The sequence below is a fragment of the Chelonia mydas genome, chromosome 9, assembly GCF_015237465.2.
Source record: "Chelonia mydas isolate rCheMyd1 chromosome 9, rCheMyd1.pri.v2, whole genome shotgun sequence".
NCBI lineage: Eukaryota > Metazoa > Chordata > Testudines > Cheloniidae > Chelonia > Chelonia mydas.
Genome location: NC_057855.1, coordinates 28910726 through 29054904, shown reverse-complemented (window position 1 = coordinate 29054904; position 144179 = coordinate 28910726). Strand labels below are relative to the sequence as shown.

Here is a 144179-nt window from a genome sequence, read left to right as displayed (position 1 = left end):
CTACATGTGAATGTCATCTAGAAACTTCGACACATTCTGAAGAGAAGATAGAGCTTGAGTCCACTGAAATCTAGTATGTGGAAAACCTTTTGACTGTGAAAGTTATTGGCAGAAAAACCAGGCAACAAGAAGCAAGAAAATTAGCTCTTTTTTATCTGGTAAATGCATTTACAACATTACAGATAGATCAAATTCTTTTATTTCACAAAGATATTTTGAAAATAGCTCAAAATAGACTCCAATTTGATAACAAGTATGAATAACTTCTGCATAAACGAATGATGGTTTCCCATATTGACTTTTGTCTAAGTTTTCAAAGGAAGGTGAAATTGGTATCCTTGCAAAAATGCATTTGCTACACCCAGCGCATCTGTACTTGCATGTAAAAAATTGTTCCTTGCCTGTGCAAAACAGGTAACTACATTTATAAACCGGCAACAACTCATACTATATATGCAAATCTATAGGCAATCGTCGATCCACTGGATCATGGTGTACATGTAAAGAGGTCTATTCAGGTGCCCGACGAATCTGCTTATGGCTGGCAAGCCCAATGTAAGAGTGACACAGCTTGTTACAGATTTCACAGATGCATGAATTGTCTGACTTGGAGTCCAAGATTACAGCATGCTGCTTTCTCCTTTCTCACTTTGCTTCCATCCTCTGGATCAAAGTCACTACATGTTGAGCTGCATGCAGTGCCAGATATTGCCCCCAGATTGGATGGGATTCTGTGCACTCCTCCCAGCTTTGTACATTGATGTTGAATGACTTTGTATTGTTTTTGCACGTTGTGGTACCGCCATTAAGGGGGACCAGGCTTTCTAGAGCCGTCTCAAATCTCGCTGTACAAAATATTCTGGGGGATACAGTCTCCTCCCATTCTCCTGACATGACTGAGCCATCACAACCTCTTCTTCTTGATAGTGATTTTTAAGTGTCAGTCCTGCATGCTGCAGCACTTCTGTGTTTGGTATTTTGTCTTCCCACTTTATTTTCAGACTCTTGTGCAGGCATCTCATGTGGAAACAGTTCAGTCTCCTGATGTGCATATCATAGAAGATTAGGGTTGGAAGAGACCTCAGGAGGTCACCTAGTCCAACCCCCTGCTCAAAGCAGGACCAACACCCACTAAATGATCCCAGCCAGGGCTTTGTCAAGCTAGGCCTTAAAAACGTCTAAGGATGGAGATTCCACCACCTCCCTAGGTAACCCATTCCAGTGCTTCACCACCCTCCTAGTGAAATAGTGTTTCCTAATATCCAACCTAGACCTCCCCCACTGCACCTTGAGACCATTGCTCCTTGTTCTGTCATCTGCCACCACTGAGAACAGCTGAGCTCCATCCTCTTTGGAACCCCACCTTCAGGTAGTTGAAGGCTGCTATCAAATCCCTCCTCACTCTTCTCTTCTGCAGACTAAACAAGCCCAGTTCCCTCAGCCTCTCCTCGTAAGTCATGTGCCCCAGCCCCCTGATCATTTTCATTGCCCTCCGCTGGACTCTCTCCAATTTGTCCACATCCCATCTGTAGTGGGGACACCAAAACTGGAAGCAATACTCCAGGTGTGCCCTCACCAGTGCCAAATAGAGGGGCATAATCACTTCCCTGGATCTGCTGGCAGTGCTCCTAGTAATGCAGCCCAATATGCCGTTAGCTTTCTTGGCAACAAGGGCACACTGCTGACTCATGTCCAGCTTCTCATCCATTGTAATCCCCAGGTTCTTTTCTGCAGAACTGCTGCTTAGCCATTCGGTCCCCAGACTGTAGCGGAGCATGGGATTCTTCCGTCCTAAGTGCAGGACTAAGTGCATAGCATATGTAGTTCACATTTCTGAACCATAAAACAGGGATGACAGCACACAAGTCTTGTAAATTGGTATCTTCATCTTAGTTGATAGTTTGTTGTTACTCCATGCACGTTTCTGAAATAGCCCAAAATTCTTAGCTGCTTTTCCAATTCTGTTAGTCAATTCAGTCTGAATGTTAAGACTCCTGCTGATTGTAGAACTCAAGTAGCAAAAGCTATCAATGATGCTAAGAGATTTACCCTCCAGAGGGACGTCAAGCATTGGTTCTTCCACCCATTGGTACATGATCACAATCTTCTTGAAACTAATTGTCAATCCAAAGCTCTTGCTTGATGCAGAAAATCTACCCAAGAGATTTTGCAGGGAATATTTACTATGAACAACCAAGGCCACATCCGCTGCAAACAGGAAATCTCTCAGACCCAGCTGTTTCACCTTGGATTTTGTTAATCCTTGCAAAGTTAAACAAACTTCCATTTAGTCTGGTTTGAAGGTAAATGCCATCATTGTTGTTCTTAAATGCATAAAAAAGCAGGAATGAAAAGTAGATGTTAAAAAGTATGGGGGCTAAAACACACCCATTTCACCCACATTTGATTCTCTGTTTTCATACACTACAGTTGCCCTCATACCTTGATATAATGAACGAATGATGTTCAACAATTTGGGCAGACAACCCAGCTTCTTCAGAACAATAAAGAGGCCCTGTCTGTTGACCATATCAATACATATACAAATACCCATGTGAAAATTTATCTCTTGTGCCTATCAGGAACTGGTACTGGTTAACTGCAAGGGAACTCTGGTTTTTTATGGCTTTTTCAGCTTTAACATCCCAGTCAGTTATGGTATAAACATTCATTACCTTGAGAGAAATTAGAAACAATGTTAAAAACCAAAGCGAGAAATACTTACACAATTTTAATTACAAATCACTAAAACCTACTGAACTGTATAATATGAAACACACTTACTTGTGCAATCCAAATTATAATAGTGTCATGGGTAGATTAGCTCCTCTGTATTTAACTATATTTGGAAAAATAAACAATGCTTTCATTTTTACATAGAAATATGGTATAGTTAGTGAAAAAATGGATTAACACATTCTCTTTTCAGTGGTTCAAAACAACATTTGCATCCTGAAATTAAATGGAATCCAACTGAGGTACTGTTGTCTTTCAGATACAGGCTTAGTTACAAGGTGACGCATTAATGATTAACCCATTGATATTGTAATTTTTCTAGTATACGCAGAAAGAAATTCTCATATGATAGGTTGCTGGGAACCTTAATATTTCACAAATTGGGGATCATTAGGAATGTTTTCCATCTCAGATCTATACTAATTGTGATTGTGTTGATGACATACATGATTCTACTAAAATTGAAAGTCACTGCTTACTAAAGAGGTTGAACCCTGAGTTTAAGTCCTTGGTGACTGATTTGATTAGTCCATTTGAGTGAGAATAGGGCAACACAGGGGCTATGTTAATGGAACTTAAACAATAGGCCATCACTAATCAGAGACCTCAAGGTTGAAGTGAGGTTAATTGTTATGCGGGTGGTATTTGAAAAGAAGTCTTAACTGGTGTAATGCGCTATGGGACTGTAGTATTTGAACATGCAGCCTTAGGGCCAGATGTTTTGTTTAGGTTCCCACTGAAATTTAAAGCTACATTATGTACATCTCTAAACAGCAGCCTATATGCCATTACCTTTTGATACATCACAAGAGCAACTACTAACTGACAATAGAAATGAGCCCAGGACCAACATTCAGATCCAAATCTGGTACTGGATTTCAATCCTCTCCTAAAATCTGTGGGGTCGAAGCTGTTTCAGAGTTCTGGTTAAAACCAATAGGATCCAGCCCTAAAATTAGCTGCTAGACATGGGTTTCAAATTCCCCCCAAAGCTCAGGAAGCTTTAAATCCAGAGTTTTGGTTTAGGCCTATAATAAAAACTTATGTTCATTATGATTGGTTAATCACATAATAATGGGAATTATCTTCTTGAAAACGCAATGTCCTGATGTAAAAATACTTTGGTATAATTTTTAAGAAGTGTTATCGATACCTTTAGGTTGATTTAAATGCAAACGCACAGTATCTTAAAATATTGTCACATTGCCAGTTGCAGGTTTCTGAAGTGTAAATTTTTCTTACACATATATAGAATGGGTTCCTGCACCAGGGGATAGTAGGTATCAGTGCACGCCATTTGGCAAAATCCTGCTAGCATTACTCATATGAGTAGCTCCATTGACTTTGAGGGTACTTCTTGGGAAGTATTTGTTTCAATTCTGCCTACGCATTGGTCACCTGAGTCATATGGTATTGTTTCTAATCCCTGATTGAGTAACTGAAATGTTATAAACAGAGAGGGCAATACAAGATGTGACTAGCAGCATACCAATTATGTTGAACAAATCCAGTTAAGAAACAAAACTTTCACTTTCTGTGTCCACACAGCAACATGCAAGGAAGGGCTGAGAAAACAAAAATCTAGTATGAGCAATGGAAATGTAAAGATATTTTAACACAATTGCATATGGAATTTACAAGTCATGAATAAGTGCCTTATTCACTTGAACCCAATATTTTGATGTATTCCTATGATAGAAACAAAAAGATGGGCAAGAAATGACAGACACATAACACATGCCCTCGTTGTCCTTTATAGGCACTGTCTTCCCCTAAAAGCAATCTCTCTATTTTTTATTTCTTCTGTGAAAATAATCAGTCCTCCCAAGCATACCCAGTATTAGCAAAGTCTTTCCAATGTAGTTAGAAGGATCACTGGGTGCTGCGGACAGAGCAGCTGTAGGCCTTATGAAAACCAGCAATTCATATGTATGTTAACATAGTACCCAGCACACCAAATGGCTATTTAAAGAAAACCCTTTAATTGCAGCCTATGGGAAAGAATGGATGGAGGGTCAAAATGTTGGACATAAGCACTTCGCTGTTGATAACAAAACACTTTCACTGTGAGAAAATGAGCTTTGAAAAATAAAATTAAATGATAAGTTGACATGCTAGATACTACACAGAAAATGCAATTTCCTCTCCAGGTACATGTGTACTCTCTTAGAAAATATAAAAGGGACTTTGAAAAGAACTGTCTTGAACGGCTTCAAGAGCAAACAATAGCAAACAAAGAGTGAGGGAAGTATTTTGGTTTAAAATCTATTGAACCACATTTCCTTTAAAATAACATGCAAACAAACTGTTTAACATTGCACTGGGTCAAATTCAAGTCCTGGTGTAAATCTGGAGGGTTTTTGTTTCTTTGCTTGTTTTCTCTTATTTTGTACCTTGTAGTAACATCCCAGTCACGGACCAGGACCCCATTGTATTAGGCGCTATACAAACACAGAACAAAAACATGGTCCCTTCTGCAAAGAGCTTACAAATGAAGTATAAGGCAAGGGACAACAGTTGGATGCAGACAGATATATGGAGGATTGTTCACTATAGCAAAGCACTTAAGCACGTGCTTTAAGCATGTGAATAGTCCCATTGAAATCAATGGGCGGAATTCCCAATCTGACATGGCTGGAGAACTGCGGTTCAGAATTTCCCTTGTGTAGATGTCACAAAGCTAGCAGAGATGGATCTGCCACCAACTCCACTACCCACCCTACCATTTGCTGTGCTGAAACTCAGCTGAATGGACTATGGGGAGGCAAGTGGGAAGGAGGGGGAAGCGGGTGAGGTGGTGCTTCTGGGAGGGGATTGGGCATGACAGAGTGAAGCATTGCTATGGCCAATTCATCACTCATTAAGTTCCCGAGTTACCCAGGCAGCATAGTTTAAAGGTGCCTCCCTGCAACTTTTAAGCTGGGTGGCTGAGAATCAGCCACACACACATTGCCAGAGCTCTGTGCATGAGCAGTGGATAAACGAGCCCATTGGGAATACTCATGTGCTTAAAGTTAAGCATGCGCTTTAAGCGCTGTGCCAGATTGGGACTTCTGAGGCTTGCGTTTTGAGGTGCTTCAACTCCCAGTGGCTTCAGAGGGAGCTGAGATCATTCAGTATCTTCCAGGAGCAGACATGTTGTTTTGTAGTTCTAGATTTACCAGTGAGTGGCAATTTAGGATGTTGATGTATGTTACCCACCAAATGCGTGGGACACATAAATAACAATGGCTGATGGTGTTTCTGTTCATCCAGGCCTTCCTACTCTGTACACGGCTTACTGACTGACAGTCTTGAGGGGTTCGCAGGCAAAGAGAAAGACAAACATGCTTCTCCAGTAAAACAGCACTAACTGTGCCAGTTGTGGGGGTGCCGGTTACATCTGCATGGAAGCAATTCTAACTCTCAGTTCCCCTCCTCTAACTTTTGCTGTAAAATGTGTAAAAAAGAATATTACCCTTGGCAACTAATGGAACAAATAATACATGTGCTTTCTCTGAAATACAGATCTTCTCACAAAAGGGCAAAATCCTGCACTCAGCAGGTCCAGTGTAAATTTGGAGTTACTGCAGCCACTTCCAGTATGTGCCAGCACCTTAAAAGTAACATTTAGCTTTTGGCTTGCGCTTCTCAGCTCCATTGAAGTTATTATGCCTGCCTCTATACAAAACAGGTTTAATCCTTACCACCATCGCTCTTTGGGTATTATGGCTGCTCCCAGCCAACCTACCACTTGAAGTGGAGTGCATTCAACACACAGCAGCGTCAGGCACTAAGATGTGTAAAATAATCCTATATCTATATCTGTACTTGCTACATCGTTGCCCAGTCAGAACCCTCACTGAATTCAGGAGAGTAAAAAAATTGTTCTTGTTGGCAAATGTAATGTTTACTGAAAGAGGCATCATGTTTAACTTCTTCACGGGAAAGGGGAATGCAGTAATTAATGTGATCCACGCCAGAACCTGTCCTTTTCTTTCTACCTTCCCTTCATCTTTAAGAAGCTTCAAAATAAAAGTTAATTTTAAAATGCTAAATCTCAGAAGATTATTTCATTGTTGATTTGCTGATTTTGTTTTGAGCAGGGGAATAGAATCTTCCAGTAGCGCTACACATTTTTTATTAAAAGTGATTTATAAAAATTGTCCTGATTACCTGTATAGCCCTTGATGTACTCAGAACACTGTTTACTACAGCTTTGATTAATTATCCATAACTAGTAAAACCTTTCAAATTTTTTAACTGCAAGAGCTAATTAAATGAACAAATGATTCTGTTTGATCCAGATATACTTTGAGTCATTCATTTTAAGTTAAATGATCCTTTTTTTGTAACACAATCAGCACATATCCAGTAATGGAATAATTTTTAGCAGCTGCACTGTATTTACTGTTACTCACTTCCTTCTGTCTGATCCGCTTGTGTTTTCAGGTAGTACAAGATACCCACATTACACCAAGCAAAACAAGCTTTAAAAAATCCCCGAAAACTACAGTGTATGCTGTATATGAATCAGATTATTTAGGGTTTTCAAAACAGCCTGCAAAGATTCCATGTAAAACCCCAAATTGCAATCTGTAATTTAAACAAACCTTTCCCTGAGGAGAAGTAAACATGTGCTGGACAGCAGATATTTCTAAACATGCCAGCTTGCCCACTATATGGCCAAACTGTTTATTCAACTGAAGCTTGGACAAGAGCCACCACATCAGTGTCACAGTCTCTCAGCACATGTGAAGAAAATACATGCGATACATAGCAAATTAGGTGTCATGCTCTAGAAGGAGTGGAATAGGATTGATTTGCCACTTTTAGCAATGCTCTTTTACTGTCAGCCATGGCTTTGAGAAAAGCATTAGAGATTCTTGTCACAGATGTTTCTTTCATAAACTGTTGTGGGAGAATGACATTCTGCAAAAATGGTTTACTACTCTGCTTTCTTCTCTTGGGAAAAACAAAGTGCGCTACTCAGCCTAGCCAAATGGGCTCAAGGAACGCTCCTCATTTATACCACAATAGCATTAAGGATCATGACATTTACAGAGCTGATCTCAGAGACTCTGTTGGCAAATGTACAGTGCAGAGGTATTTATCCAAAGTGTGTGCCACTGATTTTTTTCTCTTGCATTAGTTCAGTGGCGTGAAACTGGCCAGTTGGGTGTTGAAAATTGAGACGATAAAAAGGATTGAGCTTACACACCATGCATTAAGTGAATGGTTCACACTGGCTTTGAGTGATTAATCACCTTTAACAAAAACAGAACAAAACAAAAACCAACCCACCACTACTACAGTATTTAAAACTAGAAATCCCCTTTGGTTTATTGTGTTACGACATTGCAAAGTACACGAAATATAACCGTGAGACTAGATCATTTTTTATATCAAAATAACTCTTTGTTAGGAAAGATATTTTAAGTTGTTTCTATCTAGACTGACAGGGAGACAAAGATCTACTATTTTTAGGTCAGAAACTTTGCTTGAAAACCTTTGAGAATGTAAATTTTCTGAATTCAAGTTGAAAGGCTTTGTATGAATATTTGCTCTGACGTAAAAAAATAGTTACTGTAGCAATGGCATTTTTTCTAGAACGTACCCTGCAAGTCATAGACAAGTTATCCACACGCCACACGCATGTTCATACTTTTATATAATGTTACTTAAGCAAAAAACAGAACAAAAAGCCCCAAATCCTAATAATGCCTCATCCATTTTCCCATTTTGCCCTGTTTATTTTAAAGTAATGTTTTTCCTATACAGTCCCATGTTCCTGCAGTCGACTAAGGGCAGGGAAGGGCAGAGAGAGGGCCATAAAATGATGGGATAGGGAGTAGTCTGGAGGTTCAGGCAGTCCATGTGCATGCCCCAGTTCTGCCTACAAATGCCCTGGTATCAAAATGGTTTGCGCATTGAAATCAGGACACAGTTACTGCTGAAGGACTATGCCCCTATGTACTGGCTCAAACTTCCTTCTTTGATGAGAATATTGCAGACTGAAACAGAGTTTCCTGTACAATTTTTTTCTGTTCTATGGGCTTCTGTTCTATGGGAATACCGATATACGGCATTGTATTTTTATTTATTTATTTGTGTTTAATATGATGAATTTAGCATGAATAGGAAATAATAGCATGGCAGGCTTGAGCTAGCTGTAATGAAGCTAATGGGGCCACAGCCTTCTACACAACAATGTACCTTAGGCTTGATTTAAAACAAACAAAACAAACCAACCCTCCTGAAACAAAACACTATGGTGGACATACAATTCTCTCCCTAGAGAGAGGACGAGGGAGAGAACGAACCACACATGACAGATGTTGTTCATGGGGCAAGGTGCGTGAGGTAATATTTTTTACTGGATCAACTTCTGTGAGTGAGAGAGACAAGCTTTCAAGCTTTCGCACGTTTATGTCACTTAATGGACGACTGGAAGGTGCTTAGGTTACTGTGGTGATGAGGCCAGGTAAACTCTCTGGGGCAGGAACTGTATTTGGTCTGTGTTTGTACAGCACCAGCACAATGGGGCCTCGGTCCAGGACTAGGGGTCCTAGGTGTTACTGCATTATGAATCATACTTATACAAACTATTTATATTTATATTCAGAGAGAGAGAGAGAATAGATTTGCATCTCTCCTGCTAACCTGTACCTTGGACTCTTTTTAAACTTAACTGTTAGTTGTGCCAAATTGTGTGATGGCCTTGTTATATACACAAATGTTTTCTAGAAGAAGAACATTCCTCACCACAAAGGTCAGATTTTACTCCAGTTACACCACCGGAAACCTGTAGTAATGCCACTGATGACAACAGAGTTACTTCAGATGAAGGTTAAGGTTTTGGACCCGTACTCACATTGACGAGCACTTACAGTGCTCATCAGCACGAGAAAAGGTTGCACAACCTAATTCCGATTACGCTGGTGTAACTAATAGCAAAATTTGGTCCAAGGTCTCCAAAGGTGAAAGGCTAGTGTAAGTAACTATTTAAAGCACCTAGGCCTTTTTCTCCCCCTGGATTCGATGTTCATTCAGAAGGGCTTCACTGTAATTCAGTATACAGTGCACTGTAGTTCTGAATGATTAGCTTCATGGAATGGATATGTGTTCCTTTTGCAGGTTGTTTATTTATATATATATATATACACATACATACAGCATTCTTTAAAAATCCCATCTACTGTCCTGTATTTGAATAATAAAAAGACTTCATTTAATTTGCAGCTGTGACTGTGTTCAGTCTTTACATATACAGTTAGACTGAAAATCTATGTCTTAGTTTCTAAGTTGGCATGATTCCCAGATTGCAATGTGGTAAAACTTTTGACATAAGATATTAAACAAATGACAAGAATTTCATGCAAGATTTGCTTCTATAGAGTATCTGTGTACTCTATATCTTTCTTTTCTTCATCATTCATGTATTCAGATTTTGGTTTATTTTGCCATGTAAATGTCAACAAGTTTGATTAAGTGTAAACAAGAATTTAGAATTCAACTTTCAGTGGAGTCTCACAGCAAAAGGAACATTCAATACAAGAGAAGGTACTGCAGTGCAGGTATTAAACAGATTATTCCTCAAAATCTGAATTTCTGGAATTCTGTGGCATTTTGAGACCAGCTTTCTGATTAGGGAATCATAATTCTATGGCTGTATTCCTCAAACTATAACCTTGGCTGCAGGACTCTAGTTTCACAGCTATGAAATCATTCTATACCCCTGGATTTATGTAATAGTCTCAGTATATCTTGCCATAGCTCTTAAAGAGGAATGTCAAAAAATGAACTAAATCCAACCTGTGTCTAACCTGGTATACAAGGAAAAAAAGCAGATGTACATTACTCAAATGACGTATGCAAGCTTGCAATGTGGTGATAAGTATGGAATTCTGTTCACAACAGTGTGCTACCACCCATGCACGGGTTTCTACACAGGCTGCACAAATGCATGGCAAGGGTTGTGGTTGTGAAAGAGGCATGGACACCAAGAAGCCTGGTGAGAATATTTGCAGCTATAATGAACCCATACAAAATGAAAGCAATAGCAGAAGGCAAAATGCGACAGAAGCTGAAGTCAGGAGCACCCCACAGCACATTGGACTGGCCCTGCGTGACATTCTGCCCTGTTATGGCAGACTACACAAGATAATATCTATTGAACTGCGTGCACCTGGTGTTGCATGTGGGAACACATTATTGTTTCCTGTACTTGCCTTTGTGCATATACTTGGGATTTATTTAGCCCATTATATTAGTATGTGTCCAAAAATGTTGCGTAAAGTTTTCTACTAATGTGCTGAAATGATTAAAAATGTTCTATACAAAAAAGATCTGGCACTTTATAACTAACCAGTGCTATTTAGCAACCTGGGAGCTGTTAAGCTGGATTCCTCCATGAACATCAGGAGTGACATCAGGCACTAACTGATGCAAAAACAAACAAACAAAAAGCTGACATACTGCTATTGGCAAACCAGGGAAAGTCTTTTTTAAACAACCACATTTAATGACCTTTTGTATCCACTGCTGTTTCCTCTGGCAACTCTGGGCAGGGGTCTATTCTTTGAAATACATTTGTTATATTTTAAACATTTAACAGTGTCTAACATAGGAGCTGTTCTCGTTGTACTCCTTTTAAAGTGTCACAAGGACTATTTTTGACAGGTGACTAAGAAGAAACAAGAATTGATTATTAAAAGGCTTTTGAATGATATTGTTAAAAATACAGCAGCAGCATCTAAAATATTTCCTATAATATTCTCCTTTGGCCTGGTTCCCATTGTATTTCCTGCTGTTTATTTCACATCACTAGTGATTTAGCAGAAAATGATTGGTATCCAATGTAATGTCTGATGCTGACATAAAACATTGATCTGCAAGTTCAAACGAAGGGGAATGATTTTAAACAAAGTTGGATGAATTCTGCAAAAAACAACAACAACAAAAACACTGGGCCAGATCCTCAAATGGTGTAAATTAGCTTCAGTGAAGAGATGCCAATTTACACCAACGTGGTATTCATAAACTTTAATTCAAATTCCAAATGGCTGTGGAGTTTGACTGTGTTCTTGCCTCTTTTGATTTACGTCTGAACAATCCCTCGGGGGCTTTTGCCTACATGAGTGGATGGGGAACAACTGTGTTTCAGATAAATGTCCACATTCACAAATGACCAAGGGTATTTTTGCCTAAGCAGGATTATTTTAAAAATTGGCTACTCATTATTTGCCATTCATTATTTGAAAAGTTTCATTCATCCAATCAGGGAGTAGAAACAATACCACGTGACTTTAAGTATACTAATGCATGGTGAACTAGCCAAGTGAAAAATTTGTGAATGCAAATAATCCCATTGATTGAAATGTAAAAGCTGGTGATTGAATTCTATAAACTGTTCACTGAATAGAGAAAAAGTTAGAAAAAATCAGTCTTTGTGAATGTTTTGAAAATCAGGAGAAAGGGTTACATTTAACTGATAACTTGTTTACAATGAATCACTGAACCAGATCTAGTCTGAAAGTACTATCTTCATTTCGAATGAACCCAGAGCAGGTTGGTTGGGTGTGTTTGCGCATCTTTTGCTGTCCACAAAGGATTCTATGGCTAGCTAGCCTATAGCTGGTTGGAGAACTAACAAACCTATAACTGATCTATTTTGTAATGAAAAGGTCCAACCAATTTATGAGTGGGCACAATGCCATCCAAACAGATGGGTGTGAGTGCCAGCAGCCAAAATACCAAGTAAGTTCATCAAATGCAGATATTGAGGCTGGGCAGATTTCACAGCCAGGAGCATTGAATGTTGAGCCCATGTAATTAACAGAATGTGACATCATTAAACCAGCTTTGGGCTGGATTGATTTTAAAAAATAAAATACGTACTTTACACATTAGGGAAGGGAGAACCTAAAAAGAGGCTGACTTTCAATAGTCAGGATATGACACATGGAAGCCAAAGATTCCAAATCAGAGACCACAGGTTTACCTTTCATGAAAGTTCATGGCCCAGTGCCAGATTTAGATGTTCCAGGGCCTCTGTACAATGGATGGCACTTTAATGGGAGTGAAAGATAAGGTGTCAATCCAGTAGAGTTTCCCTTACTCCCCTTTTGCCTTTCCAGAAGGCAGAGAGCAGCAAATCTTTCTTCGCTGGCCAACATTTGTCAGAGTAAGAGTAAGTAGGATATTCTCTGAGCAGAGCTTTTGTTGATTGAACAACAGTAATTTATTAAAAATTGATCCTATAAAATAAATATATTTTCAAATTATATTTAAATTCCATAAGCTCCTACAGCAGCAACTATGCCACCATACCGAACCCCCCCCATTATTCGCTGAAGTCTACTGCCACCTTCCCCTGAAGTTCTGCCATGAATGAATAGGTTTAAACTTTGCTTATGACAACATAGGAACCCTGCTCAAAGAAGCTGCATGGAGCATGTGCTGAATCAGCTATTCTTTGCTTGTCTTGTCCACACTCATTCCTTTGATGAACCTCCTGTGATGGACTTGAGCTGCTCAGCAATAATTTATGAATACTGCATGTTGACTGGTTTACTGGGATGTTTACTGTATGAATTTATTGGTTTAGTTTAAAAGGGGTCTGTAAGGACAACCGAAGGAAGGAAACAATGGCTCAAGATAAGCCGCCTCCTGGTAAACACTTGAGGGACAATAGGAGAGCCATTGACTCTGAGGATTCTGTTTTGATGTCCTGCTAATAGTCCCCAGACTGGGCCAGAAGGGCAAAAGCCCTGGAACTGAGAAGAATAGGGACTCTGGCCAGGTTAAAAACTCTCTTTCCCGAGAGGAGGCTGTTGTGGATCTGTTCAGGAAAGCTGAGTGACATAGGAACCCACTGAGGTGTCTGAAGAAGTTAGGTCTGCATAGGTCACCGTCACAGGATGGTAGGGCTTTAGGTGAAGTAGACAAGAATGTAGACTGTTGTCTCAAAATCCATTTTTCCTAGTGTGAGAATAAACAATCCTTTGGTTTAAGAAGGCTGTTTGATCACTATATACCATTGGTCATAGGTGCCTGAAGGAAAGAAGTGCAGGTGATGAACCCAGTCAGCATGTCTGGGTAAGCACTGCTGATACCAGGGCCCTGTCTGAGAGGAAGAGTCATGTGATACCACACAGGAGAGATGAAGTCATTAGGCCTGATGCCTGACAAAGTGCACTCAGAGAAACCAGCAAAGGGACAGAGGTGCAGCTGGCCCTGCAACTATGATACCTCCATTTCCTTCTTGTGATCTGAAGCAGTGACCCTCCCCCTGCCCTAGTGGGTTGTGTTGGCCATTTCCTGAAGTCCACCCATCTTAGGAGGCTTCTCTACTCCCAAACTTATTGCATTTGCAGTGGCTGGGAATGCTTAAAATGGGTGCCACAGACTGTGGCTAACAGTGCTGCACAACATTACCGCCCATTGGCCACTAATGCCAAGTTCTCCCCTCTGCCCCAGCCAGCTTCAGCACTCATGCTGCCACTAACCATTCTACTCTTCCCAACAGGAGATATTTCTGCACTTACAGTATGGATCAGCAAGTGGTTAGGGCCTGCAGCCTACAATGGAGGCTGGATTTACCCTTTGTGCTAATCATTGTGCGTTCCTCAGGATCACCAGCCCTAAGTACTCAAACATCATGATTCAGACTCAGACCCCAACAAAGCATGAGATTGGCTAAAAAAAAAAAAAATCACGAGATTTAAAAAAAAGAATGAACTTGGGGTGTTTGGTTTTGGCCTTTCAAGTTCTGAGCCTTCAGGTTTCATGTTTTCAAGATTTTTCCTCCAAACCATGCAGACTAGAAACTTACTTTAAAAAAAAAAAAGCTGAGACTTTCATATAATCCCTTGACTCCAGGAGCTGGAGCTTAAGGAAAAACAATCAAATATTGGGACTCACAATGAAATCACAAGAGATTGCAAAAGTGGTTCTTCACTCCGTGTGCTAAGGAGCCAGGGAGGGACAAGGTATGTGTGTGTCTAGCTTCCTGTGTAAAGAAGACTCTTTGTGTTTACTATATTTGAGTCATACCACTTCTGTATTGTGATAGACACTACAAAAACCAACAAGCAGCTGGCTTTAGGCACCAGCAAAGCAAGCACGTGCACGTGCTTGGGGCGGCAAAATTCCAGGAGTCGCATTTCGCCCCCCTCCCCCCCTTTTTTTTTTTGCTTGGGCAGTTGCGCTCTCCGAGCTTGGGGTGGCAAATTTTTTGCTTGGGGCAGCAAAAAACCTAGAGCCGGCCCTGCCAACAAAAGAGCTCCTCCCACCTATCTGGGATGAGTTGCTGAAGAATGCTATTAGAAGGTAGTAAGTCATCATGGGAACTAGGTTGTCCAATCGAAAAAGCAAAAGAAAGAAAAGTATTTCAGTGATATTTTTAAAAATCCCTTTTTATAAATGTGTCCTCTTTTAATAACATTACAACACTATCTATAGCCTGTATTAATAAACTGCTAATAACAAGGATAACAGAATTTGTTTGGCCTAAGAATAGTCCATGAATAGTTAGTATTATCATATATTACTATTTATAGCCACAAGGGGTCCTGTTCTCCCATATTAAATAGTTTATTTGTAATGGAGGTTGGGGGGAGGTTAATGGAGGTTAACCAAGACTATTTTTTACAACCAGTAAAACATTAAGATGTTTTTACATTTTACACTATCATCACCCCGCACAATAGTGAAAGACATTGCCTTTGGTCTTTTATCTCACAACCCACTTTTACAAGGGCTAACATTTTGATAATATCACTTTACCCAAGTATGTCTTTTTGCTTAATCTATAAGGCCTGATCCTGCCACTGTTTCTCATCCTGGGTAGTACCTTATTTCTGGAATAGTCTAATTGTTTTCAGCAGACCTTACTCACATGTATGTGTAATGGATATATTCATAGACACATTTGTTTGCTAGGATGACTAATATTTTATGTAGAGGTGTGGATAATACCAGCTTTTCTGGATAATCTTCAGGCAATGTCAAAATTGTTTCAATTGTGTGAGATTACTAACGTTGAGGCCAAATTCTCCTCCGTTATATTACTGCATTCCCATTGAAATCAGTGTTTGGGGGCTGGGTGTGGAGGACCTGCAGTAAAATTGTCCATGCTTTTTAATATCTGACTTGTAACAGAGTATGAATATGAAGCTCATATTTTGTTCTTGGAATATTTTAAAAATATATTAAAATACAGTATGTTAAAATATTATGCATGTTGTTTATCTTTATGGGTTTCAGTTAATTTTCCCTTCACGTACAGTTATGCATTGGATGACAGTCAGAGTGTGGGACTTTTAAGGTCAAAATCATTGTACAGGCCAATTTCCTCACTGCTGAACTTGTCTTTTTATAGCCCACCTGTCTTGATGTAATTTACACTTTTTCATGATGAAGCCATTTGTAGTAACTTTTCCAGCAGAAAGATTGTCTTTTGTAAATATTTAGCCATGAGCATGTACCTGCTCTGTCGCTCCAATCTTTAACACACAAAGTGCCTGACTTTTATTAATAGCCCTATAACAAACATGAAACATTGTAAGAACAGAGAATCAGTTTTCTACGTCTCCTTGTTATTATTTCATTTGAGCTAAATAAGAATAGGGCTAGCAGATGAGTTATTCATGTGAAGGTTGGAAGAAATATCACTCTAGGTTCCAGAACCCCTGCAGGTTTCCACAGATTTTACCAAAATATTTTTATAGATTCCTATTGTTTTTTTTTTTTACTTAAAAATATGGCAGAACTGAATGAAATGAATAGGCCTCTTTCAAGAGTAAAAAAAAAATTCAATTTCATTGCCCAGCATGTGACATTTTTCTGTGTGTTTCAAATATGCTGTAAAACTAGATCTCCATGTCTTTTTAATAGAGAAACTTAGCACTTTGAAAAATCACAGACAAATACAGGAAGACTGTAGATGATTCAGCTTTCTATAGTTATGATGCTATTATGATATTTTTTTTACTTTGTTCACACTGTTTTGTTTTTAGTAAACTTTGCTTGAATAGTGAAGGACATATAAGCTTTTAGAATTAACTTGTACCTTGCATCACAAGTGGAATAAAATCCATAATATACAAAGTATGTAGGTACAGCTGAAAAACCAAATGAGTCCTTTTGGACTGATGTGCCTCAGTGCATAAGGTCAGTTAGACTTTACACTTCCTGTAAAGCTCTAAAGGTTATTTAGATGTATCTCCTAACAGGAAGCAGCAACAAGCAGGGAGGAAAAACTCTTAAAAGAGGATACTCCCATAGGAGCACATTGGTAACAATTCTGTCTGCCTAAATCTGTTGAGAGTCTACCAGCAGTTTGTGCTAGGTATGGCATTGATATTTAGTCCTGCATCAACTTGTTACAGCCCTTTCAGTCTTCTAAAGCACACTTAGTACATTCCTCTGGAGGCTAGGAAAAATGTGGTATTCATATTGTAAAGCAGTAGCTAAGTCAAAATGTACCTGGAATTAATAATATCTTCCCATCTAAGCCTATACAATATAATGTAGAGTACCTACAGATAAACCAATGGGTAATCAAACTTTTTACAAACTTAAATATTCTAGAAAGTTAAACAAATTTCAGTAAAACAAACAAAACTTTTACAGCTATGATTCAAACTGCCTTCTCTCAGTGCATGGATTGCTTTTTTGCAAGAGCGAGAGAGAGAGAGAGAGACTCATCTCCTACATTTCATTCTGAACCTTAAGTGATAGCATTGAAATTGAAAAACAAATATCTTACTTCATACTTTGCATGGAGTTTCTTTGAACTCCAACGGCATGCGTAACGGAAAAAGGTGCCACTCCTAACATCTTGCATGTGAGACCAAGGGAATTCATTTCAAAACATATTTTCGCCTTCACATAAACCTACCTGGTTTGAAAGAAATGGTATGGATTTGATGCTTATGAAAAGGGCTAGCTGGCGTGCTGAAGTCCTCTTTTTAGCCACAGTAGAGATACAGCAAATGCAAGCTTCCCCACCCTGTTTTACCAATGAGCCTCTCAATCCTCACATAAAAGAATATTACTAAGAGAAAGGAGTTCAAGCTTCATCAGGCTCATTCAATCCTTGGCCTGTCTAGCTGAGGCAGCCACCAAGAATAGCAGTTTCTGCCAGTTGTGGTGAGAAGGTCTGAGGATTCTGAATTTATTTTCCTAAGGCCTGTCCCATCCTATGTGAATATGCTAAGCCAGAGTTCTTTTATCTTTTTATCTGTGAAGACCACAGGAATTAAAGGACAAATATGATGGTCTATTTGTGATATGGATGGTCTTTGAGGTGAATGGTGTGGTGGACTTTTAGTGGGGTTTTGTTTTACCTGGATAGCTGATAGTTAACTGTCTTGCTGGGTTTTCTTTTTATTATATTATTATTATTATTACTATTATTATTATTATTTATTATTTAAGCTGGCTGCCTTACTGTTTATTATAGCCAGATTTTTTTGTTTTGGTGGGTGTTTGGTTCTGGTCTGCCTGCCCGGTTCAGCGTTGGCCAATTCTAGGCTGTCAAGTTTTGGAATATCGGGACTGACTATTTCGGGACCGGCTGGTTGGCTCTGTGTTGCCTGTTTGGCTTAAGGTTGATTGGACTTAGGCTGCTCAAACTGGCCATCTGCTCCTCCACTCCATAGTCAGCTTATTTATTTACCTTGCCAGCCATCCTGAATTTATTGCTGATAACTCCTCTTTCCCAGTTTAGTTGTCTCATGCTTCTTCACAGAAGGTGGCATAAAGTACCTCCACTTCATTGCTAAACATTACGGTACAGAAGACTGGAAAATGAAAATGGCTTTCTCGGACTGCATGCTAGGCAGCAAAGTGTGGATAAGGTGAACAGTACTTGAACCTAACTGCCCTAAAGAATTCATGCACATTTTGGAACCAAGTCTTTTAGGGAAAGAAAGCTGTTGAATAATGAAAAAGCTCTAATTCTGTGGATCAAACAAAGCATAATATGGCTCAAACAATAGGGCCAGAACTGAAATACATAAACTTGAATAGACACTTTAAGAATCCTCCATGAGTTAGGCCTCCAATTTGTAGTTGGGCAGGAGGGATAGCTCAGTCGTTTGAGCATTGGCCTGCTAAACCCAGGGTTGTGAGTTCAATCCTTGAGGGGGCCATTTAGGGATCTGGGGCAAAAATTGGGGCTTGGTCCTGCTTTGAGCAGGGGGTTGGACTAGATGATTTCCTGAGGTTCCTTCCAACCCTGATATTCTATGACCTTGAGAAAGTGAAGCATTGGTATCCAGTAGCTCTAAAATGACAACAGTTATGGATCAAATTGTTATACATTGGAATTCAGCACTATGGCCACAGAGTAATAGAAGCAACACAAAAACAAAATGTGATACAATTTTTTAGGAGATTAAAAGTTTGGTTCATAAAGGTAACTTTATTGACATAATAGACTTTGACTTATATAAAACATGATCGCATGACATTCTGATTAAGAAACTAACACTTTGCAAAACCAATGGCAGCTGTATTAAATGGCTATATTAAAAATTGGCTAATTTACAGATCTCAAAATGTAATTGTAAATGGGGAATTGTTATCCAATAGAAGTGTTTCTAGCGGAGATCCACCAGGATATAGTCGTGACCCAATCCTATTTAATATCTTTGTTAGTGGTGGAGTGGTAAATAGGGATATGGACACATCATTTCTACAGAGTGTTCTGGATCATTTGATACACTGGTCTAATTTGAACAGCAAGCATTTCATTACAGGGTCATATCTAGGACAAAAAATGTAGGTCACACTTATAGGAGGGCTGACTGTATTTCAGAAAGCAGTGACATTGAAACCAACCTAAAGATCATGATAAATAGCCAATTTAACTCAAGCTCCTAGTGCCAATTGGTGGTAATTAAGTGGAATAATTTTCCTAGGGATTCTCTGCCACTTGAACTCTTTAAATCAAGGTTAGATGTCTTTCTAAAAAACGGGTAGTGAATGGGCAGACCATGGGCCAAATTTGGACTGCCAGACATTTTTTAATGGACCCCAACATCTTTTATTTACTGATGATTATTATTTATTTTCTCTAGACCTTGACTATACCTTGACCAAGAAATTTGGACCTTGACAAAAAATAGACTACCCCTGTAATTTAAAAGGTATGCTCTAGCTTAACTAGAAGTTATGGACTTAATGCAGGAACCAGTTGGTGAAATTGTATGGCTTTGCTGTGCCTGAGGTCAGACTAGATCATCATCATAATGCCTTCTGATTTAAATTCTGTGTATCCATCAGAAGCAGAAGAGTTAAAAGACAGCAGCAAAGAGAATAGAGATGGACCAGCGGCTGCAAAATTCACATACAAATCCTAACCTAATTTTCCCCAAAGTTTGGGAGTTTTGGGGTCTTGCACTTTGTCTAAAAGCCATCTCTAAATGTCTCAAGTGTACAATTGATTTCTCTCTCTATTTCAGTAAGTTCCCTTCCAACAAGGGCTGTCGATTAATCACAGTTAACTCACGCGATTAACTAAAAAAAATTAATCACGATTAATCGCAATTTTAATCGCACTGTTAAACAATAGAATACCAATTGAAATTTATTAACTATTTTGGATGTTTTTCTACATTTTCATATATATTGTATTCTGTGTTGTAATTGAAATCAAAGTGTATATCTTTTATTACAAATATTTGCACTGTAAAAATGATAAAAGAAATAGTATTTTTCAATTCACTTCATACAAGTGCTGTAGTGCTAACTCTTTGTTGTGAAAGTGAAACTTACAAATGTAGATTTTTTTTGTTACATAACTGCACTCAAAAACAAAATAATGTAAAACTTCAGAGCCTACAAGTCCACTCAGTCCTACTTCTTGTTCAGCCAATCACTAAGAGAAACAAGTTTGTTTACATGTACAGGAGATAATGCTGTCCTCTTCTTGTTTACAATCTCACTAGAAAGTGAGAACAGGTATTTGCATGGCACTTTTGTAGCTGGCATTGCAAGGTATTTATGTGGCAGATATACTGAACATTCGTATGCCCTTCACGCTTTGGCCACCATTCCAGAGGACATTTTTCCATGCTGATGACTCTAATTAAAAAAATAACGCATTAATTAAATTTGTGACTGAACTTATTGGGGGAGCATTATATGCCTCCTCCTCTGTTTTACCCGCATTCTGCCATATATTTCATCTTATAGCCGTCTCGGATGATGACCCAGCACTTGTTGTTCGTTTTAAGAACACTTTCACTGCAGATTTGACAAAACACAAAGAAGTTACCAATGTGAGATTTCTAAACATAGCTAAAGTACTCAACCCAAGGTTTAAGAATCTGAACTGCCTTCCAAAATCTGAGAGAGACGAGGTGTGGCGCATGCTTTCAGAAGTCTTAAAAGAGCAATACTCCGATGCAGAAACTACAGAACACAAACCACCAAAAAAAGAAAAAAAAAAAGATGCTGGTGGTATCTGACTCAGATAATGAAAATGAACATGCGTAGGTCCGCACTGCTTTGGATTGTTATTGAGCAGAATCCATCATCAGGATGGACGCATGTCCTCTGGAATGGTGGTTGAAGCATGAAGGGACATATGAATCTTTATCACATCTGGCATGTAAATAACTTGTGACGCTGGCTACAACAGTGCCATGAGAACACCTGTTCTCACTTTCAGGTGACATTGTAAACAAGAAGCGGGCAGCATTATCTCCTGCAAATGTAAACAAACTTGTTTGTCTGAGTGATTGGCTGAATAAGAAGTAGGACTGAGTGGACTTGCAGGCTCTAAAATTTATTTTGTTTTGTTTTTGAATGAAGTTATTTTTTGTACATAATTCTACATTTGTAAGTTCAACTTTCATGATAAAGAGATTGCACTACAGTACTTTGTATTAGGTGAATTGAAAAATACTATTTCTTTTGTTTTTTTGCTGTGCAAATACTTGTAATCAAAAATAAATATAAAATGAGCACTGTACACTTGGTATTTTGTGTTGTAACGGAAATCAATATATTTGAATGTTATTCTGTTATTGCTTAACAGTGTGATTAATCACGATTAATTTCTTTAATCGCTTGACAGCCCTACTTCCAACCCATCACGTAACATCACAATAAATCACACACCTAGCATGTTTAGCACAATAATCAAGTGGTAAACATAATATATATCTATAATTATTTGTTTCTCAGGTGTAGCAGATTGCATTTCTTACCCAACTGTGGCAAATTGCCAGCACTACTATGATGGGTCTCGCGCTTTCTCTTCTTGGGTGCGGGTTCAGGGCACCATTTCTTGTCCCTGAACTGGGGTATTAACTGCCCCACTAGTGTCCTAGAGGAGGGGAGTGGAGAAGAAGGGACCTAGGCCCGCCCTCTACTCCGGGTCCCAGCCCAGGGGCCCTAGGGATAGCGGTAAACCACTAGAACTAGTGGTTCCTTCCCCGGGCTACTTCCCTCTCCTGCCCTTCAGCTTGTGGGGCTTCCTGCCCTCCCTCTGCACAAACCAGGTGTCCCTTTACCTAGGGTCTTGGTCTTCTTAGCCCACCACAGCACTTCTCCAAACTCTCCTCTGCTTCCCTCTAAACTGCTCTCTGCTCCAACACCAATCCACTCTGTTTCAACTCCTCCAAACTGCTCTTTTCTCCAGTGCCAATCCACTCAGCTTCAACTCCTCCAAAGTGCTCTCTGCTCCAACACCAATCCGCTCTGCTCCAACTCCTCCTCTTGTCTGATTGAAGCAGGGGGGTTTTATCATGTGACTGGCTTCCGGTGCTTTACTCGGCTTCAGGTGCTTTAATTAATTTATAGCAAACTTTCTTCCCTCTACAGGGAATAAAGCTCCCTTCTAACACTCTCCTGCTGCCCTCTGGCCATGCTGTATCACACAACAAACAGATTTTTTGAGATTACTCTAAATTGGCATGGAGAAAGCATGAAAGCAAGAAAGACTGACAGACTGACCCTGGGCCCCATTTTGCTCTACTTTACACTGGTGCAGTTCCATTCAATCAACAAGATTGTGCCAGTGTGTTTGAGATTAGAACTGTGGCCTTATTGTCGTGGTCTTTGTTTTAGTCAAAAACAAAGACCAAGACTTTCTTACAGTACAGTGTGCGCTATAAGCTGCTGTATTTGGTACTGAAAATGTGACTAAGTTGGTGGATCCTGAGACAAAAGGAAGCCCAGAATATGGGTTCTCAATAGCTTGGAGTCCCTCCCTTCCCCTTCATGACTGCAATCACCCTTCCTCCCATTTGTAATCTTGTAACATTCCTGTGACACGTACAGCAATTCCTTCCATTACATTGACAAGTAATATTAGGAAAGCATTCCATGCATAGCTGGCTATAGTTTGCTATATCCTTATATGATTTAGAAGCTGGAAATAAGGAAGAGTCGTCATGAGCATGTACTTTGTGGTCCCAAGACCACAATTAGGGAAACCCTGTTTTAGTGTGTACATTTGTATTTGTGCATAATCTTTCCAAGACCATTTCAAACTAATAGTCTCTGCTGCCTTACCCACACAGGGTATTGTAGTTAACAGTCATATATTCACTCTATCCAATAAATTAAAGCGAAGTAGAACCTTTTATGTCAAAGGATCCTGAAGTGCTTCACAAAGGTTACAGCCCATACATGTTTGAATCACTTCACACACAGCCAGCTCAGGGGTGAATTATGGCAGCTGCTTAACAGAATGCAGCGGCACAGCACAATGGTTGGGAGAGTAAGAGCAAACTACTCTCCCAATGCCTGTGCTAGTAACTTGGTTGGGTACTGAACACGCTGGGGAAAGAAGGGACAAATTCCGAACCCTGGGCCACAGAGCAGCCAATCAATACTTGGCCAAATGGCTGAAGTAGCCTCCTTGGCCCTTGTGTCACTTCCATCTGTGGCAAAGAAGAATTGGAGGATAAAGGAACCTATGGCTCTCTTCCTGCCACTGAACATTCATTACACAGCAGTGCGCAAAGAGCACTTTATGTAGCATCTCCAAAGCCTTGCTCCTCTCTGCACTGACCCCACCGTGAGACCCTGGTACCTGCAAAGGAGGGGGCAGGACTTAGAGAAGAAGAATATTGGATGCAGTTGAAACTGCTGGGAAAAATTAGGTAGGCAGAATGTTATTATTCATACTGATATTTATCCAGGACTCCAGTAAATAACTCAATATCGGCGGTGCTGGAAAGTTGCTGCATTGTTTAGGCCTTTCTTTGAGCTCATGCAGATTCCTCAGATATTATACAGCTTAGAATCAGGGAGCTAGAGGAAAACCCTTAGTTTCATTGTCAATTCATATCTACCCGGTGACTTGAACAGAGCCCAGACTTTTCTAAAAGATCAGATAGGAAATTAATTTATATTCAGTTCCCTTTCTGGCTGCCAGCTGTCCTTCCAGCCATAAACTAGTGATCCTCATAAAGGCCTTCTGAAGAAACAGGTGGTTTCCTGAATAAATCAAGTTTTCCTTTCCTCCTTTCCTTTTGTCTTCCCTCCTTGACTAGTATCTTTGGTGACAATCCTGTGCAGTCTTGTTGCCAGCTGCTCCAGTCCAGCACTTACATCATTTCACCTTGATATTTCCCTCTGCATTGTTTCCTGTAAATGCTCAATATTGTGAATCCTGAGATGCCTCTGAGTGGCTGTGTGCAGAAGTTCAATGCAGAAGCAGAACTGGTTAAGGGGACATGCACCAAATTAAGGTTGGTTTCTTGCTGTAGGAATGGACTCATTTGTACACTGGAAACATTTATTTGAGTTTCCTTCTGCAAAAGAATGTGACTTACAAGAATGTACTGTTTCATATTCTCTTGTCTGTATAGGTTCAGGAAGCCTAGCTGAAGCTGGGTAAACTGTGAGCATGTGGGTTGAAAGAAATAGGAACTACTGTATTGTTTTGCTTGCATTAGACATTGTAAGACTTCAAAGAGTAAACTTTTTCTGCTTAGACAGTGTAATATTTGTGTGACTGGGGTCCTAGAATTTATGGTGTTCTGATTTTTTATGTGACTTCACTGAGTAAACTGCAGGACCTTTCATACTTAGAGGCTAATTCTGCAGTCTTTCCTCCAATTAAGTCGTCTTATGAGACTGCTCAGATGAGTAAGTACTACTCAACATGAATAAGAGCTGCAGAATTGGGCCTTTGAAAATATGCTGTTTGTAAGAAACAAATGTCATTTATGACAGACTTCTATTGATTTCAATGGGATTTGGATCAGGCTCCTAAAGAGGGAAAAAAACCCAAACAAATCAACATAATCGTTGTTTGCCAAAGATTTGCAAATTTCATTGGTTTATTTTCCCTACAACTTAAATTTTAAGAAGAATTTTACATACAAAATATTGGGTATTAAATTGATTTTTATGTATCAACTCTGTGATAAACTGAGTCCCTCTGCTTATAAATACTCTGAGCCTTAAAAAGCAATTTCTGTTATGTCCTCCTTCATATTTCTCTCTCTGTCATTACCATCCACAAGGAAACACTTTAACTTCAAGCAACAAGAAGCCTTTAATTCAGTCTAAATTTATATGAAGTACAAGCTCCATTAGGGTATAGAATGTAAAAAAATACCATATTTTAAAAATGACAATTAGATCATTTATATGTTTTTGTCTATTTTAAAATATATAATAAAACTTCAGTAAATTATACTCCGGGTCATATCAGCATCTCAAGAAAATGAAGTTAAATCTTTGTAGTAACCAGCAGCTTAATTTTCATTAGGCTAGCTATTCAATAATTAGTCATGCACCATAAATCAAGTCCCCAAGTCTTCTCCAGGTTTCTTAATTGAAAATTATTGTTTCTTGTCTCTATGGCTGAATGTGCAGCAAGTCTGAGGAGTGATAGATGCTGAATCCAGCACAAACAGTTTGAGACAGTCAGAACTTGATAGATCATTGCCCTGAAGGGGCTTGTAATGGTGGATAGGCTGTGAATTTCAAAATTAAAGGTTTGTTTTTAAAAATAGCAAGTATAAAAGCTAGATGTAGTTTACTGAATATGTCTTGACCTTCATACACTTTTCCTGTTATTGCTAGTTGGAATCCAATTGTTTTTTCTAGTGACAATAGTAATAAATACATCTTGAATATATTTGAAAAGTGAAAACTTTTTGTTTGGAATGGTTAAATAGAGTTGTTTTTGTTTTGTTTTTGGAAAATCTCATTAACATGTGTGGAACTTGTTTCATTTTTGGCACTTTCAAAACCCTGAATGAAATGGTTATACTCATCTGACAGTCAATATGAAAGAACAGATGGCCTCCCAACTCTTGCTCCTAGCCATAAAATAATTTCAGATATGATGCGATTGTGGCAAAGTAAAAGACTTTCGCAAATTTAGAAATATATTGAAATATATAAATAAATATATATGAGTGTAGCCCTTTGTAATTTTACTTTTGACAGCATAGCAGTCTTTGCACAGAACTCTGCTCATGTTTGCCATTCTATAGATAAGAACAGGCACAGGGGTTTTCTGCCATTCATTGCTTATTTCCTAGTGACCTGGCAGCCAGGATCTTAAGACAACCACAGCAGGGAACAGTGTGAAATGCACCATAAATTTAAATGCAGGAATCAATAGATACTAAAAATCTGGGCACAAGATCTTGCTGAGCATTTCAAAATCACCTGTGCAAATATATGGTTAAAATCTTTTCTAATATTTATGCTCCGAGAAACAAAATCAAGACTCAGATTTGATCAGTGAAATTTTAAAAGTTTAAAAATATTGACTTGTATCTTGTCAAAGGATAATTTTTAGTATAAATTGTTATTCAAACTCTGCAATACTTCTTTTGCATGAATTGTTATTCAAACTCTGTATTCAAACTCTGTTATTCAAACTCAGTTACACCGTCACAAACTTATTGATTTCACTGGGTTGCACTGATGTCAATGAGAAGGCCTTCATCCTAGTTTCTAGGCCTGATCCTGCAACCCTTGCTCTTCTAAATAATTCTTATTCATATGAGTGATGATGCTGTTAAACCAGTAAAGGTTACCCAAAAGAAGAAGGGGTGTATTCTGAAAAGTATTTTAAAAAGGCATTCCTCTTGTCTTGCTTGATCGGTTGACAAGAGCAAAAGGGACAGATGCCTACTTTTGCCAAAAAGTTGGAATGGCCGGTACAGGGCTAAGAGACTGTCCCGGCCAAAACAGGACATATAGTCACCCTACCTTCAAGGATCTATGTGGCAAGAGCCAGAACTGTCAATTCAGGTAAGCCACTGTCCTATGGAAACTGGCTACACCAGACAGCTATAGGTCTTTTGCAAAGCACTTTGGGGTTGGAAAGTTTACTGTCGGGGTCAAGGTTGTGCAAGTTTGTGAGGCAGTTAACACTGTCATTTACCCCTAGGCAGTTGCCATAAGAAAAGTTCCAGAAATAATAGGGGTTTCAAAACTGTGCTGGGGCCATCGGTAGCGCTCATATCTCAATACTTTGCCCACCATGAGGGGCAACTGAGTATGTGAACAGAAAAGGTTACTATTAAATTGTTCTGCAAGGCTTGGTGGAACGTACAGGCAGGCTCATGTATACCAGAAAGGTTTATGATGCCAGGGTATTGAGGTAATCAGGATTATAACTGAAGGGGGGAGAAGGGACTTTATTCACCATAAATGATATTGTTCTGTACAGTGTGTCTGGGTCAACTGTCATTTTGGGGGACCCCATATACCTACTCCTGCCTTGGCTCACGAAACCATACACCAACATAAGTGACCCTGGAAAAAGGGAATCCAGATACAAGCTCATTGAAGAATGGTCATAGAAAGCACGTTTGGTAGGCTGAAAGCTTGTTGGTGCTGCCTACACACCCATCTGGATGCCAGTGTGGCAAACGCCATGCATATAATCATCGCCTGCAGAGCACTACGTAACATTTATGAGTGTACTGGGGAGTGCTTCCATCCCTAGTGGGCTGACAACAAGTGTATTTTTCAAACTCTGTACAGGCAGCCTGATCCCACCCACACTGTACACTGGTCCTGGTTCCCAGCAGGCACGGGAAAACAGGGATGTCATATGAGCACACATCTTGGAATAGCAGGGAGGCAGATGATGACATCTGTGTGTGCTGAGAGACACCTTCACATCCTATAAAGCTGCCATAAGGAAACACTGGTACATACGTATGGGCTATATAGCGTTGGGAGGGTTTTATTCCCCTGTATTAGAAGGTCATTAGTGACTTGTTCATGTGACATTGCATATATTAACGCAATGGAGGTGTTCTGTTCTAAATGTCTTTATCAACTTGGGGTTAGGTTTGTGTTGTGGAGGGGTTGTCCAAGTTGTCCAATGTATTTGTCTGTAGTATTTACACTTCTTTAGAAGCCCCTCTTACCAGGAGAATGTAAACTTTTTTTTAACAAGCTTATGACTGTTTGCTTTAGGGGTGGGAGAGTATCGCAACAATTTTGGTTTTTTACTTTTTATTGTCAGCAATGCCAAGTGCGATGAATGGCTGTTACAGCACTAATCCCTGGCATGGCTGTAACTGCTTAAAGTTTCAGGGTGGGGAAAAGGGGCTATTTTTGAACAGGGTATTGGCAGAGACTATTATTGCCAGTGAATTCCCTCTTTCTTATTGTTCCTTGGTTTTTTATTTTAAATATAGGCATTAAGACATCAATCGATCCTTTTTCTGTGTTTCAGAGATCTGCTACACGGAAAAATAGTAATGCTTTCTAAAACACATAACATATCTGCTGCATTTCCATGGTATGCCCACACCCTGAGTACTGCATGCAGATGTGGTTTCCCCATCTCAAAAAGGGCAGAAAAGGGCAACAAAAATGATTAGGGGCATGTAACAGCTTACATATGAGGAGCAATTAATAAGACTGGGACTTTTCAGTTTGGAAAAGAGACAATTAAGTGGGATATGATAGAAGTCTATAAAATCATGATCGGTGTGGAGAAAATAAATAAGGAAGTGTTATTTTATTCCTTCTCATAACACAAGAACTAGGGGTCACCAAATTAAATTAATAGGCAGCAGGTTTAAAACAAATAAAAGGAAATATTTTTTCACAGAACGCACAGTCAACCTGTGAACTGCCTTGCCAGAGGATGTTGTGAAGGCCAAGACTATAACAGGATTCAAAAAAGAACTAGATAAATTCATGGAGGATAGGTTCATCAATGGCTATTAGCCATTCCAGGCCAATGCGGGCTGCTGAAAGTGGCAGCCAGCACATCCTTCAGCCCACACTGTTTCCCGTAGCCCCCATTGGCCTGGAACGGTGAACCGCAAGCAGTGGGAGCTGTGATCGGCCGAACCTGTGGACAATGCAGTAAACAAACTGTCCCGGCCTGCCAGTGGATTTCCCTGATGGGCCATGTGCCAAAGGTTGCAAATCCCTGGACTAGATGATCACAATCATCCCCTCTGTCTTTAAGTCATTGGTTTCAGGGAACTACAGTTTGTGTCACTGTGCAGCAGTGAAATCTAGCCCAATGTGGGCTTTCAGTGTGTAAAATTTAATGTTTGTAAAAGGCATAGTCTTCAGTCTTTGCTACTTTACCTTCTGCATGAAGGTGGTTAATGGGCTGGTTTTGATTCTAGCCCTTTCTCCTAACGTGCTCTCCACTCAACTTTTTGGGAGTTGTGCTTCCTGGCAACAGCTCTAGAGATTTCAGGCCAGGGGGTTTCAGGAACCTTCATTGTTGCAGTACCCACTCTGGCAGTGGTCAACAGAGCCTTTTACAATGAAGCCTGGCATGCATATTGCATGTTCATGGTTACTGAACCATGATGGAGGTAGGCTGTTCTCAGTGGTGGCAGATGACAGAACAAGGAGCAATGTTCTCAAGTTGCAGTGGGGGAAGTCTAGGTTGGATATTAGGAAACACTGTTTCACTAGGAGGGTGGTGAAGCACTGGAATGGGTTACCTAGGGAGGTGGTAGAATCTACATCCTTAGAGGTTTTTAAGACCTGGCTTGACAAAGCCCTGGCTGGGATGATTTAGCTGGGGCGGGTCCTGCTTTGAGCAGGGGGTTGGACTAGATGACCTCCTGAGGTCTCTTCCAACCCTGATATTCTCGGATTCTACTTCTCTAGGGGCCACTCCTTCCCCCTTGGGAGGATGTTGGCTTGTCATTTAGTACAGAATGGAAGTACAGAAAAGTTGAATGCCTGGAAGTACAGAAAAGTTGGGGTGGGGGCTCTATTTACTTTGAGGTGCTTCCCTTAGCTTCTGGGGCCTAGGCATCTTCCCTACAACATGTAGTTGTCTCTATGAAGGGTCTCAGTGTATCAACTGCTGATTGGATAGCTCCACTCTGGTGATCATAGAATGTGGTATACTCCAAATCTAAAACTCATACCCTCCACAGTTCTTGTGCCAGAGCACACAACCAATCAAAAGAGAGGCAGGGAGGAAGAGTGGTATCATCTACAGGAAAAAGGGTTGAAGGAGGGAGATTGCATTAGGCTGCAGCCCCTAAAACTACCAAATGCCATGAAGTTGTGTGGGATGCCGTTTGGTCACCATCACTGGTATAAATATAATACAATATTAATGTAAAGGTTGGGGTGAGTGGTCTTCATAAGCAGAGCGAAATAATATTCAGCAACTGGCCATCTACTTGCTATTCACTTTAGAGTTTAAAACAACTAATTCCAGATGTATGCCTACCTCAGTCAAAGAAAGACCTGTAACAATCACCAAGAAAAAAGGCATTTGTGAGGCATTTATGAAGTAACTCATCAAATCTTGAACTTGATTATGTATCTGTATTAGAGATCTTTATTAATAATCTAAATTGTTCATTTACACCCAGACTGAAAGAATAGCTAGATAATCCCTTTACAGGAGCAAACCAAATCAATACATTATAAGTTACAAGTCAAGAAATGCTGTGGTGGCAGAAGGGTTGTATTCAGTGATGTGCTTTGCCCACAACTTCATAAATAATTCTATGAATCCTCACCAAATGGAGAGCTCTGAGGTTCTCTGTCCAAATAGTTCCAATGGAAAAATGAGATTAATAGATTCCAAGGCCAGATGATTTGGTTCAGAGTTTGGATTTAGTAGCAGATGAGGCCTATTTTCCTGTTCTGATTGAGGTGCAACCAAAATCTCCTAAATCCTGCTGCTCTAGAAAGGTTTCCTGTATTTGAGGCCAAAACCTGATTAAAAGAAGTTGCAGAATTTCATCACCATCAGATCATCTTATCTTTTCACTCTGGCTTTTGGGGAGTAGGGAATCCCTTGAGATATCAGAGGAGACCGAAATAGTCTTTTATCTGTTTTGCTGTAATGATTAGCTGGTCTGGTTATTGCTGGTGTGTGGCAGAGTTTGCTGCTGGATTGGTCTGTCTGCTATGATTTGTGTTTTGAAATTAATGTCTCAGGTGGCTAGAGCTTGGGATACAGGCACCTTTGTAAATTCTTGAGTGCAAAGAAATACAAAATAAATAAATAACCGAACTTGAACCCTAAACAAGAATTGGTTTTGGAATCAAACTGCAACCTAAACTGAATCTGAATCCAGAACATCGCTTTTTCAGGACATCTTTATGCAAATCTGGATGGTCCTCAGATACTCAGATTTTAATACTTGGCTAAATATAGTTAGCTTTACTGTCAAATTTGAATGGGTTTTCAAAGTCAATAGGTCCAGTCCTACACTGATTACATGTCTAATTCAGCAACACTAACTTCAGTAGGAGGGGGATCAAGGCCATGAGAATATCTCCCATATCAAATCAGAACTAAATGTATGTACATTTCCTCTCAGCAAAATATACCCCCAACCAGTTTTCCTTTGCTTTGCATCACAGACACTGTAGCAGTTCAATACACCTCTTCCTCTCCTTATCTTTTTCTGTGTTCAGAGATGATAAATTCTTTGGGGCAAGAATCTGTTGACTTCCATGTCTGTGAAGTGCCCAGAAGGCTTTTGAGTACTATACAAAATATAAATAAATTTATAATGAAAACTATTGTCAATATGCTACTATTCATACAAAAAAGTACCTAGTTATCAAAATCTGGGCTAATTAATATGTTCTAATCTATGTTAAAACAACCTAACTAAATACTGTGAACCTTGACAGATTTGAAAGGTATCCAAATTCTTTTAAGGTATTTACGATACTAATATTTAGAGATTAGGTTTATGCTGTAAACTGCTGCTGTCTGGTAGGAAAAATGGCTTCCAATAGGGAAAAAATGTCAAAGCTTGCTGAAAGATATTGGCTACTTTTAAAATCTGTGGGCAACAGTTTTCTGCTCCAAGGTCAATCTGTAGTCAACACTGATGTCAATAGATGTGAGCACATATCAATAATGACTGTGGCTCAGTTACTAGTCCTTTTTTTTTTTAACCTCTTGGCTACAAGGTCATGGGTTCAAGTCTCACACAAGGACTTGGGTTGATTGTTAATCCTGACATGGCAGTGCAACACCACAGAGGTGTTGAACTGTTTGAGATATCGTCCTGCAGATGAGATGTTAATCCAAAATCCCTTTTGCCTGTCCCTGTTGCCTGTCTAGGCAATATCTCCATGACACTTTGTGAAAAGAGTAAGGATAAGCCTACTTCCCAGCCAAAATTCTCTGTCTCAATAGGACAGATTCTAATCTCCAAGTCAGAGTAGGAGCTATTGTTAACAACACTTAATGGCTGTTATTGCACTACTACTACTGTATTTAGCTAAATCCAGTGGAAACACTGTCAAGCATTTTAGGGTACCCAGAGTATGAAAGGCCAAATCGAAAACCCAAAATCTAATAACAGGTTTCAGAGTGGCAGCCGTGTTAGTCTGTATCAGCAAAAAGAACAGGAGTACTTGTGGCACCTTAGAGACAAACAAATTTATTTGAGCATAAGCTTTGGTAGGCTAAAACCCACTTCATTGGATGCATCAGATGCATGGGTTTTAGCCCACGAAAGCTTATGCTCAAATAAATTTGTTAGTCTCTAAGGTGCCACAAGTACTCCTCATTCTTCTTCCAAAATCTAATGTAGTCTTCTAATTTCTAATGTCTCTGTATATATGTGTGTATGTAGACATATTTAGAAAGTTGCACATGAATTACATTCAGCATACACACAATTTTATTAATACTATGTTGTGCAATTATTATCCTCCATGCCTCATTCATACAGTTTTTTTGCCATTTTGAAATAAGAACTCTGCATTTAATATCAAACATTCTTTATTAATGAAACACATTGTTTAGCTTGTCATGTTGTAGTGATACTGTTCTGTAAGTACTTTAAGCATGGATACTCTGTGGGTGTTTTCTTCAAAGCAAACGGAAAATCTGGGAAGAAACATGTTTCCACTGTGTATGGTTAAAAATTAGAAATAGAAAAAGCTGGTTACAACGTACTATGTATATTGCACTGTTTAAAATGCCAGCTCATGTGTTATCTAGTAATTAGCTGCATATCCCTATTATTATATATTTTTCTTCCAACATAGATTAGAAGTGTCAGAGCTAGATCATGAAGTATTCATGCTTTATAAGTGTTTAGGTAAATAAATGCCTCTGTGACAATCTCCACAAAGTTTCTTTTATAACTCTATATTTAGCGTTTGCACTGAAAAGGCTATTAGGTAACTGAGTTTGGGTACAAATTAGAATAATTTAGGATTTTTGCATCTAACAAGTCTTTTTTCCCTAAAATTAGAAGATTATGAGTGCTTGTTATCAAAAGAGACCACTTAAGAAAATAGTCAATTGAGAAGTAAAACTTCAAAATACCCCCCCCCCTTTTTTTTTTTCGACTACTCTGCATAATATAAAGTGTTTAAACTCTTTTTGCAGCAGTCCTGCTGGCTTTCTGTTGCTTGATATTCTGACCATCTTTGAACCCTTGAACTCTGACAGAGAGGAGGGACTTGGAGAGGTTGTCATCTGATCTATGTATGAAGGCAAAAGGAATAGCTTTCCCTTTAATAGCACTCCTTTCTGCTTAACAGTTGGTGGGAGATTAAAATGATCTAGGTGGATAAGGCAGGTTAAAGGTCAAGGGACACCACAATTTTTCCCCCTGCATGTCAAAATATAGAAAGGTCGTTAGAAGTTAAAATTTTATGTCCTTTCCCCAAATATTTCAGTCTATTTATTCACTAATTTTTATAGTGAATTCCAATTCTTCAGGGGACTGGACCCCCACCAGGCTACTGTCCAGCCTGCATAGTCATCAGGTGCTGACATTCTGAGTTTCAGCCATATTAATTGCTGGATAAAGGCTATAATCCCCTTGCTTTGAAGCCGAAGGCTGATTTTTAGGCAGTACTTCAAAAGCAGCACACAACTGAAGAGGCATATTTCCTACTAGCACTGAATCAACATGATTTACTCTGTTTGCATTCGTCTACATAGGCCTTGCATATTTGGCTGCACAACAAAAAGGTGCGATCTGGCTATAATACAGACCAAGGAGAAGTTTTTACTATCCTGAAGTTGATAAATGACCTCATTTGAGACATACCATTCCAGATCTTTGCTTTAAGCATCATTAATAAAGTATAAACTCCTATATCATACTTTTGTTACCAATGAAAAATCTTGTCTTATGTGATTTGATTTTTTTCTTCCCCTGAAACATCATATTAAAACTATAATTTAGAGTCAGTCTGATTCCTAAAGCCTCTCTAAATAAAGGCTGTGTTTTTAAAAATGCTAAACCTTCTCAAAACACTGTTTTAATATCTTAAACACTGCAGCTTCTTAATTAAATAAGACTGTGAACAAGAACTTCATATCCAGCAGGAAATGTCCTTTATTAATTAAACATATTGTTTAACTTGTTTGCAAAAATGCCCATAAGTGCAAAGAAATTTCCAGCCAATATGGAACGTTTTATTGGTGTGTATTTCACTTATGGCTTTCTATCTGCAAACCTGCACTATAGGGACTTTCTCATACAGGATTTGCCAAGTATACTTAGTGTTATGTTTGAGAAAGATTAACAGTATTTCAGATCAAAGGAGAATCCTGCTGCATGGTCTTAGGAGATTGTCATTCTCTCCCATTATGGCTCATTTGCACAAGATTTTCATGTAATATTAGCCATTGTTTTGATGGCAGTGACTTGACATAGAGACAGGGCCAAAATGCATTGCTGGGTCCTAGTCAGTCAGGCTGGGGGGTATCTTGGTCCCAAAGAACTTGCCAATCATAAAATGCAACTCTTATTTCAGTAATGTTTAAGCCTTTATCAGGTGGAAAACTTTTGCATGAGCCTTGATTCCAGAAAAGAGCTAACAATGGTCATTTTTATTAGCACTTAGATGTAATTTTAACAAGGCAAAGTTTTGATTAGCATGAAATGCACACAGCAAATTATGAGTAGTTTTGGTGAGCGGTGTACTCCTAGGGCTTGTTTGTTACTTTGAAGTAGACAATTTATTTTAAAGTATTTCACAAAGTGGGAAAGCCTCGTCTTGTAGTAACACATGAAAATTTATTTATCTTAATATTTACATTTAGGAAACTAGTTTTAAGCCTCAGATGTGGTATATATGTTATATTGCAGAATGTTTTAGGATCAACTGAGTTGTTAGTGAATTGCACACACAAAAAAGTACTTCTAGAATACTTTTCTTCAATTCCTGCCTTTCAGCTAATAATTGTTGGGGAAGGTCAGATTACATTGGCAAATAAGAATTAAATCACAAACATGCACACAAAAAAAAACTACATTAAAGCAATATTTAGAGTCTGATTTATATCCACAAATACATTCAGAACTAAGCCTGTTACTTTGGCTTTAACACACCCCGCAGTGCTTAGGTTGTGCAGGGAACTCAAGGCATTAACAGATGTGAGGTATCCCAGGCCTGATCCTGTAATTCTTACTCAGGCAAAACTCCCATTGACTTCAGACATGGACTGTGGGATGCCCACTCACTCTTCCCTCCAAGCTAAAGTACATAGGTGCAATTGTGTGAGTTAAATATAGTGTGTCAGCCTTAACTGTAAGTTTCCTTGATTTTTGCTGATTTAAATCAACATCAAGATGATTTTTTCAACTTTTTTTTACTCCTTTGAGGATTGTAATTTGTTCTTTCTACTGTGGAAAAAAAACCCAAGAACAATTTTTTAATGGAAATATATAACACATGGTACATTATGATGGACATGATGGACATTTGAGACATTATTTACTTGGAAGAAGTAGTGGCTCCTTTCCAGCAGTTACATTTTCCTGTGACTCAGTGTGAACATACAATGTTAAGATATGCATATATAAAGTTCTGAAGAAAAGTTATTGCACATTAGCTGGCTGTAAAATGTAAACGCCAGGCATCTTTCTTGTTCTGTATGTTTGTGTGTATGTCTAGTCAAAATTGTGGGCAAACACCTGTAATATTTCACTGTAAATGTCCGAGTACTTTGGAGATAAGGAAATGCAGAAGAAGAGCACCAAAATAGTATATTTGAATTTCTTCTGATCCTTGCAATTAAAAATTGTTCCTACAATACTTATATCTATTTTTTTAAATGATATGTAAGTTTTAGGATGGAAGAAACATTATAGCCGAATTACAGAGCTTTCCCAAATGGGGGTTATAATGAAAACCCTGAAAAACATTTAACTTTGGGTATGTTAGGTGGCACCCCATATTAATTTGTTGCATCAGGGTTTACTTTAGTAAACTCCATCACATAAAATGGAGTGTAGAATTTGTGTAAACAATTCCACTGATATTTAAGTGAAACTAAAAATATAAAGCATCAAGCTTTTAAACAAATATTTTTTCCCCTCATCAGGAAATGCTTGCAAAATACATGAACAACAGCGCCCTCTACATTTGGAAACCCTACGATGATTAAAAACAGACTTTACTACTTGCAAAAGGGAGCCTTTTTAATTCAATAGTAGGCAGTTGCAGCAGCTGTTTTGGGGGGCCGAGGGGTGTTATGATGTGTTTCTAAGAGGTATGTAGTATTATAAAATTACACATTACCATGTTTTAATTAGAGTTACGAGAGTTCCCTTAGTATAGTAATAAAAATAATAAAGTGTACAATAGATGTTATGTTACACTTTTCTATTCCCTAAAACATAGTTTAGATACACAGTATAACTTTTTTGAAAGGGAATATTTTGCACAGCATTGTTTGGCTTTTAAAATATTTGCACTCTATTCTTTTAACATTATTTTTACTATTAAGATACATTTTATTTAGAAGCATAAGTATTAATTTCCTTTGTTGATTAGATATATAGTTATGATATTCTCGGAATATGCAGTAAAGTCAGGGACTGATCTAAAAGAATGTCTATGTGAATCTTTACACATAATGACTGAAATTAAATTTGGAGCTAATTGTAATATTTTTGCAGATCTCAAAGTGCAATTAGCCAGGGAAGTATATGCTATTGATAATTTCATCATTTGAACAATGCATTTTCATGTTATAAACACTACACAAAGAAATACACTCATTCTTCTGTGTGAGAAGTTCTTATATGGTATTTCTTAATCAACAAAAAAATAAAAAAAAATTTCTACTATCTATATAGTCATTTAGCATAATTGAGATGCTAATTAACTTAGTACTCTCTGAGTATATAAATGTAAAAAGTATGGGATGTTGTGTAATTTTAAAGTAGCTATTTTAGTTATTTTCAAACTGAAAAAATATTTTCTTTAAGCTAATGGCAGTGTGCATTTTATTAACAGTGTAATACATAAATATAGAAAAATAAATGCAAAACATGTTGAGACAGTTAATTTAAAAACAATAGTATTTTTAGCCCTTCAAAGTCCGATATACTTTAATTCTTTATCATTATATTACGTCTTGCTTAACTAAATAATTCTTCCTTTTAAATATGCAATTAGTATCTAATAGCTCTTTCATATAGAAAGCAAGATTTAAATGTGCTCAGGATTCTTTTTACATTGTACTACTTGGAAAAAATATATTTCAAAGGAGTAGCTTTACAAAATTGAAGTTGTGTGGTTTTTGTGTGTAAATGGAATGTAAGAATATGAGTGCTTAGGGTGTTATATTAACACAGACAAAACTTACACTTTAAATTTACTAATTTAAAAAAGAAAAACTGTCTCTTTGGCTAAACAATTTAGGACAGCTAGAAATGTCTAAAATCATTACATTTCTGCAGATCTTCCATAGAAACGTAAGAGGAATGTAAAGACATGTCTGAGTATTAATATAAGCTTAGATTATTGCAGTTAAAGTGATTTAAAAATCAAGCAACAGTAGTTTTTTGTTATAGTTCTACTTTTATGCCATTTAGGTTGCCACTTTGAAAAATATGAAGCCATGTACTAAATTTACAAAGACAAAGCACCAAGGGCTCTAAGTATCACTGTGTTCAGTTTAAGAGCAAATTAAAAGAGTGGAAGAATGGTACAAATAATTGTTTCATATGTTCTTTGCTTGTGACTGCTGTAATCATCCAGGCTGATTTACAAATGTAGACTTGTAGGTTTCTCAGCTTCCTGCAGTGTAGAAGACTGTTACTTTGGCACTCACACTCATGCCCTTGTAATCACCACTCAAAACTGTGCCCTGGTACTTCCAATTCCCAGTCTCTTGATTGAACACCTCATTCTGTGCTAACAAGGTGTCCAAGGTATTTGAACAGGGGATGCAGTAGAAAAATTGTTAATGGTTTTGCTTATTAAGAGTTGCAGCACTAGTTTTGGTAATTTGGTAACTGTCTAAATTGCAAGTTGATTTTTTTCTCCCTTCATTTTAAAGAATGATGCTAAAATGGGAGACGAGTGACATAAACAGCTACAAACCCCCAGAAGAGTGATTAAATGGCTGCATTTGTATTAATGCAAAGATTTTTTCATAGGGTAAATGGTATTATTTTATTTCTGAGATTATATTTTAAAGTTATTGACAAATATAAAACAAGTATAAAAAGAAAACATAATGAAGAAAGATACACAAAAAGAGAATCACATCTCTGTGAAACAGCCTAAAGTTCTCCCCGAAATTGTTTAAAAAACAAACCTATTTCATTAGATAGTAACAAAAAGTCACCAAGAATTCCTACTGGGCTTTACTGGGACCTTGCAAACACAAGGGTGTAAATCAGGAGTAAGTTTGTTGAAGTCCAAGAAGTTACATCAGTATAAAACTCATCTAAGTGAGATTGCAAGGAGGCTTTAAGAGTCTTAAATAATCCTCCTGAAACAGTGTAAATTAAGAAGAAAATATCTTATGTTCACAAAGGGCCTGATCCTGCGAACCTTAATCAAACAAAAGTCTCATTGACTCAGAGAGGAATTTTACTCAAGTAAGGAGTGCAGGAGTTGTGCCACAACACAGGAATATAGACTAATTAAGGTACATTTTACAAAATACATCTAAGGAATTTATCTACTTATAAATTTGTCTCACTTGAGCTTTATTGATTTACTTCCATGGGCTGTTTAAAATTATAAACATCATCGGGTCAGATTCTGTTCTCAGATACATATCTTATACTCAAAGTAATTCCACTGATTACTCTAAGAATTTGCCCTGTGGAAAATAATTTAAAAATGGGGGTGGAGGTTGGAAAGTTACTTTAAGAAGGAAATAAAAAAATAAATGTGTTATGTAGGTTTTATTTCCCCACTAAAGATTAAAGTTATGACCAAGAACATGAGATCTAGTCTCTCTCTCTCTCTCTCTCTCTCTCTGAATTAAAAGTAGTTTCAGGTATTTTCCCTGTCCCGAATCCTCCTGCCAATTTTTGTGATTTTACAATCACATATACCTAATTTTAAAAATGTTTTTCTCTCCTCTGCTGCTGCCTAAAAGACACACAGAAACACCAGAGGAAAGTGACTGACTATAAAAAGGAAACACTAACACTGCTCATGCAAAAATATTGTCAAATGCACACAGTTTTTTTCTAATGTCTCTCCATTACAGTAGTCTTAAATGTTCCTTGTAACAACACTAGGCAAAGCATTTTCAGGCAAAAGTGGGCTTTTTAAGTTGACAATGTCCTTTTAGGTTATGGGTCAAAGTTGTTTACTGAACAAGCACCAATTGAAATTGAAATAGGAAAAATGTAAAAAAACCCAAAAAACAAAAAACAACAACATTTCTTTTTTGCAATGATAGACATATTAACACTATTTGGCCTTTGCAAAAATGTTCCAAACAGCAGGCAATGCTAATCTAATTTAGCAATAGGACAATCCCAGTCATTCCTTCTTTAACCAATGCTTGTTTCAGAAACGTATGCCAGCTACAAAATCAGTGTTCAAAAAATCACTCTCTCCACTTGCTGGCATATTTCTCCAAGGTACACATTTTATTCTTTAAAGGTGTGTGTGTGTGGGGGGGGGGATAGAGGGAGGGGCAGCTGAATTAAAAGGACAAAATGAAAACATAATTTTATTTACAGTGCTGATATATTTTGCTTAGAAATATTGTGTGCATAAATATGTCCACGTTGTGTATTGAACAAAACATCTTATACATACTGTAAAAGTATAGCACAATCTGTTAATTGCATTCAAATGAAGGAATTTATTACTTTTAAAAGCAACATAAGTATTTTATAGTAATTGCTGGTTTTGTTTAGATTCCGTATTTTTTTTAAAGAATATGAATTTTTATTTGACTGAGGATGGAAGTTGTGCTAATGTGCAGAAGGCAAAGGGCTATTTTAGTATGATTTATGTAGTAGTATTCTTCTATGTGCCCATTTTGTTCTTCTTATCTGACTGTAACAATATGGTGGTTGCTAAAATTGTAGTAATAATTTCCTGGAATCAGAGTCTGTCTAAATTTCAGTTTCTGATCAGTTTAGTTCTGAACTAGAAAGCGTAGTTTTTTCCACATACTTGTTCTGTTGTTCCCGTGGAACTGAGTGTTTGGATAAAACTCCACCTATATAAATCTGAAACTTCTCTTTCTGAGCTGTTGAATGCCGACCATGACCTGTGCATAGAAAAATTATAGAAATAATGGCATCCTACTATGTACGGATTTTTTTTTTCATGAATCAAGCCCAACATTATTTAAATTAATTCTGGTCTCATCACTTTAATACAATATCATTATTGTTCTTTACAAAAAACAAACAAACAAATAAACATAAAACAAAAACCCCACAGTTCATGGACATAATAGCAATACCTGTTTGACCTACTTTCCCCAATTTTTTTTGTCTTTATCAAAGAGCAAGAATTGCAATGGTTCCTGTTCACTGATAATTAGATTTATTCAATCAGTATAAAAAGATAGTGTGTAAAGTGTACAAATTACTAACCATCCTATTGTTTCATGGATCACAAGACTTAGTTTATTTATTTTTACCTTGAAAACTCAGTGACTGTGGAAGCAATCAATGAACAATTCTATCAGTCAGAAATCTTTATGAAAAAAATCAAAATTCTCATCTAATTATAGTCCATCATACATCTAAGTATTATCTGATTGCACTTAGTCTATATGTTACCCATAAAGGACACTTCATTTGAGGTCCGTCCTAACAATGCCAACACAAAACTTCCACTAAAAGTTAATGCAAAATACCGATGCTGAAGTACTTCCCCAACCATACTCCAGCTAACAGAATGATTACAGGATACTGTACAATAGCTACGGTCTAAAAATTTTATTTTGCCAGTACTTCCATAACTGTTGTTTCCCCTTTGCTTCATCCAGATCTAAATTCACTCTCCAGGTCCTTGTCTGAGTATGTAACCATGGAGTGATGTGTGGAATGGGGAGGGAGAAGATATTTTCTTGCCAGGACAGAGAGCCTATAAAGGCTGCAACAGCTGGTGTAACCCTAATATGGTCCCTTTTTCAGGGGGAGAATGGGAGGGTGTGCATAACAGATCTTCCATCCCAGCCCCTAGCTGCACTCCATTTCCTCCCTACATGCTAGTGGACAAGGAGTCCCAACAGGGATGATCTCTGCTCCGTTCAGATGGTTTGCACCCCAAATCCATCCTGTTCAGTGGCACTACCATGGTTCCATTGTCAAAGGAAACTTCATGGCCCTGGATTAGGGGCAGTATGTGCACATTAATCACAGACACACTGGAACAGAAAAGGCTGCCGCTCTATCCTTACAGTGCAGCGGTTGCTATTGCAGTTGAAAGGTACCTGACATACCAGACTAGCTGTGACAGAATATATGACATTCTTCCTGCTGTCATATAAGTCAATGGGAATTTGCCATTGACCTAAGCAAAAGCAGAACCGGGCCCTCCCTTTTCTCACCCCCCCCCCCACTCCCCCGCTTTTTTCTCCTTGAGAAAAGAATGAATAGGGACTTTGTGGGCTCAAGTAGTCAAGTTAAGCACTAGGTGATGTCCTCGGTGCTGAGAGGAATTAACCTTCAAGGCCACTTCCTTAACGCAAGAATGCAGGATAAAAAAGGGCTGGACTTGGGATAGAGTGTGTATAAGTCTGAGGAGAGATAGGCTTAAATCTGACCCTGCGCTTGCAAATGAGTCACAGAGGTCACAGAGGTTTGCACTCCCATGTTTGGCCTAACTCTCCAAGGCAGGAGTAACTCAGAAGTTACGCAGAAATTCTCTATTACATGATCAGGTGTCTTGGCATTTCCTATCCTGCTTGTCACTTTATACTTTGTGCTTATGTGTGCAACCATCCACACACGCTCTGCAAAAGATGGAGCCCAAAGTATTAAATTGTTTTTAAATTGGCACTGTTGATTTTTAAATCCCTGGACGGTTTACACCCTGGCTATATTCAAGAACTCCACTTTCCAAGTGAATTTAACGGTAGTAGTGGGAGAAGTTCCATGAAGTTGAAGGAAATTGCTGCATGACTAATTTCAACTATTTTGGGCTACCTCCTCCATCTTGGAAATACTATTTTCAGTAATGTTGTGTACTTTAATGTCTGAGCAATTAGGATGGCCTGTGTATTTCCTTAAGGGGGATTGGTGACTGGCCAATCAGGGATGTTCACTTAAACCTTTTACAATAACTCAGAGAACTCTCGCACTCCATGCATGAGTAACTATTTTATACCAGACTTATTAACAATTCCAACTTTAAATATAAACATAGTTCCAGTCACCAGTACTGAACATATAACCTACTGAACAGATGGGCTATAACTCATCACAGTGTTGATGTCCACATTTTTCTTTGCTTAAAATAATTGCTCATTTTACATGCTTTTGCAATCCTTGATGAGACCATCTAATTTCCTAAAGGATAAATCCATGTTTTTCGGAGAGGTTTTAAGGGGGAGGAGTCAGAGCTACTGTCGCTTTTGCGTTCAGCTTGTTCCTGACTTCGAGTGGCAGTGTAATGTCCAGTGTGTGCCCATTTGCAGTAGCCTTTGCTTTTCGGATATGAATTATTGAACGCAGAGCAGTATGGACAAAAGTCTCATTTCATATCGACAACAACAAGTACAGCATGAGCCATTCATGTCCTCAGATAAACTGCACTGTGCTAGATTAGAGACACTCTGGTACCTTTATAGGAAACATTTCAGAAGTATTTTTGGTCAAGAATCATTGTAATATTGGTGTAATACTGGTGAATCTATCAACTGAAGAGCCAAAGAGTTTTTGCCAGTTTGCCAGATTTTTTTCTAGTATTTTTTAAGACTCCTTAGTTCTCTCTCCTATGTATTTGACACTGTTCTTTCCTGATTTTAATCGAAAGTTACTGTTGGTTTGAGTTGCATAGATGTGATAGTGGGAGGAGGGCACTGGAATTCCTTCTTCTCTTTTGCTTTTGCTTAGTGTGCAGTACGGAGGGGCAAACGTTGTCCCCTGTAAAAGACTATAGCAATATTTGCTGCTGTATGAGCTCCCAGAACCTCATGCACAAGGCTTCTGCAGCTTCCTCTGTGGCAGGGTGCTTTTCTTCGCTGTGGTTTAAAGCTACATTCTGCCTTAAAGCTTACTGCTTAGATTTTGTGTAATTGGCTTTGAATGAAATTTGCCTTGCTACCCCACTAGTGTGCAGTGGAGTAGGACAGGGCACAGCAGCAGGGCAAAACTGTTTTCTCTTCACTTCTTGCATATTGGAGAGTTTGGGGATGGAATATTGCAATACCCCCAGTGCCGGCTGTGCCTTAAAGGCATAACTGAGCTCTAAATACTTTGATTTCATTCATGATATGTGGCATGGAAGCCGTAGGGTCAGAGATCATTAGCTAAATATCATCTGTTTATATAATGCTACATTTAGTGCCCCAGCATGTATAACACACAAGCCAACATTACATAACACATTTGTGGTAATGTTACTTCTTTAGGAATCTAATCCATAATTTAATAGGCCTCACTAGTAGGATTTTTTCCTTGCTATTCAGTCTAAATTGTCCTTTACTTATTTTCATCCTATTATTCCTAATTATACCTCACTTTTACTACACCCAGATACTCTCCTCTATTAATGTACATAGCCCCCAGACTACATGTCCTGTAGTCTCCATTTGGCCAAGCCAGACATATTCAGATTTTTAAATCTTGCTACTGTGAAACAGAACAAGAAAATGGATCAGTGTAATAATTTAGGGTTTGATTCTGCTCTGGCTGAAATTAGTAACACAACACCCAATTGGAGCAGACTCAGATCCTTTGCTGATTCCCTTTCTGGCATATTCAGTGGCTAACACATATCTATCTATCTATCTATCTATCTATCTACCTATCTATCTAATCTTTAAAAGATACATTTTATATTTGGTGAACTAAAAGAAGGGAATACCTTTCAGCAACAAGCATGGAAATGTGGATATAGAACACATGTTGGAATTCCTTGAATCCTGAGAAGAAAAATCTGAGCCATACAATAAACCTGGACTATATTTATTTGTGTCTTCTAGATAAGCAATTTCCATTCGATGTTATCTCAGAGATTGGATTATGGAAAATTGAGAATAATGGACCGTATCATGCCTTCAGTCCATGTGCAGAACTCACACTGATGTCAATAGGCGCTCCCTTCACAGACTGAGGCCTATATATGGCCCATAGAATAAGACAAGATTTTTCACATATATAACGACAAAATTAATGGAGCGTTTTAATCCATTTTAAGATCTAATGAACTACACCCTGATTTAAATAGAAATTAAACAGAGAGATGTCAATAGACATTGATGAGTTTCCACATGCAGATGACAAAATTCCTGCCACCACCATACAGCTTTTGAGGGATAATGGCTCATAGACTCTGAAAACACATTTACTCAGAGCATTATTGATTAAACACAAGCATTATTGATTAAACATATATGGAGGCTTAAATGTGTGAATTATACTTCAGTGGTAACATATAATTTACACATCCAAAATTGGATCTGTTTTGGAAAGATTGAAGCATCCCACATGATGAACTTCAGAATTACCTAATGACATCCAGTTTTAAATAATATTAGCCCCTTTATTCAGTTCTGTTATTTGCAAGAAAGGAATTATTTGTATGTTCCAAGGTGCCAGAATTCAGATGAATCATATCAAATCTCACTTGCTTAATGCAGTTAGTTTCACCTGACCCTGCTACCAATTTAGCCCTATACAATAATTTGGGATAGAGCTTGTATTAAAGCTTGTATGCAATAACCAGGGCCTGGGTACTTCACAGTATAAAGGGACAAAATTCCACAGCAGCAGCTTCTAAATTCTGCAGCAGCACCCCCATGTTCCATGGCGATATTAATTTATTCTTAGTGCTATGAAACATCTTTCATTCCCTTACCCCTACCCCCATGAAAATGTACATATCTGTGGCTATTAGTTGAAAATACCCTTTGACATAACCTATTTGGATGATTATTTTAAGTGGGATTATTTGCAAACGTGTTTTAGATTATACTCTCCAGGCAGCCCAGCTCCACTCCTCAGGGTTTAGCTTTCATGATGTTGTCCAGGTGACCCAGCTGGCTTCAGTAGCTTATCTTCCTCAGCTTACCCAGGCCTCAGCTGCTCCACTGATCTCCAGTGGGCCTTGCTCAGCAGCCTACACTTCTCCCCTACACCCTGGCTGCAACTCCATTTGCTGGAAGCTGGACTTTATTTCTTGTTCCACAATATCCTGCTGCCTAGAATAGTGCGGGGTTGGGGTGCACGGTAATCCAATTAATGCCTCCTTGTGTGGAGACTTGTGGAATCAGAGGCAGCTACAGCCAGGTCCTGGCATAGCAGGGAGAGAGAAAGGAGAATGGCTGATGCCTACCTGCTGCAAAATGGTGAATTCCATGGTACCTTGGAAAAATGCCAAATTACAGTCTAGCACTGCAGAGTCCACAGGCACTCTTAGAGCTAGTATTTCAGGCTCTCCAAGGCTCAGGCAGAAGACACTGCTTTGGCTGGTTCATATTTTTGAGATTTTGTCTTTAATCGTTAGGGCTAGTGGAATAGGGGTGCCCACCCCACACAAGCCCTGAGAGCGGGTTAACCTTATATGCTGCACCTGGAGGGGAACCAGGGATTGATAAATGAAACCTAGCTAGGGGAGGAACTAAAACAGGATTATAAAACAGGAAGTGAGAGCAAGGAGAGTGAGTAGGGAGTTTTAAGTCACACTCTGGGGGGAGTGGGGGTGAGGATGATACCCAAGGGGTAGAATAAGCCCTGGGATCCTAGCCTTGAAAGAAAGGTCAACCCAAGGAAATTACAGGGAAGAAATGCTGAGAAGGAGGAGAGGAAGAAGTCAAGGGAGGCAGCAGCAAGGAGTTTGACAGAAGAGACCTTGGCTGCAGTTCTAGGGTCACCAGTACTACTGGCCAGTCAGAGGGCTGGTGACTCTGAATACAATCACACAGCTGGATTTAAAAGCCCAGCTGTAAACTGAGGGGAAGGGGAAAGGGAAAGGGAAAGGGAGCGGGAAAGGGAGGGGGAGAGGTAGGAGGAAGAGGGCACTTGTTGCGATCTGCAGGATCCCTCAGCAGCTGCCATTTATCCCTAGTAAATTCTATAGGCTCTTTCCATAACAGCTAAATGCAGACTTGATGTTAAAATCGGACCCTAAATGCTATTCTTGCTTATGAACTTGTTTCCTGCTTTTCTGGTTGCCAACAGACCAAAACAGGCAAATTCTTTAATCCTACTTTGACTGTTTGAAAATTATAAAGGAACTATGCTCAACCTCTAACATCCAAACTGATCTCAACTCTTATTTCCAGATCCTAGTAGGTGCACTGTGGAACCCTGTTAGAAGGAAAAAGATTTTGTTTCTTTACAACAACTTCTCTATAAGCAGTTTTCATATAATAGGAAAGGGTTTAGTGGGCTCAAGATTCCCTTTTCTTCACCTTGTGCATTTGGAGGCTCTGGAAGGCCATAATATAACTTTGCTCCTTGTCAGCAGCAACTATAGCAAGATTATTTGGGGTTTTCTTTAATCCCTGCTGGGAGTGGCTGCAGCAAACTCGGAAGACCCTGATTATTCCTTACCCCTTCCCCTAAAGGATACATCCTACATCTACCCCTGTTTAAAGATGTGTATGATCTTCTGATCCTCCATCTTAGCTCAAAGCACCTCATTTAGACAATTTTTTTAAAGAACCTCCATATCACCTCCAGATGGCATACTAGATGGCAAGAATAAGCTTCAGTCATAGGCACTGACTATCTCATGACAGATCCAACAGTCCAGCCCCCCGGTTTTGATCTTCCATGCTATGTGTGGGTAAAGCTCAATCGCGTCAGATATAGAGTAATTAGAAGTACTGCAAATGATTATAGTGGGGCCTCTGTGACTCTTCTTTTTGTCGCTGTGGCCAGTTAGAAGATGTAGATCATAACTTGCAGGCTGTATCCATTGGCAAGGGCTGCCTGGTTCCCTCATTGACTTGCAAAATGCCCTTCCCTCAGCTATTGAATGGTTAAGACATGTAGACTAATAGGTTTGACTTGAATGTCTATTTAAAGGCAATCACAATAATAATAATTAATTAATAATAAATAATTGAAAAAGGATACAGGCAACTTCTCATTTTATCTCCCTCCTCTGATCAAAGTGTGCCCCCTGGGAATGTAGCACTGAACTCCAGCGCTTGTCTGCAGGGTGGAACCCACTTAGTTTAATCTGGTGAAACTTCATGATAAGCACCCCTATCAGAGGAATGGAAGTCACTTAGAATGAACTGAAGCAATTTACTCTGTTCTTTCCTTTTTGCCATAAGTCACATTTTACTACTACCACGTTTGCTACAAGCAGATTCAACTATATTTCTTATGGGCTGAAGCTACTGTTTCCAGACTAATTTGCTTTTTACCTTTATTATTTCAGAACTGTACTGTATGTGGATTTGCTCTTGTTTCTGGGTCCATTTCCCCCACCATTAGAACAGTTTTTCTCCTTTATTCCTTCTTGTGATATTGTTCAAAGGCTTCTTGTGATGGCTTGAAAAAAGTTATTGATTGTTAGATCATTCCTCTCATTCATTCAGATGTTTTCTGGTACCCAGATGGAAACACCAAAGCTGCTGTACTGGAATTCACTATTGACTTTTGTCCCTGGATTATCAGGGCCCCAAGCAAGGAGGTCTGAATCCAGGCTCTCCCTTTTCCCTCTATTATGTGTTAAACTTGTTATTCTAGCAACTCAAAGGAAGTTCTGGAACCTGTATCTGACAAGGATCAGGAGTAGCAGATCATATGATTGCTTTTTCTGAGCTATTTTTCTAATCTATCTTCTGTTCTTTAGTGGTTTGTTTCTTTCAGTTCTTCTGTAGGACCATCACAACTCTGAGACACGATCATCTCAGTCCTTCTTTCTCCCTCCCTCTGCTGTGATTATTCCTGCTTTGGTCATTCATTTTATGTAGGAGGGCTAGAATCTGCCTGACAAATTAGTATTTTTCAAATTCAGCCTTTGCTGGCCACAAGCCATCTGCTCAAACAAAGAAGAAAGTGGGGAAGATTGCCATATTTTAAATGCTTTTCACCCTATCCTTCAAGGAAAGCCTCTTTTTTAAAAATTCAAACTTGTTGTGATTCAAAGAAAATGCTTATTGTACAGACTGTTTCCTTCCCATTCAAATTTATTTATACCCCCCTTCTTGTCTAAGGTTATAATTATGAATGATCTAAGCTTGTAGTAAAAAACCCTAAATTAAAAAATACATCTGTTGTAAGGACTCTTCCACCAGAAACCTTGAAAATGTTATCCTGTCTGTATATCCATATATCTACTATCTCTCTCTCGGTTTATTGCCATCCTTTATATGTTCCAGAGTTAAATAGGTATTAGATCTCTTGCTGTAGATCTTATCTGCTTTAAATGTTGACAAAAAGGAATGAAACAACATGAGAATCTGAGGATATTTTGTATTTATTACTCATACTGGTTTTCCATTACTTTTTTTACTTGTGGAAAATTATGGAAATGTAACTGCATTGTTTCCCTCATTTTATATGTGGAAATAAGAATTAGTTTAGCAAAAAATATTATTTAAATGGTAAAACCTCTTGCAAAGAAAAAATTATGCATTGCTCTCATCAGAAAGGTAGGTGTGTTCCAGGCAGTAAATCATAACTACTTCATCCAAACTTTCCCATCATGCCTTAAGAAGCAACATCAAAACACATTTTTAATTAAGGCCAACACTGTCCCAACATTTGCTTTAAATATGAGGACGAAAGAGCAGCAGAAAAGGACATTATTCCTTAACTCCTTTGAAGCTGCCTCTTGACATGTAGCTCAAGGGAGAGAAATACCACATGTATGGTGGGTTCCTGGTAAATTCTTCATGTAGCGGAAGAAGCTGTGTAATGTTTTCCCACTTTACGTTTTTCATGATTAATAATCTTGTTTTTCAGTTCATTTTAAAAACATTACAGTGTAAAGATTCCATTAAGATGCTGTAACATTAATTAATGTCATACACTCTTCTTCTTTCATTTTATTTGCATTGGCTTTTTTGTTTATCAAATGGTGTGTTGTGAAAATTATTCCTTTACCCTGCAGTTTTGCCTTTTTATCACCTATATATTATTCCATGCTAATACTGAAAGGTTAAATGCTATAATTATTTATGCTAATTTTAATTTTCCCTAGTGTCATAGGCAGTACAAATGAAGCAGCAGCAACTGATTATACATCACTGACAGCATAAAACAGAACAAACATCCCTGAAAAGCCCATGCCAGGTAATTCATAGTTAGGTGGTTGTGGCATCATGAGAACACCAGTCAAAACCAACTAATAATGATGATATGAATATTTATTTTGTGCCTAATTTTGGATGTAAGTCACTTTGATAAATAATTTTCTTTTGTGCCTAAAGAAACGGGATGGAAAATATATTTACTTTTAGAACTTTGTGGAGTTAAATATTAGGGTTAAATTCTGACTTTTGGTTGCCAGTGTTACTCTGAGGAGGGAGTGGAATTTTTGCAGTCAAGTGTTGTTTCCCTGATCCATTCTGCTTGTTCAGGAAGATGTAGACCTAATAGGTAAGGTTTGGGGGGACAGTATCTGGTTTCATCTCCCTCAGTATTACACATTATGACAGGTCCAAAGCAGGAAAAGCATACATTACCTCCCGAATGCCTGCTTCTGAGTGTCTGCAGGTAGCCAGGGTTTGTTGGGGGCCTTGGCCATGTCACCAAACCACTTTGGGACCAAGGTGTGTATTCAGGCACATTAGCCAGGCCCTTCCACTTAGTTCTCAGTGGAGTACCAGATCACCCTTCTTCTTTGGATCCTGCATGGCTCAGGCAGAGTGGGCAAAAACTCTACAAGTCCCCCCATCCTTTCCCCATAGAACATCCATCCAAGACCTGGCAGAATTTAACCCTTTCTGAGAAGACCTAAATTTATTTCTTAATTATTATTCCTTTATTACTTATTTGCCCACAATGTGAAAGCCCTGGACAAATACAAAAGGAGGCATGGTCCCTGCCCCTCTCAGGCGGAACAGTGGCTCAGTCTCTACCATGGCACCATCTGCACTGTAAATGGACAAAACAGAAAGAGATTAGGGAAAAGAGGTACAATAATGTAAAGTGTCCAGGTGGTAAGTGATAAAGTGTCCAGGTGGTAAGTGGTAAGGTTTTTTTTTTATAATACAACATTTTAAGAACATAATGGGATAGATGGTCAGCTCCCCTGAAAGAAGAGCAGAGGAGACATTATACCATGTTCCCCCTGCTCCTTTTCCTGGGGCTGGCAGGGGGCCATTTCAGTCCCCAACACAAATTAGTTACGGGGCTGCTCTGACAACAGCTGGAACAGTCCTCTAGTCTAGGGTCTGTTCTGCCAGCCCAGGGTCACCAGCAAGCTCCAGGCCACTCCACAAAAATCCAACATGAAGTGGGGAAACGGATGGCACAGAGCTGTCTATGCTTGTTGATACCACCAAGGAATTCCCATATTTGACAGGCAGCTTTAAGACTCCTTAAGGCTCCAGGGGATTTACCTTTAGGACAGTTTTAAGTCTCATTTGAACTGCTGGGGCAATGACTTAAGTGGAGGATCCAGCCCAATGTTTTGAGAGCTTTTCCTGTTGCCCAAGTACCTCCCAAAACAAGCTGCAATCATATGGTTCATTTCTTGTAGGCATCACAGTAGAAAGGGGCCTTAAGATGGGATTTGATTACAGAGGGGATAGTGGTGTTGTAGACCAGTTCAGGAAGGGTTTTCTGTGAACAGAGGGGCATGTGGAAGAAAATGCAGAAGTGTTTGAGGGAGAAGCAAATGGGGCACTGAGAATGGAATTATTGGCTGAGTTGAGGAGAAATAGGTAACATAGTAAGAGACAAGGACAAGCAGGGAGGGACAGAGTTATGCAGGACCTTGAATTTAGGGACAAGATTCTAGAAATTAAGAACAAAATGTTCCATCTTACTCTCTGTGCATTGAGAGCTAAGAAGCAAACACTTAAGTGGAAGCTTTTTAAAAAATACCTAAGGGATTTAATTGCACAAGTCCCACTGAAAGTTAATGGGCCTTTTGCTGCTAAATCTATCAGAGTACTTTTGAAAATCTTCTCATAAAAATCTAATAGTGGTACTTCCACTCCAGCCTTTCAAATGTCTAGACCTTGCCAAAATTCTGTGCATCAAACAGTAAAAATATGAAACAGGTTTATACTTATATTACTCTGCAGGAAAACACAAATTGTGCAGATCTCAACTTTACTCAACTACATAATTTTCATGAAGAAATACATTAATGAATAAAGGTAGATGAAATACCAAAAAGTTAGGATATTCAACTTCAATTACAATACATTGATTTAAAGGAGACTCCCTTTTTTTGGTAGCACTATTGCTGTCTGACTCAGAATTAGTGAAATACAGATTGGTTGCTTAATAGAAAGAAAACAAAGCATCCCATTTTATCAATAAACAATGACAACAACAACCTACTGACTTACATGTGTCCCTATCCACATCCATTGCAAAAAGTTATTTTTCTGGCCCATAATTTACAGTTCTTTCATTTTACTTTTTTCCCTAAAAGGGTGAAGATTTCAATCTATTCCAGTTGATCTTTATTCAGAAAGAATAAATGGTGGAGCAGGCTGACAACTTTATTTGGCTAATGATTAATATCTTTGCTTTGTTCTGGCCTGGAGAATAACCACAAAGTATTAGACGAGGGCGTGATGAAATATGGTTTGCAGGCAGTTTTAAGTTAGTCTTAAAAATGCAAGGTACTAAATCCATGAGGTTATGTCAAAACCAGATCACTATGTTGCAGTTCTAGCTAAAATTTAGCTAATTTTGCTTGAGAATTCGTAACACACAATGGACGAGTGCCCCTTAGCTATATGTATCGATGAACCCCCATGTGCACAGATATCACCTATTGTGAATGGAACAGCGGCTCTGCCTCTACTGGGGCACCCTCTCTCCCCAGAACCTGTGGACTGAGGTGTGTGCTGGAGAAGAGGTGGAGACTGGGCAGGTAATGGGAGGACAGGGTATATGTGTGAAAGGGTACCTCCGTCTACTTGGAAATTAGAGAAGATAATGCAATCTGGTACTCCTTTATCTTTCCTGTATAGCCAACTTCGGTGAGCCAGAGGCAGCTGCGGCTAGAGAGTCCCTGAGGAAAATTTCCAGTGGATCAGTGCTGCCAGGAGCCCTGGGGGAGAGGCTGCCTCCTGGGTCCCTTACGGCTGGTGCAGAGGCACAGTGCCTCCATTCAGATGGTTCTGGCCTCTAGTGGCTCCCCCAGCATCTTCTAGGGTTGAAGCCAGCTCCGACTGCCTTTTCCACAAGGAAGCAAGCCACCCCCCTGTGCTGTGATGGTGTTGTGAGTGAATGCTTGCAGAGGAAAAACCCCCATAGTCCCATTTCACAGATTTTTCCATTACAGGGGATGATCTGGGCCAATTTAAGCTCCACTATATTTACAAGCTCTTTTATAATAGCTATATTTCACAGATTTTTTTGCCTAGTCCAACTTTTTGCTATTTCAGCGAGAAGCAGTATTAAGGATTTATATTTTATTTTTTTAATTACTAATCTCTGTAGAGGGAAAATTAATTATGTTGCATGTGGTCACACATCATGCCAAGAATAACATTTAGCGTATATAGTTTAACTCAGTAGACCATTTAAAAAAATCTTTTTCTAAAGTTTAGTTTTAGTTTGGGCACTATGGAGTATTTAACTTACCTTCAGGAGGATATTTTGTATAAAAATATCATGAAACTGGGCTACTAGAATATCAGCCATGCTTGACTGATACTAACCATATGAAAAAATGTATAAGACATCTAAACTTAATATGAGAACTACAGTTAAACCCACACATTTTTCTTCTAAAATGGATGTCCAAACTTTAAAGGGGCTGATGTTATTCTTCTTAAGATCCAAATATATTTTTGGAGACTGGGTTCCTACTATTTGCATTAATGAACACCTCAGGGAAGGCAGGGGGAAAAATAACTTTTCCTAAATGCTACTGTAGGTTAGAGGAAAATTTGAAAAATAATTTAAAATCAAGATGCCTGGGATTTTCTCTGAGTAAAGGGTGAAGTTTTCAGGGAAGCCTCTTTGTATGTTTCCCTGTGCCTTCTCACTGAATACCTAGGTGGGGCCAAAACCAAGCTGGCCTGAAATCTGGGATTATTTTCTAGCATTTGGTGAAGAATGTGTGCTAAATGCAGCAGAGTAACCTATCAAATGTAAACGCTAAAACAAATGAATAGTATTTTAGACAAAAAAACAGTGCTTCAAGACCAGTTGTTATATCTTGGAGAGTTGGTTTACCTGTATCTAAGTTTATGTTTATGTTACATCATCTAACCATCAAGAGTATATGCATAAGGAGAATTATCCCTGGTGAGGAGACGAAGAAACTCTACATACACAAAATGGCTGCCAAGCAGCTATTCCTGTCCAGAAGAGGAAGGAAGTGGCCTCAGTTCATGCCATGCTTCACCTCTATCTCCAACATGTCCCCCTTTTCCATTGCACCTGTAGCAGAAGGCAACGCACACAGGGGAAGAGTAGATAATGAACAAGCCCTATGCAATCCAGTGTAGCTTATGGAGCAGGCATTCCTTCACTGGGTAGTCTGCTTTCTCACCAATGGCCTGGTCCAAAGTCCACCAAATTCAGTAGAAAGACTCCTGTTGACTTCAGTGGGTTTTGGATCAGTCTCCAAAATTGGTGCTCAAGCTGTTTGTTCCATGGGATATGGAGGGAATATCTCTGGATGTTAGGCCCCATTGAGTTAAGGATGGTACAAATAAATGAGCTAATTCTATGCAGAGGGGTTTATAGTAAGCAAAATATTTTCTGCTGTTGTTGTGACCCCAGGACATACACAGCCTCATTAATAGTATCCTGTGCTGTGTTTTGTGTGTGTAGTGAGTCATACAAAATTCAAATAAGAAAAACATTTACTTATTTATTAATTTCCTTACAGATTATCCTTTCTCACATTTACATTTTTGTTTTAAAAACATTTGTGTTTTAAATCTCATTTCTGTGGTTTACTATAGTCTCCCATTGTGTGTCTCATTTTTCCCCAACACTATTCTTCATTATTAGTAACTCTCTCACTGCATGCATCCGATGAAGTGAGCTGTAGCTCATGAAAGCTTATGCTCAAATAACTTTGTTAGTCTCTACGGTGCCACAAGTACTCCTTTTCTTTTAGCATTTGTAGCAACTAAAAAGCACTGAAAAAGAAGTGGAAATGCTATTTATTTTTGTTCCCTCTGCTTCTGCAGTCTGTTTGGATGGCTGTGTATTGGTTAGCTAAGAAATAGCAGTAGGTTGTAGTTTAATTGGCTGAATTATTAGATCAATTTTCAGAGCTGTGGACAGAGTTTCAAGTGTATGCTTGTATGCATCTGTGTTTGAGAATGAATGTGATGCACAAAAAGATAAATATGTGACTACTCTAGGTTTTTAAAATCTGAAACATGCATGATACGACACTGATCATTAGAAGAGGGGGTTATGTCTGAAAGGCCAGAATCATGCTTTGTGTTGCAAGCCCCTGATGACTGTAAGTCTGCTTGGAGCAAGGTCATAGAGGCGCAATCCGCCTGCATGCCACATTCTGCCAGGAATCTGAGCCACACAACGAATTCCCAAAATTGAATGAGGCAGGACTGGAAGTGGGAGCAGGGAGAGGGCAGGACAGATGCAGTGATACAAAAACCTCAAGAGCGGCTGCTAGTCTGCTGAGTCCACAGCCTATCATACTGACCAAAATTATCTCGTTGTTTCCTTTTACTGCCCCATTGGTACTGCCCCAGCTCTTGTCTCTTGTCTTATACTTTGATGGTAAGCTCTTTGCAGTGGGAACCTTCTTTTTGTGGTGTGTTTATATAGCATCAAGCAGAAGTACCAGGCTGGAGGATGAATTCAACAGAAGCAACACCAAAGCTGGAAATATATCACAGTACCAACTAAAAGATACTACACAGGAGTACCTTCTATTGTCCAGGTCATTAAAATCTCCATCACGCATATTGGAAGAAAGCACCCATGGCCACAGTCTTGTTACACCTCCTGTTCAACCTGCATAGTTCAGCAATAGGGCTGGTTGAATTTGTTTCAATTTGAGCAGAAAGTTGGGTTTTCAACTACGTGAAATATTCTGTTGATAATTCCAATGTTTTGTAAAAACCAAACAAACCTGAAAACACAAAAACTTTTCAGTTTTTCAACAAAAAGTTGAAATTTTCCATTGTGGGAGTGTGTAAAAACCATGTTCCAACCAGCAGTACTCAGCAATTATCTTCTGTTATTTCTCATGAAATGAAAGCCTTTCCAATTCAAGTATTTTATGTTAAGGTGTAAAGGAAGACTCTGAGAGGTGATGATGTTTCTGGGGCCAACAGTCCATAATTCCAGCTGACCCTTTTGCCTGGCTCTCGCTTTGAGGAGAACCCTTGTCCCGCAGTTTAGACAAATTTGAGGTTTAACCAATTCGCAGCAACTTTGATTCAACTGGTAAACAACAAGGGAAACCAGTGGTGTAGATGTACATCACAGACACATGTGTGAATATTTAGGGCCAAATCCTGAGAAGTACTGAGCACCTGAAGTGCTACTTACACCGAGTAGGAGTTACAGGAGTCTACAGGACTGACTCTGGTGCAGACAAGGTTCTAGTATCACTGTTGTTGCTAGCCTTCAGCTAGCTATCTTTGCTATCTCTGAACACAAGAACTCAGATTGGGTCTGACAACTGTACGTAAATACAAGGTTGGGAAGGTGCTTTGTACCTTTCCTGCACTCTTACACACAATCTTGCCCTGAGCAGAGGAAAGTATATTAACACAAATATAACATAAACATATCAGCATAAATATGTTAACTCAGAAATGTCAACAGGTCATTTGTTCTTGCTTCTCGTTTTAATTCCTGTCATTTTTTTAAAAAATCTGAAGTTATTTACTCTCAAACAATAACGAAAGAGTCAAAATAACATAGTTTTATAAATCGTATGGAAAGGTAATTGCCGGAAGGAACTATTTCATTAATGTAGCATTCATGATTCTGAAATTCAGGATAAATTCTAAAATTTCCATCCAAAATTACTGAAGGATTCTTTCAATAATGTCTCTTTAAGAAATTGTGTACTTTAAATTAAGATCTGGAGCAATTTCTGTGTATATGATAATGTACATCTTTCTTCTTTTAAAGGATTTAGAGGGTTCTCACTGTTATTAACATGGACAATAATTTACACTTACCAGGTGGAATACTAGTTTTTTTTTTCTTGAGACTGATCCTTAGCTTGGGTAAATCAAAATAGTTCAATAGAAGTAATTGAAACTATGCTGATTTGCACCAACTGAGATGTGGCCCACTTTTTCTAGCTTTCTTTGGTATACAAGTACCAGCTTTTGGCATTTATGAGACACACACACATAATTACAGACAAGACTTTATTTGATTAATCTTTTCTAAGACTTTGAGTAGAAACTTTGCATTTATTATGAATTTTAAAATTTATTTAAAGGTTTTATTTCAAAAGACTTTGATGAAGTTATTTTGCCTGATTATTGTAATTTTTTTACATTTCTAGGGAAGGGTTTTTTCTTGATGTAACGGGGTCAACTTCCCCCATTTGATTATGTGTCTGCTACTTCAGTTTCCCCAACTCAGTTCCCATAGAATGCTTGTGGTTCAAGTACATGCCATTCTTGGGGTCTGACTTTTTAACAAAACAGTTTGACTCAACAGAACATAAATCTTCCCAGTAGACTTTCTTGTTCCTTCCCATCCCCAGGTACTGCTGCTTGGCCTTTCCTAAAGCTTCTTCTTCCAGCTGAGGCTTCTATTCCCACTCCCTGTCTTTATCTCCTGCAATGCCTTCTGGTGCAGAAAGCCCCTTTCCAGGTACTTTCCCTGACCTTGTGTCTCCCACACATGTCTAGGGTGGCTCCCTCTTAAAGGAAACACCACCTTCAGATTGTCGTCATGTGATATTTGGTCACTTGACCCAACTGCCAGCCACAGCCATGAAACAGTGTGCTTGGACACATGCGTGCATTCAAGGAACATCAGCATCCTATTACCCCTCCACATATTCTTATAGAGCTTAAATCATAGAAAAATAAATGAATACATCTATAAATTATAATCTCCAAATGTAAGTATAAATCTATTCATTATAGTGACTTAACGCCAATTCTGAGAGATACTCAGGTCCTCCTGAGATTTGTTGAGTGCCCAAAGCTACCAATGAAGTTGGAATTCAAAGTATTTGTGATTGGACACCAAATTAATAATTGGTAGCACCAATGTCTGACTCTTGTTTTTATTAGAGGACATAACATTGCAAAAAGGAGGTGGCAGCGTTCATACAAGACATTTGGAAATTTTTGGCTCTCCCTTCCATATCTTTCTGAGTGAATAAGGCCTATACTGGTAATGTGCAAAAGGATGCACATATTTTCATAATTAAAGGGTCAAATTATGCAACTCTTTGGGATGAATGGTAATCGAGATAAAACACAACATGGTTTTACAAAAGGCAGATCATGCCAGACCAACCTCATCTCCATCTTTGAGAAGATAACTGATTTTTAGACAAAGGAAATGCAGTAGATCCCTACTGGATTTCAGTAAGGCATATGATACTGTTCCACATGGTAAATTATTAGTTAAATTGGAGAAAATGGGGATGAATATGAGAATTGCAAGGTGAATAAGGAACTAGCTCAAGGGGAAACTGCAATGGTTCATACTGAAAGGTGAACTGTCAGGCTGGAGGAAGGTTACTAATGGAGATCCTCAAGGATCGGTTTCGGGACCAATCTTATTTAACAGTTTTATTACTGATCTTGACACAAAAAGTGGGAGTGTGCTAATAAAATTTGCAGATGACACAAAGTTGGGAGGTATAGCCAATATGGCAGAGGACTGGAATATCACACAAGAAGATCTGGATGACATTGAAAACTGAAGTAATAGAATTGGAATGAAATGTAATAGTGCATAGGGCAAGGTCGTGCATTTAGGGACTAACAACAGGAATTTTTGCTATAAGATGTGATCTTTTCACTTAGAAGCAACAGAGGATGAGAAAGACCTGGGTGTATTGGCTGATCACAGGATGAGTATGAGCCGCCAATGTGATACAGCTGTGAAAAATGCTAATGCAGTCCTAGGATGCATCAGTTGTGGTACTTCCAGTAGAAATAGAGAAGTGTTAGTACCATTATACAAGGCACTAGTGAGACCTCATCTGAAATACTGTATGCAATTATGGTCTCCCATGCTTAAGAAAAATGAATTCAAACTGGAATTGCTGCAGGGAGAGGCTACTAGGATTATCTGAAGAATGGAAAACCTACCTTATGAGAGGAGATTCAAAGAGCTTGGTGTGTTTAGCCTAACCAAAGGAAGGCTCAGAGGTGATTTGATTGCTCTCTATAAATTAGATCTGTTGATTAATTGCAGTTAACTCACTCAATTAAATTTAAAAAATGAATAGAGATTAATCGCAGTTTTAATCATACTGTTAAACAGTAAAATACCAATTGAAATGTATTAAATATGTTGGATGTTTTTATACATTTCTAAATATATTGATTTCAGTTAAAATACAGAATACAAAGTGCTCACTTTATATTATTATATTTTATTACAAATATTTGCACTGTAAAAGTAACAGAAGAAATAGCATTTTTCAATTCACCTTCTACAAGTACTGTAGTGCAATCTCTTTATTGTGAAAGTGCAACTTACAAATGTAGATTTTTTTTGTTAGATAGCTGAACTCAAAAACAAAACAATGTAAAACTTTGGAGCCTACAAGTCGACTCAGTCCTACTTCTTGTTCACCCAATCGCTAAGAGAAACAAGTTTGTTTAAATTTACAAGAGATAATGCTCCTGCTTCTTATTTATAATGTCACCAGAAAGTGAGAACGGGCATTTGCATGGCACTTTTGTAGCATTGCAAGGTATTTACATGTCAGATATGTTAAATGTTCGTATGCCCCTTCATGCTTCGGCCACCATTCCAGAGGACATGCTTCCATGCTGATGATGCTTGTTAAAAAAATAATGCATTAATTATTTAGTGACTGAACTCCTTGGGGAAGAATTGTATATCTCCTGCTCTGTTTTACCTGCCTTCTGCCATATATTTCAGGTTATAGCAGTCTCGGATGATGACCCAGCACATGTTGTTCCTTTTAAGAACACTTTCACTGCAGATTTGACAAAACACAAAGAAGGTACCAATGTGAGATTTCTAAACATAGCTACAGCACTAAATCCAAGGTTTAAAAATCTGAAGTGCCTTCCAAAATCTGAGAGGGATGAGGTGTGGAGCATGCTTTCAGAAGTTTTAAAAGAGCAACACTCCGATGCGGAAACTACAGAACCCAAACCACCAAAATAGAAAATCAACCTTCTGCAGGTGGCATCTGACTCAGATAATGAAAATGAACACGCGTCAGTCTGCACTGCATTGGATTGTTATCAAGCAGAATCCGTCATCAGCATGGAAGCATGTCCTCTGGAATGGTGGTTGAAGCATGAAGGGACATATGAATCTTTAGCGCATTTGACATGTAAATACCTTGCAGTGCCAGCTACAACAGTGCCACGAGAATGCCTGTTTTCACTTTCAGGTGACATTGTAAGCAAGAAGAGGGCAGCATTATCTCCTGCAAATGTAAACAAACTTGTTTGTCTGAGCAATTGGCTGAACAAGAAGTGAGACTGAGTGGACTTGTAGGCTGTAAGGTTTTATATTGTTTTGTTTTTGAATGCAGTTTTTTTGTAGACAATTCTACGTTTGTAAGTTCAACTTTCATGATAAAGAGATTGCACTATAGGAATTGTATTAAGTGAATTGAAATACTATTTCTTTTGTTTTTTACAGTGAAAATATTTGTAATAAATAAATAAAAACATAAAGTGAGCACTGTACACTTTGTATTCTGTGTTGTAATTGAAATAATATATTTGAAAATGTAGAAAACATCCAAAAATATTTAAATAAATATTATTGTTTAACAGTGCAATTAATCTCGATGAATATTTTTAATCGCTTGACAGCTCTACTATAAATATATCAGAGGAATAAACACCAGGGAGGAAGAGGAGATATTTAACTTAAGTGCCAGTGTGGACACAAGAACAAATGGATATAAACTAGGCATCAACAAGTTTAGGCTCGAAATTAGCCAAAGGTTTCTAAACATCAAAGGAGTGAAGTTCTGGAACAGCCTTCCAAGAGGAGCAAAAAACTAACTGGTTTCAAGACTAAGCCTGATAAGTTTATGGCAGGGATGATATGATGGGACTGCCTATGATGGCATGTGGCCCATCAGCAACTGCCAGTAGCAAAAATCCCCAACAGTTGGAGACCGGACACTAGATGGAATTCTTCCCCAGATGCATGGCTGGTGGGTCTTTTCCACATGCTCAAGGTCTAGCTGATCACCATATTTGGAGTCAGGAAGGAATTTTCCCTGGGTCAGATTGGCAGAGACCCTGAGGGTTTTTCACCTTCCTCTGCAAAATGGGGCATTGGTCATTTTCAGGTTTAAACTAGTGTAAATGGTGAATTTTCTGTAACTTGAAGTCTTTAAACCATGATTTGAGGACCTCAGTAACTCATCCAGAGATTGTGGGTCTATTTCAGGAGTGGGTGGGTGAGATTCTGTGGCCTGCAATGTGCAGGAGGTCAGACTAGATTATCATGATGGTCCCTTCTGACCTTGAAGTCTATGAGTCTTACCTCGACCAGGACTTCCTTATTCAAGTACCCACAGTGAGTTCATTTGTGTGACTCATGGTGAGTAAAGGTGCAGATTGGCCCAAATTAGTATTTCAATCTTAAAGAAAATAAATATTTGAATCCAGAAATAGGCTAAATATATACAGTAGATGACAAAGTTGGTCATATACATTAGGAGTATAGTTGTAGGCCATGGGACATAAGAACAGTTCCTCTTACCTTCCCACCTATCCACAATCCTTTGAGATAGTCCTGAACCGAAATCCTGCATCCAAATAACCTCAAACTCTGTGGGAGTCTAGAATCTGAACCCTGGATCCAGGTCTGAATTTTCAAATGGGGACCCTGTCTTTATAATGGTCAACTCAAAGACCCAGATCTGAATTAATGTCATATTTTGTGGGCAGCTGGATGTGATTCAAAATCCAAGTCCTTATCAAAATTTTGCATTGTCTGCCATTATGCTACCCATTCACTTAGCTTTATTAGGTCCCTGCTGGACTAAAGTGTTAATTGTTAATGTCAGCTCGGTGCCGTGAAGGAGATTATTATGCGGGTCTGCAAAATAGGATATGATTGGATTTGTTTGGACATTTTTAAGATGCTAGGAAAGAAGAAAGAACTGTACCCTGAACCAAAGCCACCACTACCAAACCCTATTTTAAACAAAATAAGTATTAAACATTTTTAAAAACATGTTCAGTTATTGCGATCCTCTTTTTACTTCTTGAATTATGCGTGGTTATATACACACAAACACTCACTCTGAGACAGAAACTTCTGTGTCTATAAATATTTCATTTCACAGCTAAGTTGCTGTACTGCTTATACTGCCCTACTGTATGTTTCAGCAATTTTTCACTCAAGTGGACAGCATGCAATTTTCAACTATCTCAGGGCAGCAGTAATTTGTACTCTCCCCTTTTTATGATTTGTTCAAAGCCTTTTTGATGAATATGGCCATTATTCATCTTAGTGCTAGATAGGACCATTTTGCATCCTAACTTTCTTCCCCTTTTGGAGTTGTACATCTCTTAGGAGTTTAAAAGTGAAGAAGAGTTCACTATATTAGCCACATTTGGGAGTGGAAACACAATTTTAATCAATGTCGCACAAAAACAGGTATATAGGAAAAAGTGTTCCACATTTCCCTTGAGTAAAGATGATACGAATTGTATGGAAATAAGCCAAAGCTTTTTCATGAGTAGGGCTCTAAGTCTTTAGAAATAGGATGCAGGCTTAGTAAACAAGGTTTCCCATGTCTTTAATCCTAATCCCAACATATAAACCACATTCTCAGTGGAGCAGTTAATGGCATATTGACTAAACATAGCCAGAGTTGTTGGCTTTTATTTTTTTACTTCATTCTATAATATCTATTCTCAGATTTAAATTTCACTCTCCTTTTCTGTCTCCCTTGCATTGAAACAACATACAGTCACTGGTCTTCTTATTGACTGATGCCCGTGTCAAATGTATTGGGTTTTTGTGATGTAAACACCTGTCCACTAAAAGTTAAGGCCCTCAACTCATTTAAAATAGGTCAGGGAACAGCCATCAGATGGTAGTGAGTGAGCTGGATCATTTTAAAATGGCCTAATTTTCAGAAAGTGCTCAGCACCCATGCTCTGAAAATCAGGCTAATTGAAAGTGTCTTAGGTTGGGCACTCGCAAATTAAAGTACTCAAAATGACCAGTCTCTTTTGAAAATCTTGGCCTCACTGTAACATCTTCATGACTTGGTGGAGCATTTTGTATTCCATAACTGGAAAGGGAAAGGGAGAAAATTTGTGCCCTACAAGTCATTCTGCAGCAGTTACACCCTGAATGAATTTGGCTCTGTGGGTTTTGATGACACATAAATTAAGACTGCCACTGGACAGATTTAAACTACATCCTGTGTACTTCCTTCTTCTAGTCTTCAGTGTTTCCTCTCTTTTTACATTTTTTTAAACTTTTCACTTTTTTCTGATGTTTTTATATTTTTGTTTTTATATATTTATATATTTATGTTCTAATAAGTTCTATTGCCCCTTCGTGTCTGTCACCATCCCATGTTTGAGGGAGTGCAACCCTCAACTGTACAATGGTGCAGAATGGCCTTGAGGAGTCAAGAGGCTATATGAAACATTGCTGCACTCACAGCTTAACTGGAGAAAGCAAGCGTGTCAGTTCTTTGGCATAAAAGATGTGAAAGTGCTATGGGATCTTTTTTTTTCTTTTTTCAGTTGGGCCCCAAGTGTTCCCATGCTATACGTGTGATGTGCATTACTAGCCGATTAGAAGTGACATCAATTAGTCACTTTTCCGTGGTTTTGATGGAAAATAAAAATGAGCTCCTGTACACAAAAATCTCAAATTCATCTCTGTGTTGCCTAGGGATCTTTTCCCCTGCAATATCAGTTATCAGTTTAATATAATATTGTTGACTTAACAATGATGTATTTCAGGCTGAAGGCAGAAATGCATTTTGCATTAATAAATTGTTTTGAGATGGATTTAAGGAATATTTCATTACATAAGAAAGGCAGCTATAAAACATATTTGGTGGTCTTTCAATCATTGCTACCTGTGGTCTATTTGTGGGGATGGCATTTATCAGAGTGGCAGGAAATATTAAACAAGTGATAGACAGTTATTAGTTCTCCTAAAACAGAAGTCCTCATACCTTACACTCCTACGCCATGGGAAAAATTCACTTGGTATTTTCTTTCTGGCAACTGTTCTGCTGTTCATAATTTGATGGAAAATTGATTAATCACACATTTAACTCAATGCAAGATCTTCTGCACTGTAATAAATTATGGCCATTAATCAATAAGTACAAAGTAATTCCAGGAGTCTGGAGACATGCTGGTTTCTAATAGAAAAACTTGCGCTTAGGCCTTTCTGCCAGTGACCACTTCATCTGAGGTATTTTGCACCTGCCTCAATCCAATTAGATGACATAATTGATGAATCTCAAAGCACTTGATAATTTGTTACACAAAAGAAAGAATGTTTTGGCATATCCATTAAACCCTGATGTACAACACTTTGCAAGGAGAGAAGGTGAACGAGGAAGAACAGAAGCTTAGGATGGAAGTCTTAAAGTTCAAGTAGGAATGTGGAAAACCCTGTTTAGTACATGGAAGTGAGTATGCAAATTCAATTTAACTTAAAACAAAAGTACACCCATTTCCTTCTCTTCTAGATGAAGAGAAACTAACCGCATTTAAAAACTTCCATGACATCTTGTTCCTTTTATGAAAAATGAAATGGTATGATTAGAGTAAGTATTCAGGAAGTATTGTTTCCCAGGCAATCTAATCAGTGTTTCCTTGGTTAAGTATCAGTTACAGTTTTACATCTCTCAGTCCTTTAGCACCTGTTATATGCAGCTAACAAATAGGCACTCAATAGATTTCAGTGAGAGAAAGCATGTGAAGATAAAAAGAAAACCAGTCTGCTGCTAATTCTGTCACTAGGAGACGCCATGAGCAGATTTTGTTTAGAGACTTTGAAAAACAATTAGCTAAGGATTAGAGGACTAAAAGGCCTTTACTAGCTGTACCTGGAAAATACTTTGCCCATTTAATGCCTTCTAAGCTGTCATTGTGCTTGAACTTCAGTTCTAGTGATTAATGAAAAGCTTCAGGGCACAGCTAGAAGCTAAAGTCTCAATTATGAAAAAGCAGTAACTAGTTTAATGTGCTGATGCTTTTATACTTAAACTGACAGCTGTGAAAAATGGCAATATTTCCAATCACGCTTTAATAATTTATCATTAATTTATTGGCATGTCCAACATACTTTACTCCCACTGTTCTTTTTTTCCTTTTCGGCGCATGGCATTTTGACATAGAAGAACAAAATCTGTTGCAAATCTCTAAGGAGGAACTTCCTTTTTGTGACTGAGTGGCTATTGTTTCTAAGCCTTAAAATGTTGTCAAACAGCCCACAGTTTATTAATAGAAATACAGTATAAGCATTTTGGTGGGCCAGATCCTTGCCTGGAGTAAATCAATGTAGCTCTATCAGTTTAAGTTGAGCTATGCTGTGTCATATCAGCTGAGGATATTGACTTGTGTGATCTGGTAAACATGTTCATGAATGCAATTTTTTCCTTGGCCCTGGAATGCCATTTTGAACTGGAGCAAGAACAGAAATGAACTATCAGAAAGTTCTAAATCAAAACTTAAAATTTAGAAAGGAGTTCTTTTGAAAAATAGAGCCAGATTCTCAGCTGGAATAAACCGGCATAGCTCCACTGAAGTCAATGGAAATGGTGTCATGTTTCACAGCAAACGATTGTAACCAATTAAGCTAATCAATCTACACCAACTGAGGATCTGACCCAGTATTTATAGTAATATCTTGGACTTCTTTTTTGTTTCAATATTTAAAGTTTCCTCTCCTTTGTTGATTTCTAGGACCTACAAAAAATGGACCTGATCAAATAGTACAAATTTGTGAATATTTGCATGCTGAGTTTGGTCCGCTATGGTTCATGGAAGCCTATTATATGTCATTCATGACTATTCCAATGTGTGCTGTGTATTATGACAATATCATAAATACAGAAATGTTTGAAAATTCTAGTAGGAATAATTGATAAGTCATCTCAAAATTTGTACCAGAAGTTAATTCTTTCTTATTCTCCTTTTGATATTCCCCTATTTACAAAGTTTCAATCATCCAATCAGGGATTGGATCCAATCCTTCATTTTTGTACAAAAGTGGCAAGTTCTGCAATGGTTTATTCTTACGTACTTTGACCAGTCCATTGAGGTCCCAGGACTCAGCAGATGCTATTGTTATTAATAGGAATTGATGTCTGCTGTGCATTTTTGAAAACCTCACTACTTCATTTAGGTGCCTAAATGGGAGCTGAGCTCTCTCGATAATCTGGCCTCTGTTGTGGGTGTTAGATCCTAAATTTAAAGGTAATGTGGTCAAATACTGGGAAAAGTTTTCTGAATAAATTATTCTGAATTGTTGGAAGCAAACAAAAATAGTTTATTTGGATATTATTCAACTATCTACAGAGTTTGTTGAATAGTGGAAACAGGTATATATGGATAGATTATTCAACAATTGGTGTAAAAATAAACAGACTATTTGTGAGTGCTTTTTGACCAGTTCTATCAGTTGTACAATTTACACAGTACACCATCAAAAATTACAAGGATATTAATTTCAAAACGTATTTGTAAACAATTAAATTTTTAAAACAATAGCTGTGTTAATTTTTAATAGCGTTGTCAGCCAACGGCAACTTGTTGTGTTGTCTGATCAGAATACATTGTTGATAGGCTGTAGCACACCTGATTTTGGTTGACATACTGTATGACACATCAGAACAGTGTATGTGCCAAACCAAATTATATGCTCCATTTGCCAGGAGATTAGGTAAAAGGAGTTAGTCAATAACTACAGATGAAAAAAGACATTTCTTAGAAAAAAATCTGCCTTCACTTGCCTGTGAATTTGGAAAAATATGTTCTGTTTCTTAATTCTGGGCTAAAGTTTTTGAATGAATAAGGAGAATTCCCAGCCTGGCTCCCACTGAAGTCAATGCACGTTTTAACATTAACTTCAACAGGACCAGGATAAGGAGTACGGGATTTGATCCAACAGTAATACTAATATCTACTAGTAGTCATGGAAAGATTCAAGTCACTGTTTTGTGAGTGAATTCCTGAACGAGAAGGATCATTCAGTCCACATGACTTATCAGTTCAATATTCCTCTGATGCAACATGTGACAGGGTCTACTCCAATGTAGCATATGGACTGGTCTGGCCAAACAGAGGAGTGTATTTTGACTCACCTAGGTGCACTTCTGCCTACCATTGCCAGTGGATGTACTGTTATTATGATAAATACCGTTTCTCAGATCACTTAGCTTCTAGTCTGAGGCTTGATTATAGCAGTTCAAGGAAGTATGCACAGTTATTCCAGCTACTAAATTGGGGAACTCTACGAATTAATATAGGCCAGTTTACTGTCAAGTATAGGATCATCTTCTGAATTTAACCCCCTACATAGTCAGAGCGACTGGTAATTTGGACAAACTTCACAGAGCTCTTATTGGATTAGGACCAGATTCTGCAAATAATTATTCATGCTGTGGAGTACCAGCATTGCCTGCATTTGTGATTTTATTGTAAATGTCATGGTATTTGGTGTTTTCTTAAATCCCCAGCTCCTGGAATCATGTGATTATGTGAGAGTCACAGCTTTCATTAAGAAAAATAAGAAGTAAATTTCTACCTCTCATGGTTTTAAAAAAAAGCTTGGAAATGTGACTCATAAAGCCTCAACATAAAAAGAACCCAAAATGTATGTTTTTAAAAAATCTGATGAGGTCTGATTCCTGATTTTTCAATTTGGGGTTGCAATACTGTGGCATTTACATGAGTAGTCCCATTAATGTTGATTAGACTACTCATGTAAGTGCTACTTAATATGAGGACTGCAGAATCTGGCTTTCAGAGAGCTCTTACTTAGCTCATCTGGTTGAGTTGTGCTGCTGGACTAGTTCAGTACTTTGCTGTGGTAATGTGTAGGACTGACAGTTTAGTCCCCAAGGGACCAATCTTGCAAGATACCAGGTACCTACTGAAAGGTGTTTGTTAGGGGCAAGTATCAGGGGGTAGCCATGTTAGTCTGTATCCATAAAAACAACAAAGAGTCCAGTGGCACCTTAAAGACTAACAGATTTATTTGAGCATAAGCTTTCGTGATTAAAAAACCACTTCTTCAGATGCATGGAGTGAAAATTACAGATGCAGGCATTATATACTGACACATGAAGAGAACAGAGTTACCTGATAAGTGGAGAACCGGTGCTGACAGGGCCAATTCGATCAGGGTGGATGTAGTCCATTCCCAATAATAGATGAGGAGGTGTCAATTCCAGGAGAGGCAAAGCTGTTTTTGCAATGGGCTGGCCACTCCCAGTCCCTATTCAAGCTCAAATTAATGGTGTTAAATTTGCAAATGAATTTTAGTTCTGCTGTTTCTCTTTGAAGTCTGTTTCTGAAGTTTTTTTGTTTAAGTATAGCTACTTTTAAATCCGTTATAGAATGTCTAGGAAGATTGAAGCGTTCTCCTACTGCCTTTTGTATGTTACCATTTTGTATGTTACCATTTGTCAGGGGCACTAAGCACTTTCTCAGATTAGGCCCCAAATGGGGATCTGTTTAACTGGTTATGCCCAATTTACTATCTAGCGATCAGACATCATATCTGAAGACATCTCTAACATATAGAACTGAGAATAAGTGTGATAATTGGCTTGAATTTCATACAGGACCAAATTCTGCTTGGCCTTTATGTGGAGTTCATTGTAGAACTTGGGCACAAATGGAACTTTAACTTCCAGTGCTTTCAACATAAGGGCCAAGCAGAATTGCACCTTCTGTGTTACAGTAACTCATATTATTTACAGGGCCATCAGAATATCACATGTCTAATTCCATATATGGAAGTAGTCATGTGGTAACATATACATAAGGAGATACAGTATATGTGTGCATGTATATAAACCTCCAAATATTAAAATACAAGACATGAATTTCATGTTTGTCATCTTAAACATTTTCCTTAATAAGTCTAAGCCTTTTCCACGTATACCTGTACTTTATCTCTCCCTGACTGAGCCCATATTTTCTAAAAATAATCTATCCCTTGTAAGATACAATACCTCCTCCGATGCTGCTGAAATGGATAAGAATATTGTGCATTCTGCAATAGAAGGATTTGTCTCATTTTTTTCTGTCTTAAAGTGCTATTTTTAGCTGTTATTAATGTTACTTTAATCCAAATGTTATTTGCGGAGGAAGCACGCAGGTATTCTTTAGTCATTTAATACACAGAGATCTGGGGAATGCTGTAAAACCAGACCTATAAACTCTTTGATAGAGCTGAATATTTTCTGTCCAAATTCATATCCCTTTCAATGGGGATAGTTATGACTGTGACTCTGAACTTAAACATGTAATAATGAGTGACTTGCGTGCAATATGGAGATATAGAGAAATATAGTTTATGGATGTTATTCATCACAGCGTGAATCAGGGTCTCTTCTGAAGTAGAAAACATTTATTGGCAGTCAGTGCTCCTCAGCCGCTAGACTGTTTTGGGTTACATGCACCTAATCAGTGTGATCCCTTTCTGCTATGTCTATATCCCTTCCCCAGCCAGCACTATGCACTGTTGGGGCAATACTGCCTGTTTGCAGGGTTCCCAAGTGAACAATGTGTGCCACTGTCACCTGCTATCTTGGTACATTTTCTATTACCAGCAGACTCTGCATCTTCAGTTATGCCAGAGAAAACTGGCTTAACTGAGGGCATATGACCTCAAAACACTACATAGTATAAATGTAAGAATGAAAATGGACAGTGCCAGCAAATACCTAAAGATGTGCTCCTTGTGCTTGCAGACTAGTAGACTCAGTGGTGGTATTTGCATGAATAAGGCAAGCAGGACTGAGCCAAAAATGTATTTTGATATCATCTGTGGAAGTACAAAAATAAAAGATGATATTTCCAGGACTGACTTGCCTGGCTGATGTCATAATATCATTCCAAAGGAGCGCCACTTTCTAAAAGTTTTGTAGCATTATGAATGCCCATAAGTACATTACTATGTGGATAACAAACTATCCATCTTGAGAAAAATGTTCACAAATTCCTAAGTGACGTATCAGCCCAAGTCCCATTTTCAAAAGTATCTTAGGAGCCGAAGGCACACTGGAAGTCAATAGGTGAGTTTGACAATTTTATCTCTTATCCATAGCATGTTTGGAAGTTCCCAAATGTTTGTGAGACAATCCCACATTGAAGAAATGAAAAGGAAGATAGGGCCTGATACAAAGCATATAAAAGCCTTTTCAAAGTGTCTTTTCACTAACCAGTGAGTTTTGGACCAAACCGATAGTCATTACTGATGATTAGAAGTAAGAGACACAGAATAAATAGAATCAGGGTGGTGGCCTGACCATGATTAAAAGAAAGACTTGGCACTTTAAATCATACTAATTGGAGTGCCATATACTACCATGGGAGGAGCAAGGGTCCCAGGGACTGCAATTGTAGGGGGGTCACAATGTGGAAGAAGTCTCCTTGCTCTGTCTTCCCGGCTGTAAGGGACAGGCACAATCTGGTCCTAAAGGTAAGCAGTTTAGTTCATAGCATGCCTTATGTGACAAGCCAGAGCATGAAGCATCAGCCACAGAGCTCAATTCTGGCAGCCTTTCTCAAGCTGACTAGTACCTCACTCGGTGGGACTACTTGTCTGATCCGTGTCCCTACACACACACAGCCTTTTGGGCAACATGTTCCCTGTGGGTAGCACCTTGGAAGCAGCCCTGCAGTCCCTCAACTGCAGAGGCTGCATGTCTGGTTGAACTTAACAAACAGTTCAAAGTGGGGGGAGATGGAAGTGCGCTCCTTATTCTCTCTGACCTGCGAGCCCCAGAATCTAGCCTGTAATAGCTAACTATGTGCATGTAATAGTCTCTGCAATCCTATCAGAATATCTTCTGGAAACATTGTCTCTCCTGAGAAGTTTACCCAACTTGCCTTGGAGTATTTTATGTTGACACTCTGAAATGAGAGGTCTTATACTACTTATATGGCTCAGAAACATTTATTACATGGATAAAAGACTTCCTTAAAAAAAATCAAAGCTTTTAAAATCAGGCAAGGCAGGTACGCCCTACAATAGTGGATCACTCTTAGTGGAAATGGCAGTGTTGTAAAGTTAGAAAATGTCTCTAGATATGGATGGGACTATCTAAATATCCAGAGGTCCTGAGATAATATATATTCTGACTGATGTATTATCGATGCATTTCCAGTACTGGGCCAGTGTGATGGGAAGATCAGATTTAAAATGTTTAGGGCAGGAAGAGACCAGAGCTTTCATTTGATAGATGAATTTTAGGTGGATAACAAATGGGAAAGTTATCACTGCATTTTGATAATCAGTCTCTGCCTTTTAGGACAGCAGATCAGTTTCTTATGCAGTCTCTTTAATGTGAAAAAGATTCAGATTTTCATTCTCTGCCCTACATACTCGGGTCAGAGAGAGAACATCCTATTTTTATAGCTTTGAAGCCAAATGGTTGTGCAGAGGCTGATTTCTTCCCAAATCATTCTCAGAATTTAAAAAAGAAAATTTCCCCAAAGGGAGCCCCATCTATTTCACCTAATATCTACCTTAAAAGAAAGGGACAACACAACTAAGAAGACTTTGAATTTCACCTGTCAAAGGGCAGTATGAACACTATTCAGTCCTGGTGGTAACGGCTGGCATTACTGAAACTCTTGCCCAATTAGAGAAAAGTGCTCCTTGAAAATGATTCAGTGAATTGCAGAATAACTGGAAAAAATAAACATATTTTTAACTAGAAAAAAGTCTCTGTGTTCTTTTTCCTCCACGTGTGGCTGCATTGTTTTAAGTTTGAATGTAGCCTGTGACAGCTGAATAAGGCTTTATTTATTACAAACAGTTTGGTTCAAGAACTCATGGAAAGCACATTTGTATCTACTTTGTTGCAAATGCTGACCACATTCTGATTTAGACAAAGTGCTAAAGGGATTAAATGCACAAACATCTGCCTGGAACAAATGGCCGCAAACACTAGACACGTGTTTTGCTCCCATTGGAGCTCATCAGCACAAATCCTGTTTCTTGGGTAGGTTTAGACACTCAGTGTCAGGGTAGCTCAGTATTTTATTGTAAATTGTGAAATAAGAAGGCATTTTCCCCACAGATGATTTGTTGCAAAGACTTTGGGGGAGCTCATCTGGGAAGCTTGTCTTGGGATCGCTTTTAATATTTCATTGCAGACTTTAGAAGGAAATTGTTTCATTTATGTAAACACAGTGCAGGATAATAACATTGTTTTATAGTGCTGTGTAAAACAAGTAAGTCATACAGATTTATACTTTGAGGGCTCTGTTAGTAGTTAATCTGCTGCTGACCACCTGCGGAGGAGGACTGGAAGAGTTGTCTTTTGATCTCTTTTGTGAAATGACCTTTCAGGTTGAAAAAAATATATAAGAAAATAGATGTGGATGAACCTTAAAAGGTTTGGTACAAATATTCTGTTTGGAACTGTTTGGTCCTTTAGAAAAGGTTGCTATAGGACATTAAATGTATGAAAAAGGGTAACATCTGTGTTTTAGGTCAAGAAGGATCATCACACATTAATGTAACTCAGCTAACTTCTTACAGGTCACTGAGACACATTGTTGATCTGTTAGAGTAATTTGTAAAAATTCTGTATTCTCAACAAAGCCTGAAGAAACAAAATGTTAATGGAGATAGAATGTAATTTTAACTTCATTCTTCTATACTTATTACTTTTCCTAGAGGCTACCGCCTAGTTGCAGCATTCCTATGTGTTACATACAGTAGACAGTGCTTCTTATAGCATCTGCATCTGGTCTTCTGAAATCAGTTTCTGACCTTTTCCTTATGTAGTATAAGAAATATTTTACAAGGGCTGGTAGAAGAACATAGTTAACTTAATTTAAATCTATTCAAACAGAAAGGGCCACATTTAAACCCATTTAATAAAAGTCCAAATTTTCAATTCCATCTTAATTGCACCAGCAAATTTTGAAGATTCATCTATGTGACACCAAAACAGAAATTTAACTTAGTTATTTTGCACAGGCATAAATGATCACATGAGGCTTGTGGTAGCAGAGAGTAGGCTCTCAACCTCTGAATGGATCAGATGCGTATTATGGATATGTTCTGGCTTCATTTTTTTATGATGCTGAATTTCTTTGACTTATTGTAACAATACAGTGCCTCTTCTTGAAGTTTCACATGTCTGAATATCAACAGGCATACTTCTTGTATTACTTTAATCAACTGAACATTCAGAAGGTATCTAGAATCCCCTGAAGAACTTTGTGCTGACAATAATATCTGCTTCAGCTCTATACGTGGACTTGAAAAGGTGCAAATTAAGCAGCATTATTCTCTTTCTCTTTTTTAAACTCTGCTCTTGTGAGAGATCATACTGAATAAAGGACTTTGACCAGACCAATGGTAATTTTTTCTAAAGCACCTAAGTCCAGTTTCCAATGTTGATGTAGGCACTTAGGCTCCTAAGCCACTTAGATGCTTTTGAAAATGGGACTTAGGTACTTTTGAAAAATGTACCCCAAATCTCCTTTATGGAATGCTGGATCCAAATTTTCCTGAGCATGCTCAAAAATTGAGCAAACCATGTACACTACATTATGCTCACTGATGTTCCTTCAGGATCATAAAGTAATGTATTTTGGGTCGATAGTTACACACAACTTGAGATATAAAGTGTGTCCTTTTTAGTTGAGTATTTTCTGTGTGCTAGATGGCTCAAAATCCTTTGGCAGTCTTAAAATACCTTCAAACATTCGAAACAAGTGAGTAGTTTGTGTACATTGCTTGCTACCAAAACTCTAAATTTAAATAATGACTATTTGCATTTCCAGACATTTGAGTCTCAGTGGTATTGCTGGCAATAACACCGTTACTAGGGCTTATCTTAAGAAGTATTGCTAGTGAAAGGCAGTATTCTTAGGAGTGCTAACCCCTCCCCCGCCCCCTCAAAAACCCTTTTCTATCTCCCAGTATTGACCATAATCAAAGGTATTTGGGGGATTTCTTTTGGCAGCATGGGGATTTCAGTTCTAGATCATTTTGATTTTTTTCATACCGTAAGAGAGAAATTTATTTATGAGACTGAAGGTGAATTGGATTCTAAGCATTTTTACTGGAGCAGAGAGGGTAACAAATAATTTAATACGAACAAAGTTCTTAAGATTTTCTGGAATTTAAATCTTTCCCAAGTTCTCCCAAGACTTCTGTTTACTGTATGGTTCCATACATGCTAACCAGTGGAAATTAGAGATGTGTCAGATGCTATATAACTCATACCTGGTTGTGTGCAATGGATGATCTGAAATTGTAGGTGCTAAAGAGGAAGGGTGAGGTCCCAGAGGACTACAGAAGGACAAATATAGTATTTATTTTAAAAAGGGGAACAAAAAGGACCTGGGGAATTATAGACCAGTCAGCCAACTTCAATACCTGGAAAGATACTGGAACAAATTATTAAACACTCAGTTTGTAAGCACTTGGAGGAAAATAGAGTTATAAGGAATAACAGCATGAATTTGTCAAAAACAAATCATGCCAAGCCAATCTGATTTCCTTTTTTGACAGGGATATTGGCCTGGGGGATGGAGGGAAGGAGTAGATGTGATATATGTTGATTTTAGTAAGGCTTTTGACACAGTCCCACATGACATTCTCATAAGCAAACTAGGGAAATGCGGTCTAGATGAAATTCCTATATAGTGGGTGTACAACTGGTGGAAATGACCATATTCAAAGAGTAGTTATCAGTGGTTAGCAGTGAAACTGGGAGGGCATATCTAGTGGGGTCCCACAGGGCTAGTCCTGTGTCCAGTAAGACAAAGGAAGTAATTGTTCCACTGTACTCAGCCCTGGTGAGGTCTCAGCTGGAGTACTGTGTCCAATTCTGGGTGCTCTGCTTTAGGTAAGATATGGACAAATAGGAGAGAGTCCAGAGGAGAGCAACAAATCTGATAAAAGGTTTAGAAATGTTAAGAGGAAATGTTAAAAAAAATAAGCATGTTTCGTTTTCAGAAAAGAAGACTGAGGGAGGACCTCATAACAGTCTTCAGACATGTTAAGAGCTGTTATAGAGAGGATGGTGATCAATTGTCCATGCCCACTGAAGGTAAGACAAGAAGTAATGGGATTAATCTGCAGCAAGGGCAATTTAGGCTAGATATTAGGAAAAACTTTGTAACTGTAAGGATAGTCAAGCTCTGGAATAGGCTTCTCAGGGAGGTTGTGGAATCCCCATCATTAGAGATTTATAAGAACAGGTTGGACATCCACTTGTCAGGGATAGTCTGTATTTACTTGGTCCCACCTCAGGGAGCTGGACTTGATGACTTCCTGAGGTCCCTTCCAGCCCTGCATTTCTATGGTTCTATTTTACCAATATCTGGTTGTGCTCAGTATGTATCTGAAATTGCACAGTATTTTCAATTAAAGCTAGGCAATAATTACTCACAAAATATCAAACAGCAAACATATCCATTGAATTTTTCTGCAAGCACTTGCATGTTCATATAACAAGCTAGCTGCCTCCAGCCCTCCTGGATACCCTTAAGCAATGCTTTTCAACAGGCCACATTTTTTTTCCCAATATTTCAGCCATAAGGTATCAAATTGCAAAAGTCTTCTTGTAGTCTGTTACATATGTTTCAATGTAACAACTCAACACTGATTTCACAAACAAATGACTGAGGTATGTATAAAAACCAAGGGTTAGAAATAAAGCATAATATAGAAATGTCCCCAGTAGCTCTAAGTACACAAAACTGTGTCTATAAAATACAAAATACCCTTCTGTTTTCTGAGTAGCTTTGCTGTGATGATGCCATGCGTGTGAGTACTGCCCTAGAAAAATTTCCAGGACATACGTTGCAGAGTAATCCATTTACTTTCTTCTTTATGTAATGTAACCCTAGGAAGAATTCATTCGCAGGAGTAGAACTTCTGGGGACTGTAAGGTGCAGAGATCTAGTCTTTCCACTCAAAGTACTAGAAATGTCGTGTATACAGACACTCACTCTCTGGAAGTCAGTTTATTAACCTAGAAATAGTCTAACTGTAATCTCATTCTAATGCTTTGATGGTCTCTATCATTTTGACACTTAACAGTGAGCACAGAGGTTCTAGCTATGTGTGATTACTGACTAAAAATTAAAAGCATTTATTCTGTACGCATTAAAGGCCTGCATCTCTATGATGTTATGATCTCAAATTTGCAGGAACAGCATTAAATTATAGTGATGTATTTATATTTACAAGTGCGCGTAACAAAATACCGCCCTTGCCATGAATACCTCTCTTTCTGCACTTCCCTCCACTTGTATACCCAGGTAGGGCCAATTATAATCTGTTTCTAACTTCCTACAGGTTGCATATAAGTGCATGAAGTGGGCAGGACACAGAGATCCTTCTCCACTATGAGCCCCCCACACCAAAGCTGGTCACAACTGTAGTACCTGGTCTTATCTGAGTTAAAATATAGTGCAGGCTAGCAGTGCTACCCCTGAGAACACGGGAAGAGATTGGGCTATGGCTCTGCCTCCTTCATATCAAGCAGCAGAGCTGGCTAGGACCTCAACCCCTGCAAGGTGCTGAGCACCCACAACTTCTGCTGACTTCAATGTGTGCCATGTGCTCCGCAGCACCTTGTAGGACCAAGCCCTAGCTGCAGAGCGAGCACTCTGCATGCCCTTTAAGAGTGGAGAGACTGTCCATGTTTCTCTGCGTTCTAATGAGCTTTGATTATACAGGAAGAATTAAGGAAGAATGCATTCCTTGCCTGGTTTGAAAGCTTCTTCCCATAATCAAATATTTTACTAAGTTAAATTGCACAAGGTTGCATTGTTGATTGTCCTCACATGTTGTGAAGGCCTGTGCTGATGTGTCATACCTATGATAAATCACAGACTCTCTGGCATGTCCAGTGTGACCCAGGCCCGATATTTTATGTAAATGATACTGATATCTCTGGAACTTGGGACTTTTTCAGAAAAGAATAGTTTCAATTACCATTTTTTTGAAAATGGCATTGTTTGTAAACTGGCTTCTCTTAAGGGCCTAATCTTTGATTCTTAAGCTTTTCAGAGTAGGGACTGTCCTTTTGTTCAGTGTTGTACAGCACCTAACAGAATGGGATACTGGTCCATGATGGGGGGGCCTTAGGTACTACCACAGTATAAATAATAATATTAAATAATCTCCTCATAATGTTAATTCATTATTATTATTATTACATGCTTTTTTGTGACTGTCTTATTTTACAACTGAAACAAAGCAAAGGGTAATTTATAGTTACAGAGGTAGAGACATCGGCCAGGTACTTTTCTCCCTAGCATATATTTGATGATTCTGCTCCCATTAAAGTCGATGGAAGTTTTGTCATAGACTTAAATGGAAATAGAATCAGGCCCTTAGGACCTTTTTCACCCCTGCACTATTCCAATGTTACTGGGAGAAGTGGAGTTCCACTGGTGTAAAATTGAAGTGAAGCAGTGATGAAACAGACCCTTAGTCTGTATCCTATTCACATCTGTGCAGATTCTGTAGGAGATCTTATTTTATCTCTCTCAATGAACTGAATGTTTGGAATCTGTATTTATGTGCTAAGAGGAGAAAATATGCCCACAGTTCATTCGCATAATGAACAGGATGGGAAAATAATTCTGTGGGGACTAACATTGTTTGGTTTGTCATGAGACAGACTTGACATTTACTGCTTTGTCCCCTTTGTGCTATTGCAATACACTGTTAAAAGATTGTGCCATAAATCTGAAAGAATGTTTTGCGAAGTTCATATCTGCATTTGCTACCTTTAATATTAATAGGAGGATATCTTTAAAGTGAGTAAATTGAGAAAGTGGCTGAAACTGTAGTTTATAAAAGAAGATTAGTGGGTTTAATATGCACTGGAGAGTAAAAGAAAAATCTTATTACTGTATGGAGAAATTACCTCATAAAGAAGCTAATACAACAGGCTAGGGAGTAATTTTTAACAAGGTTTTTATGATGCACAAGTGTAGGGAAGTTAATGAACTTATCTTTCTAGTTATTTTCAGATTGTAACAATGCTTTTCTTTTCAGTTCTTGTGCTTTAAAAAGTAAAACACATTTAATCACTTACAATAAAACTAACTCATTACTTTGATAAATCAAGGAAAACCCTATACTGTTCAGTTAGATGTTTGTGGGAGTAATGCTAGAAACTAGATCAGGTGATTATATTAAATATGGAACAGAACAAAAAGTAAACTGCTTGCCTTATGTATTGTTGAAATTAAAAGATGCCACCTTGTCAGTGAATGTTCATTTTTGGGAGGATCTACTCTGGTTTTGATAATAGGACTTGGGGAAAAAAAAGACTAAAGTAGGGAGTGAGGCCAAGACTTGGTTTTAACAATTCCACTCGTTGCATAATAGCCATGTGGTCTTTGACATTCATAAAACAGACATCTGAAGAATGTCACATCCAACAGCAAAGAAACCATGGGGGGGAGTTGGTAAATACAGAATGTCCATCTGTCAGCACCCCAGCATGGCATGCGTAGGTATTGTGTAGGAGGAGTATGTCCACATTTTTCTGCCCAAATGCAAAGACAGACTGCTGAGTAAAACAGTTCAATCTTGATATTGATTAGAGAGATGTGCTCTCCTTCTACACTATAATGACTGCACTTGAAATTAATTCAGCAAAACTCCAAAGGAAAGATCTCAGGTTGGAAGGCACCCACTTCAGGTTTTTAAGTACAGATGTACTAAAACAGAACTTGCGCTTGTTTGGAGATACCACCAAAAGCTGACCCTATAATAGGATAAACTCACCTGATTGGGAGTTTATCTAAACTCTATCAGCATAAACTGGAATAATATTAAGGATCAAAATTATTCACAAAGTACAGCATAGAAACATGGGGAAAGAAGACAAATGGAGGGTGGTGACAAGAAAATGAAAGTTGGTTGTTTCCTGACTGAGCAATGGAGAAGGATGAGGTTTTGAGTTGATTTGCTTTTGTTGATGAGAACATTCTTCTATTTATATGTATCTGCATGGAGTGGAAGTAGGATGTTCCCCACTGTTTTAATATTCTGAGTAAGTTAGTGACAAGCAAGTTACACACAGCTCAAAGCATTCAAGTATCACCACACCCTTGATCAATCATAGTTGCCACTGTTTACTACACAAACTATGTGGGCATCATTGTTTGATCCAATTAATCTAGGGACTCCTATAGTTAAGAGGAGGCCATGGCCCCCAAATCAGTGCTGTAATTACTGTAGTATGTCATGGGTGGGAGAGATATCAGTTTTTCCAAACAGTCCACAGCTCTATGCAACTGGAAAGCACCAGATTCCCAAGTAATATTGCATGGGGACGCACACTGTTGGTGAAATAGTGATTTTAGGAGTTAAATGCAGAGGTGATTGCAGGGAGCTGGTGGAACTTATACTTTCTTCCAGCACCCTCTACATGTCACTTATGTTATCTTACATTCAGAGGGTGAAATCCTGACCCCTTTGTAATCAGGGACAAAACTCTCATTGACTTCAATGGAGCCAGGATTTCACCCAGAGGCCTGACTCTCCACTCTCTTACACTGATGTGACCCATTTTTAAGTGAGGATCAAGCCCAGAGTGTGACCCCGTTAAGAGATGAGGAGAGGTAATATCTTTTATTGGACCAACTTCTGTTGATGAAAGAGACAAGCTTTTGAGCTTATATGGAGCTTGTCTCTTTCAAAAACAGACGGTGGTGCAATAAAATATATTATTTCACCTACCTTGTCCCTCTAAGATCCTGGGACCAGCCAGCTACAAACAACCCAGTTAAGACGCAGTAAAACTCCTTTAACACTCAGTTACATTTCTTTAGAAATAAACTATCATGAAACTGATACATGGGCTCCTGTCTTTATGGGAGAATGACTGGAGAGGGAAACAGAAGTCTGTTCTAAGTATCAGTGCATCAACTTCATCTATAAAAAATTGACTATACTCCTCCTTTTGTGATTTTGAGGAAGTCAGGAGAAAATGTCTCTCTCTTAAATAAGAATCTGACAGTACAGCTAACATAAAGCCATTACTTTTATCTGTTCCTACCATCCATTTGTCCATCAGGAAAGCAGATAATATGCTATAAGACTGATCCTGGCTGGATTATGAGTTGTCTCTCATTATCTCCGGTTTATTTTTCAGTTGGATGAGTTGGCCTGACACTGCTTTTACAGCACAGACTTTCTTGGAGGCAATCAGAAGGAAAATCAGAGTCCGACAGAGGTGCTCTTTTATGGGCTATTAGGTTAAATGGAGAACAATAGCCAGTGACGCAACAAGGGAATTGCAAGGTAATGACATATTCAATTTTTAGTACTCTCTAAGCATGTGATGGGCTTGGGTGAAGGAGTCACAAGACTTTGTCAAGTGGTTGAAGTAGGTTCAGCCTTTACACATCACCATTAACATGATCAGAACCTGCCCTTCATGTGCAAAGAAATGTCACAATCAAAGTTCAAATGAATAAACCCAGAATCTCTTTTGTTATATGACCATTATGGTTTTCAACAAAGAAGGTGACTCTGAAATAGGCTTTGAGGTGATCCAAGCACTAACCAGACATTGCAGATGATTTCAAATGTTCTCAGTGTACGTGCATGAGGGGGAAGTATACCATTTGCACCATAGCCATTATCTGAAGTGTATGTAAATGCTGGTGCTTCTGCTTTGTAATGTGGGGTAGCAATGATAGACTGATAAGCTCTGAAAGAAATAAGAAACCCCTTTTTTTAGGCTCAGTATTAACCCAACAGGAGAAAGATATGTAATTGTTTGTCATCTGATCTATATATCAGTGGTAACATATATGCTTTCCCTCTTCTTGTGTTTCTTAGAGCAGGTCTTTCTTTGTAATCAAACCATAGCAAATGCTAGAAGAGGATGCTTGGGATGAAGCATCATGGGATCAGTATGCTGAAAAAACCTTTGGAAGCCAATTTACTGTATGTTAGAGTATGGCTGTAAATAAAGGTCAGGCATTTCTGCTACTTTTTGGTTTATAGACTACGTGTTAGGATGATTTCTGGAATACATAGCCTTCTTCTGGAAAATCTCATCTAAGAAAACTGGAGTTTTCCTATCCTGGTTAAGCTTTTGAGTGATCATGTGTAACTCGTGGATGGAATAGTCATTTTTGTAACAGTGCTCATGCTCAGTGCCTCTAACATGGAACTGTGGTAAAATAATGAGTGATGCAAATCCAGAGGAATTCTTCTCTTCCTACCCTTTTCTCTAATAGTGCAAGTCCAGCAATGCTACCATTCAGCAGCAGGTGTATCACTATATATATATATATATAAATATACTTTCTGAAGAAAGTAAGGCTCCATAGTCATAGTGTCCAGAGTTCCCACATTTCCACTCAACTTATGTGCACTGTGTGGGGAACACAAATTATGTGTCAAGAATCATCATGATGGATAAAATGGCCCTAAACAACTTGTGGGTGCCTCTTTTGGAGAGAGCTGACTGATTCTGAGAGTACAAAATAAGAAGTTTTTATTCATATCAATGAGGAAATATTAGCCTTGGCATTAGTACTGCCTGATCAAGATGAGTGACTTTTCTGCTGTGGCCTCATATCAGAGATTTTGACCCATTTTCCAGCCTTTTCTGTAGGGTGTAATTCTTGCTTTGCTGGATTGTGGAGTATTACAGAACTATCAGTATGGCATCACCTACTTCTAGTACAGCTCTGCCTATAGGCCTCAGCATAACGGTGGTGCTACATACCTCCACCTCACTTCACTGTCACTACGTGTATGTCAATGCCACATGTTTTATTTTCAATACTGATGCTGGATTTCTAGTAGAAGTGGGCATGAACGAAAACTCCAGATTCAAGCACCCGCAAACTTTGGTTTAGAAATTGGTTCAGAATCTGAAACTTGCAGCTGACCTCTCTCTCTGATGGGCTGAACGAACTACAAATATCCCCAGATTTCATAGAAGTTTGCATTCAGATCTGACCTTGATATAGCTTGGCCTTATCTTTAATTTCTGGGAAACTACAGAAATGTCTTGGAATAGAATGCATCGAAAAATGAAATACACCACTGTCGTGTTGTCAGGAGGAGATTTGGGAGGGTGTCTTTATTTATCTATTAACCTTGTACGTTTCTTAACTGCTACTTTCATCCCAGACTTTGTTTCATGCCCTGGTGATTTAGGATCAGTCCTTCAGTGACAAATTTTTACAAGAGAACAAGCCCACCCTTCTTCCTCTGCCTCCCCTATATCTGTATTTTCTATTCCTTCTTGTTCAGTGGAAGCTGACTGGGGCTGGAGATTGGAATTTTTGTCCTGCTGAGAATATGGAACAAAATAAATTTGCAGTGTTTTATTCCCCCTAGAGTAAGAAAAATCAGACTTTGTGGATGCCGATGACTCGGAGACTGATGATTTACTAAAACACACACATTTACAAATATATGCCCTTGAGAGGTCAGCTGCAAGTTTCAGATAGCAAGTTTGGTCCTTGGCTTTGGTTGCTAAAATAAAAAAAGGTGCATTAACTTTGCTATAGATATGTACAAAACAAGTTCTGTAGGTATCTAATGAATATGTCTGATACAAATATATTTTATGTTATTGTTTAGAAGTTCTTAAACCACCCTCATCACTGTAATATCTGAGCTGCTTCCAGTGGTGCATTAAGAGAAGTGACAAACATCTGTCACGTGTGGTTAGAAATGCGCTGTCAGATGATGAATACTGTCTTTGTTTGCAAACTGAAACCTTTCAGAAGAGCTGCAGTTGTATTTCTCTATATAGCTAATGGAGAAATCAATAAAATGTCAATATTGTTAATTGGTATTGTTGGAAAGAAATAGTGTAGTGAGACAGTGGGCCAACTTTTGATCTCAGTAGTACTGAAAGCTGATGCCCAAATAAATCTGTTCGTCTTTAAGGTGCCACGGGACTCTTTGTTGTTTTAGTAGTACTAAAGTAAATCAAGAGTAATTGCACTCAAGTCAAACAAGCTACTCAAGATTTACATAGTTTCTCTGTCCTCTCCAAAACATACAAACACAGAGTAACAATGGTGTTTTGGGGAAATTTGGTGATTTTTACTGCACTACCCGTTGCTGAAGTCTTAAGCAAATGGTTTGACAAACGGTGATCTCTCTGTCTCTGTCTCTCTTTTTTTTTAATCCTGTGTATGTTGTTGAAGAAATAACTGCTTTGTTTGGTCTTGCAGACTAATTAATTAGTCAAGCCACAAGTTAGAAAGAAATTTTTAACAACCCATCTCCAAGAACAACCACTGATCTGCCTTTCCGGAAATGAAGAGCTGCAGAGTAAACTTGGGTGGAAATATTACTTGAAGTATCATGAAAACACTTTCTCTCAAGTTTCAATCAACCTCATGGCTTGAGCTTGGACAGAAATATTACAAAAACAGCATTTCATGGAGTATGTCTGCTTCCAGACCCAACTGAAACTAAACATATACACAAAAATAACCCAAACCAAAATAAATATAACATTAAAACAAACAAAACAAATTCACTATATTTTTTGAACCAGAAAAGGTTCATTCTCTTCATTTTTTATCTGAACTTTTGCCCATCCACAGCTGAAAGTAGACACTGTGTTCCATGGACTGTGGAACAGATGGGGAAGAGTCATGTGAATATTGAACAATATTTCTCACAAGTATGTGTTCACATTTTTTAGATGAATTTACTTCAACAATGCTCACTCCCCATCTGCATTTACATTATGTGAATAATCAAGCTATTGAGTTTTATTGGCACAAATGTCTTCAGAAAGCAAATTTCAAGGAGGCGTGTAAAGGTATTCATGAAAAAACGTGGTTTTAATCTGCAAGCACAAGTTGATTCGGCATTATTATTGCCAGAACGTAACATGACCCCTTCCATTTCACCTCTTCATGTACAGCCATTACTGCTTGCAGTACCAAGTTGAACAAATCTGGCAATAGTATGTATCCTTGTCTCACCCCTGGGAGCGTCCAGAACCATCCCATCAACTTCTTACCACATTCATCGACTTGCTATAGATGTTTTGTATCAGCTTGATCAATTTCTTGGGGATGTCACACATTCTCAAAATTTCCCGTAACTTTCTGTCCGATGCTATCAAAAGCCTGTTTGAAGCCTATAAAATTATTGTAGCAGGTTTGGTTGTGTTGAATATACTTCTCTGATATCTGTCTTATCACAAATACCTGATTTATTGTACTGTGTCCTGTCTAAATCCAGCCTCTTCCTCTGCAAGTGCCACTTCCACAGACCTCTTCATTTTCCTCCATCTTCATGAATGCTTTTCCTGACACACTCAATAAGCTGATTCCACTCTCTCTCATCTCCTCTTTCATAGATTATTTTTTTATTCAGTACTTGCTTTTGTTTGTAAATCTTATTGAATAGTACATCACCTTTACCAAGTGTCCCTTGCCTTCATGCAGCAGCTCTGCAGTTATGTTGTCTCTTCCCAGTGCCTTTCCCTTTTTCAAACTTTCTGTTGAGATCTCTATTTTTTCTTTTAAGAGTTCTGGCATCTGCTCTCCTTGATTTGTACTCGGAAGCTTTTTCAGGACCATTTCATCTCCTGTGTTCTGCACATTGTACAGCTCTTCACAATATTCGTCCCATTGCTTATTCTTTGCTTGTTTACACTCCATTCTTTTATCTTGCAATACAATCCCTTGTCACATTACTCTTCACATATTCTTCAGCTTTTTTACATTCTTCATTTATCCAGTCATTTCTGTCTCTTTTCTTTATGTTTTATCTCTTTGGTTAACCTATTGTACTCAACTCTTAGACTAGGACAGTGAATACATTAGATTTGCAGACAATATTGACCTCATAGCATTGACCAAGGAGGTTTTGCAGAAAATAACTGACAAGGTAGACTGGGAAAGGAGAAAATTCAGACTGAAGATTACCACAGAGAAGACAAAAATATGGCAATTTGAAGAGAAAAGGAAGAGATAAAGATCAAAGTTGCATATAAAGAACCAGAACAAGCAGAAAAATGTGTTTTCCTTGGAGGACTACTATCAAAGAATGGGAATAGGGAAGATAAATAAAAAAGAAGAATTGGACTAGCCACTGCTACATATAGAAACTGCTGCAAGATCTGAAATGCTAAAGATATTACAATAAAAACAAAAATCAATGTATATGGAACAACTGTCACACCAATACTGCTGTATGGGTCAGAATACTGGAGTATGAGAAAAAGCCAGTGCATGAAAGATATTGACTGCAGAAATTAATTGGCTGATGGGAATCCTAAGAGTTTCAAGAATGCAGAAAATAAAAAAAAATGAAGTGATAAGAAAATAGCACAAGAAATAATGTTGTTACAGAAGATTTAAGAAAGACAACTGTGGTGGTTTGGACACATGTCAAGAATGGAGCCATCAAGGATACCATTCATAGAGATACATACCGGATTGCAATGAAGTAGAAATAGAGGAAGACTCAGGATTGTTTGGATAGACTTTGTGAAGAACGATGGAGAACAATAAGGTTTAAATACGAATAAAGCTGTGAAGCTGGTACAAGATAGAGAGTGGTAGAAAGACTTCATCTGTCCCTATAGTCTCTGCTGAGCTGATCAGCAGGAATTAAAGACTGCCAGAACGTAATGAGGGATTTTAGTGTTATTGGGGTAGATGTGTGTGTGGGTTCAATTCAATCAGAGATCAGAGCCAATTACCAGGCAACTTATCTAACCAATCACTACTAAACAACACAGCTTTAATTTGAAATTTCATGATCAATCTACAAAGAAGAAAACATTTGAAAAGGTATTGAGTTAATTTTTTATCTACCCCATCGAGAAGCATAGTCAAAATCACTACTGCCTCGCGAGTGTTGTGACAAGATCCTTCCAGAGAACAGTTGAAGACATCAATGATATTAGCCAGTTAGCTAGCTGTCTCTCTAACTGATCAGCAGTACTGATATGTATTGATCACTATCTTAATTCTTCTTTCTGGAGAGCTAGTCAGTATATTACATTTACAAGGAAATGCCAGCACCAACAACAAATCATGGGAAAGTTCTGTGACACCTATCATTCTGTATCACTCACTCACTCTCTCTTTTTCATATGCACACACACACAGCCTGAGGCACAAAACCAGACAATCAGACTACTTACAAGTCCAGAAATCTACCTATTCCATGAACATGATCGCAGCATTGATGGGATGCACAATCACAGATGCAGCCACCCACTATTTAGGGCCTTCTGACTAATCTAGTTCTCTAATTTACTTCTGTCATGTGCCTGTCACTTCTGTCACTGTAGTATCTCATCACTGAGTATTGTCATGACCCTGTAACTCAAACAATCAGGTCTGGAAAAATGTCTTTGAAACTGAGAAGATCTAGAAAGGTTGGCTACTGGGTAAGTGTCTGCAGATGTATATTACCAGTTCCAAATGTTTTTTAGAACTAACACAATGGAACACATACATATGTAGTTAATCCTATCATAATCAATGGGACAACAGCTTTCCTTTGAGACCCTGCATAGTGACTCCAGGAGCATGAACCCAAACTCTTATAAGGCCTGATGACGGTATCCTCAAGTTCATCTGATCAGTTAAAGGGAGGACCTTTAGCATCCTGACAATGCATTTCAGGTTCCTAGATAAATCAGGTGTTACATTATTATATTACCTCATTAAGATCAATGAAATATTCCTTACGTGGTGAATATTGTATAGCAGTGCCATGCAAATTGGAATATATAAACTTGAGGAAGCCGAGATGAACCTGTAAAACCAGGATTATCTGGAAGGCAATTGTAGATGAAAGCAGCTTGTGTGAACACAGTGCCTATGATGAGGATGCTAGAAACCAAATACAGCGAGGGACTTCTAAGTTTAGTGCTGTATTTTATAAAAGAATGGACACAATCCAGGGAATGAATGTGTGTACTATGTAAAAGCAGTGGCTTAAAATATCATAGGGTTTCTAAGGACTGGTAATGTAGAAAATATTTAATGAGAAACTTGGAGAAAAAAGAGTGCATTGCAGAGAGACATAAAATAAAAACCTTATATTCATACCTTTGCAGTAACACCTCACAGACAATAGAGAGCAATTAGTGCATAAGTGACCCACAATGGACATGTGCACAAAGTAAAATAACTCCCCAGGATGGAAACCATGCACTTTTAATAACATAATGTAATGAAAGTAGTGTGCTGGGTGTGAGAAGGCATTAAATAGCCCTGAGTCCCCTCCTCATGGTTGTCTGGAGCAGACAGAGTGGTGGTTCTGCATAGCCAGTGATACTGTATAGCTGGTGGTCCTGTACGGCTAGTGGATTCTGGCAGCGGTTGGAATGGGAAGATGATATGACTGCTTTTGGAAAATCTAATTCCTGATCTTCCGTAAATTCCCCTGATAGAAACAGTTCTGATGCAGGGAACAGCTGACTGCTCTGACCCCTGCAAGTAGGACCATGGCCAGGTCTCATATCACTTCAGGGAGACCATCTGCTGTCACTTAACAACACAGGAAATATCACTGAAAGAAAAGTCACACTCATATACCATCTTACAGTTCCTAAAGCAAAACAGAGGTATAAAGGCACTGTTAATACACAGGGTACAATACACAATTAAAGGAATGCAGCAAATGTAGGTAAATGTATCAAGTATGTTTCCCACTGAACAACAACACTAGTGAACAGTTAAACAGCTGCAATAGCAGGGACATAATTCTGGGGTTTACTGCTTCCCTCTGCACAGGTAAATACAGGAGAGCAAAAAGCAATGAGCTAGCAAAGGGATCGTGGAATGGGGAGTGTGACTTTATGGCATGCTCCTTTTCACCCATCTGTGTAGAAGCCCCTCTGCAGGGATTAGCCTGAGTGAAGAAAGAGGCCAAGCCTGGGGTGGGAGTGGGCAGAACAACAGTCATTCCTTCTCAACCCTGCAGGATTCTCAGTACTCAGTAATGCTCTGAGAGCGGTACTTCAGAGTTACACGTTAATAGGCAGTGTTGCATCACCAGCTGAATAAAGGACAGTGCACACTTACTCAGAAGTTGGCTGATGTATGTAAGTATACTTCTATGAATTATGAGTGGTCATACGTGAAAATTGGTATTTTTGATCCAGGATGAAATGTTGCTATTTGTGCCTCTGATGAATAAAGCTCCTTTTACAAAGCAAATGATCAAATTTCCAGAGTGAGGCAAAATCGTAAATTTTCATGAATTTGCTTTAAGCAGATTTCCATGTTTAGAAAGCAAAATGGCAGTTTCTGATTTATGGACAACATTTGGAATGACAAAGAAAAGTCTCAGAGTAGCAGCTGTGTTAGTCTGTATCCTCAAAAAGAAAAGGAGTACTTGTGGCACCTTAGAGACTAGCAAATTTATTTGAGCATAAGCTTTCATGAGCTACAGCTCACTTCATCGGATGTAGCTCATGAAAGCTTATGCTCAGATAAATTTGTTAGTCTCTAAGATGCCACAAGTACTCCTTTTCTTTTTAAGAAAAGTCTGGTTTATATAAATGTGATAATTTTTAGTAAATGTAGTTCACATAATAAGGTATTAAATAGGCCAAAGTGACCAAGGGTGCACACCAAACAGAGTAGTATCTGGAAGTGGAATTGCCAGAAACACCACAATGGCCACATAGGTATTCTACAATGGATAGTGAGTCAGAAGGAATATTGTGGAGAAAAATTAAAGGATGTAGAAACTCCAAAGAAGGAGCTAAAAGGACACAGAACATAGAGGAACACTTAGCCTCTCCCTGCACCTGTTTTTGCTTGCCATTAACAGGGGCATGAAGAAAAATTCTGTGTATCTGGAGAAGGCCATGAGCTCCAGAACTCCCCAGAGGTGTACTAAGCCCAGGCAGCTAACAGGGAGCCTGACATTAATGTGGAGGGTTTAGTTAGAAGTGATCTCCTTTGAGTGGCAACATTTTTTCAGGTCATTATTGTCGATGGAGGTTTTCCAGTCATATCCTTTGGCTGTAATCCCCCTGTCATGGGGGTTTATGATCTTTACCCTGGCCAATTGTCTTGGGGATGGCCTCTGAACACTTTAAGTCCCTCTTCTAGTCTAGGAGCACTCAAGATCGTGAGACTTGCTTGTGGCACAGAAAGGAAATGCCTTTGGCAGCAGGAAAGTGGAGCCTCTGGCAATGATAAGAGTCTTTGAAATGGTGTCCTGGATGGATTGTACAGGGACAGGGAAACACAAAAAAGAATGTCTTAGTATTGGCTTGGTGGGGAATGGAACAGGAAGTCAGGGTTCTTCCATTGATCCACCCTGTTAGCAGCTCTTAGGCTCTCCATAAAGCTTGTTGAGTAAAATCTCCTTATTGACTGGGGGTTGGTTGGTCATTCCTGCAAGATATAAAGGAGATGGGAGGATCCTTCTGGGCAGGGGTATCTAGGAAATGGCATAGATATCTCTACAGGGAAACACTAGGAACAGTAAAGGAATTTTGTATTGTGCTATTGTTGTTTCAACTACCAATAAAGCAAAACCTCAGGAACAAGGTAAGTTTGGACTACATGCTGGCTGATGTATATGCTGTTCAGAGCAGGGTGGGATCTCCACCTGCTCACAGCCCTGCTCTGTTAAAAAGCTACTAATCAATTCATAAAACTGACCTTTCTGGGTTTTTTCCATCTCTAATTTCCTGCATTCCTCACACTCTATTCTCTCTTTGTCTAGAAACTCATCTTGTTCTCTTTTGAACATACTGATTCATAAACATATGTTCTAAGTTACCTCTCTTGTCTTTGGTAACATATTCCACATGCTTATATGCCATATTATGAAATAGATTTCTTTAACCTTTCTATTTGCCTCTATTTCCTAATGTTCAGAACATAGTCTCTTTCTTTCATGTTTTTTCTTCATAAACATGATGTACAGCTAAATAATGATGATTTAATTGAAGCCAGAACCATGGAAGACCTAATCCTTCCTCAACATATGGGGCCAAATTCTGTCCTCAGTGACAATCATGCAACATTAATGAAATAAAATAAAACCCTCTATTTTTATAGGTTTAAAATTTTGACAAGACACTTTACTCTTGGCTGAAATTTGACTTACAAAGCCTGGGTGAAACTGATATTTTGAAAATCACCCAGATAATTTATTTATGAGTTGACAAATTTTAAAATAATATGTATCTAGTCACTTATTAATATGTAATGTGTGTGTATGTCTGTGTTTCTGTGAGTCCTAAGGATAACTATTTGAGCTGAATATTTCAGTCCTGGCTCATAATTTTTTTGGCAATTGAATTCCTTTCTAATTTGTTTCATTAAAATGTTATTCAGTTTTCATAACAATAAATGCATACATAAGTGTTACACACAGAAAACTGTATGTAAAGGAGAAAGATTTGATTAAAAGAGACACCAAAAAGAGAAATAAATTATGCTAGTTGCTGTTCATCTTAAATCCCAACACAGCTGAGTACATGCAAAGGGCAAAGAGATGGGAAGACATCCCAGATGCTAAAGAGTCACAAAAACCAGTGGGGGTGTGCGTGTGTAGCTAAAGGTGGATTGTGGCCACACATCTATGTATAATAACCTTAAATTTAGGTTTTAAAGGTTAAAAACTGAAACTAGAAAAAAAGGGCAATCCATGATTGCAATACCCGAGTCATCTAGCTACCCACAAGTATCATACACAAACATGGTAATAAAAACAAGGTTTTGACTCATAAAGAAAACGGTTTTATTTCCAAACATTTACTCTGTAAATTGTATGTCATCCCAGATTTAACTGTTCTGCCAGAATTATGAATCTATGAAAACAGAAGTCTCACAATGAAACGTTCTAATAGACTCTCAGACAGGAACCCGTACAATATGCTAACTTCATATTCCAATAATTTCATATTTCAGTAACATCAGCACCAGGACCCTTTCCTGGTAGCCTGGACCTGGTTTCCCAGAGCAAGATAATCATTACTGTTATGCATAAGTAGAGAAAATACACACTGTAGTAGATGGAGGTGGGGCAACTTAAGTAAATATATGCTAAAGGTATACATATGTTCAAACCTATGCTCCCATTTATTCAAATCCTATATGAATACTAGTCTGAAATCCAATTAAATGAATATCTGATGAGAGAATGAAGCTATTAAATGAATAAAGTCCTACTTCTCAAATGCCAGTGTGTAATGATTGCCTTACCAGTTAAACAAAATTGTGTCAAAAGGATAAACTGGTAGTGAACCAACTGATGGCAAGACTGCACATGTTGTGGAACCCTTTCAAAGGAATAAACACAATGAAAGAAACACACTGACTGTGTACTAAGGTTGTGCATTTCAGAGAGATTCACTGTATTAGCTTCCTCATTCATGTGGATAAGAGGCTTACTTATGTCTTTAGAAATAATGCTATCACACTGCAACAATTCAAAGTGTAGTGATAAATAGAAAGTATAGAAATGCTAATAGCTGAGAGCTGGTGGAATTTTAGAGGATCAGGATTGAGCCAAACTTTTAGATGTGATTGCTTGACATGGAAAAAATCTCATAGAATGAAAACATTCACAAAATCTATGCACTGCATATTTATATTCATATAATTTGACTTCGAGGTTTACTAAATCAATATCAAGGTTTTTATTCCCACTTCAAAGCTTAGATGCTTTGGAGCTTGTAAAATTAGAGTTCATGAGCAACACTGTACAACATATTTAGATTTTTTAACACTTTTTCATAACTTAAATTTAAAATGTCAGGGCCAGCCAGCACCTTAGCGAGTGTGAATTACAACTAAAGAGATTTATATCAACTGAGGATCTAGCCCACAAGGTAAAATGTATCAAAGAGGAACACAAGACAATCAAGTTTTATTAAAATACAATTATGAACAATTTTCTAAAATAAATACAAAGAGTGGCTTGCACGTAAAATTTCTAACTTCCCAGCTGCTACCCGCAGAGGATAAGTGTGAATACTAGTGTCTTCTTTCAACAGCAATGGCCTTGTGAAATTTCGAATGTAGCCAATTTGTTTACCATTCACTTGCCTAGTCGAGGAAGCCTCAACTGGCCTGTAATGGCCATTCAGTTTGGGGCATACAATCATCCTATGATATCACATGACTAGCAGGATGCTTTAGTGGGCTTTTCCCCCGCCCATTCAAATAACAGAAAAAAGGTAGTTGAATACTCATGCCAGAAATGTACCTTCATGAGTTTTCCCATTGACCCAGCTCAAATGCATTGGCAATATCAACTAGTGAATATCAAAAAATGTCTCTGGGTGATGGCAGGGATCATACCTGCCTTTCCAATCACATATGACTATTTGTTGTTACAGAAGAATGAGTATCTGGTATGCAGACTTCCAGTGAATTGAAAGTTCCATCTTGAGTTGAGGTTTCAACAAGTGTTCTTCCTGGATCTGGGTATGGATTTTTTGTTATTTACTGAAAGGAAACAGTGTCTATAGGTTTTAAGTGCCACCCTTAACATCAGTAATATTGTTTAACTTGAGTTTGGTTCTTTGTAAAAGGATCTGTGGCTGACTTAAACCAATGAATGAAAAGACAGGTGAACATTTTAAAAAGCCCATTATATATTGCTGGGTTGAAATTGCAAACCTGGGAATAGTATCTGTTTCTTCAAATCACAAAGCCACCAGGGAATTTCTCCTGACTAGCAATCTCTGATGAAGAAAGGCCCAAGACTGAAAGAACCAAGGTAACTCAGATCAGCACTGAAAAGTGATGGCAGGGCAGTGTGGGAAATCTTGCAGAGCACCAGTTGTCACACTATGTTTGGCTTCAGCTAGTGTTCTTGCTACAAGTCAGTGGTGAGCAACCTGCGGCCCATCAGGGTAATCCGCTAGCAGGCCATGAGACAGCGTTTACATTGACCCTCCGCAGGCACAGCCGCCCGCAGCTCCCAGTGGCCGCAGTTCACCATTCCCGGCCACTGGGAGCTGCGGGTGGCTGTGCCGGCGGAGGGTCAATGTAAACGCTGTCTCATGGCCTGCTAGCGGATTACCCTGATGGCCACAGGTTGCCCACCACTGCTATAAGTCCTTCTCTTTTATGAGCACCAAATAGAAATAACACTCCAAGCAAAAAACAAATAAGCAAAAGACCCTGATATTTTCATGGCTGTGATCACACCAGAAAGCTGTTTCACCATTCATTATGCAGCGTCAACTCCCACTCCTGTACCCTTCCACTCTCAATAAAATCAAAACTGTTTCTATAATGATAAAGTAGGACAGCCAGTGGTTTCAACTGACATTAAAAGCTCTTTTATGTGAGGTGTTTAGAACCTGTTACTGAAGGGCTGCCAGTGAGAAATATTTGGTGCCATCTATAGGGGGAAAGGGAGAATGGAACAGAATAGTCACTAATTTGCATCTGCACTGAAGTGGCAGCTGGTTTGAAGAGACAACATTTTTATTTTTCATGAAAATGTTTGTAAACAGGTGGATTTTTGGTTAGTCTGCACTGAAGTTTGTGTCTGGGGAGAGTTTGTCGTTATCTAAATTAGTCCCCTATTATTTTGGTATAAACTGGACAGGAGCTGGCTTGTTTTAGGCTCACATGCTGTTCAGGTAGCCCTTCCAATGGAGAAGCAGGGCCAGATTGGGGTGACTGAGAGAAGCACAGCTCTTTGTGAACTCCTGGCGGGAGCCTAAGGCCGTACCTTGGGCTGGACAATTGGGAGTAACCAGTATGCCAAGGGAACTATGTTTTGGGGAAATCACTCCATATTGGTATGATACTGAGTCAAGGAACTTCTCACAAGCAATGACTCATGAGTCCACTCTATGAATAGATGTTGTAGATACAAAGAGAGAACCCAAGTAATAAAAGCTCCACCCTCTTAAACAGGCTCATGTGTCAATCTGACTGTACTTCCTCCGGGACTGCAGAGTGTTCAAGGCTTCCGTAGCACTTGTACAGCTCCAGCAAGAGGGAATGCCATGGCCACAAAGGGGTCCCCATTCTCTTTCCAAAGGAAAAGAACATATGCATATCTTGCTGGAGATGAGAGGGAATCACTCCCCCTCAAGCATTATGGGTTAGGGCAAGTAGGGTTCTTTGACCCAAGAAACACTGGCTTTTCTCCCTGCTGACCTGCATTCCGGAGCCAAATGGCAAGGAATGGCCAAGGCCATGTCAGTCAGCAATGGAAGAAACTGTCTCTTTACTGGGTCATCAGAGAGCCACTGTACATGTTCAGATGCTCCACTGACATCACTTCAGAGTGTTCAACTATCATATGCAGCAGTTAGGCTGAGCAGTCTGTGGGAAGAGACTGGTTGTTTTGGTTGTTGCAAAAGCACTATATGGCTTGCATGGAGAATGCTCCCCCACCTTAGGATCTGCTTTGCTTGCTGTGATGCTGTATTCCCCTTGCAGCTTCTATGAACTCTATTCCATGGATGCTGCTGAATTCAGTACTAGATACACTTGGAGTTTTGCCTGAGTAAGTACTGCAGGATTTGGCTATATGCTAATCTGAGGTAGTGTGTAAAATCTAAGTGATCTAGAGGGTGTGATCAAGTACAAGTAAATTAATAAGAGTGCCACTAAGGGGTCATCAGGGTATGAACACTATATACAGCACAAATTAATGGTGATATTTGTTTTCTCACTGCTGACCCTGACACATACAAATATTTGGTAACAGCTGTAGATTACTTCTCAAAACGCACTGAAGATAAACCCCTACAGGATAAACTACTGAAAGTGTTGAAGGGTTCTGTTTGAATTCATCAGACATTCATGTGTCTCCATACAAATCAATGATCAAGGCAGGGAATTCGTCAATCAGATAAGTGAGGAAATACATTAACAGGTGTCAGACAACAATTTTCCAGGGCACATAACACTAGAGCCAACAGGCTTGTGAAATGGCAGAATCGAACTGTGAAAGACAATCACCAAAGGTGAATGGGGAGAGTATCTTCATTGTGTCTTGGTCTCACATACAACCGCAGAGCAAAGTTCAGAGAATTGTCATTGCTTCCCCCTACTACATTTAAAAAAACCTAAGCTACCTATTAATATTCATTACAAATACTGCAACACTGAGCATCTTGACAGCGAGAAGTTCCGTAGAATAAAAAATATATGCTCAACAGAACTGGGTAGGGAGACTCTGATACAAGCAGAAAAGAAACAGCAATGAATGGTATGAAGTGGAGTTAAAGAAAAGAGAACTGGAATTAAGAAGTAATGAACAGATGCAGTAAATTAAGTGATAATGATGGTAATATAATAGGGAAGTATAGAGAGGCATAGATTGACAAAAGGCATTGAATGAAAATGCTGTGGCTGACACATCATACAAAATATGGGATTGAGGGTGACTAGAATGGATATGACTGCAGAAGAGTGCATGTTCTGAAAGCAATATATGTTTAATGGATTGTACCAGTAACATAACCAGATTAAAACAGATAGAATTAGATGAATGCTACCAAAAAATGTGCAACTATTTAGTTGAAGTTTTATGTGAATTTGCTCTGAGTATGCCCATGTTATGTTATGTCTTTGTTCCACAAATATTCTAGTAAATGGGTTTACTCGCAGGAATGCTCTCAGAGAGAGTGATATTAATTAAGCAAATATTGCCGGATGTTCACACAGAGCTTGTGCTGAGTCTTTGCCCCAGGAACTTGGTTTTACAAGTTCCCCTCATCTATTTGGAGAAAAGAAACAAAATCATGTAATATGTCTCTCACAGTTTGAATTTTAGCTTTGAATATTTGTAGCAATGTACTTATGCGCAAGCTACAGTTGTAGAATTATTCACCCAAATTATTCAGCAAATATTTTCAAATTACAAAGAATGTATATGAGACAAATAAGCTGCTTGTTCATAAGTTGCATCCAGAGAAGAAAAAATAGGCTAAATGTGTCAAATTATTTGCTCCCTGTTATTCATTCTAAACCCAAGAAATATAATATACAGTATATTGTGAAAAGAGGGCATGAAGTCGTCATGAAATCCCTAAAGGACATATTTTTGAAAAGCCTCCTTAATGGTATTGGTGTTTACAATATTTGTGAGGGTCACTATTCACATGCCCAAACAAATGATTGGCATTTGTGTGCACCAGTGGGGTAAATGTGCACAAATAGGAAGCCAGTGAGTGCAAATGTGCAATTACGAAATTTGTGTCCGCAGTTATGGAGCTACGTGTACAAATGTACATGCTCACAATGCAGGAGTAGTTAACAATATCCTTCAAAAATGTCATAATCAGTGAGCAGATTTTAAATGTAAAAAAGAACTATTATCATTGGGAGCTCTTAGAATTATTCCACTTCACCCCGATGGCATAGCTACAAACTATAAACTGCCAGTAGAATTGCCATCTTTTCCGTATTTTATTCTCCCTCCTTGTTAGCTTTGGCATAAACCGCTCCACCAATAAAATTAAATCAAAATTTGATCTAATTTCATACAGAGTATTAACACCTTCATCTGGACAAATTGTTAAGGCATACTATCCTGTATCTTTTGGAAACCTTCCTGCTTCTAGGTGAAGTTTATCTGGTTTCAGGTTTCACTACAAACGTGAAACTCGGGCCAGGTTCAGTGAGATTTTGGATCCTATCAAGTGAACCCTGTTGATTTTCTAATGAACATGGGCCATATGTGGCATGAAACTTCACCTTCTCCATAGGGTCCAGGAATGGTTTTAGGTTCTGAGTTGAAAGTAGGTGAATCTCAGCAACTTCACATGGCTTCAACTTAACACATGGCCAAACTTGATTGTTATGGCATATACTTTGGGTTTAATTCACCCCCATACTGTAAACTTCAAGCTAAACCACAGGGTGTGAATCCATGTGAATCAAAAGCAAGAATGGTTAAAGAATGGTTAAATAATGGACCATGTTTTAATAATAGAGAGGTCATCTCATGGATCATCCTTCCCAATCCTTCCCGACTCCATGATCCAGCTCTCTTTCCATTCATATTACATCCAAGGAAATGTTGATACGGAAAAGAAATATTAGGAAAGCATTTTGTGTTGTTTTAGCAATTTAAAGGAATTTAGCAACTGAAATCAAGCCCTATCTGATTAGTCAGTTCTCCAGGGGCCACCAAAAAGTGCCCACAGATTACAGTTTGGGAACCTAAATCTAGTCTGTATGTGAAAACACTGATGTCTCAGATTTCATTCAATGATAACTGTTGGCAAATGCGGACATGTAAATAACTGTAAGTGGGGACATAACCCCATGTTTATAGACACTCATATCCCCACAAACAATCTTAATAATGAATCAAATGGTCCTCGAGAGTAATTTGATCTTTTTCTGTGTAATTAGCAATTTCCACCCTCCATTCTAATTTAAAGTACTATGGTTGAATTGAGCAACTCATGTAATGAGTCATTATGTTGAGTCTTTTAAAGAAGTTATTTCTGAAGCTCCTACTATGGAGGCTAAAATAAATTTAAATGAAAAGAATGACAGGCTGCGATCATGGCTGTAAAATAAAGGTGCCCAGTAAGCAGTCCTACTACTATCAGAAGGAAAAAGAAGCAAATCTGTCTTGTGCATGGAAGCAGAGGGAATGATGAATACATTAGGTAACTCAGTCTGTGCAAAATCAATCTTTCACTGTCAATTTTAAATGAACTAATTTGTTCACAAATCTGCTCAGTCAGTTTGGAAGCATACTCAGTTCATCCATATTAGCAAATCCTTTAATCTTGACTAGTCCACTGAGTAAGAAATCTAGAAATGTGTTAATATGACTGGACATATGTAGTAGGATAAGAATTGATTCTTTTAATTAGTGTCTACTCAAGTTATAGTTCCTTCTTTTACTGAACTATTGACCCACTGATATATAAAGAGATTACTGCTATGACTAATATACCTTCCAAAGTTTTGTTTAACTCTTTCTTGATTGGTCAGTGCTTGATTGAAGAAAAAAGTCTTTGACTTGCCCCAAAATGTGCATGGTGATTTTTTTCATAGATGCTTTTCAGATATGACACTTTCATAATGGACATTTGAATTCATATTTACAATTTTAAAAACATACCCCCAAAATTACAGCCAATTAATTATGTAATTTTGTCTTTCATACTTAGGTAAAAATATGGGATGAAATCCTAGCTCCATTGAACTCAATGGAATTTTGCCATTAATTTAAAGAGAGCCAGGATTTCATTCATGGTACTTTCAAACCTACACTAAACCTAAATCATGATTATTTTTTTCCTGCAGTCCACAAATGACATAGCAATGGATTTGTCTTCCTAAAAAAATATGGCCAGCACAGGATTATTCACATTCTTACAGTTAAATACACGCATAAGGTTCAGGGCCAAATTAGGTTAGACCATGAAGAATGTTCTGTATATGAAGCACAAGCCAGCTCAGAGTATTAATTCCTAGGGCCAGACTGCAATGGCCTCATGCAGCCACACAGAAGGATCAGATGCAAGAAACCTTTCCACTTCTGTGATTGAACCAGGGCATCCCATCGTATCAGTGCCTTTGCTCTGGAGAACATATAAATAATAATGATAAGTCTCCTGAAATGAATGTTCTTAAATGAAAGGCTGCAAACCTTTAATACTTTACCTAGGCCTAGCCTGGAACAATAGAAATAATGGGCCTGATTGTCCATAGCAGTGACTTACACTGTGGTGGAAAATGGTTAAAAATGCCATCTAACGAGGAGGGTAGAATGCCGTGCCCACTTTGCACAGTCTAAATTACTACATGAGATTCAAGGCCAAAGCCTTTTGAATAGGGCTTCTTATACCCCATTCCCCTCTAGCACTCTAGCCATTTTCCTGAAATCTGAATTGCTGCGATGATAATTGAGAATATTTAAAATTCAGTTGGCTCAATTTTCAAATAAGAACACGAAAAAGGGCAACATGCAGAACAGTATGTAAAAACCTCACTTGCTGAGACTTTCTACATTTTAAATTATGAGCCGTACCGTAACCAAGGCGGAGTATTCTCACTCTGCAAGTAGTGCTGCTGACTTCAGCAGGACTGCTCACACGGGAAGGTACTGCTAAGTCTAAGTAAAGGCAGAAAAACTTTGCCCTAAGACTCTGCATATACTTGTAACTCCCTATAACGGCATCATTATTCGCCAGTTTCAATCAATAATAAAATAGAAGTGGGAAAGAGAAAGGCTATTAAGACTTGCTCTCAAGCCTTTCAAGACTTCTTCCTTCACCGTTCCTGAGTTTTTCACATGAAGGATTTCAGCAAACAATGAATGCTAGAAGTGGGATTACAGAGTTGTGATTTGAATCCCAGAGTTTTGAAGATCTGTGGACACCTTTTTGTTTCATTCCAGCTCTCCTGCTTTTGGTGTTACCCACAATTTCTTAATTGTTATTTATTTATTGTTGTGGTCAGCATTCAGATTACATGTGCCCAGGGTTTCCCTTATGTTCTTTTGCTCCGAGGTGAGACTCTGAAGATTGGTTGGTGGGGACCTGCACATTTCTGTCATATGAGGTGGCAACCTATAAATGACTTCTTCTAGGCTGCTTTTTTAATGCATTAAGACTGGCCTCTGCCGATTTATGAGCTCTGAGCTGTGAGGAGTTTTTAAAAGGGTATATAACTAATCTGAGAGGGGTCATAGTAGCACAACATTGCAGCCTACCAGTAATTTCACATGCTCTGTTTCCAGCACAAGGGGACCATTACCATGCCCCTGTCTCCTCAGTTGTATAATACTCACCCACCAAGAGACCCTGTCCAGCACTCCTCTCCTATCTCTTCTTTGACTCTTCTCCTCCCATCTTGGCTCAGCAGCAGCTGTTAGCTGGCCTTTGGCTTCTTAATTTGTATTTAAAACTCCATGAGACACCCCTGCAGTTCTTCTCTGCATCAGTCCTGTTGCTTCCTACTCAGAAATCATAGGGCATTGAGAAACAGGGATGTAAAGACTAGAGCTTCAATGCATCAGACCATCCAAAAACATTTAACTTACTGGCTAACAGGGTTTTGTCTCCCCCCATGGGGTACTCTTTACTCAGCATTTTGTTTTTAGTTTTTTTACAGATCTGTAATATGCCATCATTTATGTGACAGAGCATATTTCAACAAAGGGCCAATATTTTCTCACAATTTTGTTTCAATTTTTTGGTCAAAATTTCACTTTTGTTGACATTTTCTAACTAGGATCTGTTATCAGTACATGCTTCCTGGTTCTGCCTAGGCTAAGATCTTATTGCCATGCAAGTGGGCTGAGCAGTAGGGATCTGCAGCAGTCCTCAGAGGAAAATAATCCTTCCCCAATAGACATAGAGCTGTAGCAGAGCTGCTCTGAGGCCAACACATTAGCCAGAAGACTTAAACAGCCTCCACATCCCCAGAAAGGGGTGGCGAGAGCATAGGAAGATCTGTCTCCCCCACTTGCCGAAAACATTGCAGCACAATGGCTTGTGGTGAACTGCCATAGAATCGAACTGCATTTTGCACAGGGAGTACAAAGCCCATGCCATGGCTGCGCAAACTCTGCCTCCACTCCTCCCTTCACACAGGGAAATCTCCTTAGCAGCAGGAGGGTATTATTTGCCTCTTAGTTTCTTCATTATGAACCTAAAACATTTAGGCTGTGGACCAGTAGACCCCTTATTTTAAATATCTTTTGTTGGTCGGAGGCTCTGCCTTACATGCAGGATGACAGATTGAGTGTTAATTGTACCACCTCTAGAGCTTGTTTATTTCAAAATGTCACTTGGTTTTTATCTCTTAGGTGTCTAGTGAGATGTTTTCCAAGGATACAGAAAATCAGTCATTGTGATAACATAGATATTAAGCCGCACAAGTTTGAAACACTTCTGTCAAAGACATCTGTTCTGCAAGTATAGGGGTGAGTAGGGGAAACCTGTTCAAAAATCAATTTATTTATTTCCATAATAGGCTCTTTTAAGATACTTTTTCAAATTCTCTAATATCTTCCTATAATCTACACCCTGAAGCTTCAAAACCCAGTTTCCTACATGGTCCAACAACAATCTGCAGAGAAGCAAGGAAGGCAAGAAGCGGAAACTTTTGTAAGTGCATCTGCTAGACCCACGTTTGCTGTCTTGATGGGACTTGTCAGTACTCATTGGTAGTGTGCAGTCAGGCTGAAGATTCCCTACTGGCTGGAACTGAGTCATTTGCCAGGCTTTCCTTGTCAGGGAGAGTTAAACTAGTCACTGATCCTAATTCTAACACTGTTGTTGCAGCATTCCAATTTTTAATCGCTACATGACTTGTCGGGTTGAATACAAGCCACCTGGATAAAATTAAAAACCTTCTAATAATGAGAGCATCAAAGATTGCTAGCTCAGTGTTTCTACAGTTACCTTTTGATTTCCTAAATTAATGGCCAAGGTATATCCCATTTAAGTTACCCTTTGTGTTTTTTTGTTCACTGTCTCTGTCTCACATTCACTGAGTCAATAGGCAATAAGAAGCACATACCTACACTTCCTGGATAAAGTTAGGGACTCAGCAAGTGCTTCACACTTAAGAGCATAATTTTCCCAGAAAGATTCCCCATATTCCCCATAATTAGGTGGAAATATAGTCAGTGACTGGGAAGAAAGATAGCCCAGATCTCCACTACACACCTGCCAGTTGCGTACATCCTAGGGCAATATCCTCTTCTCTTAGATTTTGAACCCTATATTACAAGTCTTTTCAAAACTCATTGCCATTAAGCATTGTCTTTGCATTGTCACACCTTTCTGCATTGCCAATTTGTCTTTAAATGTTGGCAATTGAAGTAACCATAGAAGGTTGAGGCAAGCAAAGTGGGAGACACTCTGAGGTAAAGGGCATTTTTCCAGCCGACTGACACATATGTATACTGATGTTCTATTCTACATGACAAAGTACAGTTAGGGCAGCTGTGCCTTATGCTGCAAGTTCCTGGATGCTGACAGACAAATCAGCGTCTAGTAGGCTCAGAGTTCTCATCTGCAATTGAACTAATTTACCATCTTTATCTGCTGTGTGAATGAAATGCAATAATTAAATACAAAATGCTGGTGTGTTAATGAATATGGGCTGCCGAATGCTAGCCTTTTTGTATGAAAAATAGCTTATCCAGAACTGTTTGAATTCACTTTACTTTTTTTTGAGGAATAATTAATAATTCACAGCATTTTCCACAAAAGAAAAGCCAAACCTCTCTATTGCTATAATCACTGCAGGAAACACATGATCTTTTGGCTTCACCTTGGTTTAGCATTAACAAGATGATCTCCAACATACAACAAAACTAAACAGGGAAAGTTTTAAAAGTAGTGTTCCAATTATGAATGCAACTGTAATATTTATATCTATCAGAAATAGTTCAATATTTAAAGTGTGTACCAAACAAAATGAAAACACTGAACTTAAAATGCAATGAGATTGTATCCAAACGGCCAGTCTTTGGGATCCTGTGCCTTAGTTCAAATGCTATCATATAGGTTTGATCTGGGTGAATACGGCAAGAGGCCACTGCTGGGAACAGTGTAGAGCTGCTGCTCCTTCAGGGAATCACTGGGCGGGATTGTGCCTCGGGGAAACAGAGTTCTTCCCCACCATCTCTTCTGCCCAGGGTGCATCTTCCCTCCCATCCCAGTATGGATGGGGATCGGGCTGTGATCTGTGTCCTCCTCACTACCCCTGGAGTGATGTGGGCCTCTGTGGCCTTATCTCAACTTTGAAAAAAGGTGGCTTTTGCTTTTGGTTCTTTTAAAGTATTAGCTGGAATTGTAGGCTCCTACCACCTTTAAAATGTGTTAAACCTTCTCTAAGCCCTGGCTAACATGTTTCAAACAAACACCTCCTTTCTTTTTCATAGTCTAAATGGGCCTAGTAAGGGTACCGAGGAAGCAATCCCTGAGCTCCTCCAAGGGCAGCAAGTGCACCTGTGACTGGTCCTTTAAAATGTATTGAACTTACCCAAATAGGATTCATTATATTTGTTCTAATGCAAAATTGGAATTAGTTGGGAAATGCCAAGACAAAATGAAACAGGAAAATCCATGCAGAGGCTCTGGGCTTCTGTGGTGGCTCTGCATTGCTGGTAGACCCCCGCTCCCTGGGAGTATGACTTCTCCAGTTGGAAACAGCCCTTGAGGCCCCCCTCTTCATAAGATGGGTACATGAAAATCCAATTCCCAGGCTATATCATATTTCTAGGGGAATCTGCATGGAGCTAGTGGAAGGGGGGCAGAGGTCAATTTATGTCCCTCTGTCTCCTACACCTCCAGCCTGCCCATTCCTTCCCAGGAAGCCCAGTCCAACTAGAATGAACCTTCCATGGCTCTGTGGGGAAAGGGAGAGCACTACTATGGAAGTAGTTAACATTCCCAATCCTGTGCATGGGAGGGAAATATTTGCACATTGTGATGTTCCTGCTATGTGCAGACCTTGCATGCTCAGGTGGGCCCTCCAGTTTTACTAGCTCTCACTCAGACAAACTCCCACCAACTTCAAAACTAAGTAAGAACTGCAAAAAATGGGCAAAAGTTAAAAAAGTTGTGAAGCACAAAGTTGAAAGTATAGCAAGGGTAGTGAAGTAACCTGATGCCAGAGTAAAAGTACTAGGCTCTGATATATCTCCACTTCTCTTATGGTCTCATTCATTTTAATAACTGCTTTGCTTTGAACAGCACCATCTTTGTTGGTAGCAGGTCTTGATATAAAATTGAAGTAAACTTTTTTTATTTAAAGAAAAGCCTCCGCTGGACCCCAGGACCATTCCTGGTTCTGTGACTCCATGTAGCTTTCTTTTAAAAAAATGTACACAACTAAGGTCTAGCAACACTTAAATAACCACAAAAGTAGCTAGAGAGGGGAAAGAGGCCAAGTTTTGCACTTTTTAAACTCAAACCATTGGTCATTTGAGTCTGCATTCCCTTTTATTCTGATCACCAAAGACTGAAGCCACTCAGATTTTTTTCTGAGTTCGGGAGAAAAAAGGTTTTATTTTTGTCCCCTCTATTATGGATAAACTGAGGTGCATGTGATTTTCGACCTGGGTTTTGAAATATAAAATCAATCATGTTTTGCAGAACAAAACCGGAGACTGGTTCAGATTTAAGGTCCACTTTATTAAAAACACCAAAGGTCAGTGGGGAGCAAAGGGGCAAGAGTTTATATTGGAATAAACGTAGCTAATCTCTACAAGCAACCTAGGATACCTGAACTTTTCTGGCACATCTCTAAACCATAATCTGGTTAAAAAAAGGATTCAAGATTAAACATAAAAAGGGCTGAAATGGTTCAATGAGAAAAAGGTTTATTTTATCCATCATCATTTTGATCTTCTGTTGAGCAAAAGAAACTATCTTGTACAGTAGATACCAACATTTTACAATACTGCATTACTTTCAACATGCTTTTTGCAAAATATGTTATTTATACAAATGACTCATCAACTGTTTTGCAAATTATTATTAAAATGTTTGGCTTATTTCAAGTGTTTGGCTTTGGCCTGCATTTTTGCTCAATAAGTTGTAGTTAAGGCCAAACCAAAATTAACCCTAAACATTTGTCTTTAGGTAGCATTGAAACGTGCAAGAAAACCTCTATACATCTGCAAGTTGCCTTTGGTTTAGATTGATTATATCTTTATAGTGGAGAAAGGGCCTGCCTGATAAAAGAATGGCTTAATCTTTATTTGCCTAGAGCAGTTAGAAAAATAAGTGAAGCAAGCAGCCTCCTGTGACTGATTTCTGCTCACTTAAGGCAGTTCACTCTTGAAACAGAGAATAATTGTTCCCTATCCTTTTTCAGATATTGTTTTTCCTTTCATGTATTATATCCAAATAATCTTTAAGGTTTTTGAACATTAAAGAAGAGAGACAGTGAATAAAAAATGTGCACCAGGCCAAATTCTATCCTCAGATGCATGCATGCAGTTTCCATTGAAGTTGATGAGAGAGGGTGCTCCAATCCAATGGCAAAATTTGGCCCATAGTCTTTTTAAATCATCATACAAAAATGAAGAAAACAGTGTAAAGTACTTCTGTCTCCAAATGCAGGAAAAAATGAATTTATAGGGAATGTCCCTAATCACTGCATGCTGTCAGCAGTGTTTCTGCTGCTAGCACTACAAGCTATAAGGAGAACTTACTTCCTGCATGGTATAATTCGACACCTCCTGTCCTACTGCCCCCACCCAACCTGCTGCTATGTGAAGTCTCCCCAAAACCTCCTGCTGTTGAGATAAAGGAGAGCGTTCCTCTCCAGCTCCCCCCCAAGAAGATGGATACTTCTACCACCTCCTCCAGTTACATCCAGTCTTGCATAGGAACACCTCATTCCTCCTCCCCAGCTGTGTTCGAGGATGGGGAAGACACTTCTTCCCTGTAATTGTCTAGTCTCATAGGGCTCACTCCAATGGGGTTCCCCTAACTATGCCTATTGCTGCTTTGAAAGAAGACAGAATATGGCATCATTCCGCAGCTTTCAAAAATAAAAATATGCGATGGGCGATAAACCATGTGTTCTCAACCTTTTCCACACTGGGAAGCCCCTAGTAAGATCCTCTGATCTAGCCAGGACATTGTTGCCATTTAGAAATACTGGAATGGCAGGGTGGTCCTGACTTTCTAACAACTGTTCTCAATCTCCAGGTCAAGATGCCCTGCAATGAACATTCACATAAACCAGGGGTTCTCAAACTGGGAGTCAGGACCCCCTCAGAGGTCACAAGGTTATTAAAAGGGGGGATCATGAGCTGTCAACCTCCACCCCAAACCCCACTTTGCCTCCAGCATTTATAATGGTGTTAAATTTGTAAAAAAGTGTTTTTAATTTAAAAGGGGGTCGCACACAGAGGCTTGCTATGTGAAAGAGGTCACTGGTACAAAAGTTTGAGAACCACTGACATAAACTGATATGCCAGTGTTCTCTCTTTGCTGGTGTTCTTGTCCCCTCTAAGAACCAACCTTATCTCTGGTCCTTCTTCTTCTTTTAAAAGAAGGGAAAGCATAGAAAAGAAAAAGGGGAAAAGCTCATAATTCAGTCTACAGCTATCCTATTAGATAACTTTTTCATCAGAGCTACCTATTATGAATTTTTTTTTATCTTCTTAGCAGCATACCCATGGGTTCTTGCAACCAAAATGTAAAGAACCCTTGAACTATGAGAGCTCATCAGATGTAATAAGGCCTAATCATTTTAGGGTTAAATGAAGATAATCAGACTAAAGTATTTTTCCCCAAGCATACCATTTTTTAAAAAAACTGCTTATAATTTAAAATTTGGAGTCTAGTCTTTCTATATAGCTAAATCAATATTTAGAGCTGTGCTTAATGGTTGCAAGGAAGCCTCAAATGACTTTAACCTGGTTCTGGGTTTTGTTACAAATGTAAAATTGAGAGTAAGATTGTTGAAAGTTTTGCTAATTTTCACAAACTATTGAACTATAGGACTTAAATGAGTATTGCGCAGTCATATTACATTAACACTTATTCTTCCTCATCACATCTCTTCTTTAGTGTTTGATGACCTCACCTGTTTGTATCATGTCGAAAATTAAACACCTATCCTAATATCTGCTTCATGCAGACAGGCTCTTTGATTGCAAAGAGTCCCATGTGTCAGAAAGGCTATGCACATGTGCAAGGAACTGTCCAACTTGGGATGGACTGCAGAAGTATAACCTAAGATTGTAAACTCTTAAGAACAAGGCACAGGTGAAATCCTGGCCCTACGGACATCAAGGGAGTTATGCCACTGATTTCAATGGAGCCAGGATTTTGTCCCATGTCTTCCCTTCATTCTACAATACATGCCATTCTTTACTGTGGTGAAAAAAATTATTAATAATGATCATGATAAAACAGACCAAGTTTGGAGCAAACATGAATCCTGTTTGAGTGAATTTGGATCAATTAATATACTTAGTGCTGAAAGATTCACAATTTGTGATTAAACATAAAACATAATTCTGACAGACAGCCACTTCTATTCTAGCCTCAGCTGAGTTTTGCTTTCACTTCTTTCAAACCTGAAGTCTCAAAGTGAAATTCAGGTGTGCAGATTGCCCCCAAATGAAATTGAATAAAATATTTTCAAAAATTCATGTGAAGTAAAATCATCAACTCTCACAAAGCCACAGTGATAAGGTCAGATCGTGAGCAGATATAAATTGGTATTGCTCCAGTGAAGTCAATTGTATAATTATCTGTATTTTTCAAGGTATTAAATTTGTCCCAGGATCAGACTCTAAAACCACCTCAAAGTCTGAGAGGTGTTCAGATATGTGCTACTGGTTCACGTTCAGGTGTACGTAAAACATAGAAATTGACTCTGCCAATCTTAACTTACAGTATATATTTAAATTCCAGTTATCTGTTTTTAGGAGTCTTGAATTTACTACTTTTAATTTCACAAGTAATTCAACTTCCCATCACAGTAAAACATTAACACTTCCATAAAGGATGCCAAGGGATTCATCAGCACTGCTAAGCACCTAAGTTTGCATAGATGACTGTCGCTGAAATCTGTGATTCTTTCTCTAACTGTCATTTCCATGATACAGGACTTCTAATATGATTATCTTGATTTTTAAAGTAGTAGTATAATAATTAGACATAAAATACTACACAGTTTTTTGAAAAATACATTATCCATCCATCCTTAGCCTACTAAAATTAAACACGACTTAGTTTTATTATGACAAACGGTGAGAAGTTGGACTGCTCATTGTTGCTTCGATCATAGATGGGCAACAATGGCTTTTTTTCAAACAGCGTTTCACAGTCTAGCAAACTTAAAGTAGCTCCTTTTAATTGAAACCCAGACATAGTTTTAGGTAAAAACAAAACTGAGCTGTCTTGAGTTTTTCCCAAGCCAAACAAAAGAGATTGGAACTTTCCATTGTTTTTGTCTGCCAACCATGCATTGTTAAGGAATCAAAATAAAGAGGAAAGGGGGAGGGGAGGATCAAGGGTTATAGAGCTCATATTTCCACTCTGCATGACCCCATCTCAGCAATAGTGGTATCCTCGTGATCAGTTCCTGTTGGCCTAATAGCATAGCCATCTCTGAAGGAAACAAATTACTGGGTACGGTACCTTTGTGACTAATAGACGAATACACTAGCATTTCAAAGGTCCTTTTGCTATCGCATCTGAAGAGGACCTAGACATTACTATCTTGAGATTGTCATGAAAATAGATGCATTTGCACCAAGTCCCCTTTTTATTACTATTTGTAACAAAACTAGATTGATGTTATGCCACTTTCTGTTCTTGCAACTCTCTGTCATGAGAATAAGGCATCAAACATGTAAATACCTAACATAGTTTGTGTAATATATTGGCAAGCTGTACTACTTTGATCTTTTCATTATTTTTTATTTTGGACAGCTGGGCATTGCATTCCTTCCTAAAAATCTGTACTGCCTATAAACAAGGGAAAGAAATTAAACAATGGCCAATGAAATCAAATGTACACATGTAAAATGACTAGTACAATTCACAGAATTAGACAATATGAATGATGCAAATACTTCAGTTTTGGGAGTCAAAGCACAGAAATTTGAATGCACGTTCTTTTGACAATGGATTGTGACAAAATGAGAAATACCACAAACAACCAATTCTCATTAAAATCTAAAGCCTGTAATCCCTCAGTTCTCACTGGATGTTTTGCCAAAGACTTCTAAAGAGATTATTAAATTTATTAATGAGAATCCAGAAGTAATTGTAAGTGATTCATTCCTTATATTTATATGACAGTGAAATTAAACATGCTGTGGTTGTTATTTTTTCCAGTGGTCCAAGGCAATGTAAGAAGGCAGGCTCTGGATGTAACAACTGTCAAGAAATCCAATTCCAAACACCTAATCTACAGCTGTACTGATTAGGGCAGTATAGTATTCTGCACTGTGAGAGCTAATGAGCCAACAGAAAACTATGAATTACCATTAAAGTTGCTTTTAAGCTGTTTCCTTCACAGCGTATCAGCTAGACAACCTTCCCACTCTCCTGTAACCCAGTACAGAATCCTCTGTCTGTATCATACTCTGCAAGTATCATTGATCATGATCTCTATCAAGCATTCTTAAAACTACAGTACCCATGGTCTGAAGTGAAGAAATAGATTGACAGAGCCAGAAGAATATCCAGAAGTCACTACAGGACAGGCCCAACAAAAAAAGTAACAGAACGCCACTAACCGTCACCTTGAGCCCTCCTACTAAAACCTCTCCAGCGCATCATCAAGGATCTACAATCTATCCTGAAGGACGATCCCTCTTTCTCTTGGGATCTTGGGAGACAGGCCAGTCCTCGCTTACAAACAGCCCCCCAACCTGAAGCAAATACTAACCAGCAACCACACACCACACAACAAAAACACTAACCCAGGAACATATCCTTGCAACAAAGCCCGTTGCCAACTCTGTCCACATATCTATTCAAGGGACACCATCACAGGACCTAATCACATCAGCCTCACCATCAGGGGCTCGTTCACCTGCACATCTACCAATGTGATATATGCCAGCATGTGCCAGCAATGCCCCTCTGCCATGTGCATTGGCCAAACCGGACAGTCTCTACGCAAAAGAATAAATGGACACAAATCAGACATCAAGAATTATAACATTCAAAAACCAGTCAGAAGACACTCAGTTACAAACCTAAAAGTCACAATTCTTTAACAACAAAAATCTTCAAAAACAGACTCCAACGAGAAACTGCAGAACTGGAATTAATTTGCAAACTGGACACCATTAAATTAGGCTTGAATAAAGACTGGAATGGATGGGTCATTACACAAACTAAAATTTATTTCCCCATGCTAATTTTCCCCCCGACTATTACACCTTCTTGTCAACTGTTTGAAATGGGCCATCCTGATTATCACTGCAAAAGTTTTTTTTTCTCCTGCTGATAATAACCCACCTTAATTAATTAGTCTCGTTAGAGTTGGTATGGCAACCGCCATTTTTTTGTGTTCTCTGTATACATATATCTTCCTACTGTATTTTCCACTGCATGCATCTGATGAAGTGGGTTTTAGCCCACGAAAGTTTATGCTCAAATAAATTTGTTAGTCTCTAAGGTGCCACAAGTACTCCTCGTTCTTTTTGATAATAGAGAGATACTCTCCAGATCCAGTTGATCCGGTTATACTTCATAGTTACTAAAGCTTCAATTTTTCATTGGAAATAATATTCACTGTAAATAACATTCATAGTAGCCTCCTATTTTGCTGGCAAATCAAGCCTGATTTTGACATACATATGTACTACTGTATATTCATTATTTGTATAGCAAATATTTACCAAATAGTTTATTCAAATACATTTCAACCTATGAGTTGTTCAACTTTTTCCTGATGTCTATCTACTTCCAACACTTCCACCTGTACTGGGGATTCATATTCTGTTTCCACTGGATACTGATACATTTTTCTCTGTACCTGATTAATTTTAAAAATGTATTTGTCACATCATTGCTAAAAAATTCACAAATGGTATTTAGCCCAGTCTACAAATGAATCAATTTTGAAAGATTTTCTTGTTTGCTAAAGGTTGTATAATTGTTTTTCTGTTTTTTGTGACTCTTTATTTATCCTTTCATATATATGAACAACAATAAACATAAAAAAGTACAAAAACTCTTTCACCCCCTGCTTTCCACCCATTTGACATCCTCATATTGGTAACATAACACACACATCATATCTGCAACATATGCCAGTCTTTCCAAGTTCAGTAATTTGTATTACAACCCCCCTGACCTCCTCCCCGCCTCCCCCCAAAAAACCCTGGATGTAACAGTCTTGAATCTTCTGTGTAAACAAGTCCAATCAGTAAAAACCTTTCCCTTTTTCCTGGCTATTTCAAGTATGTCTTCCATGGTTCCACAGCCTTCACTATGATCTCCTAACACAGAAACTTCTCTACTTGCAGCACTTATTCAAATGATGGGATATTAAAATCTGTTGTGTAGATGCTTCAGTTTGGTAGCAGGTGAGTGCTTTGATAGCAGCAAAGCAAATCACACAAGCTAAAAAAACAAGGATGGCAGGCCTTGTATGTGGCTGACCAAAGTTTCAAGGTTGCAGCTCTACGGTTGTAGCTGTAAAGCTAGAACTCACCCATATACCAAAGATTGCAATAAACAAGAAAAGAGTTGGAGGAATACACCAAAGATGCATTTAGTTTTCAGTGAATCAGCATTTTCCAGTGGAAAAACGTTCAGTCAGAGGATTTCTGACCAGTTCTAGATCTAGGGGTTAGCTTTGAAAGTTCAAAAGTATGATGTGATCCCAGAATTCCAGATCAGATGTTGCCCCCTAATTGCAGACACACTGTCAAGAGCACGTCCTGTGCTTGATTACACACAACCAGATGATCAGACTTACACATGATCCGTAACAAGGAATAAGAATGCATGTGACTGTGATAAACACATCCCCTGCTCTATCACCAGAAATATGGGATGAGCTGGAAAGAGAAGCCCCTAAGAGTAAAACATGACAAGCAGTAATACAAGCTGCAAGTAATGGATGGAGAAATCAACACTTCTCACCAGCATGTAAAGAGGAGCTTTCCATGGTTTTGGAAGTACTAATGAAAGGTATAAAAATAGTAGTTCCCAAAGTGATGAGAAAAGATTTGTTAAGTTAAACCAATAAGGAAAGGAGCATCAAAGAAAGCTGAATTCCCAATGCCAGGGGTGGAACCACTTATGGCGTTGAAGATAAAGATAAGATGCTTGCATACAATATATAAAGAGATTGGAAAGTGATAAAGAGACAAGGAGAAGTGTGGTGATACAGTTGGAGTGATAGATAAGGAAGGTAATTTTGGTGGGGAGATGTTTGATAGACCAAAGAAGTTTAATAGGAGAATCAGGGAGGCCAGGAAGATGGAGAGGATGGCTGAATTATTGATGTTGATAGAGAATGAAGAAAGAGGGGAGATTTCAGGGAGGGGCAGGTAATCTCTGTTTTTGCTGTGTTGCATTTAGGCTGAAAATATAGGATACATTTTGGATACATGCTTTCATGCACCACTGGACCAAGGAGCAGAAACTATAAATGGAGGGTATATTTGGGAATAGTGAGAACAGTGGTGGTAACTGAAGCAATGAAAACGAATAAGATTACCAGGAATACAGTCGAGGAGGAGGAGGGGGCAAGTAAGGAGCCCCAAGGAACACTGACAAAAAGCAAGAAAGGGGGAGGAAGCGGCATCTCAGGAGGGACTGGTGAGGCAGAAGGAGAATCCATTGAGTACAGAAGTACAAAATCCAGGGAAGAGAGAGAAGTGGATGAGAAGGTGCAATGGAAGAGGATAATGGAGAAGAAATCTGGGACTTGGTCAAAGAAGGCCGTCCTGTTAAGTGGAATGGGCAGAAGTCAGATTTCAGAGGATCCAAGAGGACATTAGACAGTAAGCTGTAGCTCTGGGAATAGAAAGATTATTTAAGGAGCTCAACTGTGAAATGGAGGTGAGGGGTGATGGCTGGAGAGGCAGAAGTGATCAATTGTATAGGACAGAGGAATTCTATAGAAAAGAGCATAATGTCATGGTGGAAGGCAAAGGAGAAGAAGCCATTTGGGAAGGAGAGGTTGAAATTAAACATAGAGAGGGTATCATGAAGGGAGAATTAGAAGTCAGGAGCCAGTAGAAGACAAGGTCTAGCATAGAAAGAGTATTAGTAGGGACCTTCAAAGCCAGTGACAGGATGAAGGGAAAGGATGTGGTGGGAGGGGAGAGGATTAAAGGGAAGGATGGCAGATCGAGAGAGAACTCTTCTTATGGTATATTTAACCTGTAAACTAGGAGAAAGCAGGAAAGCTTATCTGACCATTCCAGAATCTCAGAAAAGGTTCTGTTGCAGGCATGCCAAAAATGGGTGAAGGTATATGTTATACAGAGGGATATTACTATTTTTTGCATAACAGTTCACACATCCTCAATGAAGATATTCATATGAAATTCACACATACAAACACACACATGCTTTCACCTCTCTATAGCCAATTTTTGATCCATAAATACCATAAAATCTTCCATATGCCAGGTCTGTCTTTGGCCCCAGCCCTAGCATACATACACCAACAATCACTTGAACTATGAAAGATTTTATTATGTATATGGATAAACTTTGGCTACAGAGAGATAAAAGTGTGTGTGTTTGTATGTGTGAACTTCATATGAATATCTTCATTAAGGATGAGTGAAGTGTTATGCAGAAAAATAGGAATTTATACCAAATTGCCCTTCCATCTTCAGCTGCAAAGCTGAGCGCTGACGTTCCAGAGCTTCCAGAAGTTTCACATTATGGAAAACAGCAAACCTTTTTAGATGAAAAGAACTGTAAAAAAATGAGAGGAAATGAATATATCATATATCTGTTAAACATTTGGATTTTTCACCATCTCCAGTCAATTTAAGCTGTTTGAATGAGTGGTTAATATAACCTATACATGGCTTTAAAAATAAGGTGCAGTATAAAGTTTTTCTTATCAAAGGATTTTAAACTTATTTTTATACCTTTTGTGTATCACTACTAAAAAGTGGTAACTTCTCAAGCTTCAGGAGAAAAAGAAACAAAAGAAAAAAGCCTTCAGATGCCCACAGTAGGTGGCATCAGCCAGTGACCTACCTACTAATAAGGCAAATGAAAGGAAAATAGCCTGAGAGGAACTAAATACCAGAGAGCTGAATTCTTGGGGGGAGGGAGAGCAAAGGCAAGCGCATGATGTTTAATCCACTCTAAATAAAAAGCTCCCTCAAAATACATAATAGTAGTACAACATGAAGCAGTATCCTGTTGTATTTCTATGACTGGAGTATTGCCATGAATACAAAAGACAGGAAGGTTGCAGGGTCTTTAAGCAAATATGTATAGCACATGAAGGAATTAATAACAGTCTCTACAATATTAGGGGCCAGTCTTGCTCCCAATGCAATCAGTCACTTATCTTGGACAGTTGGGCCCCAATCCTGCAATGTGATCTATGCATACTAATAAGGAGTCCCTTTGAAGTTCTTAGGGCTCCATATGGCTGGATGTCCATTTTTGTGGATCAGATTGCAGAATCAGGGCCTTATATTATAACTAGCTGGAGACAAAATATTCAGTACATTAAACAGAAAACTCAGAAGCATATTTAAAAACACTTTTCTCAACTCCTTTGGATATATTTATTATTTGTTACCCTGTTCTAACCCTTTCTCTCTCTCCCTATGTTTTCCTGGACTAATTAGACCCTCATTTTCCTCAGAAACCCAGCTGTCCTTTCTGCAGTGGCCTTTGGCCTAACAGACATTTTCAACTCACTTTCTTTTATTTAAAAAAAAAATTTACTCATAACCTGCTCCCACCTTACTTTGTGCCCGTTTCCCAAGCAGACAGTATTTTACTGTATATTGCTAATGGTTACAGGATCCTTTAATATACTTGATAGCTAGGCATAATCTAGTTTAATGTAGAATGCTGTGATAAAGTTACCCAGCAGGGATGGTGGAACTAAGCAGGCTGCAACCTCCACAAGAGAAATCCTGGGAGGGCTGAAATATGTTTCTGCCCCCACAATATCTGACAGAGGTTACAGCAGGACATGGCAGAGGGGCTGGAGTGGCTGCCACTGTGCACAAGATTGGGCCTGCTGCTCTCCTCTTCCCACCTTCTAGCCACCACAGCTCCTGGTGGAGACACATGGCTGGAAGGAGGGGCAGGAGCAGGTGTTGAGGGACCAGGTTTGGGAGGAGATACAGGGGGGAGGGGGACGTCAGTACACAGGGCACCAGTTGCTGAGGGCAGAGGGGAGCCCCAAGTACTGGGCACCAGATACCAAGGAACAGCTGTAGGAATTGTCAGAACACCCTTTCCCAAGCTGGAACAGGTTCCCCACAACAGAGTCTCAGTAGCTCCCCAAACTCCCACTCCTACGCCTCCACCCCCATATGCACAGCAAGCTTTTGCCCTCTCTGTACCTCAGAACTTCCTCAGCCTTAGTACTAGAGTAGTGCTTGTCAGTTTGGGGGTCTCTCTTTTTCACAGTAATGCTGAGATTCACATGCTGTGTTGCTGAAAGGCATTCTGTAGCAAATTCCACTTTTCGTTACATTGGGCTTACACCAGGCAGAATTTGGTCTTTTTGTGTTTTTAAAACAGTGTGTATATATATATATATATATATATATATATATATATATATATATATATATATATAAACTGAAATTGTTTACTACATGCAAATATTTTAAACTATGTTTGTTTTAGGAGACAGAAAAGAGTCGCAAGTGTCAATGTTTTCCTGTAAGTTCACTAGGAAAAACTGTCTGCATGCAAAATTCTTGCCTTTTTGTTTGGTCAGATTCCTGGAGTGTCTTCCCATGGCTTCAGTGACTTGTGGAAATTTCTTATATATCCCATGCCATCAACAAGATTCTTTCCCAGATTTCTTAGACATTTTTAATTTGTAACCCTTAGTTACCTACTTCATCTATTCTTTACCCCTTATCCCCCTCCCTTCTGCTTTCACACTAATAGGATTGCTGGAATCCACCTCCTAAATTAAATCAGCCAAGTTACTTCAGTTTTGATTTTTTTATTCCCATGGATTTCAGTTAGCTGCTATAGAACTAAAGCACTGTTGAATCAAAAATATTTTACATTCAGTTGTCATAAATAACAAAGCACTGCAAAGAACTTAGGCCATAAACACAAACAATCCAAGATGAACGTGTGCTTCCAACATGCTGCTTTATTTCTGTCCAAACAGTTTGGATAGCCTGTTATAAAGCTTCAAGTTGCTGTTTCTAGAGGGTCAAATGAACATTTTTCAATAAAATATGTCCCTTCTGGTTCCTTAATGATTAAATACAGTAGAACAATAGCCATTTAAAATAGCAAAAGAAAATCTGATGATTTTTTATTGTTAGAATTGCTATGATAGGAAGAGTTCTGAAGCCGTGTATAAGATGGTAATAGAAAAATGCCCTGACAACAACAGAGCCATCTCTAGGACTTGCACAATTCGTCAAAAAATCACTGCCTTCTGAAGAGCTCATGGGAAAATAACCAAAGTCCATATTATTTTCTTGGTTCAGTCTTGTTAAGCAGCTCATGCCAATCTAATTGCAGCCCTCCTGCTCTATTCTCCCGGAGCTGTGTTACCCTTTTCCTGAGCCTTCAGAAGGGTTCTTGCAGAGTTTGCAAGTTTTATTGCTGTGCAGATCTCCTCTGTCCCTGCTCATACAACGTGTTGATCATCAGGGTTCAATAAGAAGCTTTCACATGCTTCCAAAGAAAACGTGGCAGAATAGCCAGCAAGAAAAAGAGTTAGCTGCATGACAGAGAAACTCAGAAAACAGACACTCAAACTCCTGTTTTATGCACGAAGTTACCTATTTTGCACCAACACATGAAAGTGTTGCATACTTATGACATATTTTGGGTGCACTTTAGGTGGGCTTCTCAAAATTCGACTTGATTTGGTGTTGGCTACCTGAGTAGGAAAATGAAAGACAGAATAGGAGCCTGAACTATGACTTCATAAAAGAAAAGGAGGACTTGTGGCACCTTAGAGACTAACAAATTTATTTGAGCATAAGCTTTCATCCGATGAAGTGAGCTGTAGCTCATGAAAGCTTATGCTCAAATAAATTTGTTAGTCTCTAAGGTGCCACAAGTCCTCCTTTTCTTTTGCGAATACAGACTAATATGACTTCATACTAAGTTTTGGGGGAGGACCCAGTCCCACCTTAATTAACACATGTGTAAATCAGGACTATCTCCTGTGTAGTCAATAGAGTCACACCACACGCAGAATCAGCATAAGTGAGCAGAGAATCAGGTCCAGCACCTCTAGACCAGGACTGTGGAATATTGATAAGGATGAAGGGAGGAAATCAGGTTGGTATTTGGTCTGGGTTATTCCAAAACTTCAGTCTCCAGGTCCATCAATCCAGCACTAAAGCTACCTAGAAATTAAATATAAAACATATGAGGTTAGAATCAGGCCCTTATTCAGGCCCCTTTGTGCTGCTCTAGAGACAAAAAGGGGTTGGAAAACAGAGCTTTACACCACCTGCTCCATGACTCTAAGTGAAAGTGGTGGGCTGTTGGTATAGCCAGAGTACCTTACATTCCAGCAATCCCTGCACATAACAGCCCTTTGGGAACCATTACCAAGTGGTATAATTTAGAGCAGCCCTGAGGTGTCTCTAAGTTGTGCCAGGTACTGTACTAACCCTCAGTGGCCCAAGGGTTGGGTGATGTAAAGGTGGCATAACACTATCCTCACCCAACCCACTTTCTTTGGGTCTGTAATCTGCAACAACATTTATAATACCGATTCCAACATATTCTTTAAACATGTAGAAAAATCACACATCTCTCTTTAACACTATGCAATGTGCTGTGACTAGTACTATATATGATTTAATGGGTGATCAATCATCCACATATCAGGGGTGATGTAAACCTGATGTTCATTTGCTCTTTTCAACTCATGCATGGATCTCATGTATCAAGAACAGAAATGTCTACCAGGAGTGTGATCATACTGGTGTGCTATTAAGTCCCAGAAAGCTTTCTTAGAATCCAAGTAATAAGGTAGCATCAGTTTACAGAGCAGCTTTTCAATGGCATTGTTCCAAGTCTATGCTAGTGGTCAGTGTGGCTTATACTTTGCTTTCATGGCCAAATATGTCATGCTTGACATGCCATGTCAGCTGCTTGCTTTGTGCGTGTGTGTGTGTGTGTGTGTGTGTGTGTGGGTATGTTAGAGAGAGAGGAAATTGTTGATACAGCTGTGAAAGGATCTCCTATTCTTACTTTTCCAAGGAATTGCCTCTAAATCATATTAGCCAAAGTGAGTCTGTGGATCTCTGAGGATGTTTATTGCTTAGCAAACACTGTAGCTCACGAAAGCTTATGCTCAAATAAATTTGTTAGTCTCTAAGGTGCCACAAGTCCTCCTTTACTTTTTGCGGATACAGACTAACACGGCTGCTACTCTGAAACCTGTATGAAGTAGTCTCAGAAGGGCTAAGGTGTTGGAATGTAAAGGATATTTTCCTCACTACTCACTTTATGCATCATCTGATTTTAGGGTGTTATTCCAGGCAACCAAATGGGGCAGTCTGTTCCCCACGCGTACCATCAATGGACCTGATTCTGCTGTCTGTATTCAGGAAAAACTGCTGTTAGTCAACAAGAAATTGCCCCAGTTAGGTCTGAAAGATTGGGCCTGCAAAGGCAAATAGCACCACACCCATTTCAATGACTTATGGAAGTGGGATGGTTTCCATGAGTGCATAGGACTCAGGGCAGCAGGAGGTCCCAGTATTACAGTCATCTCTCATACAAGGGCTCGGAACAATTGCAATGGTAGGGAGGAGGTGGGAACATAGTTTGCACAGGTGTGCTGTCAGACCAGGATGCACCATCCATAAGGATGGTACAACTGCAGCACTTCTGCATGCCATGAAGCTGGGGGAGGAATTGTGCCACAGAGTTTGCCCTGGAGTGGAGCAGCTTTGAAACACTCTCTCAGTGCCACAGTCTAACCCAGGGATCGGCAACCTTTGGCACGCGGCCCTGTCAGGGAAATCCACTGGCGGGCTGGGACAGTTTGTTTACCTGCAGCGTCTGCAGGTTCGTCCAATCACAGCTCCCACTGGCTGCGGTTCACCGTTCCAGGCCAATGGGGGCTGCGGGAAGCGGCGTGGGCTGAGGGATGTGCTGGCTGCCGCTTCCTGCAGCCCCCATTGGCCTGGAACGGCAAACTGCTGCCAGTGGGAGCTGCGATCGGCCGAACCTGCAGATGCTGCAGCTAAACAAACCGTCCCGGCCCATGAGCGGATTTCCCTGACAGGCTGCGTGCCAAAGGTTGCCGATCCCTGGTCTAACCCGAAAGGAGGTGTGGGGGGAGCTAGCCACCTATGCCCAAACTGCTGTAATTCTGCTGTGCAAGTAGGAGCAGAAGAGCAAACTGCAACCTCCTGGTACGCAAAATAGAGTTCTTCTTATTCTGTCAGGGATAACAATACAACTTTGCCAGCAATAATAATAAAAGAAAAGCTAAAGAATGATGGCTTCTCTGAGGTGCTTTTAACCTTAATAAGAGCTCCATTAATTTTTCATATTAGTGATAAAGCTAATGAATAGAAATCTATCTTCAAACAAGCAAACATAAAAAGATATCAAATATCCAATTGAAATTATATAGTTATTTCCAGACACTGCCATTAAAATAATGTAAATCTGCTTGTGTAAATTAAATTCATGCATAACTAGATATGATCAACATACATATCTATCTCTGGGTCGATTTTAATATTGGCATACATGTTAATAAACTTTGAGGGGTTTAATTTAATTCCACTCTGAAAACACTGGTGCTCAATTCTGAAAGTGTGCACAGGGTAATTCTGTGAAAGGAGTCATGGAAGAATGTGAAATCCTGTCATCCTATGGGCATGGAGGGCTGTAAGCAGAATGGTTCTGCTGTGCAGGGGGTCAAGTGATGCAGATCCCATGCAGAGGGAATAGCTGGGGAAGGTCAAGGTCATGGCCAGTGATACCATACAATTATGGATATACTAGCTCAAACCACTTGCACAGGGCAAGTGCAGGAGTCCTGGATGTTAGTACAGCCATAGGCAGCTGGTGCTCCATAGCTAATAGCAAGAATACCTGGGAGAAAACCCTGTGTCATGCTACTCAAATAGAAGTCAAGAATTTGGCTCCAGGGAAGCAATTTTTCCATTGTCCACTTAATAATTCTTTCCACTAGATTGATCACATGGACAGCATTATAGTGAATCATACGTAATGCTTCGAGACATCTACAGCTACATCATAGTTGAATGATACAGGAGACACTACATTGAACCTATACCACCTGGAAATTCCCTTATGCCAGACGAATGGTTGAGTGATCTCTTAAACCAGTTTTATGACTGCTTTGTGCAGCTGGAGCCATGCAAAGAGTACATGTGAAGACCGAGATCTGGTTCTTTGTTTTAGTTTTTGATCGACAATTTGTTGAAGTAATCACTGTAAATAAATGCTGCAAAATAAAGCATAAAGATTTTAATGAGCTAGTTTTCACCAAAGTATGTGAATAAGAATCTGAAATCTATAAGTTTTGAAGATTAATGCAAATCAGATCAGAAAAATGTTAAGCAGATGAAATGACTCTGAGCCCTACTTTACAGATTCCTGGGAAAATGATAAAAAAAATGTACTCCATTTGTTAGCACAGTTTTGTGCATTTTGCAAACAGCAGTATTTGCTCCCTGGATAATTCAAGGAAACAAACAATCACAGAAAATTAAGGGACATATTCCACTGTTGAATGCACACACATCGGTCCCAACAGGAGATATGTGGTTCACATCCAAGGAAAGAATTCAGCCCTATGTAAGAAAATTCTAACCTGAATTTGATATTCTGGGCAATGCATCTTTTTAAACACTAGAAAAATAAAAGTGCTTTTACCACTGTTGTGGTATGCATTTGGGGTAGGAAAAGCTCTGCTGTTGGTGGGTGGAAAAGCTGCGAAAGCTAACTATACGCAAGGGGCCAGATTCACCAGTACATTTTGGTTGCGTTGCCTCACTCTGCCTATGCAAAGCAGCCATAAACTTTATTTAACTGGCTATAGTGCACTGGTGAATTCAGCCCAAGTTCTGCAGTATTGAATAGTCTTCACAGTAGCTGGAGAATGGGTAGTCTTTCTAAATAAACCCTACACCGTTCCTTTAGAATTTGCTTAGTGACGAAGTAGACAAAATTCTTCCTCAGTAGGTTTACCTGGTATATTTTGCCTTTGCTGTCCCACATATCTCGCTGCCCATCTGTCAGACGGTCAAGGAGAGACATTCCCAAACACAAATCCATAGCATCTGACAGATGCTAATTGTTTTAAATTGATTGTTAAAATTATTTTTAATTTGGTTTGAAGCAGGTTTGGATGGGGTCCATGCACCCAAACTAAGTTATGGTATTGGTCCTATACTCATTGACTTCAATGGGGCACCATCCAGCACTCAAAGGAAAACCAGAATAGCTTCATGGCACTGGTTCTTCTATATCCGATTAAGGCAGTGCCTAAATTCAAACTGAGTGCCTCCTAATTCTGCCTTCTACTGCAATGAGATGGTGCAACTGCACAAGGCATAATGTTTGAGCAAGGAGACAATAGTCCATTTTTTCCTGCATATATCCAGAGGCCAGGCTCCTGCTTGGAAGTATTTACACTGTTTGAACTTTAGGATCAACTTTTTATACAACCATATTTTGTAGCCTAACTTGTTCCATTTCAGGCAACTGGCATTAGGACAAAGCAAAGTTTTAAAATATTTGGCATATCTTTGATAGAACATCTGGTAAATGTGGACACTGTTCATTAGAATAGTTTTTCCAACTAATAGTATGCCTAAGCCTTGACCAAAAGTACTTATGTTTGAAGTCAATCATTCTTGTTTGCCTGTTTAAACATATATCCTTTTGGGAATAATTCTGATCCATCCTGGCACATAAAACATAATGAGCAATATCTTTAGGCTTTGCAGATGAAAGAAAGAATACATAGTGTATTGTATGTGAAACACCAGTTACAGCAGCCTAATCTAAAAAGGGCTGATATTTATATACCCTCATTACAATGATATCAGCAAAGAAAATTAAAACCAATGAGAAGCAATGGCAACAGCAGTAGAATCTCTTGCAAGTGGAACTGTTAGAAGGACAGACAGAATAGATATATGGTAATGCAGCACCCAGCACCACCCAAGTCTAGTGGTAATGTCAGACTTTCTTCCTTTGTGCCTCCCAAAGCTCAGCCATTGTCTTGGGGTATTTTTTCCTAATGAAAGAAGCACGAAGATAAAGGATGGTGAAAGAATATGTTACAAAGCTTTTATGGACCATAAAGAATGTCTGAGTGGCATTAAATTTGTGAAGCAACAATACAGCCAGAAAATGATCAAAGGCCAGTTTCTGATACCCTTCCATTGAGTACATTACTCCTAAAGTGGTTCCTAGTGATTTTCACAGGTCTATTCAAGAGGTAAAGGACAATTATCATGAGTAAGAATATCAGAAACTGACCTTGTATTAAGGATCAGGTGACTCTCCATCACTAACATATGTCACACTGGAGAAAAAGATATGCGTTAGCCTGCATTTTTACTCATGTGCCTCCTAATGTCATTCAGGCTGAGCTTGTTCCCTGTGAATTTCACAGACTACATTTCAACAGTAATTACAAAATAATAATGATCAGGGAATAAACAAAAATATCATTCAAGGGAAGTTATAAATCATGCATTAGTTATATGAGATATGTAACCTAATCTCAAGCCATTGTGGTCTTTCACATAATCATGTTAAGAGTTGTTTAACTATATGCTGGTATGGCAATTAGGAGCTGCTGAATATCGTAGGTATTTATGCTTTTATTCTAAATGGGGATTATAAATGATTTGGCTTTTGTCGTACACAATATGCATATTATGGTATGGATATTGTATTACCAATTCCCTGTAACTAAGCACTTCAAAACATTTTGAATCAATAGACCATAATGGATCCTTTCAAGTTAGTCTTAATGCAGCTGCCCTGTACTGAAAAATCCATATGAAATAATGTGCAGAACAGTATATTTTCAATAAAATATGATGGCTGTTTCAAATGTTTTTCAAACAAACAAAATCCACTTTACTGACTAATTAGCAGAAAAAATCCAATTAGAAAAGGGGGTGCCTGTTAACTAGCAGATGTGGGCTGGGTAGCTTGATACCTGCACATTTACCTACAGGGGCGATGCTCTGTTTGTCCAAAGAGAGCTTCAATGCGGTTATGGCACAGCATAGCTGTAGTACATAGCCCCTTTGGGAGCACCAGATAATTCAGCCAAAAACATATTAGAAAGTGTTTATAGTGGCTTAAAGGAAAAGGTTTTTTTTTTCCAGTGCTGGTTTCAGTACATTCCATCTTTTTAAACCGCATGGGTTTGACACATCATCAACATCCTGATGTGTGACACAAGCTGCTATGTCAGTGTTTTATGTGCCATCATAAATGTTGTACTCTCATCAATGAAATAATGATTCAAGCCATGACATTGAAAACATTTGGTTTGTTAAATACTCTAGTTAAAAACAAGTTTACATGAATGCAGCACAGAGAAGAATTTGGCCCAATGATAATTCACTGTAAATATTTTTATTTCTAAGATTTATACATATATGTATTGTGACAAAGTTCCTCCTCTGCCTTGGTGGGTCCTGTGCTTATTAGCCGATTTCCTCGCCTCAGAGATTCACAGCAGCCCTCAGTTTGGCCACTTTTGCTAGTGGCTCAAACCTGCCATTCACTCAGCTAACCTCATCACTGGCCAGCATGGGGAAAAGGAAGGAGAACAATCCCCACAGTCTCTGCTGATCTACCTAGTGAGTCAGGGGACAGGCCAGGGACCTTCCCCTCTGGTGGGACCCACAGTCCAGGTCAATTCCTTTTATATCCAATAGGGGGGAGGGGGAGTGGGGGGAACCCGGGCCCTTCCTCTACTCTGGGTTCCAGCCCAGGGCCCTGTGGATCACAGCTGTCTACTGTGTTTCTTGTAACAGCTGTGTGACAGCTACAACTCAGTGGGCTACTTCCCCATGGCCTCCTCCCAACACCTTCTTTATCCTCACCACAGGACCTTACTCCAGATAGCGTTTGTACTCCTCAGACCTCCAGCAGCAATACGCCCTCTCACTCTCAGCTCCTTGCACACCCCTCACTGACTGAAGTGAGGTCCTTTTTAAACCAGGTGCCCTGATTAGCCTGCCTGTCTTAATTGATTCTAGCAGCTTCTTAATTGGCTCCAAGTGTCCTAATAGCCTGTTTGCCTTAATTGGTTCCAGCAAGTTCCTGATTGTTCTGGAACCGCCCCTGTGACCTTACCCAGGGAAAAGGGACCTGCTTAATCTAAAGCTAATATATCTGCCTTCTATCACTCTCTTGTAGCCATCTGGCCCGACCCTGTCACAGTATATTTTTTTATTTAGCAATAAGTAATTACACGCAAGCAGTGAGATTTTCACCATTTTTAGTGTGCTCATCTGTACGGATGTTGTGCCTTTTTCAAGTTGCGTGCCAGCCAGAATTTGGATCAAAATCATTAAGGGCCAAATTTTCAAAGGAGATAACCCATCTTCCTTCTAAACATCTTTGCATGCACAATTCACTCGCAGAAAATGTTCACAGAAGCATACAATAATAAAAAGGTATGGCTGGAAGGGACTTCAAAAGGTTATCTAGTCCCTCGCCCCGGGGATGGTCTAACAACAGAGGCATGGTTGAGTATACTTAGACCATCCCTGACAGGTATTTGTCCAGCCTGTTCTTAAAAACCTTCAGTGACAGGATTCCATAACCTCCCTAGATAACCTGTTCCAGTGCTTAACTATCCTTATAGTTCGAAAGTTTTTTCCTATCTGACCTAAATCTCTCTTGCTGCAAACTCATCTGATTACTTCTTGTCCTATCCTTTGTGAATGTGGAAAACAATTGATCATTGTCCTCTTTAATTTTAGTGCATTATTCCCTCTGCACACAAATGAGTTCACACAGGAAAAAATATTGGGCCAGATCCTCACCTGGTGCTAATTAGTATAACTTCATTGAAGATGATTTACATTAGCTAGGGAGTTGGCTTATTGCATTCCCTTTCTGTGCACAATGGGTTCTTATGCATATAAGTTCTACTATTTGCGTGTACCAGGAATAATGTGCAAAAATTGCACATGCAAGGGATTCTGTGAGTACAAATAAAGGCCATGGTTTGAAATTTTCATTCTAATTGGATCTAGACACTTAGGCTATGTGGGTATGATTCCCAGCTGCCATAGACATACTCACACTAGCTTTCATTGAGCTAGCACATTAAAAACAATAGCGTAGATAGGGTAGCATGGGCAGTGGCGAGTGGCAGCATGGGCTAGCCATGCTGAATATACCCACAGCTCATACTGATATCCATATTCATAGACACATCCATGCTGACAAATGCCTCTGACAGGCCAGAAAACATGCATGTTGATTTTTCTGAAAATCTTGAGCTTGCATTTAATTTAAAAGTACCATTGCCAAAGAGCAAGGGGGATTGTTCTTTTCAATATGCTCATTTATCCCAGCTAAGAAGCTATATTATTTTGCATAATAAGTTCTATATGGGCATTCCCATAAATTAAAGTTACGCAATTTTTAAAACAGTGAAATGGACTCTGCCATTTCTAATGCTAATTCATTGGCCCTAGCTGGGAGCACTGGACTTAAACAGTATGCACTGGTTCCATTGTTTCTGATTTCAAGATCTGAAACTAATATAAATGTTCTATTCAGTCTTTGACACTTTTAAAAATGAGCAAGTCATATGTAAGACTTTCTGGGTCTCTAACTAAAAGATCTATGAAGCCAGCATGCTGTAGGTAAGTTGGAGCAGTCTTTTCTCATTCCCTCGCTCATATATGTAATGCAAGAACAGACATTACACATGACACTAGCAGTCCATTATGTTTCACAGCATCATATATTCTTAGCTCCAGCAGTCTGAGGGAAAAAATGACCAGTGGAAATGCAAACTATCCAGTGGGCTCAGCCAATAGTTCACTGGATCTCAGCCAGATTTCTTGATTCTCTTAAAAACAGTTCATTTTAAGTCTTTTATATTATTACTTTGAATCTGATTTTGAGTAGGTCAGCATCCAATCAAAATTATAGTTGCAATTATTTCACAAAAAAATTATACTCCACTGAGAAATTTTAGTAGGCCATTTTGAAACATACTTTGAAGACAGTACTCCCCTCAGAGTATCTTGAAGAATGAATTATTATATCCTTGTCAAATTGTAAATATCATGCTGTTAAAAATATTAGTCACACAGGCGGTTGTTTGACAGTAATGTCACAGTAAAGCTCTCTTGTCTACATGAACATGGATAGCCTGATACTTAATACCATGTATCAGTTGGTATATGGCATCCAGTGGTAAAAGCTGAGATATAACTGCATTTGAAGTTTCCTCAGAACATTGGCAATACCCTGCCAATAGATATACTATACATGCCATTTAAGCCAGCTGAGTAGTGCTTTTCCTCTCCCTCCCTCCAGTTTTTCCATTCCCCAAGGGGCAATCCTTTGGAGAACAACCCATTGAAGTCAAAAAGCTATCGCGTGAAAGTGAGAATGAGCAAAAAAGCACATCCAAGGGAAGCAAGTTAAGATCTAGACCCTGAGGTTCAGGGGCGTTAAAGAAATTGAGCCAAAGAAATTCTAAAAAGACACTTTTTTACCTTAAAAAATAAGATTAGAAACTGGCTTGTGTGAGCCCAACTGTGATTAAAAAAATAAACCTTTTATAGTTAAGACAGGATTTTTTTTTCTTTTTGTTCTTTGACTTTTCCTTGCAGAGAAAGAGGCTATCTTCACTTAATCAGAGCAAAGAAACAGTGGCTGAGGCAGAAGCAGCATCATGTGGTTGAAGGTCAGGCCAATTTTCACCCATGTGATGCTGCTTTATCACTCATGGAACAAAGATTAAGGCCTTTCTTTTCTTTATCCTTTTGTGCTTTTCCCCATTACTTTAACAGATCTGAACAAATCCCAAACAGTTCATCCCAAAGTTCCTTTTAGCTACATTTAGTTCAGATCCTCTAAATTCCACATAAGTCTAAATGCTATACCAAGATGAAGAGGATATAAAACCCACATGTGAAAGGAGAAAAATGTTATATAAACACACAAAATCACTGCAGAATATGATAACTGCATTTTCAGCTGGAAGAATCTAGCCACATCCAGGAATCTGAAATATCAGTATACCAGCTCCTTATTTTTAAAGGTGTATATTTCCATAAAATGCCTAGAACAAAGCCTGAATATCTAGTTGTGTTTAAGATGATGTTAACATGATACTATAGATGAGATGCCAAAAGTTTTATTTGTTCTGAAAAATCCTGGAAATACACAGTCTCATTAGTCCACCTCTTATACTGCTACCCATGAGGAATGCTGTAAAAAATGCTGTATCAAATGTTACCATTGATTAAACAATTATTACACATATTGTTGACAGCCAACTGCTTGTACTGATGTGTCAACTCCAGAAATGGGACAAGAGGTCGTTTTGTTTAAAATACACAAAAAGAATTGACAAAAATAGATGTTGGCTCTTGGAAAACACTGTGAATATACTTTTCAATCCCTAGGACATTCCTTGGTGAGAGCCAGGCAGTCTCCTCTTAGCTGTGTAACTCTGACTTGTTGTGCAACCCTATCTTGGAAGGTATGGTGGTTTAGCACATGGCATCTTTCATTGACAATACCAGGAAACGTATATAAATTATTAGCACTATACTGATCGCATCAAATAATAGCATATTACTATATAATAATAATAATGATGATTTGCACTTATTCAGCAGTTTCCAATCATGGATATCCTGGCACTTTTCAAAGGTGAGAAGGTTAATCCCTATTTTAAAAGTTGGGGAAATGTGGTATATGGATACCAGAATAATAGACTCCTGATAAATAAGATAAATACTAGCTATGTCTATCTCTGTTTATCTGCCTAGTTACTTGTATGGCTCCCATCATCATATAATTTGAGTGTCTGTTACTGTGACAGTAGCATTCAAAAAGAGACCTCAGACCTCCTGCTTCCCAGTCATCACTACAAGGCATTGCTCTTCCTTCAGCATGGGCTTCCTTTGCGCACAAATCATAATTTGTTTTTGAAATGTTTAACACACAATGTCACAAAGAAACATCCACACACAAAGCAATTCTATTCAGAAGAATGTTTCAGTTTTACTGGCTTGCTTGAAGTATGCCTCTAAAATAGTCTACAAACCAGAGGTGAAATCCTGGCCCCATAGACATCAATGGGAGGTTTGCCAGTGTCCACAATTGGACCAGAATTTGACCACAGCATATTAACAATTATTTTGACTAACAAATGAGCCGAAGAGCTTCAGATGATATATATAGTTTAAAATGGAGAGAAGAGAGGTGAATTGGGTTGAGTATTTCGAGTGTTGAGCCTATCCATCTCTCTTCACAATATAGCATAAGACTTGATCTATTCACACGTATTTTTCCTTGTAGCAGAAGGGGCCCTGGATTTTCATATAGTTTTATATCATTCCTGGGTATTATGCTTGAAATCCTGGCTCCACTGAAGTCAGTGGCAAAACTCCCACTCACTTCAATGGGGCCAAGGTTTCGTCCTGTGCCTCCCACAGAAAGTATTTCAGCTGTTAGATCACCAGATCATTTAAGGTGGTCTGTGGTCATTGATTTACAGGTAGGTTGGGAAATCAATACATAACAACCGCACCTCTCAGTATAAATACTCCTGTCCTAAGGGACATAATGCTAACAAGTAATAGTCAATCCTTACATTTTCTAAGGACACTATTTTCATAATGTTCATTGTTCAAAATCTTTCCTCGTATGAATGTTTTATGATTTCTAATGCAGACAGAAAGCATCCTTATTGTCTCACCAAAGAGAAAGCTTAAATGTTAAAAATATAAATCAAAGACTTTCTATTAATGTAAGTTTGTAATTTAAGCACATTATTCCTGGCTCCCTGTGTTTTACTACACACATTTTTCCTACTTTGTGGTCTATATGATTTTATGCAGAGGATTTAGCAAACTGAGTAAAATCTGTCTCAATTAATCTGAGTCAGATTGCTTAGTAATAGCTGGAAAAAACACTTTTGATTTGTCTTTGAAATGAGATATTTCAAACCAACTCCTCCAAAAACTTAATATAACAATACTTAATACTTCTACTTACTCTAGATTTTTTCAATCTTTAATTTGTATTTCTTTTGCTAGTGGATGGTTTATTCTCATTGCCTCAGAGATGGCTGGATCACAAGTTTGTAACAAAAGTCGGAGCTTTCTCACAGCATCTTTCTAAAGAGGTAAATCTGAAAGAAACTGAGGAGTTTCTGAATACTACTTAGAATCTGCAAACTTTGAATGTCAAAACATGATTCTCTTTGCTTTTTATGGTATCAAAGATTTTTACAGCCCTACAGCTATCTACTGTCCATACTGAATAACAAATAGTGGAATATTTCTTAGCTGCTTGGAAGATGTTTATGTGCTCAGTTAGCTATTCCTGTGCTCTTCCTTCTCTATTGGAGGAATATGAAGTTGAGTAAATGCCATGAGACAGTGTGGCTGCTGCAGAATGTATTCATTTTCCTTGAGTAGAAGATCAATTAGTAATTACTTTAGGGCAGTCCTTATAGGTCATCTAGGCTGGCCCTTAATTAACCAACAAGACATGACAGGCAGTGCATTTCTGGGCAATTTAGCACATCTCTTAGGGAGTTTTTAAGGCATGAGGCCAAAGGTCAAGTGACTTTAACCACCTGAGAAGTGCAAAAATCCCTTCGAAATGCACTGTCTGGAGTGACTTATTGCTGTTATTAAATGAAATTTGTGAATAAAAATAAGAAAATTGTCTGCCCCAGGCATCTAGAAGGCACTATTAACATGGATATGACATTGCTGACAGCTAATCTAAAAGCTCAATTTGTGTCCTGAGCTCTACATCCATTTCATAATACTGTGTATCAGTACAAAGAAGATACTACGTTTTTCACACCTATTTTTATTAATGCTGTCCAATAGGAATGGGAGAATCTGTTTCACAAAATCTCCAACCCATCTGAACATTTTGGGGTTGAATTGCAGTAATAGATGGTGGAAGTCTTTTCTAGAAGAATAAAGCTCTCCCCACCACACAATCCCCTTCCCAGCTGTCCCCAGCCATCCTGAGACGTCTGCCCTGTATTCCTCCTCCTCCTCCTCCTCCTCCCAGGCTCAGCTGCTTCCTCTGTCCCTTGTTATTGGGCTCAATATGCCTGGATGTCTCTACATGTCAGTGCTTCCGGGATGAAGATGTGCACGAGCAATATTTGCATGCAGAGTGGAGTAAACAGTTGATTTCAGGACCTTCATCTTAAGTAAGGATATTTTTCAATATCAATGACAACTTTTAAAAGTGTGTTTGTACACATTAATAATCTTACACTGAACATGTAGAGCAATGCTGCTAAAGTGCTCTTTACTTCATGAAATACGGAATCTTACAGAACTTACAGAAAACAGATGAGAAATTGAACACCTGCTGTGATATTACCTTTCCTGAGGTTGAATATGTATATTTGTGTTGGTTTGGATTTTTGTTTGTTTGTTTGTTTGATTGACTTTTTGCCTGTTTATTTTGATTAAATTTTTGGGTAGCTTGAGGTGCCTGTTATCATTATTCATATCTGTCTCCTATCCTTTTGTCAACTGTATTTGTTGATTTGTGATCAGTGTTGATTGTTGTATCATCCATTCCTAGAAACCTAAGTCAATTGAGAGAAAAAGAGGACAGGCCAGACTCTGATCTCAGTTTTATCATTGTAAGCCCATGGGCAGGGCACATAAGAACAGCCATACTGGGTCAGACCAAAGGTCCATCTAGCCCAGTACCCTGTCTTCTGACAGTGGCCAATGCCAGGTGCCCCAGAGGGAATGAACAGAACAGGTAATCATCAAGTGATCCATCCCCTGTCGCCCATTCCCAGCTTCTGGCAAACAGAGGCTAGGGACACCATCCCTGTCTATCCTGACTAATAGCCATTGATGGACCTATCCTCCATGAACTTATCTAGTTCTTTTTTGAACCCTGTTATAGACTTGGCCTTCACATAATGCTAAAAAGTCCATTTCCAGACATGACAGGTTTCTACCGAATGGAAAAAAGACTCAGGCAGATTATTACTTTAGTTGCACTGATGTTAATCCAGAGAAACTCCATCAACTCCCAGGGGAACCACTGCAGGGCCATGTGTGAGTGAATCCTTTGCCCCAGCTCACAGAAACCAGTTCAACTGTGTACAGGGCCCTCCTCACCTGTCGAGGATTGTGAGGGGATGGTTGTAGGAGTTACCATATGACAATATTTGATATATCCCGTTGCAGCACACAAACCAATACCATTAATGAAGGTGTATCTTTTAGCTAGTCCTTTAAGTACAGGTGCAGGATACAAAAGGCATATAGTAATAGACGAGAAAGCCTGAGAAGTATTTTGTGACTCCTCTCTCAGAACACTAGTGATCCATATAGCAGTATTAACTCAGTTCCCTTAATGGGCTGAGTGCATTTTACTTTGTGAGGAATGTGCCCCCGCAGGGACTTGGATCAGGAAGCTTCAGATCTAAAAGTAGTCCCTTTCCACTCTAGCTGAAGGAGAATTTCTTAAAATTGGTAATAGTAATAATGCTCATACTTTTTTGGGCACCAGGTGACAAAAGCATCTATTTGCTGCAAAATAACATGTTAAGTCCAAGCAGCACAATGTGAGCCCAAAAGTTCCTTCTCACAGTGCAACTTTGAAATAAGCAAATTACAGCAACATTCTAACAGCTCTGAGTCTGGTGATACTGTGAATTGCTGTGGGAGATTTTAAGCCAGCACAAAACTTGAGAGTTTTACAAGAATTCAAATAGACATTGAATAAATGTTATTCACAATGTTCAGTTACCAGTCAGGAATAAACTTTGGTTTTTGTTTAGCTGACAGAACAAAAGGTTAATCATAAAAAAATACCATCACAGAGCCTAATGAAACTAGGACGGATAGGTAGCTTCTCATACACCAGTTCTCACCCTTGCATTGGACCATGTCACACTGAATCTGGAACTTTTCCCTGGTGGTTGCCATCTTGTGCTCCAGAATCTCAATTTTCATTAAAAAATTCACTGAACCTGAGGTTAGTGAAGAAAACTTTTAAAATATGAGCCAACTGCAACTGATGAAATGGTCAATTTCCAGAATGTGCAGGCAGCCTGAAATAACAATCCTGAGAGAAGTATGAACGGCTGTCCTGTCCCACTGGGGTGTGTTAACTTCAAAGCCTAAAAAAGACAATTTACATGTCAATTTTATTAACTATTACACTGCTAATCAAAGCAGGCAAAAAAGGAGACAAACATTCATTATGAAGCTCTGCACACTCTATTGTGAATGGTGTCTCAGTCTGGCATTTTATCGGCTTCACAAGTGGTCAAAGCTTGGGTTGTGGGTGGAGCTTATTGTTACTTTTTAATGACCTCCAACTGGTTCCAGCTGCCAAACATCTGTAGCTTCTCTCCCCATGACTTCACTGCCTGAATTCCTTGGTAGGTTTCTCCCAATCACCTAATATAATGTGACCATGCTACATATTTAGAAGTAGCCGCATTTTTTTGAGCGTAGATTCAAAGATAGCTACTCCCACCATTTTAAATTTGGCCATCTTCCAGCAAACATTTATTAATTTAAAAAGTTTACCGTAACCCAAATAGCTGTGATTGGGCAAGAAGACATGCTTTATATATGTTTGCAAGTAGAGAGAATACAAAATGTATGTATCATCTTTCTTTAAAAGCACTGAGAGAATACACATATATTCACAAAGCTCCAAGACGAAAAGACAAATACACCTACTGTTTAGGACCAGACTGTGCCACGGGACTAACAGACATTTCGTTAGTTGTCCAACTCCCTTTATGGGCTGCAGGACTAGGCTGTTCTCCTATTTGCTAGCTGCCAACTTGTGCAGACTGCAGCTCCCAGCAGAAGTAGAGAAGACAAGGAGAAATGGCAGCAGAAATAGATCCTACGTGAAACAGCATAATTCAGCATAGCAGCATCCCCTTTGGTGACCCTGAAGGAACGTCCTTTTACTCTGTTGCAGAATAAGCATGCACAGGAAGCTGCTCCACTCCTGGCTTCCCAACCTTGGTCTCCTTTCCACTTCACCAACCAGCAGAGCCCACATGGCTGCTCTTAAGACCTCTGTTCCCCTCTATCTTCAACCAGCAGGGAAGCCATTTTTGACATTCAGGCCCTTCCCACCATTGCCTGTATGTGTGACAATATATGCAAGGGGATGACTGTAGGTGTGTGCATGTGTGTGTGACTAGGGTTGCCACCTCTGAGGTACAAAAAAAAGGACATCTGGGAAGATCTTGAAATCATTAAACTGGACAGCTAGTAGTGTGTACTCAGAACCCTTAGAGTTTTCCTCAAAAAAGGGACACTCCTGGACAGGTGGCCACCCATGTGTGATGGGTTGATTGTGAGGCTAAATAATATAAAAACTTGTAATGAGGTGACTGACTGACACAATCACCACATACAGTCTGCCCACAGCCACCACTCCAGCTCAGAGCTCAAGCTGCTTTTGAGAGATAGATAAATATGGAAATATTTATCTGGCCCATTAATCACTATTATTCACTTATTAAATTTCAATGTATGCATTAAAAAAACTAATAGGAACAAGGACTGGATGGATGAGGTGGATATGTCCCTTCCAGTATTTTACTATCCACCCATCCTGTTGCTGATCCCCTTTGAAAAGGATGCCAGTTGATTGCATTCTCAGTCCTGGTCTCTCTTCCCAGTTTTTTCACACGGTTGGGCCTCTGTTGTAAAATTCCTGAGACTCAGCAAATACTGCAAGTTCAGTGCTGCTACACTTCTGCCTCCCTATGCCCAGGTCTGTAGCTGCAGATGAGCTGGTACTTCCAGCCCTACACTCTCAGCTATGAACTCACCTGTTTTTCTCTTCCAGCTCTGGATGCAGGAAGCATCCAAGGCCCAGAAATGCTTGCTGCAATATGTGCAAGGTGCAATAACCTTCTTCAGCTTGCTACAACAGAAAGGGATGTTAATATGGCAGCTCTTGTCGTAAGACAGTTCTCAATGCTCTCATTAAAGAACATTGCAAGTGCCTTCATGAATGGTTTAAAATAAGGATATTTACAATTGTTATTGACTTATTTTCAGTCTGAAAGTTTTACAAAGTAAATACTAGCCTTTCAGTGTTTCCACCATCTACGCCTGCTCCTTCCATAGGTAAAATGTTGGACTATGCTGCTGTACTGGAGTAAAAACTAGAGTATAGAAAAATAAATGCAAATTGAACAAATCTAAAGTGAAAACACTGAAGTGGAGAAAGACATTGGCAGTATTTGGGTGAAAGAGGGAAAGAAGTAAGAGACACTAGAGAAACTGGAGAATCACAAGAGAAAATATATAGTAGAAAAGTGAAGAGTAAAATGGGATTAAAGAATAATAAACCACAAGTTAAAGTTTATTTTAGAATAAATATTGAGGAAGGGGTACAAAACAAAACAGAAAATATAGGAGTATATGTATATTAAATATGCTACAATGAAGTTCTTCGTTGGATTATTATGCTTTGTGAAATTAGGCACCATTTTATCTGCATTGAAAATTGGCATCACACATTGCCTGGTTATACTCTTGAGGTGTGACTCATTTCCCACAGCTAACTATTTTGGTCACTATTTAGCTGGCTAGAATCGAACCAATAACCTAGAGGTGACAGGCTTGATACCCCATTGTCAATCCCTTGGATGGCCCTGTTCCTCAGTTCAGCTCTCATTCTGTGTCTGAAACAAACACAGGAAAAACAGAGCTATCCTTTATATCAATACAGGATTAGATGACAAAGGTAGAAAAAAATCATTTATAGTAGTGAGTAAGAAAACCTTGTACATTAGTACCTTATTTGCAAGTAGCTAGTACAACATGTCTTCACCTGGTATAATATACTGAAATATACAGAAATACATTACTGCATATGTCCACACATTTTAATAATATAATGCATGCTGGTGGTTATAAAAGGCACATCTGTGCTTCCCTTTGTCCATTATATCCAGTATCCATTATATGCGGGGGGCGAAGCATATGTGACAGGAATGTGTGTGTAAGCAATGGTTCAAGGGTGAGCAAGAATGTATTGAAGAAATTAGAGACCACTCAAAAACCTGCTCAGTGTGTGTGTTTCTTTATTCAGTAATTATTTAAATTCATTTTACAGCCATAGCACATGATACTTTTTTGCAGCATCTGCTTAAGATATTAAGGAGAAAATCTGTGGTTCAGATAAAAAACAAGAACTAACAGAATTGTTGACATGAGCCTTTTACTCAGCAATGTCAAATAGAGATCATTTAGAATGTTTATTTATCTACCAAGGATTTACACAGCTTTTAAAGAATTATTTTTGCATAAAACAGCTCTGTAGCTCCTCTGAGTTCAGCACATGTCTATTATTTCTACGGTCTCTCTCCCTATCTCTCCTTTAAGGCACTGGCAATGTCCAGAAAAGCTTCATTGTAACTGAAGATAGCTTGTTAAAAACAATTTAAAAATATACTGACATTAATTTGACTTGCCTTTCTCTAACATGTACCAAAAAGCAATAATAGCTATATATGTTCTAAGATATTTCTAAAACAAATTTCCAATGTTCCATGCAATACTCTGTTCTCATTAAGGACCACCTGTTTTAATAATATAACTATTATAAATTTTAATAATCGTCTGCATTTATCAGAAAACATTTGGACATCTTAGCCTTTATTTTATTTAGAATTTCAGGAGATATTCCATTGAGGTAACATTTACTTTTGAGGTGTATAGTTTGGACTCAGCATGCTGTGTGCTTTAGTCTTTGATGTTCACCAAGTTTGTTTATGAAGTGAGTTAGAACTTGGAATCTAATATCTTACAGGGAAATTCTTAAACAGACAGGATGTCTCCTTTTTGGTCTCTGTGTGTGCGTGTACATGCAGCTTTTTTTCTTAATTGTTTCTAAAATGAAATAACATAACCCAAGCCCAAATAATTGTTTAAACAAGTTTGGTTTTTGGCTGGAAAAAAAATTCAAAGTACTTGAAATAGCAAGGTGACCAACTGTTTAATTTCATCTGTATCCTTTTCTAAGTTGACCCACTAGCTGTATCCTTTTTAGATGATCTCCAAAAAGTATGCATCTAATGAAAAGCAACACTAAATATCAAGGGAATAATGCCACATTATTTTTCTGCATATGGAGTAATTATGTCTCTTTAAATAGATGTCAGGTGAGCGTCTAAGATCCTCACACCAAAAAAACTTGTGACCCCTGGCCTCACTACAGGATTTATTTTATGTTTCCTGATTTTTTCACGTGAGACTCAGTGTATTACGAGCACATGGAGGAGTTGTTTCTCCTGTCAGCTGCAATTTCAAAGGTGACTTTAAATTTTATTAAAATATAGAATCTGTTTGGCCCACACAAGGCCCTCCTGTGTAATAAGGTTGGGACCAGCTCTGTCCAGCTTACTGACCATCTTAAAGAGACAGAGCAGGTCCCTGGCACAGACAACTAATTTTCCTTTGACTCTGAGTTGGTATTTCATTGTTCCAAGGAAAGATGGACGATGAATGACAATGGGAATCTGCTGGAAGAGGAAACTGACCCGGCCCATGATAGGAGATCTACCCCTGAAGAAGGTAGAGGACACCAGTTTTCAACTGGATCACTTAACTATTTTCACCCTTCCAGAAAATGGATAATTGGAATAGAAATAATACAATATTCCAGGCTTTTGGTCTGTCTCAACCCAGAAATGTCTGCCCCTACAGTTCAGGCCATTACACCTCAATTGGAATGCCTAAGAGAATCAACACCTAAGAGGGTTGCTGAGTGTGTCCCACTTACAAATCTTCTATTCAGCTTCCACTCAAGACCACTCAGCATCCTGAAAAAGATCCTGTATATTAAAATAGGGCTCCACGGTGTCAACATTCTTCTGTTGTGCTATGTACAGCATCCAAAACTGAACAAATGCCTGCTGTAAATTGGGGATATTGAGGCTTTCTAGGTTCCTTTTCATGATGTCCACCCAACCAAAAGTGGTAATTGGAAAGTGTCACTTGAAAACAATAAAAGGAAATCTAATACAAACAAGAAAGAGATTTTTATTTTCACAATACTATTAATTTAGAATACGGAATGATAGACTTTTAACATCTCTATCATTTGCAAAGGAGACCAAAAGCTGGCTTATAGCCAGCATTTCCCCAAAACATAGATTTTGTTGTCTAGTTCTCTATGTTTGCTGCCATCTTATCAGATTCTCTTTGGACATATTTCTCAAGATAAATTTCTGGTGAAATAAGCTGACTGACAATTTTGTAGCTCTTTCCAACTAAATTAAATGGAATTGCTGCCACCTGCCTATACTGCTTATTTTACTACAAATTAAGTTTTACAAATTTTCAAGATGAGATCAGTGATAATATGCAGATGTGGTTGATTTATAAGTACCTATAATAAGAACTGTGGCCCACAGACCTCATAATACCAATTGGCAATGGGTACAGGGATACATAGGAAACAGAGAACCCCTGGATTCACCAAAAGGGAACATGCCAGGGTTCTACTGAAAGCATGTATCACACTGGTCATCGTAATCATTGCAAGAGGTATGTACAGAAAATATGTGAGAAGTTTATATAAGTGCTGAAAATTATGTTCTCTACCCCTTGTAGTTAAAGGCAGGTGACTCAAAGGTAGTGTGTCCTGAAACAAAAATCTCCAGACAGGAGGTGGGAGACACTTATTTTTCTGGTGGACCATTGTCTATAATGTCTATCTGCATATTAAGTCAAATGCTAATGAAGAGCTCAGGGAAGGAAATTAACAGGAAGAGATAAACAGTGGGGGAGGCTCTGTTTTCAGGTGAAGATCAAAGGGTCTTTTCTGATATATCTGGAAGGGCAGAGAGACATTCTGGCATCCTTGATTTTATGAAAGGGAGACCTCAGCCAACCTGGTTGAAATTGCTGGGAAAAAGACTTGGGGTAAGCTATCTTGTAGAGATAGGGGGATATCCTGTGAGTTAAGTTTAGTCTCTAGAAAGCATATCATTATTTTGTTTTATATGTGAACATTTGTATCCAATATTCTTCCTTTTACTATCATCTGAATCTCTGTTCTTTGGTAATAAACTTATTCTTGTTTTCACTATAAATATACCCAAGTGCTGTTTTTTAAGTAAAGTAGTGATGCTGAGTTGAATATTGTAAGGTGGTGTGTTCTTTGGGAATGGGGAATCTCAGAGTTCTGTGAGTGTTCAGTGGATCAGAGGCTCAGAGGCTGAGCACTCCAGAGGGCACTCTGGGGACTCAGGCGTTGTTGGTGTGTGTTTATCGCTACCCTGCACAGAGAAAGCGAGGTCTCTGCAGTCCTGGAAGGCAGTGCTTGTGTTGCCAGAGGCTGATGTCAGGGAGCTGATCCACAGCAGGCACAGACAAGACTTCCTCACAAGGTACCTCACAACCCTGGGTAGCCCTGGGGAGCATCACAAGAGCAAGATTAAATGAAATGAAAATTAAATGAAAATACAATATGCATCCTCCTTTACTATATATTCATAGGATATAGTACATAATTAACGATTTCAGTTGGTGCTAATGGTGTGAACAGTTGAACCTATTTCCAAGCATTGTGCCAATATATATTTACCAAAAAATATGCAGATGTCATGCAGTGTGCAGCTGTGTATTTCAGACTTTTGGGGGTCAGTAAAGTACCATTCTGTCTGCGTAAAGGAATTGTCATATGGACAGTAAGATACTCCCATGATTGCTGTGGTATAAAAACCTAGATAGGTAGGTACATAGGTAGAAACATTAAAAGAACATTGTAAAATTAAGTTAAACACATTCTTTGCAAGTCAAATACTGAAAAACTGGGCCACAAATATATCTATTTTGATATTCAAAACTGCTTAGGTACAGAAGAGTCAAAGTCAAATGGATTTTCATCTCACATAGGGTACCTTAGGGACAGTAACTAGATGTTGTAAGTTGAGCTGTGCTTAGGCTGCTCTAACTTACATTAGGGCCAGGCACAGGGACAGAGCAGCCCAAGAATCTGGAAGCCATAACTGGATGCCTGGTGGCTTCCCTCTCTCCTGTGCTGAGCTTATCTTGGCACAGAAGACAACTGGCCCACAATGGGTAAAACAAGTGGAAAATCCATGCCACATCCCTGTTTAGTTAACATTTCCTCCAGTTAATTGTATAAACTATTTGGCTTTCTTATAAACCTATACATTGGCACAAACAGTGACCATATCTGGCTGTTGGGAAGGACCTACTGCAGTGCAACTAAATTCTTCTTAACTGGAAAAAGGCAAATAGAATATTTTCAAATACTGCTAGTCAATCATATATTATAACCTGCATTTAAAATTAGTGGATAAAGCTCTGATGATATTTTAGCATATAGTTAATATAATTAAGTAGACGTGACAATCATTTGTTCTAACTTTAGCAATCGAGACATTTGCAATTATTCTTTTTCTAACTTTGAAAAATTGGACAACGCTGAGGATGGGGAACCTGTCTGCCAAGTACTACAGACCTAAGCCATCAAAAGGGACATTAGAGTTGCTAAGTGTATGTTTCTTATTTTCTATGCTTGCCAATCTAACTGTTCACATAAATACTTCTTAGAAAGCTACTTTTATAACATTTTCATAAACTTGCTTGCTTATTTTATAAAAACCCAGAATCTCTTCCAGAGGGCCACAGTTCTGTAATTTTTCCAGATCAAATATACATAATTAAATATTGTTTCTTCTATGGTGATGGTAAGCAAATCTCTATTTGCTTATGAAACTAATATCTGGTGGTTACAAGTGAACCATCTGTGACTGGAGTTTCCAGCATTGTTTAATTCAAATTATTTCTTTTTAAAAGTTTCTTTATTATGACTACTGTATAATAATTGCCCAGAGTTCTCCTGTGATTAATAATATCAATGAGTTATTAAAAATATTCAGCACAGATTTTATTTTTGCTATTGTAGATTAATTATTAGCAGTTCTCTATGAGTATTCACTGTTCCAGCGGTGTTAGTTGTGAATGGCCAGATAGTCCACATGGTACTCTTTTCTGTACTGATGAGTGTATACGCATATCTAATGCAATTAATCACACATACAAATTTAAAATTTAGGTTCCACTAATATTTGTGCTAGTGAAGCTGGAGAATTTTGGAAACTAAATATAATAATTGAGCACGGAAAATTTCACCCAGTTCGAATGTCCACATACAACTGCTAGGCTAGTCTTTGCTGGGAAGCAATACAAATTATGACTCCATTATGTTTCAAAATCCAGAAAATGAACTATAATGGTTCAAAATTTCCTTTCTCTACTAACACATGATAAGCAGTGATATTTTGCAAATTTGCGCATGTTTCAGTTATACATATAGAACAAAAGAGCATAGCTCAGACTTTAACCAAATCATTGTAGATTTGATTATCAAGGTCCTCCCATGATAACAAATATCATAACAAACAAGGATGCACTTTAGGTAATGCAGTTCCCAGAATAGATGCTTGTCTCTGTCATGCCTAGTGAAGAAATGTCTGGGGATTGTATCCAATTCTTAGAAGCCACAATGAGGTACATTGCAGAAAAGTATGGAGCAAATGCCATACTTTACTATTTATACACTGATGCTGTAGTGATACGCTACCTTAGAAGTAGATAGGCATAGACAAATATATCATCCTGACTTCTTTTCGCACAGCTAGATCAACACATAGAAATCCACATAGATCAAAGAGTGGAATCTGGTGATCAGTTGCCTTGATTTCACACACTCAGATGCTGATATTTTATGATTGCTTGTGTGGATCTTCAAAGGGGCCGAGTAGAGTGCTAGGGCTAGTCACATTTGTTATATAGATAGAAATGTAAATCACTGGAGTCATCTCTACTTGAATTGCAACATTCAAAGTACAGTAGTTCCAGCTTCCACAGCCTATTTGAAATAGAAAGTTAATACATTTCATTAGTGATATCATACTGCCCATGGTATCATTTGTCAATGTTGCCATAAAAGACTAATGATTTGATAACTGGAGTATATTTATTATAGTGGCAATTTGTACCACTATACTATAAATAAGGGTGTCTTGGCATTTCTGTAATAAATCCTATTTTCAGGGGTCTATTACTTGGTCATAAAAATCACCCTGGGCTGAAACAGATGTACAATAACAATAATATATTACCAAAATACACATTTAATCTGGTGAATAATATGGTTTTGAAAAATCCCTAAACGTGCATTAAATTAATCACAAACATTATTTACATAGAGATTGGAATGTGTCATTTGGATACTGACACAGAATATTTTAAAACAGGTCTCAGGGCCTGATTCTGATTTCATTTACATTGGCATAAACAGAAGTCACTCTACTGGAGTCAAGGGTTACACCAGTGTAAAAGTGGTGTGAGTGAGAACAAAATCATCCCTTGAAGATGTAATTACCTAAAATGGACCTTATCCTGGCCAGGAGGGAAGGATCAAGCCCAGTATAAGCAGATATTATGGTATGTCAAATGTCATATACACCCATCAAACTTTTCAAGATATACCATTTCATAAAGAAATATTTATCCAGAGAAAGAACATTTGAGGTTTCGATACATTACTGTTTAGGGGCAGGTTGTGCCCAGCCACTGCATGGGTGCAGAAGCTTGTCAGGATGCAGAAAGCACCCTCCCTTTGTATGAAGAAGTGTCCATGAATGCATAGACTGCATCTGCCCAGTACTCCTGTAGGCATTAGCCACAACAAAGTGGGCAAGAAGGTGTGGGAAGGAGATGGGGCGATGGAGATTGTGCACGTCATCAATACAGATGGTGCAGAGCACGTTCATTCCACTTGCATGCGGTGTTGCAGTTGGACTCGTGTCTATCTAACGATAATCCCTCCAAGAACTCCTCACCTTGTAATTAGCACTTAATTAAATCCACGTGCTTAACATACACCGTAACTGGAAAATCACAGATTAAAATAGTTAAGTTAAATATAAATTGCCTTTTTTTAGAAGTACCTTGCTATATAGATGGAAGAAGTAATTATATTTAACAGAATTTGCAGCTCTTAAGAGAATACTTTATAGTAGTTAACATGATTAACATGACAAAAGCAAAGAAATTCAAATAAATTTAGAACTGAAGTGAAACTCCATCCTTTATTTTATTCTGCATAGGTTCTTACAGTGCACTCATCATTGTAGCATCAGAGCAACTTCCAGTAGCGCATTAAACGACATGACTATATTACATCAAATATTACCCAGGATTTGGAATTACCTGCAGTGACAAGGTACAATGGGGGTGGCATGATGATATTAACAGAATACAGTATCTCACTGTAAGGATGGGTTCATCTGCATGACTCACATAACGAGGGCCAGTGACTTAAAGGCACGATCTAGCCCTTCTTGTTTCGCCAAACACTTTGGTCAGTGGTTGGTAAGGCTGAAATTGTACCATCCTCCTTAAAATAAAATAGACACATTTACACTGTTCTCTTTGGGCTCTAGCAGGTGAGGTACTGAGCATCCTCAACTCCCAGTGAAGTCAGTGAGAGTTGTGCGCATGCAGCAATTTGCAGGAGCGGTGAGTACTTGCGGGACTGAGCCTCGAATTGCTGAACATTATTTTGTTAATGAAGATGCCAACGATATTTACTCCAGCATCACACTCCTGAGTGACCCCAGAACAATAACACCCCACACCCCATCTGTGCAAGTGCATTCGGTTTCTCCATGATTTAGTGCACACTGGCACTTTTCTCCATTGTTCTGTGCTTCTTTGTTCTTCAGCACAAGCAGGGATAGGCACATTGACAAGGATCTTCTTCTTCTTCTTCTTCTTCTTCTTCTTCTACGAAGCATACCGGGTATTTGAATATTCTGTTTATAAACATAGACAGACACACTAGGAATAAGTGATGCATCTATGCCATGCTTGTACATGTCATGTATCTCTATGTCCATGATCCAAAACAAAGGGAACAAACCTAATTTTAGGCTAGCCAGTTTGGAGTGTATCACTTAAATTATTATTCATTTTGTTTTTCTGATGTATTTATTCTTTTAAATGTTCTGTTCCTTTATCTGATAGCTATTAGTGAGTTAGTGAGTATCAGGCAAAAGAGGATTCTGGTCTGAAACACAAAATGTTCCTACTCTGCTACTCAGAGTTTTTAATCTTTTAAAACACATATCTAAAGATGAAAATGTCTTTTTTGGAGTCCACATCAAAAGGATCTTAGAAGTCATCAAAGAAAGTGGAAAGCACAGCATATGATGTTCTGAGGATGGTTTCAAGCCTCTAAAAAACTTAGAGACCTGATCCAGTTCCCATTGAAGTCAATAACAAAACTCACATTGACACCAATGGGAGCAGGATCGGGCCCTGACATGTTAAACCACTGACAAATATTATTAAAAAAATGTGAGCTTTACAGATTTTACTTTGGCAACTAAAAATATAAAAACATATAACACACTTATAAAAATCAGTGTAATGCTCTTGGGGTTTTCAAAAGAACAAGATAATGAATGAATGACAGATTTCACAGAGATTTTCTTATTATGCTGGTGCTTGTAACTGAGTGCTCTGTAACTGCAACCATCTTCATAGCCATTTAGAACACATTTTGTTTCTTTGTTTTTATTAGGGTGGGATTGTATTTGTCATTACCTTTTTGTTTTCCTCAAAGAATCTGTCAAGAATTTTGAAATTCCATTCATTTATGGACCTTCATTATGGCAGGGCTGAATGATGGCTACTTTTTGTTCTGTTTTTGCTGTTTGTTTATTGTTTAGGCAAATCCATCCCATTCTGCTTTTCCTTATATGTCAAAATAATATTTGCTTATTTATACATGTGAACAGTCTTAAACCTAGACAGCATTAGGAAAAACATATTGTATGATCACAGAGATAGCTTGTTATGATTTAATATTTCAAGTAACATCAATATTTACTAAGTTGTCAAACATAAAATTTCACTCTGGATAATAAATTCGGTTAAGAGATAGGGCTATATACAGTATACTCACTTGTAAACCATTCAAGTCAGAAATCCTGTTTCTTTTTCTCTCTAAGTAGACCCAGGCTCTGAGCCTTATCCTGCACCTATCGAAGTCAACACAAGCACTGTTATTGTCTTCAGTGAGCGCAGAATAAGGCTTCAGATATATCTGGGGAGAGAGGCAAAGAATGACCATTGCATACTACTCAGGCTGACACTCTGGTGGAACTAGTATTGACTCTGAGGAAGCCGGTAGCCAGTTTCTTTTCACAGAATAATGTTCTGGTGGACAATGATAGCCAATAACTTGATTTATTTTCAACAACAACAGAAAAATGT

General features: G+C 38.7%; 1 long non-coding RNA gene across 4 annotated transcripts; it reads left to right on the top strand.

Moving 5' to 3' along the window:
• Positions 1-24343: 24343 nt before the first annotated feature.
• On the top strand, positions 24344-109186 carry LOC119567080. 4 transcript variants are annotated; one of them, XR_005226797.2, is made up of 5 exons: positions 24344-24434; positions 80182-80330; positions 92362-92449; positions 100776-100892; positions 108796-109186. It is a non-coding gene; the product is annotated as an uncharacterized LOC119567080 (long non-coding RNA). The 4 variants fall into 4 exon arrangements; XR_006284010.1 differs by lacking the exon at positions 24344-24434 and adding an exon at positions 36592-36658; XR_006284012.1 differs by lacking the exon at positions 24344-24434 and adding an exon at positions 49706-49808.
• Positions 109187-144179: the final 34993 nt, after the last annotated feature.